This window comes from Neofelis nebulosa, chromosome 7 (assembly GCF_028018385.1).
Source record: "Neofelis nebulosa isolate mNeoNeb1 chromosome 7, mNeoNeb1.pri, whole genome shotgun sequence".
In the NCBI taxonomy this organism is placed as follows: domain Eukaryota; kingdom Metazoa; phylum Chordata; class Mammalia; order Carnivora; family Felidae; genus Neofelis; species Neofelis nebulosa.
Genome location: NC_080788.1, coordinates 37,147,062 through 37,291,240, shown reverse-complemented (window position 1 = coordinate 37,291,240; position 144,179 = coordinate 37,147,062). Strand labels below are relative to the sequence as shown.

At 38.6% G+C, this 144,179-nt stretch overlaps 1 protein-coding gene across 3 annotated transcripts; it reads left to right on the top strand.

The window, feature by feature from the left end:
- Positions 1-41,471: 41,471 nt before the first annotated feature.
- SPESP1 (sperm equatorial segment protein 1) lies at positions 41,472-107,221 on the top strand. 3 transcript variants are annotated; one of them, XM_058737254.1, is made up of 3 exons: positions 41,472-42,067; positions 42,378-42,474; positions 106,017-107,221. In XM_058737254.1, exons 2-3 carry the CDS (start codon positions 42,444-42,446, stop codon positions 107,033-107,035), a joined length of 1,050 nt encoding a protein of 349 aa, XP_058593237.1. In that variant the 5' UTR covers positions 41,472-42,067; positions 42,378-42,443; the 3' UTR covers positions 107,036-107,221. The 3 variants fall into 3 exon arrangements, 2 of the variants coding, with proteins under 2 accessions (XP_058593237.1, XP_058593235.1); XR_009264021.1 differs by lacking the exons at positions 41,472-42,067; positions 42,378-42,474 and adding an exon at positions 72,702-73,907 and having other exon boundaries at positions 106,017-106,114; XM_058737252.1 differs by lacking the exons at positions 41,472-42,067; positions 42,378-42,474 and adding an exon at positions 73,192-73,482.
- Positions 107,222-144,179: the final 36,958 nt, after the last annotated feature.

Here is a 144,179-nt window from a genome sequence, read left to right as displayed (position 1 = left end):
GAAGTCTGGGAGGTGTCACACCCAATTCTGACTGATCCACATGCACATCATTTATAAAAGTGGGAACAATTCAAAAAAGTATATAGGTGCATACAGAAGACAATAAACATGAGCTGCAATTCCACCACCCAGAAATAGATTGTTTGGGGCCTATCCAGTATCATTTATTGATTAAAAAAATTTTTTTAACGTTTATTCACTTTTGAGAGAGAGACACAGAGCACGAGTGGGGGAGGGGCAGAGAGAGAGGAAGACACAGAATCTGAAGCAGGTTCTGAGGTGTCAGCACAGAGTCTTGACGTGGGGCTCGAACCCACCAACCACAAGATCGTGACCTGAACTGAAGTCTCTTAACCCATGTGCCTCTATCTAGTATCATTTATGAGATAAATATATATTAGATTTTAAAAACCTCTTAGGGGGTGTCTGGGTGGCTCAGTCAGTTAAGTATCTGACTCTCCATTTTGGCTCAGGTCATGATCTCATGGTTCTGAAATTCAAGCCCCGAGTCGGGCTCTGCACTGACAGCACAGAGCCTGCTTGGGGTTCCCTCCTCCCTTTCTCTCCCTGCCCCTACCCGACTTGCTCTGCCTCTCAAAATAAACAAATAAACTTAAAATTTTTTTTAAATTAAAAAGCTCTTAGGATTCTACATAGTGAGCTATCTTTTTTTAAAGTTTGTTTATTTATTTTTTTAGTAATCTCTACACTCAGTGTGGGCTCGAACTCACAACCCTGAGATCGAGAGTCACGTGCTCTTCTGACTGAGTCAGCCAGGTGCCCCTCTATCTTATTTTTAAAATGGTTTGTTTGGGGTTTTTTTAGTGTTTGTTTATCTTTGAGACAGAGAGAGACAGAGCATGAGCAGGGGAGGAGCAGAGAGAGAGGGAGACAGAATCTGAAGCAGGCTCCAGGCTCTGAGCTGTCAGCACAGAGCCCAGCTTAGTGCTTGAACTCACGAACTGTGAGATCATGACCTGAGCTGAAGTCAGACGCTTAACCAACTGAGTCACCCAGGTGCCCCGCCCTTCTATCTTACTTTTAAAAACAATATTGTATCATGGGAATTTTCTATATATTTATTTTCTTAAATATTGTCTTGATGTTTGTACAATATGCGTTATGGTGATGAATGACTATGAGAAGTACGAATTTGGTGTTACACAGACTTGTGTTCAAGTCTCACTTGCGCTGTTGACTGTGTAACCTCAAGCAAGTTGTGCCCTCTCTCTATAAAATGGAGGTAAAGAGGACTTACCTTTGAGAATTATCAAGAGGATGAAATGAATTCATGCATGCAAAATCTCCAGCACAGGGTCTGGATCTTAGTAAGGTCTTAATAAAAATAAACTATGGTGATTATTATCATTCTCTAACCAGTTCCCTCTTCTTGGACAGTTAACCTGTCAGGATCTAATTAAGAAGTAGAAACTGCACAAGAGAACTTGAAACAGAAGGAATTTAATGCAGGGAATTGGCTGCGCTGCATTAGGTGATAGGAACTCTGAGAAATCAAACAGGAAATTAACCCAAAGATTAGCAACAGCAAGAAGGCACTACCACTGTTCAGTGAAAGGAGAGAGGGAAATGGCAGTGGAAGCGGAGCCTAAGGGCAGGGTCACAAGGTGAAGCCAGAATCGTGGTGGATCTTTCCTATGGGAGCCACAACCATGGAGGAAGTTCAGCTACTTCTGGAGATGCCATTAGAGGTGAAGAAGGGTAGGGAGAAAGACTCTGGATTCTCCCTTTCTCCCACCTCATATCTCTTTCCAGACCCTCTCATTGGCCAGACCCATCTAGGGGTCTGGGAAACAGAGTCTTCAGGGATCAGTTTTGGGGTACAGAGCAGAGCAGGGGAAGAGGATCTGGATGGAATGGATCCAATGGAAACAGATCAAGGACTAGCACAGTCTACCCCTTTTACTATGCAGTATCCATTCTCACCGACCCCCCCCCCCACCCACCATATCTCACAACTTCATATTTGAAATGCCTATCTCCTACACTTGCTTTCTCCTTCCCTCCAATGAGAGGACTTGCAAATCCCACTAGTCATCATAGTCACATTGGGTCTAAGATCTCTGGGAGCATTTCAGTCCTCCCCATTTAGTTTGGATGTGGCTTGTCAAGGTCTAGTGAATTCATTGTGAAACTAAGCACCAACAACATTTCTCATATAAAATACCAAGGGAAGAGGAATGGGGGGAAAGAGATATCAATGGTTAATACAAACCAAAAAGTATGTACTGATCTTTCAGTTCTCATTTCTATACCTGGTCACAAGGCCATCACCGATCACATACCATTTTATCATTGATATTTTATTCCACCACCCATTCCATCTTACCCTGGCCCTCAGTGCCTGCGCTAGTTGTGATTATTTACTTCGTGAAAAATACCTTCACACATGAACGACCTGAGTCCTTGTTATTCCGTGGCTTTATTGGGTAACTTCAGTCTTTAATTGACCTTTAGTATTGGACATGCAACTATTATTCTGTAACTGTTTCTCTATTCTAAGTGGCACCCTAGTGGCTCCCCTTGGTTGCAGATACGACTCTTCCTACACCAGATGTGTAGTGGAAAAATTATTTTCCCTTCACAGTTGGTACCAATCACCCCACACAGTGCAGTTCTCCTTTCTCATCCTGTCAATTCAACTCAACTTCAAGTTTATGGAACCATTATGGAATCTCCTGAAGGGAAAATACTTTTCCTGAGGGCCTAGATCATGAAGCCAGCAGAACCCAAGGTTTGGGAACGGGAAACAAGAGATCTTCAGGTCTAAAGTGAGAGGGGCCACTCCCAATTTTACATCTCAGTTCCCAGACCCTTTAGGGCAGCATTTCAACCTTGCAGGAGCTGTCTCTGAGTAGACACCAAAAAAATAGTCGTAAGCAAGTGATTCTCTGTTTAACAGGGCACCTGCTTCTGGGTGATGGCCTGTGTGATCAAACCAGTGAATTTCATCGACAAGAGCCTATTGATGCATTTCTACTGCTATGAAGTGAGTACTTTGATAGAAAAATAAGTGTATGGGATTTAATGATGATAAATAAGATTTTCTCTAACTCCACAGATGACATACTGGCAAAACCCTGGTGGGCAGGGAAGACAAATGGATACAGCAAAACAAGAGTTTATCCTATTTAGGACAGATGGATGCATCTCCATCTTGGAGTTGGTTTTCTGTGGAACCAAACACGCAGTCAAGCGTTCAGACTCTATGAAGTCCTTGAGGCATGCCACGGTCTTCTTCTCAAAGGAAGGCTAGTTACTAGCTCAAAAAGACCAACTTTGCTTGCTTCAAAACTCTATGAGATTATGCTGTGATTTTCTTACCGGGACTTTCTTGTCCCATAAAACTTTGAGTACCATTGAACCTGTTGGGTCACAGGCCAGATCCACAGCCTGGACCCACTATAGAATCTGCTCTTACTCTGAGCCCCACTTAAAACTCACCGTCTTACAGATCACTTGGCAGATGGGCTGGAGCATCATATCTAAATATGAAATATATACCCTTTGAGATCTAACGTTCGGGAATGGTACAGGTAGTTCAGTAAAATACAATAATTTTATAAATACTTTGCTTTGTCCACCATATGTCAGTCACTCTGAGAGGGGCAGGAAAAAAGCGAAAAGTGGATTCACCCTTTGAAGAATTTCATGTAGTCAGTCGCACAGCAATAGGAACCATGACTATGGCTCCTTGTGGACAGCGCCACGCTACATTTAGGTGTGCAGGGTTATGAGCATCACTCAAGGAGAAGGCAATCATTCCTGCCCTGGCAGGCTGAATAGGAGGAACAGGCAATATCTGGTCATATTAAACTGAGCTGATCAGCTCAATGAACAGTAAAATATTTTATTTGGGCCAAATATGAAAGGTGTTAAGATATTTCATGACTCTGAGATTTAAGCTGTTCTTAAGTATGTAATATACCTAACAGATAAATTTGGTTTCCGGATGTCGATCCTAAAAAATGCAACAGGATGGTTGGGTGGCGCTTGGGTGGTTCAGTTGGTCGGGCGTCCAACTTCCGCTCGGGTCACAATCTCACAGTTCCTGAGTTCGAGCCCCGCATGGGGCTCTGTGCTCACAGCTCAGAGCCTGGAGCCTGCTTCAGATTCTGTGTCTCCCTCTCTCTCTGCCCCATCCCCACTCATGCTCTGTCTCTCTCTGTCTTAAAAAAGTAAATAAAACATTTTTTAAAAATTAAAAAATTGAACAGAATGAATTTCCATTTCGCCTTTATAAAAAGGGAGAATTTAAAATTAATTCAGGTAATTTCTGATTGCTCTTCAAATCAGCAATATAATCTTCACCGTTACCACTTTCTGCTCATGGCCTGTTACTGAATCATACACTTAATACAAATATACACTTAATTATAAATCATATGCTAAATGTGTGTTCTTGGGGCGCCTGGGTGGCTCAGTCGGTTAAGCGGCCAACTTCGGTTCAGGTCACGATCTCGCGGTCCGTGAGTTCGAGCCCTGCGTCGGGCTCTGTGCTGACAGCTCAGAGCCTGGAGCCTGTTTCAGATTCTGTGTCTCCCTCTCTCTCTGCCCCTCCCCTGTTCATGCTCTGTCTCTCTCTGTCTCAAAAATAAATAAACGTTAAAAAAAATATTTAAAAAAAATAAAAATAAATGTGTGTTCTAAGTATATTATTGGACATAATATTGGCACCAAATTTTGAGAGTTGAATACAGCCATTCTTTTGTCTCATAATGATAAATCAGATGTGAGGTACTCAGAACACCCTAGCATTAATTCTCATTCACTATTTCTTTTTTTTTTTTAATTTTTAAAAAATGTTTATTTATTTTTGGGACAGAGAGAGAGGCAGAGAATGAACGGGGGAGGTTCAGAGAGGAGGGAGACACAGAATCTGAAGCAGGCTCTAGACTCTGAGCTGTCAGCACAGAGCCCGATGTGGGGCCGAACTCACGGACCATGAGATCATGAGCTGAGCCGAAGTTGGACACTTAACCGACTGAGCCACCCAGGCGCCCCTCTCATTCACTATTTCTACTCTGTGTGTGTGTGCGTGTGTGTGTGTGTGTGTGTGTGTGTGTGTAAGACTAGGAAGTCATCTTGGAAATACATCAGGAAATGTTCAGCAACTTGAATCAACAATCTGTATATGACATCTTGTATAAGCTGATGTCAAATGTGATCAAGATTGAATAATTTATATTTTCCTATTGATAGCAAAAATATTTTGAGCTTTTTTTTAATGAAAAATGAATATCTCTGATGCCTCTTTTCTAAGGGCCCCTGGGTGGCTTAGTCGGTTAAGCGTTCAACTCTTGATTTCAGCTCAGGTCACGATCTCATGGTTTCGTGGGTTTGAGCTCTGAGTTGGGCTCTGCACTGGCATCTCAGAGCCTGTTCAGAGAGAGATTCTCTCTCTCTCCACCTCTCTGCCCCTCCCCGACTTACACTCTCTCTGTCTCTCTCAAAACAAATGAATAAACTTTAAAAAAAAGGTTTAAAAACATAAAAAATACAAAAACAAACTAACACATACACAGGTATTTAAATGCCTTGCCTTATCCTGTGATAGCTGATATCTTAAGGTTTAATGTATACTTGAGGTGATGTTGATAGTTAATAATAGTGTGTGTAAATAATACATCTCTCATAGTCTTCTTGATAAGTTCAAACCTTTTTGGCTAACTTTTTGTCAGACCTGATCCTTTAACGGTTGCTGTTTTTCAGCCTTGTGGGTTGACGAGAGATATATAAGGTTTTGCCTCTCTTTGTTCTTGTTCAATTGTACTGGTTTTACTGGTGTCATCTGTGATCCAAGGTCCCTTTGAAGGCCCAACTTTACAACATGTTGGGAGGGTTATTTAAGTGAAAAGGAGATAATACAGTCCGTAAATCCATGTAACCGAGTGCCTGTAAACTTCAGTGCATTGCTGTGAGCTGGAAGAGAGGAAATTCTCGAAGGCACCATTGTCAGCTGCTCCAGGTCGTGGAGCCACCTCTCATCCCCCAGCCCCCCCGGGCTTCCCCTTGGATAACATGGCTGTCCTATGTTGAGGTGACGGTACTAACGTCAGCCTCATTACAGGCACCTCGTCTTATTGTGCTTTGCAGCTACTGCGTTTTTTGGGGGTTTTTTTGTGTTTTTTTTTTGTTTTTTTTTTTTCACAAATTGAAGGTTTGCGGCAGCCTTGGGTCAAGCAAGTCTATGGGCGCCATTTCTTCAACAGCATTTGCTCACTTCATGTCTCCGTGCCACGTTTTGGTAATTCCCACAATATTTCAAGCCTTTTCTTTATTATATTTGTTATGAGCATCGGCGAGCAGTGATTATGACTCACTGAAGGCTCACATGACGGTTAACACTTTTTAGTGATAAAGTATTTTTTAATTAAGGTATGTACATTGCATTTTTTTAGGCATAACGCTATTGCACACATAGTAGACTACAGTACGGTTTAAACATAACTTTAAGGGGCGCCTGGGTGGCTCAGTCCATTAAGCATCCGACTTCAGCTCAGCTCATGATCTCGCAGTTCATAAGTTCGAGCCCTGCATCAGGCTCGGTGCCGACAGCTCAGAGCCTGGAGCCTGCTTCAGATTCTGTGTCTCCCTCTCTCTCTGCCCCTCCCCTGCTCACACACTCTCTTTCTCTCTCAAAAATAAATAAACGTTAAAAAAAAATGAATATAACTTTTATACTCACTGGGAAACCAAAAAAATCACTTGACTCATTTTATTGTGATACTAGCTTTGCTGTAGTGGTCTGGAACTGAACCCACAATGTCTCTGAGGTAAACCCGTGTTACAAAATCATGCCTGGGTAAAAATCCATTCAAACTGCAAGGCAGACCAATGGATTTTAATGTAACAGCCTACTAAAAGTTTATTGATATGGCTTCAGGTTCTGCATTGCAACTAACCTAAAAAATCGACCACAATGATCTGGAAAGACTACTGAAATATTTCTCCTTTTCCAATTACAAGTCTATACGAAATCAGATTATCTTCAAATATTTCTACCAAATAACATATCACAACATATTAAATGCCAAAGCAGATATAAGAATCTGGATGTCTTCTATTAGGCCAGACCTTAAGGAGGTTTGTAAAAATTAAATTTGTGTAAAATACAATTTTTTGGTGTTTTTTAAAAATACAGTTATTTTCATAAAATCGTTTATGGTAATATGCAATGGGTTATTGTTATCTTAAAGGCAATTAATACATATTTTAAGATTCACAAATTAAATTCTAATATGGTGTCAATAGATATAATTTTCATAAGGGAAAGCTCTTAGAATCCTCGATGATTTTGAAAACACGAAAAAAAATGAATAAAATGAACGTATCATGGTAACATCAACAACATGAATAAATTTTATTAACATAATAAGGACTAAAAACAAGTTTTGCCAACACTAGTATTACGTCTGCTTAAAAAATTCAAGCCATAATGTCAGCATCATGGCCGAATAAGATGTCCCTCATCTGTGTCCTCCCCCCCTGCCCCCAACAACAACAGTTTGGCATCCATCCGTGGACAAAAATTGCCTTTGTGGACCCTGTGGAATCCAGCACCACACACCCAGGGACCTGGGAGGAGTCTCGCCCACCCGTGCATTGGGTAATAGACACACCTCGGTCTCAGCTGTGGACCCTGCAAGGGGCCACAAACTGGCTACAGCCCCTCTTGGTCATGACCTGGAAGCCCCTGGAAAACTGTCTTAGACAATCCCCCACAGATGGAAGTCCAGGGTTCTAGTACGCTGTTAGAGCAAACAGAAATATGAGTTTGGATGCATCGTAGAGGGAAGAGAGACAGTTTGACTTTACTTGCACACACACACACACACACACACACACACACACCCGCCTCAAGGTGACGACTTAGGGCCAAGAGAGATCTTCTCAGCTTATGACTTCTCTCTTGGGGAAAAGAGAGCATGTGAATGAGCACCTGGCTTCCCCAGCTGTGTGGGATGCTCCCAAAGAAGCTCATCTCTCTCTCACTGCATCCAGCATACTGAATCATGAGCTGCGCGAGCTGGGGGTGGGCAAGAAGAGGCTGGGAGAATAGCACATGTGACTCTCTGAGGGCATTAAAGGGTGCAGATCTACTAACTGTGTTGCAGACTCCATCACGGAGCCTGCACGCAAGCCACTGGGGACACTTTGCTCATGAATCTCCTAACTGACCCATGGGCACCCACAGCACTCTGTATACCACACACACACACACACACACACACACACACACACCCAGTGGCCAGCCCCCATGTGCTCCTGATGGTGGCAGTGAGAGCAAGGTCTGGCAGACGTCTTAGTGAGCATGTGCAGAAAGCCAGCCGGAATCTACAGGCCAGGGAGAGACCACAAACTTGAGCTTTAGCACCACCTTTGGGAAAACAAAAGAGAGGCTGTATCAGTGCTCTCAGCCCGGTGCATTTCAGAATAGAAAGAAGGCATACTCGCTTAAGAATTCTGCCACAAGGGGGAGCAAGAAACACGGAGCAGGTGTCTCCACCGAGTTTCTGCGAAAGCCTCAAAATGCCTAGTAGGGCTGATGGAAGGAATTTCTCTCCCAGAGGCAGTTAATAAAGACTGGAGGGCGTGGCTCAATGCAAAACTTCAAGAAACATGAAAAATTAGGGAAACGTGACACCACCAAAGGATCACAATAATCTCCCATAGCCAGATCCAAAGACATAAAGATTGGTGATTTAACTGATAAAGATTTCAAAATAACTGTTTTTAAGAAAACTTTGAGAAAACTCAGTTATAAGAAAGCACCGACAGCTGGGGCACCTGGGTAGCTCAGTTGATTAAGTGCTTGACTTCAGCTCAAGTCATAACCTCATGGTTCATCAGTTCAAGCCCCGAACTGGGCTCGACTTTGACAGTGCAGAGCCTGCTTGGTATTTTCTCTCTCTCCCTCTTTCTGCCCCTCCCCTACTTGTGCATGTGCTCTCTCTCTCCCAAAATAAATAAATAAATAATCTTTTTAAAAAGGTGAAGAAATCTTATGGAACCTATAGATTCCGTTAAAATAAATAATTTGCAAATTATTTAAGTTCCAGAAGGAGGAGGAGAGAGAGAGAATGGGGCAGAAAACTTACTTAAGGAAATGATGGCTAAGAATTCCCAAATCTGGGGAGATAGTTAGATATCCAAGTTCATGAAGCTCATAGGCCACCGAACAAACTCAAAAAGACCCTCTCCAAGACACATGATAACAAAGCTGTCAAAAATCAAAGACAGATAAACAATCTTAAAAGACACAAGAGAAGAGAATTGTGTAACTTACAAGGGAACTTCTGTAAGGCTATCTGTAGATTTCTTAGCAGAAACCTTACTGGCCAGAAGAGAGTGGGGTGATACATTCAAAGTAAAGGGCTGAAAAGAAAAAGCTAACCAAGAACACTCTACCCAGCAAAGTTATCCTTCAAAAATGAAGGAAAAAATAAAGGTTTTCCCAGACAAACAAAAGCTGAGGGAGATCATCACCATGAGATCTGACTTACAAGAAATGCTGAGAGGAGTTCTTCAAGCTGAAACAGAAGGATGGAAAACAGTAACATGAAAATACACAAAACTGGTAAAGGGAAGTATATAGACAATTTCAGAATATCCGGATACTATAATACGGTGGTGTGTTAACCACTAACTCTAGTATAAAGATTAATGGACAAGAGTGTTAAAAATAACTACAGTGATAAAAAATTATAGTTATAGTGACAGTAATTTGTTAATGAGTGCACAATACAAAAGACGTAAACTGTGACATCAAAAACAGAAAAGGGGGATGAAGAATCGACTTTTTATATGCGACTGAAGTTAAATTGTTCTCAGCATAAAATAGACTGTTATACCTCATATAAGATGTTTTATCTAAGTTTTTTGGTAACCACAAACCAGAAACGTACAGTAGATTCACAACAGATAAAGAGAAGGGATCTAACAGACATATACAGAATATGCCATCCAAAAACAACAGAATATACATTCTTCACATGGAACGTTCTCCAGGATAGATCATATGTTCATTTACAAAACAAGCTGAGCAAACAGAAGAAGACTGAAATAATACCAACTATCTCTTCTTACCACATGGCATAAAACTAGAAATCAACCAGAGGAGGAAAGCTAGAAACTCCATAAATATGTAAAAATTGAACAACACATTCCTGAAAAACCAATGGGTAAAAGAAGAAATAAAAAGAGAGGTAAAGAAATACCTTGAAACAAATGAAAACGGAAACAACACATCAAGACCTATGACACTCTGCAAAAACAATTCTAAGAGGGGTTGAAGTAAATGCTCACATCAAGAAAAAAAGAGAGCACTTAAATAAACGACCTAACTTTTCACCTCAAGGAACTTGACAAAGAAGAATGAACTGAGCCCAAAGATAGCAGAAAGAAGGAGCTGACAACGATCAGAGAAGAAATAAATGAAATAGAGACTGAAAAAACAATAGAACAGATCAACAAAACTAAGAGGTTTTTTTTTTAAGTTTGTTTATTTAGAGAGAGAGAGAAAGTGCGAGTGGGGGAGGGGCAGAGAGAGAGGAGAGAGAGAGAATCCCAAGCAGGCTCCACACTACCAGTGCGGAGTCCTATGCCGGGCTCAAATTCATGAACCTCAAGGTCATGGCCTGAGCCGAAGTTGGATGCTTAACCGACTAAGTCACCCCGGTTCCCAAGAGTTAGTTTTTTGAAGACATAAAATTCACAAAACTCCAGTTAGACAATGAAAAAAAAGAGATAAGTCTCAAATAAATAAAATTAGAAAAGACAGAAGAGAGGGTACAATTAATACCGCAGAAATATAAAGGATCATAAGAGAGTGGCATAAACCAAGACACCAACATATCGGACGGCCTAGAAGAAATGGAGAAATTCCAGGAGGCACGCAACCTACCAAGACTGACTCATGAAGAAACAGAAAATCTGAACAGGCCAGTAACAGGTTAGGAGACTGCATCAGTCATCAAAAATTTCCCCGGGGCACCTGGGTGACTCACTCAGTTAAGCATCCAACTCTTGATCTCCGCTCGGGTCGTGATCTCACGGTTCGTGAGTTCGAGCCCCGCATCAGGCTGTGCACTGTCAGTGTGGAGCCTGCCTAGGATTTTCTCTCTCCCTCCCTTTCTCTCCCTCCCCAGCGTATTCTCTCTCTCTCCCTCTCTCTCCCCACCCCCTCTCAAGACAAATAAAGTTTAAAAAAAATTCCCAATAAGAAAAGCCCAGGACCAGATGGCCTCCCTGGTGACCTTCTGCCAAATATTTAAAGAAGAATTAACACCAAACCTTCTCAAACTCCTCCAAAAAATAGAAGAGGAGAGAGCACTCCCAAACTCATTTTATCAGGGCAACATCACCCTAATACCAAAGCCAGATAAAGATCCCACGAGACGAGAAAACGATAGGCCAATAACCCTGATGAATGTCGAAGCAAAGATTCTCAAAAATAATTAGCAAACCACACTGAACAGCACATTAAAAAGATCGGACACCATGATTAAGGGGTGCGGCAAGCCAGACGGAGAAAGACAAAGACTGTTGTCTAATATCTGATATACTGATATCACTGACATGTGGAATCTAAAAAAGCCAAATGCACGGAAACAGAGTAGAATGTTTGTTGCCAGGGGCTGGGGGTGGGGGCAAAGGGGAGATGTTGGTCAAAGGATACAAACTTCCAGTTGTAAGATGAGTACGTTCTGGGGATCTCACGTACAGCATGGCGACTATAGATTATAATGCCGTATTATATACATGATAGTGTTGCTAAGAGAGCAGCTCTGACATGTTCTCACCCCCCAAAAAGCAATGGTCATCATGTGAGGTGATGGAGGCTAGAGTGGTAACCATTTCACAATAGAGAAGTGTAACAAATTACCACTTTGTACACCTTAAACGTACACGACCTTAGGGGCGCCTGGATGGCTCTGCTGGTTAAGCATCCAACCTCGGGTCGTGATCTCGCGGTCCGTGAGTTCGAGCCCCGCGTCGGGCTCTGTGCTGACAGCTGGGAGCCTGGAGCCTGCTTCGGATTCTGTGCCTCCCTCTCTCTGTGCCCCTCTCCCACTCACGCTCTGTCTCTGTCTCTCAAAAAGAAATAAACATCTAAAAAACATTTTTTAAATGTTCACAATTGTATATGTCAATTCCATCTCAATAAAGCAAGGAAAAAGGTTGACCAGAAAGAGTTATTAAAAGTGGTTGCATAAGGGGGAAAGGGAATGGAAGAGGAGCTGGAGGAAGAAGTGAAACATAAATAAAAAAGAGGGGCTTTGCAAGAACAATGTGAAGAGCGTGCCATAAATTGAGGAGAAGAAATACCTCAATTTTATGTAGTTGAGGTTAAAAAAAAATTTTTTTTTTGTCATGTAATGTGATATGGCCTAAGGAGGCCGAAGAGATCTTACTGAGGTAAACTTCCGAGTATATAAGGTTCCACTAGTTTCCCCAGGTTGTCTTTTTTATGAGAGTCCTATTCCTGCCGAAAGGTAATGTCGATTCTCTCACAGGATCTCTCGTATCTCCTTGTTGGAATGTGTTTTAACAGAACACAAATCTCTCGTTTCTCAAATGGAGATATTTAAAATGCAAATAACCTTGAGAGGGACAGCCCACAAATTAAATTTACGGCAAGGAGTAAATGATTGATAGTAGATTTCCTTGTTAAGCATGTACTTAGTGGGAGGCTAACGGAGCACGACTTTAAATTTCTTGATCGGGTCTGGGAATGGAGGGGATAGAAAAGAGGAGGACAGACAGGTGCATCGAGGCACCAAAGGCAAATTAGATCCCTCATAGTTCTGCTGAAAATTAGTGCTCATGACACATTTTATTTTGGGGTTGAAACAAGAAAGAGTTCACCTTGCGTTTATGGTTCAAGGTATGCCACAGGGAAACTGCCACCTGTTTAATTTTCACCGTGATTAACAACTAAATAAATATTAATTTACTCTCTAAAAATATACAGATTGTATAGGCATACATATTTATGGGATAGACTATTAAAAATGCAAGTGGATGATAAACACAAGTTGAGAAATAATGGATACCTGGTGTGAGAGGAGCATATGGGCAGCTGTAAGTTACCGGTAAAATTCTGGTTTGAAGGATTGAATGAAGGAATGAATAAATGCAATAAAAGAGGGGCATTGAATGGACTGATGGTTTTGGTGCCATATTTAAAAAGAAATTTTTTTTAATGTTTATTTTTGACAAAGAGAGAGACAGAGCACAAGTGGGGAGCGGCAGAGAGAGAGAGAGAGAGAGAGAGACAGAATCCAAAGCAGGCTCCAGGCTCTGAGCTGTCAGCACAGAGCCCGACGTGGGGCTCGAACTCACAAACTGTGAGATCATGACCCAAGCCAAAGTCAGACGCTTAACCGACTGAGCCACCCAGGCACCCCTGGAAAACATGTTCTTCAGCAGCTCTCCTGGACTGGTGAGTCAGGCCAGGGGCTATCCTGAGAGGCGATCAGATTTTGCTGGATCTCTTGTAGGGAGTAAACAGAAGCAGCTGTGCATCTATCCTGAATGACAGAGCCCTTGAGATTGAGTCATCAGGGGTCTGCTCAATAACTGGGTGGGCTGGAGCCCCACAAAGTGTCAGCCCCTCGGAGACCAGTGCAGGAGACTGTGAGAGTAGATCTTAAATGCTCTCACCACAAAAGAGAAATGGGCCTTCCTTCCAGGTGGCCTTAGCAGGGAAGGAGGTAGTGACGGAGGCTATAATGACCGAGGCTGGTAAAGTCCAGAAGGGCAGCCCTCCCGCGCAGAACCTTCCTGGAGGTGTTTGTTTCACAGGAGAAGCCCAGAGCACTGGACAGGCAGGGGCCTGCCTCGGTGTCAAGAGCCTTATCTGGGAGCCGGCCACTCCTAAATATGGCAGGTGCTGCGGAGGGAGGGGTGGCGGGGCCCACAGCTTCCTGGTTTGTAGGTGGCAGCGGGTAGTGACTTCTCCAGCCGGGAGCGGACGAGTTGATCAGGAACATTCAACCACTCACTGGGAGAGCCCCTCCAGCCCAAGCCTGGCATGGGACCCTCTCTGATCTCTCATCAAGCCTCAGTTTATTCACTCCCGAGGCAGCCTCGGTCTCATGTGGGGTCTACTGGTTGGGCCTTTCGTGAGATTCAACCCCGTCCACCGACCTCCGGTGTTCTCGTTTATTTGTTTATTGTAATAAATTCAAGTGCTCATAAATAGGTAACATAATGACATATTCCAGAAATCAAAAGCAAGAAAATGCTATATACAGTGAAAACTCCCTGCCTTCCACCCTTAGCCAGGCCTTCTTTCCGGAGGCAACAATTATTATCAGATCCTCGTGCTATCTCTGTTATATACCTACGTGTATGTGCATCTCAGCAAACGTATGCTCCTTTTTCGATCCTTTGCACACTAATAAAGAATATCATAGGGGCGCCTGTGTGGCACAGTCGGTGGAGCGTCCAGCTCTTGATTTTGGCTCAGGTCATGATCTCACGGTTGTGGGATCGAGCCCTATGTAGGGCTCTGTGCTGAGCATGAAGCCTGCTCAGAATTCTCTCTCTCCCCCTCTCTCTGCTCCTTACCCGCCTCAAAATAAGTAAATAAACATAAAAAAAGAGAATACCATATACATGGTCCCATACATTTTTCTTCTTCTTTATCTTGAGGATGTCTTCATATCAACAGACTAAGAGCTTTGTCCTTATTTTTAACAACTGCGTGATTTTCCACTGTGTGCACGTGTCATAGCTTATTTAACTGGCCACCTATGGATGGATATTTAGATGTTTTCCGGTCTTTCCACATTGCAAACAATGTTGCATACAATAACCTGGTACGCTGTAATTCCCATGTGTGAAGTGTGAGAATATCTGTAGGCTTAATTCTAAGAAAATCTGAGGTCAAGGGTATATTCCCGGCTTTGATAGATACTGGCAGATTCCCTACCACAAATGCACAGATTCCCAGTTTCCCTGAGGACTGGGTGAGAGGCCTTATTTTTTAGAATCTGTGCCTCCTGGGTGTATTATTAATCTTCCTGATTGCTGCTAGCCTCCTAGATTAAAAAAATGACATCTCCCTGGTGTTTTCATTTGTTTTTCCTTAAAAGAGGGGAGTTGAGCATGTTGTCATATGTCCAAGATGCATTTTCACTCTTCTCGATAAACCGTTCATTCAAATGTTTTACCCATTTTTCTATTGCGTGATCTGTCTTCTTAGTGATTTGTATGTCCCTTTGGATGTGCTTTATTTCTGGCATTTGTCTTGATTTTTCTCACAGCATTGTGTGTGTGTGTGTGTGTGTGTGTGTGTGTGTGTACAAGCGGGGGAGGGGTGAGAGAGAGAGGGAGACACAGAATCTGAAACAGGCTCTGGGCTCTCCATGCCAAGCCCGTCTCGTGGCTCAAACCCATGAACCACAAAATGGTGACCTGAACGGAATGAGCTGAAGCTGGATGCTCAACCAACTGAGCAACCCAGGTGCCCTGACAATGCGACTCTTGATCTCAGGGTTGTGAGTTCAGGCTCCACAATTGGGTAGAGGGCCTGCTTAAGATAAAAATTAAAAAAAAAAAAAAAAAATTAGAACCAGCCTCTTCAGATACACACATACAGGCAAAGCACCCATGTTAACCTAAGGAAAAGTCACATCTTTGACATATCGCTTGATCCTTTTCATGCACGTGGCAAACTTCCATCTGTTCAAGTATTTTCTTGTGTAGTGTAGGGGTAATATGATTATCCGTCCTCTCATGGCCCCTGCCCCTGAGCTCAAGTCTGCCATCGTGTGGCCACTGCTGAGCCAGCCAGGGGGCTCCAGATTGTATTAGCCACCCAAGGGTCCACCAGTGGTATCTGTCATTGATTTTTTTTTTAATCACCTTTATTGAGGTCTAATGCACACATAATAAACTATATCTTATGCACACATGTTGGCTCAAAAAATAAAATGTCAAAAAATTTTGCTGAGAAAAATACAGCACGTCGACACTGAAAAAAAAAAGAGTGCCGGCAGGTTTTCCCAAGCCCACGAATGCTGTTTAATCAAGGACTACTATGTGCCATCCCAGCCGCATTCGCCTCCCTCTGGCCCCAAATAGGTCAATCTTCAACTCCGTTGTGGAGTCTGTGACCCCAAAGCATCATGGGATGTTGGAGTTGGAAGAAGCCCCTTGCAGGCTAAGGAGTCCAGTTGACCAATTCAGTATCATGTAGGAGAAAAGATGCTGTGTTAAGGCAAAGGACACCTGGGCATCCTTGTCGCGGCCCATCCAGTATCCAGTTGCCTGGCCAAGACTTTTAGTGTTTTTGAGACTCTATTTCTACAACTACGACTGAGGGGTAAGCAATACATGCTTGGTCTATCTTTAGGTTGTTCTGAGGATGGAATGAGATAGAAGGTGTGAAAGGTATTAGTCAAGTCAAAAGACGAAAATATAAGGGGTTATGATTACACGGATAAGAAAGAATAAAATGCAGTCATATGAAGGTCCCCTTACCCAAAGTCATCTTCTTTTTGATTTGGTGACACGAATTCAAGGAGCTCTGAATCTCATTCGTCACACTCGACAGACTCTACCCCCCTCCCCCCCAAGTGTTGTGTTAACACTTACTGTGTTAACAATTGTGTTAACTTATTGTGTTAACAAACAATAACGGTTATGCGTGCTCTGAAGAAACTCATCATTAGTGGGGTAATCTGTTTCCTTTTCAAAAAATAAAATAGACTTTTGGGTATGGTACAATGAAAACTGGTGTGCTTTTCTGTATGTATATTAGGTTCTATACAGAGTTTACAGAAAAGTAATCTAATTCGTTTGAACTTTGTGTTTGTAAGATGCATTCACAGATCTGAATACAGCACAGCATTTTATCATTTATTTTTATCACTTAAATTTTACCATTTATTGCACTACATTTTTTTTTAACCTATTCTAGTAGCGATGGGCATCTGGTTGTTTCTAGTATGGGGCGATGGTGAACAAGGCTGCCGAGAAGTTCCTTAGATCTGTCTCCAGGGGCACAGGTACCCGAGTTGCTCTGGGGGTAGACAGCTGAGTCGTTGGTTATGGGTAACTTCAAGTCTACTGGACGGTGTTAAACTGGTTTTTGAAGAGGTTGCTCCAGTTCTCCCCACCAGGAATGTAGGAGACTTCTCCAACTGCTGTTGACAGACATTAACATTTTTGTCACTCTGACCAGTGCTTTGTGGGATCTTATTGTGGTTTTATTTGCATTTTCCTGATGTGGAACCTTTCTATATGTCTATTGACCTTTTGGATTTCTTCTTTGGAGAAATGCTTCCTCAAGACTTTGCCTGTATCTCTACTGGTGTTTCCTTTTCTTACTGATTTGGACTGAGGATTACTTAAGAATTCTGGAACTCTAAGTGGACAGGTACCCTGGGATCCTGGTGTGGTCCAATGGGAAGAAGTTATAGCTTTGACATCTCTGAAGTCGTCAGCTATGCTTCTTCTCTCAATAGGTCGCTGGGAAAGATGGCTTTTCCATTATACTTTTGTTATCAATTTTTATCCTAATCGCATTATAGCCAATCCTCTGAAGTTGTTGAGACTTGATTGATGAACTACTGTACTGTCATTTTTGTAAAAACTCCAAGTGTGATGGGACGAACGTACCTTTTGCAGATACTTGTTGGAGGTCTGTGCATGTGCATCATGTCAAGTGTTTTCTTTGTGCTCTTCAAAATCTGTACCGCTTATGATTTTTTTTGTCTGCTTGTCCTCATCGTTACTGAGTTGAGTACATCAAGATATTTCGTTGCAATTACAGATTTGTCCATTTATCCCTATAATCCTGTCCACTTGGGCTTTACATACTACCAGACCATTTCTGCCCGCTTTTGCTGTGTTACAAATCCACGTTATTGACCCACCTTGCTGTCACAGGATATAGGAAGCTCCTTCATCTGCCTGATGATGCCTGTAGCTCAGGTATCATGAAGTATTTCCTTCCACCTCCCTTTATAATTCTACTTCTCTCACTTTACAAAAGGAGGGCACCTCACTCACCCATTTCACTTCCCACAGTGCTTCATTGCTTCTGGAGCACCAAAGGGTTCTCTGAAATATTTATTATTAATACTAATCAAGCCTTGAAGGCAAGGCTTTGTGTTTATCATTGGTTAGACATATATGTGTTAGAGCACAGCGTAACATTAGATTATCATGGGATTTTCTGGCATATAACCCAAGAACATTTAAAAAGTTGAATGACATGACATAATAAAATTCCTCCTTTTTCTACCACTGATCTATGTAACCATCCTTTCCTGTTATTTACATATATAGAAGTGGCAACAGAAATAGAATTTATTTCGAAACTGTCTCATTCAACTCATCAGTAGCATTTACCACAGATTTGCAAACTAACTGAAAAACAAAAGTCCCAGCCATTTCATCAAGAAATATAGACATAATTTAATTTAAATAAGATATTTAATGTGATTTAAAATTTTATGTTTAATACATATAAAAATTTATAATTATGCTGTTTTAGTTAATTTTATACCAATAATAATTGCAATGGCAACAACCAGAATTTTTTTAACATTTGATCTTCATGGTCACATGAAATTAAAAAATGAAAATCAATTTTTCCATATTTTAGTTGCAGATAAGGATAATAGGGTAATGAATTAAAAAAAAACCTTTAAATATAAAGATTTTTTAATGTAGAATTCTGACTTTAAGGAGAAAAAAAGAAGGATGTAAAATGTTTGGCTGTTAAAGATGAGTTAGTTCAGGTACATTTTAAACAGACAGCAATGGGAATCAAACTGCATAGTATTTATTTTCCATTGTGTACATTCATTTTTTTTTTTTTTTTTTTTTTTTGGAGAGAGAGAGAGAATGAGAGAGAGAGAGAGAGAGAGCAAAGCACACCAAAAGGCAAAAAGTTTGAAGAGACTGAGCAAGCATCAGAATCAGGCATGTTGGAATCATCAGGCTCGGAATTTAAACAACTATGGCTGAAATACTAAGGGACCTAATGGATAAAGTAGACAGTATGCAAGAACAGATAGATAGACAATGTAAACAGAGAGATGGTGAAAGGGCAGGCCTACGCTGGCCGGCCGACTCCATCTTGTTCTGTGTCCTTCACCTTGACCACACCTCCTCCCCTTGAGTAACCCCCCCCTCACCTGCCTAACAGGACTCGGACCCTTCCCCAGGACCCTTCCCCAGCCAATCGGCTGAGGCCATAGCCATTACCTCACCAACTGCCCCTAGGCCCCAATAAAACCTTTGTCCTTTTGAAACTTGCTCTCTCTCCCTGGTATCTCATCGCTGCGTCGGTGCAGGTAGGGGATTGAGCTCGAGCTAGCTCGAATAAAGGCTCTTTTGCTTTTACATCGGACTCGGCTCCCTGGCGGTATTTGGGGATCACGAATTCTGGGCATAACAATGGAAATCCTAAGAAATAACCAAAAAGAAATGCTAGAGATTAAAAACACCAAAAAACCCCACTATAATAGAAATGGAGCGTGTGCCTGATGAGTTTAATAAACTGGACACATCTGAGCAAGGAATCTCTGAGCTTGAGAACATCTCAATAGAAACCTCCCAAGTAAAGAGCAAAGAGAATAAAGATGGAAAAACAGAACAGAGTATCCAGGGATTGTGGGATAACTACAAAAAGAGCAACATACATGTAATTAATGGGCACGCTAGAAGGACAGGAAGGAGAGAAAGAAACAAAAGAAACACTTGAAACAATAATCACTGAGGATTTCCCCCGAATTAATGTCAGACACCAAACCATAGATCCAAGAAGCTCAGAGAGCACCAAGCAGGATAAATGCCAAAAGAAGAAGGAGGAGAAGAAGGAAAAGGAGAAAAACCCCACACCTAGGCATATGGCTTTCAAATCGTAGAAAATAAAAGATTAAAAAAGTCCTGAGAGAAGCCGGGGTGGGGGTGGGGGGGGGGGGAAGATACAAATTACATCCAACTTCTCTTCCGAAGCCTTGCAAGCAAGAAGAGAATAGAGTGAAATGTTAACAGTGTTGAGAGAAGAAAACCACCAACTGAGGATTCTGTGCTCTGTGAAATTATGCTTCTGAAGAGAAGGAGTTTGTTTGAGCCTTTCTCAGATAAAAATTGATGGAATTTGTTGCCGATAGACATGCCGGCAAGAAATGTTTAAAAAGTTCTTTGGAGAGAATGAAAATAACGTAGGTCAGAAAGTTGGATCTACATTAAGAAGTACATCAAAGGATTAAGTAAAGGCAAAACGAAAACTTTTGTTGTTCTTATTCTTTTTTTAAGATTTTATTTTTAAGTAATCTCTACACCCCACGTGGGGCTTGGACTCACAACCCGAGATCAAGAGTTGCATATTCCCACTGACTGAGCCAGCCAGGCACCCCTGTTGTTCTTATTCTTAACTGATCTCTCACGGATAAAGGTTTGTTCAAAATAACAATAGCAGGAGCGCCTTGGGGGCGGGGGCTCAGTCGGTTGAGCAGCTGAGCATCCAACCCTTGATTTCAGCTCAGGTCACGATCCCAGGGTTGTGGGATCGCGTCCCGCATCGGGGCTCTGCGCTGAGTGTGGTTGGAGCCCGCGTAAATCCTCTCTCTCTCTCTCCCCTGCCCCGCCCTTCTCCTCTCTCTCCAACAAGACAAAACAAACACGAAACAAAAAATAAAAAGAAAACAAAAAAGCATAACCAACCAAAACCCCCACCAAATGATAATAGCAATAATGTATTTGATTATGAATGCTCATATATATATATATATATATATATATATATATATATATATATATACTTATATATAAGTGAAATGATATCTGGGGGCCCTGCACCATCCTCTAAATTTTGCTATGAACCTAAAACTTCCCCACAAAAGAAAGTCCTTTAAAAAAATGTCTATGGTAGGGATGGACATTAGTGTTGTTAAAAAAATAAGAGGCACCTGAGTGATTCAGCTGGTTAAGAGTCCAACTTCAGCTCAAGTCATCATCTTACTGCTTGTGAGTTGGAGCCCCGCGTCGGGCTCTGTGCCGACAGCTCCGAGCCTGGAGCCTGCTTCCGATTCTGTGTCTCCCTCTCCCTCTGCCCCTCCTCTGCTCTTGCTCTCTCTCTCTCTCTCTCTCTCTCAAATATAAAATAAAACATTAAAAAAAAATAAAAGTGTTATGAGAAGAAAGGAAAAGCACAATAAATTGCAATTGGAGAAATGTGTGAAGAATTTTCCCAGGAGACATGTCATTTGAACAAATTTTGAAGAATTAATTAGATTTTCTTAGATTTGGCACAGGGGTGGGGAAGGGAGGCCCTTCTGCTTCAGAAAAAGAACTGCACGAGGCTTTATTTATTTATGTCTGTACCGAGCACATACTGAGCATGTTGCTAGGTGCCGTGTAGGACGCAGAAGTACGAGAACTTTCCACTATGAAAACAAGACAAAACACATCACATGGGGAAAAAAAAAGCGTGCTGTTAAATTCCACGGTGTAATTAGGTGTCAATATTATCAGCAGGACCCAGAGATGGGGCAGACCATTGCCTGAAATATTTGCAGCACAGTGGAAAGAAGCCTACCGGGGACGGAGCGAGAGATGAGAGGTACATTCTTACCACTCCCTTTCCTTAGTCTTCTAGCTTAAAAGTATTATTATTTCTTTTTTTTAATATTCATTTATTTATTTTTGAGAGAGAGAGAGAGAGAGAGAGAGACAGAGTCTGAAGCAGGCTCCAGGCTCTGAGCTCTCAGCGCAGAGCCCCACATGGGGCTCAAACCCATGAACTGCAAGAGCATGACCTGAGCCAAAGTCAGATGCTTGACTGACTGAGCCACCCAGGCACCCCTGTTATTTCTTAATGCTATATGAGCGATACCTGAAAACACTTGGGCAAGAAATTCAAGTGTAAACAGTAAAAGAAAATCAAAGCCTCCCTTTACCACTTCCAACTCCCCTCTAATCCTCTCTCTCTCCCCAGATAGAACTACCATTGCCAGTTTGGTGTGGATTCACTCAGGACTTTATGCGTTTATGTACAAGTAGGTACATACACAAATATACAGGGTTTTTTGGGGTTTTTTTGAGTTCCTGTATCTTTTATATAAATGATTCTGAACATTTCGTCAACTTTTATTTTTACTCCAATATATTTAGGGAACTTTACATGTCAGTCTATTTAGATATACCTCGTTATTTTTCACTAGTATTCCATGGTATCCTTAGTTCCTTAACTATTCCCCTCTGATCAACCATAATAGGGGCAACCCATTAAGGTTCTACTTAATTTGAACAATAGCAACAACAACAACAACAACAACAACAAGAATGAACCCCAGGCTGGGTTTAGTAAATGGAGCCCTCACTCTAGGGAGGCATAACCCTACTGCTGATTCCAAGATCTGAATCAATGCACAGATCCAGAATGGAGGGGCATCTGGGGACCCTTGAAGAAGAACACAGCAATGGTACTACAAGGGTGACCTGAGGATCTTTTTCCAAGCCTTCCCCAAAGAGATTGGTGGTCTTTAAGTAACTACACACTGAGAAAAGAGAAATACCAAGAGCTCGACAGCCATGGTGGTCCATCAGTGAGGGTGGAGAGTCCAGTGGGCAGGGGAATAAATGGTGCTTAGATATGAGATATGCCTCATAGGAGGCTCCAAACTGGAAGAATGTTCAAAGATGTTTGGGGTGGAGAAAGCAAGACTAGGTAGAGCTCGTTGCATCACTACAGATTAAAGAAATGAAGATAAGAACAAGATACCCATTCACCAAGCTGAGTGGTAAGTCAATCCATCGTTCATGGGATGGAAATCAATGTTTGCCCTTTGACCCGGCAAACTTACTTTCAGAAATTATCCCATAGAATTGCCCTCACATGTAGGTAGAGGGAAAGCAGAGAGTGAGAGAAGCTGGTAAACTTCTGTTTTACTTAAATCATGGGCTTAACCTCTGGGGTAAGGTGTTTTGAACCCATCTGGTCATTACTTTCCAAGTTCCTGAGGGTAGTGTTGAAACTGATACACTTAGAAAGGAGCAGAATCTTTACTCTGGATCCTGAATCCCCCGGAGTGAGGGCTGTTATGGTGGGAAAACCCAGACCTCCCCTTTTTACCATATCAAAGAGTAAAATCGCATCCCTGGAAGGACTGCAGCAACTTGAAGGATGCAGGAGTGGCGATTTTTATCACATCCGCAATTTACCTGATGAGGTGGCTGAGGCACAGCTTAGAAGAACATGGAGAATGGAATGACAACGACTTTAACTGCATCTCTTTTACAGATGGTGTCTCTTTCGTAGCCCCTGGTATGTCATTATCAATTGGGCCAGTGCTTCTTCCCCTGTCCCAATAAACAGTGACACCAGAAGCGGTTTGCTTTCACATGACAGGGACTGTCTAGTACTTGCAACATTATGGCCTCAGACGTATCAGCTACATGGTTTTGTTCCTCAGTCTTTTTTTGTTGTTTTGTTTTTTTAATTTAGAGAGAGAGAGAGAGAGAACGTGCAAGTGGGGGAGAGGGGCAAAGGGAGACAGCGAGAATCCCAAGCAGGCTCCATGCTTGGCTGGACATGGGGCTCAATGCCACCAGCGTGGGATCATGACCTAACCCGAAATCAGAAGTCAGGCGCTCAGCTGACTGAGTCACCCAGGCGTTCCTGTTCTTCAGCCTTGTACTTAGAAACCTTGATCCTGTCACCAACCCATAGGACATGGTCCTGGTCCTCTATACTGATGTCTCTGTGCTAAGCGGGACTGATGAGCAGGAAAGAGCAGGCACCCTGCCTGACTTGGTAAGATACTTGGATGCTGAAGGGAGGAGATACAGCTCAAGAAAAACCAGGGAATTGCCACATCCATAAAGTTCCCGGGGTTGGGGGGGGGGGGTCCAGTCATCTGAGTTATGTTGGATACTTGCTCCAGAATGAAAGGCAAGTCTGACAGACATAAGGTACTTTACAGAACACCTTTGGAGACGCAAATGCTTGCCAGCTTTGAGCGAGGCCCAGAGAAACAATACTTCTCAAGCTATACCAGGCTGCAGTGAAGGTAGTCAGTCCCTAGTCTAACCCAGAACATCCAATGGTGTTCAAGTGCGTGTGGCAGATTGGGCTGTGTGGAGCCCAGGGCAAGCCTCAACATGAGAAAAGTAGTATGAAGGGTACTACATACATGGCCTAATATACATGTTTCCTTTACTGTCATTTCCTTTTGCTATGGTACCACAGGATATTTGTTGTTAATGTATTTTTTTAATTTTTAAAAAAAGTTCATTTGTTTTTGAGAGAGAGAGAGCACAAGAGCAGGGGAGGGGCAGAGAGAGAGGGAGACACAGAAACCGGAACAGGTTCCAGGCTCTGAGCTGTCAGCACAGGGCCCGACACGGGGCTCAAACTCATAAACTGCAAGATCATGACCTGAGCTGAAGTCAGACATTTAACCGACTGAGCCACCCAGGCGCCCCCTCATTCAGCTCTTCTAACCACAGGCAAGCAGCTTATTTATTTCAAGTAGTACAAAGATTAAAGAGGGCGACCTAGGAGCCAGAAAATTTACTCCCATTACTGAGGGTAAATGAGGGTAAACTGAACACCTGGATGGAGTTCCTCCTTAGACTGAGTGGTCGAATTTGGTGTCGGAAAATTCCTGGACTAATCATCAGACTAAAGTCCAATGCATTACAGTTCTGTTTTTGGAAGCATTCTGGACTCACTCATTTTGATCGTGGTTCTTCCATGTGGCACAGAAAAGTGAAAGAAGGCTTCTCTGGAAGGCATTCTAATTGTATCAAATTTGAATCAACTACTTTGTAAGTTGCAATATTCCAGGAGTATATATAACCAACTACACACTGAACATTAAAAACATTCTACGGCATACATTAGAAAAAACATTCCCCTCCCCTCCTGATTTTATAAATGGAGCTTACATTTGTAGTTTCTTTCTAACATAATTTTCATCTAAGCTTGATTATTTTACACATATAAAAAAATAGAGTTACATCCTGGATAGGAAGGCTGAGTGGTTTACTCTGTTACCTACTACTAAGGATGGGATGAGTGGTTATGATGTGCCCTTGAGGTGCTGTAGAGTGAAGCACACAGCATCACACATGCAGTACCCTTGCCTAAAAAAAAAAAAAAAAAAAAAAAAAAGGAACCTGAATCTCATCAACCAGTGGATCCAACAACCTGTTAAACCATATCATAAGAATACAATCAGGCTGCTGGTGCCTGGGTGGCTCAATCGATCAAGCATGTGACTTCAGCCCTCATGATCGCATGATTCGTGAGTTTCAGCCCCACATTGGGCTCTCTGGTGTCAGCACAGAGCCCACTTCAGATCCTCTGTGCCCGCCCCCCTCTCCGCCCCCCTCCCCTGCTTGTTCTCTCTCAAAATAAATAAATAAACTTAAAAAAAAAAGAATACAGTCAGCCTAAAGTTATCTTTATGCCAAAGAATAGCGTTCCTTTTCAGATTATTGGTATACGTGATTGAACTGGTTCCAGAAAGCTAAATATTTACACACTCACCATAGTGAACAAGAATTCATCTTACTGCACTTTGACCAGAATTGCTTATAATCATCCATTTTAAATTATGTACACTATTTGAATTAGGCAAGATAGTATTTGTTATTGGATTAATTTGAACACAATTGAGGTTAAGTGTATTTTTTGCTTATTGATTAGCTATTGTTTTCTTTTTTCAGAATTGTGTATTCATATTTTTTGCCCATTGTTCTGTTCGCTCCTTGATAATTTTCTTGCTTCTACATATGAGGCTTTTATTTGGTAAAGAGATTTACCCTTTATTAAATTTGCTGCAATTTTTTCCAGCTTCTACTTGGTCTTTTAATTATGTTTATGGTCTCATATAATTTTAATGTTGCTAAACCTGCCACTACTTTCCTTTGAGTTTCTAGCATTCCTCTTGAACTTAGGAAGTTTCTCCTTATTTAGAGAGATATTCTCCTGACCAATAAAACCTGACAGATATACAACTCTACTTTTTTTCTATTTATTTCTTGATGTTTATATACTTAACTGTTTAATCTATCTAGACATTTTTTGGTATAAGATATAATAAAACTGGATCTAACTTATTTTTCCCCAAATAACAGCCCTGTGGCTTGAACACTATATTGATAATTCTTATATTCATGTAATTATTAGTATGTGAAGTTATAAAGTTATCAAGACCCAATGTTCCTCCTGCTTTATTGCCAATCTAGAAAGAGCAATTTTGCCAAAACCTGAAAGGCTTTGGTCTTGATGTATTTTTGCTCAATTTTGTTGTTTTCTTTGAAGTAAAAGCAGATGCTAGCTTTTTCCTCCCTTATGTTACTGATTAACAAACAAGAGATCAACTCATTTGCATTTTATAATAGTGAATAATTGCGTATTGCATATTTTGCAAGCTAATATTTAATTTTCACTAACAGCAATAAATTTTGATTTCTGTTTGCACGCACTATTCTAAAACTAGGAAACCCAATTCCTTAAATTACTACAAGTGAAATCCTGACTGATTCTAGTTTTAAAATGTACTCCTAAAGAGAAGTTCAAAAATGTTTTAAAAAAATCAATTGACAAACAGAGAAAGTAATTAACACCCACATGTCTGTTGCACTAATGAACCTTGGGAGAAAAATGACAAGGTAAATTTCATCATGGGAAGAAGGGAAGAAGAGAACCACCTACCGGACAGCGTCAGAGTGGGTTGGCCAGACATTTCACAGAGAAGCCATGAAATCCAATGAGAACCCAGCAAGGCTGGATTCTGGAATGCCGCTGGAACATGTCTTTTAATATATTTAAAACCCAAACGAAAACATTGTCTGCTTCCAGATGCATCACTGGGTTTAAATATATTAAATGATGCCGAAGAAGGAATACAGTTTGCCCCCCGTTATCCAAAAGTAGAGTATGCCTATGATACCTATCGTAAGCCGAAATGGCATAAAGTGAAGAAGCAATTACCATTAATTTATACCGAAAATTTTTTGAGTGTTCCCGGACCCCCAAAAATAACCTCTCTTAGGCTTTTCTGATATCTTAGGGCACATCTTGTTAACAGATGCACAAAACAAATTGAGATAAAGCACAAATGCTCCAAGATGCTGTTCAAAGCCGAGGGCTCGCTGCTGATACCGAGTGCAGTTCCCAGGGAAGGCGCTTGGCGGCGCCACTCTCCCTGCTTGGTGTCGGCTGTCTCCGCAACCGCTCACTGCAAAACACTGAACGCGCTCTTTTCGCGTGCGGCCTTCTTCACAAAAACCAAAACTCCTCTTCGGATTTCTTTCCGTCAGTGAAACCAGGTACTAACGTAGGTCTCTCGCAAAAGCCAAGAGGCATATCGCAAACCTTCGCACGGTGGGGGTGCCTGCCAAATGTATACAAATCTTACACGCTCAGAACTGAGCGTTGAACAAGTCGCCAGGAGGCAACAGGTGCTGCGACTGAGCAGAAAACTAACCTAGCGAAAATGGCAGAGGGGCGTTCTCAATTGAATCGTTACTACATTATTAAATTATTTCACTTCGCACACACCTGCCATTTTGAGTTCATCCTTCCACAAATTAGGGAACAAACAAGCCGAACTGTTCAAGCTAAGTTGGACAGCCTTTTCGAAGGTAAGAGCAGAAAACGTTCAGAAACTGTTTGGTGAGGGCCCACTGCTAGCTAGATCAGAATGTGTTACGTACATTAAAGCTAAATTTAAACCTGAAGTCAAGTCTACCATGATTTGGAATAAATATAAAGTGCTTGTATTGACATTATATTTTATGTTGCCTTCCCCCCCCCCCCCCCCCGGGGAAGAAAAAGACCCATAAATGTGTGTCCTTGAAAGCAGAGAGTGTAATATGTGCTCCGTGACATTCGTATGACTCATTGCTACAGGGTAGAGCTAGCCTGGGAAGAAAACAGAAAGATCTGGAACAACCTGTGCCTTCACTGGACATGTAAAATGTCTCCAAAGGTTACTGCTGTTAGCAACGTGATAGACTGTTCTATGAACAATGCCTAGGGTCTGTCTAAATGTTGGACCATGATGGGATTGGCCATGCGTAATATCAGTACAAAGTCTTTAAATGTCTGCTATGAGTCTCTCCCCGGCCACTGCAGTTAACTCTTGGGGTTATTGCCTGCGTGGGTCTCACCTTGTTCATGAGCCTGCAGGGGTGGAGTGGTAACCCCTGAATATTCCTGCTTCTGGTCTAGCTCTCCATAAGCTCTCCTAGGTACTCAATGAAGAGCATTTCCGAGGAGCCCACAGTTTATGAAGGAGCTGTTGGGAAGGTCTCATTGACATTAATTTATACTTGGGGGGAAAAAGGAAAACATTTAGGAGAACCACAGCTACTTTTGTGCAAAATACAATTTTGCACACGAAAAACAAAAATATCCTTTAAAAAGTTTTTAAGTGTTTATTTTTGAGAGAGAGAGAGAGAGAGAGAGAGTGTGTGTGTGCGTGGGAGAGGGGCAGGGTAGGGGGAGGGAACAGAGGATCCAAAGTGGGCTCTGAGCTGACAGCAGTGAGCTAATGCGGGGCTCGAACTCACGAACTGCGAGATCATGACCTGAGCCAAGGTTGAATGCTTAACCCACTGAGCCACCCAGGCGCCCCTAAAAACGTCCTTTTTAAACAACAGATTCTTTTACTGCTGAACTTCTAGACCCAAATGCTTAAGGCCTTGAATTACATTTGAAAAATGTGCAAGAACAGACGGTGAACAGTAATCATGCAGTTGTGGAAAGGACTGACGTGAGAGTCAGAAGAACAGGGTTTCGGCTTCTGCGAGTTAGGTTCTGACTGTGCGATCTTGGACGAGTCACTTGACTTATAAACAAAAGACATATACAAAAGAGAGAAAAAAGTTAATGTTAAAGCAGATACATGCAAATATGAACATGTTTAGTAACCCCTTATCCTCCATATGATAAAATAATTTTCTTTATAATCAGTAATAATAGTTTTCTTGATTTGGTTTTAGTTTTACAGTTATTTAAAAGGAACTGGGGCATCTGGGTGGCTCAGTCGATTAAGTGTCCGACTTCAGCTCAGGTCATTATTTCATAGTGGGTTCGAGGGCCGCGTCGGGCTCTGTGCTGACGGCTCAGAGCCTGGAGCCTGCTTCAGATCCTGTGTCTCCCTCTGTCTCTGTCTTTCCCCCACTCTCTCTCTCTCTCTCTCTCTCTCAAAAAATAAATAAATATTAAAAAATTTTTTTTAAAGGAACAGATATAAATTTTAATGATATTTCAGGTATGAACTAAAATTTGCACTTACCAGCAAAAAATTATATCTCATGATTGGCACACGATTTCACTGTTTTCAATTGTAAATACAAGTAGAAACTCCAAGAGGTCACAAAGAATAACAGAACTGAAGTAACCCAGGCTCCGCTTTCTCATCTTTCCAACCGTGTGCCATCGTTGCTGACGTCAAGTCTCCTATCTAGGCGCAGGGATATGTCATATCACCACCGGTGCTCGAGGCACACGCGACGCCAAAGAGGGCTCGAAGAATTCTGAACAATTTGAACTTAATCTCAAAACAAAAGTGCACAGCTGAGTGTGTTAGGGGCCAATGGTCTACCTGGGAGTTCTCCAAATTAGCCTCCGCGTAGACCAGGTGCTTACCAAACTGTAAGTAATAAACAAAAGTGTAATTTCAAGGCTTGTGTGTATATTCCTTTTTTTTTTTTTTTTTTTTTTTTTTTAGAGAGAGAGCCAGTGGGGGGAAGGGCAGAGAGAGAGAGAGAGAGAGAGAGAGAGAGAGAGAGAGAGAATCCCAAGCAGGCTCCACACTATCAATGCTGGGCTTGATGGGGGCTTGGAACCACAAACCATGAGATCATGCCCTGAGCTGAAATCAAGGCGCTGGTCTCCGCTTACGTGTATATTCTTAAAACCCAACTGTAGTCACTCTTCTTAAGAATGTAGAACAACAAAAACATTTTTTCAGGGAGCTGGTGTTTTTCTTTCAATGATTTTTTTATCAGAATTGTCAGAGTAGTGATCATAAAAAGCAGATCAATTTGCAGTCAGTTTTATTATCATTTGAAAATTCTCTTTAATGTTCCCCTCTTGCTTGCACCAGGGACAGGCTCACCTTGCCCTTGGTAATCCACCTGACCTAGTCTCCTGCGTTTTCCCTAGTAAGATTGGCACTGACTACCCCATCCTCACCTCCCCAGAACCTGTCACGGCCCAGGCCCAGCATTCACAGAGGACCTTACATTTAGAATTTAGATGTACCACCTTTTTTTTTTCCATTTTTTAAAAAATGTATTCATTTAAATTTAAGTTAGTTAACGTACAGTGTAGTATTGGTTTCAGGAGTAGAACCCAGTGATTCATCACTTACATATAACGCTCAGTGCTCATCCCAACAAGTGCCCTCCCTAATGCTCATCACCCATCTAGCCCATCCCCCCAGCCACCTCACTTCTAGCAGCCCCCAGTTTGTTCTCTATATTTAAGACTCTCTTATGGTTTGCCTCTTCCTCTGTTTTTATTTTACTTTTCCTTCCCTTTCCCTATGTTCATCTGTTGTGTTTCTTAAATTCCACATATGACTGAAATCATATATGTGTCTTTCTCTACCTGACTTATTTCAGTTAGCATAATCCACCCTAGTTCCATACACGTTGTTGCAAATCACAAGATTTCATTCTTTTTCATTGCTGAGTAGTATTCCATTATATCTTTATCTTTTCTTTATCCATTCTTTACCCACATCTTTATCTTTTCTTTATCTACATCTTCTTTATCCATTCATCAGTTGATGGAAATTTGGGCTCTTTCCATAATTTGGCTATTGTTGATAGCACTGCTATAAACATTGGTGTCCATGTGCCCCTTCGAATCAGCAGTTTTGTATCCTTTGGATAAATACCTAGTAGTGCAATTGCTGGGTCATAGGGTAGTTCTATTTTTAACTTTTTGAAGAATGTCCATAGTATTTTCCAGAGTGGCTGCACCAGTTTGCATTCCCACCAACAGTGTGAAAGGGTACCATCTAAATGAGGCTATTCCTATAGTGACAGATAGACCAACAAGAATGAAGGAACAATGCGTCAGGCTCTGGGCTGATGGCTCGGAGCCTGGAGCCTGTTTCCGATTCTGTGTCTCCCTCTCTCTCTGCCCCTCCCCCGTTCATGCTCTGTCTCTCTCTGTCCCAAAAATAAAAAAATAAAAATAAATAAAAAAAAAAAGTTGAAAAAAAAAAGAATGAAGGAACAATGAAGAAATGACTGTTTACATGCCCTTCTGGTCCCAAGATTATGGCCAAGTAGATATCAAGGTCACCAATAATAATTGGAGATTGCCAAGGACTTGTTTTAATGTGTTTTCAAGTCTGACTGAGAATTCTGACATTTTGAAATAAATAAGAAATTATGAATATCTAAAATCAGGTTTTCTTTAAAAAAAAAAAAAGAATGAAGGAAGATGTTCACCTTATAATTTTTAACCTGTGCCATTAACTGGACTTCTATGTGTAAATTAATATGGTTAAAAATTCTGAAATTATCTTGTGAATAGCACAAGTATAATGAATTGTATGTTTGGGGTGTTTTAAGTGCATTATTTTGTGATAAGTAAATGTTAACATGTGCCACAATTTAAAAAAAAATTTTTTTTAATGTTTATTTATTTTTGAGAGACAAAGAGACAGAGCACTAGCAGAGGAGGAGCAGAGAGAGAGGGAGAGACACAAAATCCGATGTAGGCTCCAGGCTCTGAGCTGTCAGCACAGAGCCTGATGTGGGGCTCAAACTCACGAACCATGAGATCATGACCTGAGCCGAAGTCAAACGCTTAAGTGCCTGAGCCACCCGGGTGCCCCTGCACGTACCACAATTTTTATAACCATTTTGTCATTTCTACAAAATGACAAAGTAATAGATATAGCTGAGCCTGTTTACACTGTTAGCGTTTCCCATAGGAACCGATCCTATGGGTTTTCCAGGATGCAGGACTTCTAGTAGTTAAAAGTGGGACAGTCCCAGGGTGCCTAGGTGGCTCAGTCAGTTAAGCATCTGATTTCGGCTCAGGTCATGGTCTCCTGGTTCATGAGTTGGAGCCCCACATCGGGCTCTGTGCTGACAGCTCAGAGCCTGGAGCCTGCATTGGTTTCTGTGTCTCCCTCTGTCTCTGCCCCTCCCCGCTCATGCTCTATCTCTGTCTCTGTCTCACTCTCTCAAAAATAAACATTAAAAAAAAAAAAAAAAAGAAGTGGGACAAGTCCCCTCCAGGCAAACCAGAATTGTTGGCTGTCTTGCCTAAACCCTTCAGAGTATAGCACACTCTGATCTTACAGGATGGCTGGTTTCTCACTGGCTGAGTCTGGAAGTCTTTTCTGGAGAGGAACAGAAGCTACCCATTCCCCCTTTATGCTGAAACAGTCACTCATACGAGGGGCATTCAGCCTAAAAGCATGAGGCCTCCATCTTCCACTGCCCACTCCTCTTCAAACTGACCTCTCTCGAACTCAAATCGAGCATTTATCTGATGACAACAGCAAATGCAATTATGTAATATTCCGTGTATAAATCACACTAGAGTGTTTTACAAACTAAAAACAAGATGAATGTAGACACTTGATGATTTTTTTAGGGCCTGGCAAAGATTTAGCTTTCTCAAAATCACCTGGAGGCTGCTGCCATACCTATGTGGTATAAATTCAGAAAACCCTAGATTTGGGGTTCCAAGGCTGACATATGAAGTATCTAAGACAGTTGAAGGATACAGACTTTTGAAAATGTAATGAAATAAAAGGTTTGGTGAGTGTATGATCTTGCTAAAACTGTGCCGTGGGTGAGTCCAATAACTTAAAAAATCAATACACAGTGTTACTGACAACCCCAAGCTATTGTATTGTGGAGGTTTTGTGCTTAAACAAGTAGTAGTAAAAGAGAATTGATGGTGTTTTTCATGCTTTATGTGTTGCCCTCCAACCAATGGCATGATCTGGGGAATCCATAACTAGTGATTTATGGCACAACTCAAGCCCTGAAATAAAGTCATTCGTGATCACGTTTGATCAACATCGTTGCCTGTTGTTATTTACAAAACAATAAAAGACTTCTAGACCTGAAAGATAATCACCCACAGGTTAAAAGAATAAACGGGTTACAGAAACTTCAGTAACTGACCACTTAAAACTTGGCCTTTCACAGCACCAGTCAGATTTAAGCTGCAAGTTCCGTTAAAATAAAGCCAGTCATAGTTTATGAATGATTGGAAATGGATCAGCTTTGTGGAGAGCCAAATAAGAGCCTTCCACCACAAGAGTATGGTTTGAACATGCTCACCTGTGACTGTGGAAAAGTAAAGTGGGACAAACTCTGTTGAGGGCAATTTGGTCCTAAATACAAACTTTTATGTATAGTGTATCTGATTGAGAAGAGCCATTTCTCAGAATTTTGTTCACAGAAATATTGGCACAAATTTGCAAAAATATACAAACAAGGAAAGCTCATTGCTGAATAGTTGTGATATTTGTGATCGTGGAAAGTTGACCACCTAGATGTTTAACAATAGTGTTAAAACCTTTATTGTAGATCTGTACTTGCAGCCATCGAAAAGAAGGATATAGATTTCTGTGCATCGTCTTGGAAATGAGTCTGGGATACACTGGGGATAAGATAGCAAGTTTCAGAGCAGCATGCACGGGATAATTTATTTTGTAAAATAAATTCAAAAAAACAATCTGAATACACATTCATATGTATGCTCATAAATAATTCACGAAGCACTATATTCACAGCAAACTTAAGAATGGTTAGTGCTTGAAGAGTGGGAATGTTTCATTTAAATGTTTTTAGGATGTGCTTACATTACTTTTTTTTTTTTAAGGCAGAATTTCCTTTTTTTTTTTTTTTTTTTTTTTTTAAGAATCAGGAACATGCTGTCAATTAGGTGCTGGCTCTGAAAATCACTGTACCTCTCCCTTGCAATAACCACATCAGAGACAAGGGGCACCGGGAATTGTATGTAAAAAGACACCAAGGATCCAGCAAGTAAAATTGGGCCTTTTCATGCTATCCCAGGTACAAGGATGGGAAAAAAAAAAAAAAAGAGCTGCTCTATCCTGTATTTTCGGCAAGGTTTTAATTACGTTACACTTTGAAGTCACTTATGAAATGAAGACAACATATTATTTAAAGAATCAAAGTTCTCTATTGATACCTATTCATATTGCACTATTTTAAATTTGAAGGATAAAGCATCCCTTTCCTTCTTTCCCAAGTTCTCTCTCACTTCCCTGGGTTTTCCCAAGCCTACATCCATCTCTCTCTAGAAACCATTCCTTTAAAGTCAACTTTTTGCCTGCACTTTTTAAAAAAGTTTAATTCCAGTGTAGTTAACATACAGTGTCATATGAGTTTCAGGTGCACAACATGGCGATTCAACATATATTCCATATATGGCCCAGTGCTCATCAAGGTAAGTGTATTCTTTTTTTTTTTTTTTATGAAATTTATTGTCAACTTGGTTTCCATACAATACCCAGTGCTCATCCCAACAGGTGCCCTCCTCAATGCCCATCACCCACCTTCCCCTCCCTCCCACCCCCCATCAACCCTCAGTTTATTCTCAGTCTTTAAGAGTCTCTAATGGTTTGCCTCCCTCCCTCTCTAACTTTTTTTTTTCCCCTTCCCCTCCCCCATAGTCTGCTGTTAAGTTTTTCAGGATCCACATAAGAATACTACAGATATTTTTAATTCCAGATGAAAAAGATGTGAAAATTTTGAGATCGACATTTTTGCAGAAAATTTAAAAAAACGGCATCAATATGAAACTCAAACAGATAATTACTAATCTTTAGGGGGTTTTTTGCAAATTCTTTTTTGATTTAACTTTATGTTTCAAAATTTACATCCAAATTAGTTAGTATATAGTGAAGCAATGATTTCAGTAGATTCCTTAATGCCCCTTACCCATTTAGCCCATCCCCCCTCCCACAACCCCTCCAGCAACCCTCAGTTTGTTCTCCATATTTACGAGTCTCTTTTGTTTTGTCCCCCTTCCTGTTTTTATATTATTTTTGTTTCCCTTCCCTTATGTTCTTCTGTTTTGTCTCTTAAAGTCCTCATAGGAGTGAAGTCATATGATTTTTGTCTTTCTCTAACTGACTAATTTCACTTAGCATAATACCCTCCAGTTCCATCCACATAGTTGCAAATGACAAGATTTCATTCTTTTTGATTGCCAAGTGGTACTCCATTGTATATATATACCACATCTTCTTTATCCATTCATCCATCGATGGACATTTGGGCTCTTTCCATACTTTGGCTATTGTGGATAGTGCTGCTATAAACATGGGGGTGCATGTGTCCCTTTGAAACAGCACACCTGTATTCCTTGGATAAATACCTAGTAGTGCAATTGCTGGGTCTTAGGGTAGTTCTATTTTTAGTTTTTTGAGAAACCTCCATCCTGTCTTCCAGAGTGGCTGCACCAGCTTGCATTCCCACCAACAATGCAAAAGAGATCCTGTTTCTCCGCATCCTCGCCAACATCTGTTGCCTGAGTTGTTAACGTTAGCCATTCTGACAGGTGTCAGGTGGTATCTTACTGTGGTTTTGATTTGTGTTTCCCTGATGATGAGTGATGTTGAGCATTTTTTCATGTGTCGGTTGGCCATCTGGATGTCTTCTTTGGAGAAGTGTCTATTCATGTCTTTTGCCCATTTCTTCACTGGATTATTTGTTTTTTGGGTGTTGAGTTTGATAAGTTCTTTGTAGATTTTGGATACTAACCCTTTATCTGATATGTCATTTGCAAATATCTTCTCCCATTCTGTCGGTTGCCTTTTAGTTTTGCTGATTGTTTCCTTCGCTGTGCAGAAGCTTTTTATTTTGATGAGGTCCCAGTAGTTCATGTTTGCCTTTGTTTCCCTTGCCTCCGGAGACGTTTTGAGTAAGAAATTGCTGCGGGCAAGATCAAAGAGGTTTTTGCCTGCTTTCTCCTCGAGGATTTTGATGGCTTCCTGTCTTACATTGAGCTCTTTCATCCATTTTGAGTTTATTTTTGTGTATGGTGTAAGAAAGTGGTCCAGGTTCATTTTTCTGCATGTCGCTGTCCAGTTTTCCCAGCACCACTTGCTGAAGAGACGGTCTTTATTCCATTGGATATTCTTTCCTGCTTTGTCAAAGCCATACGTTGGTCATACGTTTGTGGGTCCATGTCTGGGTTCTCTATTCTGTTCCATTGATCTGAGTGTCTGTTCTTGTGCCAGTACCATACTGTCTTGATGATCACAGCCTTGTAGTAGAGCTTGAAGCCTGGGATTGTGATGCCTCCTCTTTGGTTTTCTTTTTCAAGATTGCTTTGGCTATTCGGGGTCTTTTCTGGTTCCATACACATTTTAGGATTATTTGTTCTAGCTCTGTGAAGAATGCTGGTGTTACTTTGATAGGGATCGCGTTGAATATGTAGATTGCTTTGGGTAGTATCAACATTTTAACAATATTTGTTCTTCCTATCCAGGAACATGGAATCTTTTTCCAATTTTTTGTGTCTTCTTCAATTTCTTTCATCAGCTTTCTTTAGTTTTCAGTGTGTAGATTTTTCACCTCTTTGATTAGATTTATTCCTAGGTATTTTATGGGTTTTGGTGCAATTGTAAATGGGATCGATTCCTTGATTTCTCTTTCTGTCGCTTCATTGTTGGTGTATAGGAATGCAACCGATTTCTGTGCATTGATTTTATATCCTGCAACTTTGCTGAATTCATGAATCAGTTCTAGAAGTTTTTTGGTGGAATCTTTTGGGTTTTCCATATAGAGTATCATGTCATCTGCGAAGAGTGAAAGTTTGACCTCCTCCTGGCCGATTTGGATACCTTTTATTTCTTTGTGTTGTCTGATTGCAGAGGCTAAGACTTCCAATACTATGTTGAATAACATGGTGAGAGTGGACATCCCTGTCTTGTTCCTTAGGGGGAAAGCTCTCAGTTCTTCCCCATTGAGGATGATATTAGCGTTGGGTCATTCATATATGGCTTTTATGATCTCAAGATGTGCTCCTTCTATCCCTACTTTCTTGAGGGTTTTTATCAAGAAAGGATGCTGTATTTTGTCAAATGCTTTCTCTGCATCTATTGAGAGGATCATATGGTTCTTGTCCTTTCTTTTATTGATGTGATGAATCACGTTAATTGTTTTGTGGATATTGAACCAGCCCTGCATCCTAGGTATAAATCCCACTTAGTCATGGTGAATAATTTTTTTAATGTATTGTTGGATCCAGTTGGCTAATATTTTGTTGAGGATTTTTGCATCCATGTTCATCAGGGAAATTGGTCTATAGTTCTCCTTTTTAGTGGGGTTTCTGTCTGGTTTTAGAATCAGGGTAATGCTGGCTTCATAGAGTTTGGAAGTTTTCCTTCCATTTCTATTTTTTTTTAATTTTTTTTAACGTTTATTTATTTTTGAGACAGAGAGAGACAGAGCATGAACGGGGGAGGGTCAGAGAGAGAGGGAGACACAGAATCCGAAACAGGCTCCAGGCTCTGAGCTGTCAGCACAGAGCCCGAAGCAGGGTTCGAACCCACAGACCACGAAATCATGACCTGAGTCACCCAGGCACCCCTCCATTTCTATTTTTTGAAACAGTTTCAAGAGAGTAGGTGTTAACTCCTTAAATGTTTGGTAGAATTCCCCTGGAAAGCCATCTGGCCCTGGGCTCTTGTTTTTTGGCAGATTTTTGATTACTAATTCAATTTCCTTACTGGTTATGTGTCTGTTCAAATTTTCTATTTCTTCCTGTTTCAGTTTTGGTAGTGTATATGTTTCTAGGAATTTGTCCATTTCTTCCAGATTGCCCATTTTGTTGACATATAATTGCTTATAATATTCTCTTATTATTGTTTTTATTTCTGTTGTGTTGGTTGTGATTTCTCCTCTTTCATTCTTGATTTTACTTATTTGGGTCCTTTCCTTTTTCTTCTTGATCAAACTGGCTAGTGGTTTATCAATTTTGTTAATTCTTTCAAAGAACCAGCTTCTGGTTTCATTGATCTGTTCTACTGTTTTTTTGGTTTCGATAGCATTAATTTCTGCTTTAATCTTTATTATTTCCTGTCTTCTGCTGGTTTTGGATTTTATTTGCTGTTCTTTTTCCAGCTCTTTAAGGTGTAAGGTTAGGTTGTGTATCTGAGATCTTTCTTCCTTCTTTAGGAAGGCCTAGATTGCTATATACTTTCCTCTTATGACTGCCTTTGCTGCATTCCAGAGGTTTTGGGTTGTGGTGCTGTCATTTTCATTGACTTCCATATACTTTTTAACTTCTTCTTCTTGGTTCACCCATTCATTCTTTAGTATGATGTTCTTCAGTCTCCAAGTATTTGTTACCTTTCCAAATTTTTTCTTGTGGTTCATTTCAAGTTTCATAGCATTGTGGACTGAAAATATGCACGGTATGATCTTGATCTTTTTGTACTTACTTAGGGCTGATCTGTGTACCAGGATATGGTCTATTCTGGAGAATGTGCAGTAGGGAAGAATGTATATTCTGCTGCTTTAGGATGAAATGTTCTGAATATATCTGTTAAGTCCATCTGGTCCAATGTGTCATTCAAAGCCATTGTTTCCTTGTTGATTTTTTGATTAGATGATCTGTCCATTGCTGTGAGTGGGGTGTTGAAGTCTCCTACTATTATGGTATTAGTATTGATGAGTTTCTTGATGTTTGTGATTAACTGATTTATATATTTGGGTGCTTTCACATTTGGTGCATAAATGTTTACAATTGTTAGGTCTTCTTGGTGGATAGACCCCTTGATTATGATAATGCCTTCTGCATCTCTTGATACAGTCTTTATTTTAAAGTCTAGATTGTCTGATATAAGTATGGCTACTTTGGCTTTCTTTTGTTGACCATTAGCATGATAGATGGTTATCCATCCCTTTATTTTCAAACTGTAGGTGTCTTTAGGTCTAAAGTGGGTCTCCTGTAAACAGCATATGGATGGGTCTTGTTTTCTTATCCATTCTGTTACCCTATGTCTTTTGATTGGAGCATTGAGTCCATTGACGTTTAGAGTGAGTACTGAAAGATATGAATTTATTGCCATTATGATGCTTGTAGAGTTGGAGTTTCTGGTGGTGTTCTCTGGTCCTTTCTAATCTTTTGTTGCTTTTGGTATATATATAGATATACATAAATTTTCATCTTTTGTCCACTCAGAAAGCCCCCCTTAATATTTCTTGCAGGGCTGGTTTAGTTATTTTGATGAGGTCCCAGTAGACAAACTCTACTTAATTTTTGTTTGTCTGGGAAACTTTTTATCTCTCTTTCCATTTTGAATGACAGCCTTGCTGGATAAAGAATTCTTGGCTGCATATTTTTCTGATTCAGCACACTGAATATATCCCGCCACTCCTTTCTGGCCTGCCAGGTTTCTGTGGATAGGTCTGCTGCAAACCTGATCTGTCTTCCCTTGTAGGTTAGGGACTTTTTTTTTCCCTTGCTGCTTTCATGATTCTCTCCTTGCCTGAGTATTTTGTGAATTTGACTATGATATGCCTTGTTGATGGTCGGTTTTTGTTGAATCTAATGGGAGTCCTCTGTGTTTCCTGGATTTTGATGTCTGTGTCTTTCCCCAGGTTTTCTGCTATGATTTGCTCACATAACCCTTCTACCCCTATTTCTCTCTCTTCCTCCTCTGGGACCCCTATGATTCTGATGTTGTTCCTTTTTAATGAGTCACTGATTTTTCTAATTCTTAAATCATGCTCTTTTTTCTTAATCTCCCTCTTTTTCTCTGCTTTGTTATTCTCTGTAAGTTTGTCCTCTATATCGCTGATTCTCTGTTCTGCCTCGTCCATCCTTGCCACCGCTGCATCCATCCATGATTGCAGCTCAGTTATAGCATTTTTAATTTCATTCTGGCTATTTTTTACCTCTTTTATCTCTGCAGAAAGGGATTCTTTTTTTTTTTTTTTTTTTTTTTTTTATTTTTTTATTTTTGGGACAGAGAGACATAGCATGAACGGGGGAGGGGCAGAGAGAGAGGGAGACACAGAATCGGAAACAGGCTCCAGGCTCTGAGCCATCAGCCCAGAGCCTGACGCGGGGCTCGAACTCACGGACCGCGAGATCGTGACCTGGCTGAAGTCGGACGCTTAACCGACTGCGCCACCCAGGCGCCCCTGCAGAAAGGGATTCTAATCTATTTTCGACTCTAGCTAGTATTCTTATTATCGTGATTCTAAATTCTGGTTCAGACATCTTGCTTGAGTCTGTTAAATCCCTGGCTGTCATTTCTTCATGCTCTTTCTTTTGGGGTGAATTCCTTCATTTTGTCATTTTGAAGGGAGAAAAGGAATTAATGAGGTAGAAAAATTGAAATTAAAAAAATTAAAATTAAAAAAATATTAAAATTAAAAACACACCCACACAAAAATTGAATAGATGATGCTAGATCCTAGGTGTGTTTTGGTCTGGGTGTAGAAAGTGGTTTGACAGATTAGAGAAACAAAAAAAAAAGGGGGGGGGGAAGAGAAAAAAAAAGGAAATTGTTTGAGAATTTGAAAAAAGGAATACAATAAAGTAGACTAAAATACACAAAAGTAGAGAATATAGTAGAAAAAAATTATAGAAAAATATTTTCAATAAAATTAAAAGGAAATATGAATTTTTTCATTTTCTGTATTTAAGAAAAAAGAAAAGAAATGAAAAAAAAGAAAAAAGATAAAAAAGAAAAAAGGAAAAGGCAAAAAAAGAAATTTTTTGAAAATTTGAAGAAGTGAATACACTGTAGTAGACTGAAATAAAGTGATGTAAGATAGAATTTGAAAAAAATTACATGAAAGCAAAAATATAGTAATAAAAATTAAATAAAATATTTTTAAAAGAAATTGAAAGTAAAAATGAAGTTTTCTTTTTCTGCATTCAAGAAAAGAAATGAGAAAAAAGAAAAAGAAAAAAAGGGAAATTGAAAATTTGAAAAGGTGAGTACACTGAAGTAGACTAAAATAAAATGATGGAAATAAAGTAGAATTTGAAAAAATTTACACAAAAGTAAAAAATCTAGTAATAAAAATTAAAGACATATATTTTTAATAAAAATTGAAAATAAAAATGAGTTTTTTCTCTTTCTGGATTCAGGAAAAAGAAAAGAATTGTAAAAGAGAAAAAGGAGAAAGAGAGAAAAAAGAAAATTGAATAGATGAACCTGCTGACAGATTGAAGTAGGACTGAAATTGCTTTGTTTTCCCCTAGAGGTCAGTCCATGTAGCTCTTTATAGTCCATAGATTAAATCAGCGGTGAGGTTTGTGTTCTTAAAGAGCGAACTTGGCCCAGTTGGGCAGGGCTCGGTGTAACATCTCAGCTCTCCCCTAGATGGCGCTGCTAGCCTACTGGGGTGGATTGTTGCGGTGCTCGTCAGTGTGCATGTGCATGCGCAGGAACGGTGAAAAATGGCAGCACCTGGCCACCCAGTCTGTTCTCCCGGATCAGCAATCGCGCACCGGTCCTCCGTCTTCAGCTCTCGTCCACTCCCCGCTTTTCCACTCTCCGTGACCAGGGCCCAGGCAGTACCTCTCTCCCGAGTTTTGTCTCAGATGCAGCTGTTTTCCCCGGCCCCTTGCTTCCGAAGGACTGCGGCTTTGACCCGCTCCGCCCCTCTGCAGGAGGGTCTCACGGAGTGATGGCTGAATGAGCAATGGCCAAATGTCGTCTGTACCCAGGAACGCCTGTTGGATTCTGCTGTTGCTGGTGCCCCGAGACTGCAGCCAGGTGCCAGCCCCCCCGCCCCCCACCCCCCGGAAAAAACGCAAGACAGTGTAGCCTCAGCATTTCAGGGACCATGGAAAATCGCAACACACATCTGACACCAGGCTTCACCCTCAACAACCTTGCCCCAGGACCAGCGAATGTGGCTGCCTTCTGGGGTCTGCTGGGACCAGGTGGCTTCAACAGTCTCTACCAAATGTCCTTCTAGCAGTGGAACCGCTTTTCCCCGTGTGGCCTGAGAACCTCCCGGACCCCACTCTGTTCCTGGGGATTCACCTTTCCCACCAGAGCACTGCTAGGTATCGAGCTGCGGGGTTGAAACCTTTGTGCTCCCCTTGTTTACAGTCTTCATGGAATTTAAACCCCCTCCTTTCTCCTTTCTCCCTTTTTAGTTTAGTCCCTGTGGCTGTTTCTAATTTTCCACTTTCTCTCCAGCTGCTTTTGGGGAGGGGTGCTTTTCCCATATGCTCCCCCCTCCCCATTCTCCATCGTTTCTCTGCCTGCAGGGCCTCTTACTCCCCAAGTTTAGCTCTTCATGTCCCGTACCTGCTGAATTCTATGGTTCAGGTTGTGCGGATTGTTGTGTTAATCTTCCAATCGGTTTTCTAGGTGTGTAGGATGGTTTGGTATTGGTCTGGCTGTATTTCACGGATGTGAGACGCACAAAAAGCGTCCATGCTGTTCCGCCATCTTGGCTCCTCCCTAGGTAAGTGTACTCTTAATCCCTATTCACCTATAGCACCCATCCCCTCACGCACCTCCTCTCTGATAACTATCAGTTTGTTCTCTACAGTGAAGAGTCCGGTTTTTGGTTTCTCTTTTTCTTCCTTTCGTCACTGTTTTGTTTCTTAAGTGTCACATATGAGTGAAATCAGATGGTATTTGTTCTTCTCTGATTAGCTCACCTTGCTTCAGCATTATACTCTCTAGCTTAATCCATGTTGTTGCAAATGGCAAGATTTCATTCTTTTTGATGGCTGAATAATATTCCATTATAGATCTCTATCTATCTATCTATATATATACACGTGATTGAAAAGCCTGGCGGCCAATTTGAACATCACCCTCATCAATGACTTGGTCGCCTTTGACACAGTTGACCAGAATTCCATTCTTTTCTTTAATTACAAAAATGATTTTATTGTTTGTATATATAATAAAACCTATGCCTACACACAAATGAAAGTTTAGAAAACACAGACAAGGAGGGGGAGGGGGAGGAGGCAGGAGAGGAGAAAAATGCAAGCAAGCATTGACTCAGGCCAGTCACTTAGAGCACACATGTATACTCACTTTGCAAACATGATGCCATGCTGCACATCCACTTTTCTTATTTGCTTTCTTAAGAATCTTTAACATTATATTTTAATTTTTTCCATGTCAAAACATACATATTGTCATTGTTTTGCAGCTATTTTTTAGGGCTTTTTAAAAAAGTGATTATTTATTTTGAGAGAGAGCATGTGCGGGGGAGGGGCAGAGAGAGAGGGGGAGAGAGAGAGAGAGAGAAAGAGAGAGAGAATCCCAAGCAGGCTCCCGAGTGTCAGTGTGTAGCCTGATGTATGGCCTGTGTGTGTGTGTGTGTGCACACACACACACATATATATATGTCACATCTTTTTTTTGAGATGAATTTTTTTTAAATATGAACTTTATTGTCAAATTGGTTTCCATACAACACCCAGTGCTCATCCCAACAGGTGCCCTCCTCACTACCCATCTCCCACCCCCATCAACCCTCAGTTTATTCTGTTTTTAAGAATCTCTTATGTTTTGGCTCCCTCTGTCTCTTATCTTTTTTTTTTTCCTTCCTCTCCCCCATGGTCTTCTGTTAATTTTCTCAGGATCCACGTAAGAGTGAAAACATATGGTATCTGTCTTTCTTTGTATGGCTTATTTCACTTAGCATCACACTCTCCAGTTCCATCCACGTTGCTACAAAGGGCCATATTTCATTCTTTCTCATTGCCATGTAGTATTCCGTCGTGTATATAAACCACAACTTCTTTATCCATTCGTCAGTTGATGGACATTTAGGCTCTTTCCATAATTTGGCTATTGTTGAGAGTGTTGCTATAAACATTGGGGTACAAGTGCCCCTATGCATCAGTACTCCTGTATCCCTTGGGTAAATTCCTAGCAGTGCTACTGCTGGGTCATAGGGTAGGTCTATTTTTAGTTTTTTGAGGAGCCCCCACACTGTTTTCCAGAGTGGCTGCACCAGTTTGCATTCCCACCAACAGTGCAAGAGGGTTCCCGTTTCTCCACATCCTCCCCAGCATCTATAGTCTCCTGATTTGTTCATTTTAGCCACTCTGACTGGCGTGAGGTGGTATCTGAGTGTGATTTTGATTTGTATTTCCCTGATGAGGAGCGACGTTGAGCATCTTTTCATGTGCCTATTGGCCATCCGGATGTCTTCTTTAGAAAAGTGTCTATTCATGTTTTCTGCCCATTTCTTCACTGGATTATTTGTTTTTTGGGTGTGGAGTTTGGTGAGCTCTTTATAGATTTTGGATACTAGCCCTTTGTCCGATATGTCATTTGCAAGTATCTTTTCCCATTCCGTTGGTTGCCTTTTAGTTTTGTTGATTGTTTCCTTTGCAGTGCAGAAGCTTTTTTATCTTCATGAGGTCCCAATAGTTCATTTGTGCTTTTAATTCCCTTGCCTTTGGGGATGTGTCAAGTAAGAAATTGCTGCGACTGAGGTCAGAGAGATTTTTTCCTGCTTTCTCCTCTAGGGTTTTGATGGTTTCCTGTCTCCCATTCAGGTCCTTTATCCATTTTGAGTTTATTTCTGTGGATGGTGTGAGAAAGTGGTCTAGTTTCATCCTTCTGCATGTTGCTGTCCAGTTCTCCCAGCACCATATGTTAAAGAGACTGTCTTTTTTCCATTGCATGTTCTTTCCTGCTTTGTCAAAGGTTAGTTGCCATACGTTTGTGGGTCTAGTTCTGGGGTTTCTATTCTATTCCATTGGTCTATGTGTCTGTTTCTGTGCCAATACCATGCTGTCTTGATGATTACAGCTTTGTAGTAGAGGCTAAAGTCTGGGATTGTGATGCCTCCCGCTTTGGTCTTCTTTTTCAAAATTACTTTGGCTATTCGGGGCCTTTTGTGGTTCCATATGAATTTTTGGATTGCTTGTTCTAGCTTTGAGAAGAATGCTGGTGCCATTTTGATTGGGATTGCATTGAATGTGTAGATAGCTTTGGGTAGTATTGACATTTTGACAGTATTTATTCTTCCAACCCATGAGCACGGAATGTTTTTCCATTTCTTTATATCTTCTTCAATTTCCTTCATAAGCTTTCTATAGTTTTCAGCATACAGATCTTTTACATCTTTGGTTTGGTTTATCCCTACGTATTTTATGCTTCTTTGTGCAATTGTGAATGGGATCAGTTTCTTTATTTGTCTTCTGTTGCTTCATTATTAGTGTATAAGAATGCAACTGATTTCTGTACATTGATTTTGTATTCTGCGACTTTGCTGAATTCATATATCAGTTCTAGCAGACTTTTGGTGGAGTCTATCGGGTTTTCCATGTATAATATGTCATCTGCAAAAAGTGAAAGCCTGACTTAATCATTGCCAATTTTGATGCCTTTGATTTCCTTTTGTTGTCTGATTGCTGATGCTAGCACTTCCAACACTATGTTAAGCAACAGCGGTGAGAGTGGACATCCCTGTCGTGTTCCTGATCTCAGGGAGAAGGCTCTTAGTTTTTCCCCATTGAGGATGATATTAGCTGTGGGCTTTTCATAAATGGCTTTTATGATGTTTAAGTATGTTCCTTCTATCCCGACTTTCTCGAGGGTTTTTATTAAGAAAGGATGCTGAATTTTGTGAAATACTTTTTCTGCATCAATTGACAGGATCATATGGTTCTTATTTTTTCTTTTATTAATGTGATGTATCACATTGATTGATTTGTGAATGTTGAACCAGCCCTGCATCCCAGAAATGAATCCCACTTGATCATGGTGTATAATTCTTTTTATATGCTGATGAATTCAATTTGCTAGTATCTTATTGAGAATTTTTGCATCCATATTCATTAGGGATATTGGCCTGTAGTTCTCTTTTTTTTTTTTTTGCTGGGTCTCTGTCTGGTTTAGGAATCAAAGTAATTCTAGCTTCATAGAATGAGTCTGGAAGTTTTCCTTCCCTTTCTATTTTTTGGAACAGCTTGAGAAGGATAGGTATTATCTCTGCTTTAAACATCTGGTAGAATTCCCCTGGGAAGCCATCTGGTCCTGGACTCTTATTTGTTGGGAGATTTTTGATAACTGATTCAATTTCTTTGCTGGTTATGGGTCTGTTCAAGTTTTCTATTTCTTCCTGTTTGAGTTTTGGAAGTGTGTGGGTGGTTAGGAATTTGCCCATTTCTTCCAGGTTGTCCAGTTTGTTGGCATATAATTTTTCATAGTATTCCCTGATAATTGCTTGTATTTCTGAGGGATTGGTTGTAATAATTCCATTTTCATTCATGATTTTATCTATTTGGGTCATCTCCCTTTTCTTTTTGAGAAGCCTGGCTAGAGGTTTATCAATTTTGTTTATTTTTTCAAAAAACCAACTCTTGGTTTCATTGATCTGCTCTACAGTTTTTTTAGAGTCTATATTGTTTATTTCTGCTCTGATCTTTATTATTTCTCTTCTTCTGCTGGGTTTGGGGTGTCTTTGCTGTTCTGCTTCTATTTCCTTTAGGTGTGCTGTTAGATTTTGTAGTTGGGATTTTCTTGTTTCTTGAGATAGGCCTGGATTGCAATGTATTTTCCTCTCAGGACTGCCTTCGCTGCATCCCAAAGCATTTGGATTGCTGTATTTTCATTTTCGTTTGTTTCCATATATTTTTTAATTTCTTCTCTAATTGCCTGGTTGACCCACTCATTCTGTAGTAGGGTGTTCTTTAACCTCTGTGCTTTTAGAGGTTTTCCAGACTTTTTCCTGTGGTTGACTTCAAACTTCATAGCATTGTGGTCTGAAAGTATGCATGGTATGATCTCGATTATTGTATACTTATGAAGGGCTGTTTTGTGACCTAGTATTTGATCTATCTTGGAGAATGTTCCATGTGCACTCGAGAAGAAAGTATATTCTGTTGCTTTGGGATGCAGAGTTCTAAATATATCTGTCAAGTCCATCTGGTCCAATGTATCATTCAGGGCCCTTGTTTCTTTATTGATCCTGTGTCTAGATGATCTATCCATTGTTGTAGGTGGAGTATTAAAGTCCCCTGCAATTACCACATTCTTATCAATAAGGTTGCTTATGTTTGTGATTGTTTTATATATTTGGGTGCTTCCGTATTCGGCGCATAGACATTTATAATTGTTAGCTCTTCCTGATGGATAGACCCTGTAATTATTATATAATGCCCTTCTTCATGTCTTGTTACAGCCTTTAATTTAAAGTCTAGTTTGTCTGATATAAGTATGGCTACTCCAGCTTTCTTTTGACTTCCAGTAGCATGATAGATAGTTCCTCATCCCCTCACTTTCAATCTGAAGGTGTCCTCAGGTCTAAAATGAGTCTCTTGTAGACAGCAAATAGATGGGTCTTGTTTTTTTATCCATTCTGATACCCTATGTCTTTTGGTTGGAGCATTTAGTCCATTTATATTCAGTGTTATTATAGAAAGATATGGGTTTAGAGTCATTGTGATGTCTGTAGGTTTCATGCTTATAGTGATGTCTCTGGTACTCTGTGTATACCACATCTTCTTTATTCATTCATCTATTGATGGAAACTTGGGCTGCTTCCATAGTTTGCCTATTATAAATAATGCTGCAATAAATATAGAGGTGCATGTATCCCTCTGAATTAGTGTTTTTGTATTCTTTGGGTAAATACCCAGTAGTGTGATTGCTGGATCATTAAAATTTTTAATTTTTTAAAATTACACCATTTGCATTCCCACCAACAGTGCATGAGGGTTCCTTTTTCTCCACATCCTCACCTACAGGATGAGGTAAGTTTCCTGAGTTTTTTATTTTAGCCATTCTGACAGGTGTGAGGTGATAGCTCATTGTGGTTTTGATTTGCATTTGCCTGATGATGAGTGATGTTGAGCATCTTTTCATGTGTCTGTTGGCCATCTGGATATCTACTCTGGAGAAGTTTCCATTCATGTCTTCTGCCGATTTTAATTTGATTATTTTTTTCCCCTTTTTGGTGTTGAGTTGTATAGGTTCTTTATGTATTTTGGATACTAGCCTTTTATGGGATATCTTATCTGCAAATATCTCTCCCACTCAGTAGGTTGTCTTTTAGTTTTGTTGATTGTTTCCTTTTCTGTGAAGAAGCTTTTAAATTCGACATAGGCCCAATAGTTTATTTTTGCTTTTGTTTCCCTTGCCTCAGGAGACATATCTAGAAAGAGGTGGCTATGGCCAATGTCAGAAAAATTATTGTCAGTCCTCTTTCTAGGATTTTTTGTGGTTTCAGGTCTCACATTTAGGTCTTGAATCCATTTTGAATTTATTTTTGTGTATAGTATAAGAAAGTGGTCCAGTTTCATTCTTTTGAATGTAGCTGTCCAGTTTTCCTAACACCATTTGTTGAAAAGACAGTGTTTTTTCCCGTTACATATACTTGCATCCTTCATCAACAATTAATTGACCATATAATCTGGGTTCATTTTTGGGCTTTCTATTCCTTTGATCTATGTGTCTATTTTTGTGCCAGTACCATATTGTTTTGATTGCTACAGCTTTGTAATATAACTTGAAGTCAGGAATTGTGTACCTTCAGTTTTCTTTTTCAAGATTTCTTTGGCTATTCAGGGTCTTTTGTGGTCCCCATACAAATTTCAGGATTGTAATAAACAATAGCTAGAATAACTACGTCTGTGAAAAATGCTGTTGGTATTTTGATAGGGGTTGCATTAAATGTGTAGATTGCTTTGGGTAGTATAGACATTTTAACAATATTTGTGCTTCTAATCCATGAGCATGGAATGTCTATTTCTTTGTGTCCTCTTCAGTTTCTTTCCTCAATATTTTATAGTTTTCAGAGTACAGCACTTTCACCTCTTTGGTTAAGTTTATTTGTAGGTATTTTATTATTTGGGTGCAATTGTAAATGGGATTATTTTCTTTTTTATTATGTGTTTTTAGAGAAATATCTTTATTTTTTTTAATTTAGATTCAATTTAGATTCAATTTATATTAGTTGACATATAGTGTAATATTGGTTTCAGGAGTAAAATTTAGTGATTCATCACTTAAATGTAACACCCAGTGCTCATCCCAAGTGCCCTCTTTAATGCCCTTAACCCATTTAGCACATCACCCCACCACCTCCCCTCCATCAACCCTCAGTTTGTTCTTTATATTTAAGAGTCTCTTATGGTTTTCTTTATTTTTCCTTCCCTCCCCCTATGTTCATCTGTTTTGTTTCTTAAATTCCACATGAGTGAAATCATATGGTATTTCTTTCTCTCACTCACTTATTTTGCTTAGCATAATACACTTAGTTCCATCCACATTGTTGCAAATCACAAGATTTCATTTTTGATCACTGAGTAATATTCCATTATATATATATATACACACATACATACCACATCTCCTTTGTCTGTTCATCAGTCGATGCACATTTGGGCTCTTTCCATAATTGGGCTCTTGTTGATAGCACTGCTATAAACATTGGGGTACATGTGCCCCTTTGGATCAGCACTTTTTTTATCCTTTAGATAAATACCTAGTAGTACAATTGCTGGGTTATAGGATAGTTTTATTTTTAACTTTTTGAGGAATCTCCATAGTGTTTTCCAGAGGTGGCTGCACCAGTTTGCATTAATAGGATTTTTAAAAATTTATCTTCCTGCTGCTTCATTATTAGTGTATAGAAATGCTATGGGTTTCTGTACATTTATTTTGAAAAAAATTTTTTATGTTTATTCATTTTTGAAAGACAGAGAGAGACAGAGCACAAGCAGGGGTGGGCGGAGAGAGAGGGGGACACAGAATCTGAAACAGGCTCCAAGCTCTGATCTGTCAGCACAGAGCCCGACACGGGGCTCAAACTCACGAACCGTGAGATCATGACCTGAGCCGAAGTCGGATGTTCAACCGACTGAGCCACCCAGGCGCCCCTTGTACGTTTATTTTGTATCCTGCCACTTTACTGAATTCATTTATCAGTTCTAATAGTTTTTTGGTGGAGTCTTTAGGGTTTTCTATATATAGTATCATGTCATCTGCAATTAGTGAGAGTTTGACTTCTTGCCGATTTGGATGCCTTTTATTTCATTTTTTTTTTTAATTTTTTTTTTCAACGTTTTTTATTTATTTTTGGGACAGAGAGAGACAGAGCATGAACGGGGGAGGGGCAGAGAGAGAGGGAGACACAGAATCGGAAACAGGCTCCAGGCTCCGAGCCATCAGCCCAGAGCCTGACGCGGGGCTCGAACTCACAGACCGCGAGATCGTGACCTGGCTGAAGTCGGACGCTTAACTGACTGCGCCACCCAGGCGCCCCAAGGATGCCTTTTATTTCTTTTTGTTGTCTGATTGTGGTGGCTAGGACTTCCAGTACTATGCTGAATAAAAGTGGTGAGAGTGGAATCCTTGTCTTGTTTCTGACCTTAGGGGGAAAACCCTTAGTTTTTCCACATTGAATATGATGTTAGCTGTGGGTTTTTCATATAAAATCTTTATTATGTGGAATTATATTTCCTCTAAACCTACTTTGTTGATGTTTTTTTTAAATCACGAATGGATGTACTTTATCAAATGCTTTTCTGAGTCTATTAAAATGACCATACAGTTCTTATTCTTTCTTTTATTGATGTATTGTATCATGCTGATTTACAAATGTTGGACTACCTTTGCATCCAAGGAATAAATCCCACTTGATTATGGTGAATGATTTTTTAACATGTTGTTGGATTTGGTTTGACAGTATTTTGTTGAGGATTTTTGCAATATTCACCAGAGATATTGGTCTGTATTTCTCTTTCTCCTTTTTAAGATTTTAAGTAATCTTTACACTCGAGGTGGGGCTCGAATTTACAACCCTGAGATCAAGAGTTACATGCTCTACCGACTGAGCCAGCCAGGTGCCCCTGTAGTTCTCTTATTTTGTGGTGTCTTTATCTGCTGTCTTTATTTGGTATCAGAGCCTTATACAATGTATGCTGGCCTCATACAATGAATTTGGAAGTTTTCTTTCCTCTTCTGTTTTTGGAATAGTTTCAGAAAAATAGGCATTAACTCTTTTAAATGTTTGGTAGAATTCACCTGTGAAGCCATCTGGTCCTGGACTTTTGTTTGTTGGGATTTTTTTTTATTATTGATTCAATTTCATTGTCAATAATCAGCCTGTTCAAATTTTCTATTTCTTCCTGTTTCCATTTTGGTAGGTTATATATTTCTAGGAATTTATCCATTTCTTCCAGGTCATCCCATTTTTTGGTATATAATTTTTCATTATATTCTCTTACAACCCTTTGTATTTCTGTGATGTTGTTATTTGTGATTTCATTTATTTGAGTCCTATCTCTCTCCGTCTCCCTTGCTCTCCTGTCTCTCTCTCTCTCTCTCTCTCTCTCTCATGAATCTGGTTAAAGGTTTATCACTTTTGTTGATCTTTTCAAAGAACCAGCTCCTGGTTTCATTGTTCTGTTGTTTGTTTTTTAGTTTCTATATCATTTATTTCTGTTCTAATATTTATTATTTCATTCCTTCTGCTGGTTTTGGGTTTTGTTCTCCTTTTTCTAGCTCTTTTAAGTGTAAGTTTAGGTTGTTTATTTGAGATTTTTCTTGCTTCTTGGTAGACCTGTTTTGCTATAAACTTCCCTCTAGAACCACTTTTGCTGCATACCAGAGATTTTGTACCATTGTGTTTTCATTTTCATTTGTCTCCATGTAATTTTTTATTTCTTCTTTGATTTCTTAGCTGACCCATTCATTATTTAGTAGCATGTTATTTAGCCTCCATGTATTTGTGGTCCTTCCAGATTTCTTCTTGCGGTTGATTTCTAGTTTCATAACATTGTGGTCAGAAAAGATGCATGATATGATTTCGATCTTTTTGAATTTGTTGAGTCTTGTTTTGTGGCCTAATATGTGATCTATTGTGGAGAGTGTTCCATATGTACTTGGAAAGAATGTGTATTCTGCTGTTTTAGGATGGAATGTTCTGAATATATCTGTTAAGTTCATCTGGTCTAGTGTGCCATTCAAAGTCACTGTTTCCTTATTGATTTTCTGTTTGGGTGATCTGTCTACTTATATAAGTGGGGTTTTAAAGTCTCCCACTGTTATTGTATTACTGTTGATTAGATCCTTTATGCTTGTTATTAACTGTTTTATGTATTTGGGTGCTTGCATGTTTGGTGCATAAATCTTTACAATTGTTATATCTTCTTGTTGGATTGTCCCCTTTATGATAATATAGTGTCCTTTTTAATCTCTTGTTACAGTCTTTGTTTTAAAGACTATTTTATCCAGTAGAAATTTCACTACTCTGCTTTTTCCTGATATCCATTTGCATGATAAATGCTTCTCCATCCCTTCACTTTCAATCTGCATGTGTCTTTAGGTGTTAAATGAGTCTCTTGTAGGCAGCATATAGATGGGTCTTGTTTTTTTTTTTATCCATTCCATCACCCTATGTCTTTTGATTGGGGTGTTTAGTCTGTTTACATTCAAAGTAATTATTTGTAAGTATATACTTATTGTCATTTTGATATTTGTTTTGTGGTTTTGTAGTTCTTTTCTGATTCTTCTCTTGCTCTCTTTCATGGTTTACTGCCTTTCTTTGGTGTTATACTTGGAATCATTCGTCTTTATTTTTTGCATATCTATTACTGGTTTTTTATTTGTGGTTACCATTAGGTTTGTATACAACATCTTCTGCATGTAGCAGTCTACATTAAGTTGATGGTCACTTAAGTTTGAGCCCATTCTTTACTCTTCCTCCCTCACTCCCACCATATTTTTGGTATATGGTGCTAACTTTATATCCTTTTATTTTGTGAGTCCCTTGTCTGATTTTTACAGATGTATTTATTTTTACTGCTTTTGTGCTTCCTACCCTTTTTACTTTTACTTATGGTCTTTCCTTTCCACATAAAGAGTCCCCTTTAGCATTTCTTACAGGGCTGGTTTAGTGGTCATGAACTCTTTCAGCTTTTGTTTGTCTGGGAAAGCCTTTACCTCTCCTCTTATTCTGAATGATAGCCGTACTGGATAGAGTATTCTTGGCTGCAGACTTTTTCCTTTCAGCACTTTGAATATATCATGACACTCCCTTCTGGTCTGCAAAGGTTCTCCTGAAAAATCCACTGATAGCTTTATGGGGTTTCATTTCTATGTAACTATCTTCTTTTCTTTTGGTGCTTTTGAGATTCTCTTTGTCATTACTTTTGGCCATTATAATTACTATGTGTCTTGGTGTGGACCTCCTTGGGTTGATTTTGTTGGAGGATCTCTGTGCCTCCTAGATCTGGATTTCTGTTTCCTTCCCCAGATTAGGGAAGTTTTCAGATATTATTTCTTCAAATTAATTTTCTGCCTCCTTTTCTTTCTCTTCTAGGATCCCTATGATGTGAATGTTATGCTTGATGGAATCACTGAGTTCCCTAAGTCTGTTTTCATTTTACATAATTTTTTTCTCTCACCTGCTCAGCTTGATTACTTTGTATTACTCTGTTCTCCAGGTTGCAGATTCGTTCTTCTGCTTCTTCTAGCATGCTATTTATTCCATCTAGTGTATTTTAAATTTCATTTATTATGTTCTTCACCTCTGATTGGTTCTTTTTTTGTTTTCTATTTCTTTGTTAAAGGTCTCATTGATGTCCTTCAATCTTTTCTCAAGTCCAGTGAGTATCTTTATAATCATTACTTTAAATTCTCCATTGGATATATTACTTATACCTGTTTTGCTTAGGTCTCTTGTTGTGGTTTTGTCCTGTTCTTTTATTTGGGACATATTCCTCTGTCTCCTCATTTTGTCTACCTCTCGGTGTCTTTTTCTGTGTGCTAGGAAAGCCAGCTATGTCTCTAGCTCTTGAAAGTAATGGCCTTATGAAGAAGAGGTCGTCTAGTGCCCTGAAGTGCAGTGTCCCCTGCTCACCAGAACCTGGTGCTTCAGTGGTGTCTTCTATGTGTGTTGCTGTTGTGTTCTAGCCACTTTTACTTTCAGTCCAATACTCTGCAGAGGCTCTCTTTGCCTGTTATGGACAGTATTTGGTCCCTGGCTGGGGTGACACATGCAGTTTTAAGAAGGTGCACATCAGTGAACTTGCCAAATGAGACCTGCTGCTACCACTGGGACTGGGACTGGGACTGTCTGGATGGGGTGCTCAGTTTTAAGAAGGTATGCCTTGGGCTTGTACAGCGCCCACAGCCACCACCACTGCCACAACCATGACCAAGGCCCTACAAAACACATTGGTGGAAAGACATGGTGTTTGGAAGATTTGTGTCAGTCTTCTGGGAAAGGGAATCCACAGTGCCTGGACTGAGGTAAAGTGATTGGGAAGGGTGGATACCCAAAGCATGGGCTAGGTGTGTTGGTGTAAGTAACTTCAGTGGTGTGTTGGCACTGGTCTGGTTCCTACAGGTGGCCGTGTGTTTATGCTGGGGAGTGGGAGAGGGGGATGGTGCCTGCCACCTTCTTAGTTCCTGGAGAAGTACCTCCTCAAGTGCTGCCCCTCTGGGGTGTGCTCTGAGGTGCATAAATAACTCTTGCTTCTATGTGCACCAGACATTTTTTTCAAACTGCTGTTTTTGTGCTGTAATTCACAGGCTGTTTGTCATGCTATATCTTTAAGGGTAGAGACTCAGCTTCCTATTGCCCTCCAGGCTCTCCCAGAGCCAAGTGCTCTGAGTTTTAAAACTCAGGCTTTAAGTCTACCTGGTTGTAAGAACTCACAAAATTTGACTTCTCTAGGTTTCAAAGTCAAATATTTTGGGGATTCATCTTACTTGCACAGGCTCCCCAGTGTGATAGTCTGTTTCTCTTTCTTCTCTATGCCTGCAGCTCTCTCTTCATGGTCAGTCACAGTCCCCACCGCATCTCTGCTCTTCCTTCCCTCTTTGATGTGGCCTCTTATCTACCTTTAGTTGTGGAGTTTGTTTTGTCAGTCCTCAGGTCATTTTCTGGCCTTACACTGATGTGAGTGCTATCTAGTTGTATCTATGAGAGGAGGTGAGCCTAGGGTTCTCTTTCTCTGCCATCTTGGGCCCCTTTTCAATTAAAGTAAATTAAGACATTTTAAAACAGGAAGCAGAAACTGTCAGTGAGTGCCTCTAAAAGAAGGGTTATTTCTGGAAGGTTCCAAATGGGCCAGGGGAATGGAGTGGGTCAGGACATACTTGTGAGACCTAACAGTTATGAAGAGACTGAAGAACGACTACTCAAAGACCAAGGACAACTCTCTCCCCACCCATTAACAATGCCTGCCAATCAGCTTAGTACTCTGTGAAAGCAACCAAAGAATTAATGGAGAGTATTAGAAATGTAGGAAATTAAGAAGAATGGCTTTGAACGACATCAGTTTAATCTTGGAAAACATCATTTGAACTCTTATAAAGGGATTGAAAATAAACTTTTAATCGAAGTATAATATACAAACACAAAAGCTCAATATAAAAAGTGTACAGTTTATTAATTTTCACAAACTCAACACACCCATGTAACCAGCATCCAGATTAAGAAAGAGTACATTATCAATACCCCAGAATCCCCCGTTGTTATTTTTTAAATGTCAAGTGACAGTGTGGGCCTGTTTCTGGGCTCTCTTGGGAGGGACTGACATCGTCACAATACCGAAGTCTCCAATTTTTGAACATGGTCTATCTCTTACAAAAGGAAGATTTATGATTCAGCAGCCTCCCTGGGAAATGCAGGAAAATCAGGAAGAGATTGGCTGAGCTCCTCAATTTCTCTGGGGCTTCTAAAAGTGAAGCAGTGAAGCAGATGTCCCACCTCTTCATATGACCCAGGGGGAATATGATTGTGCTCTTTGTCTTCGTGTAGTAAGTAAAGTTGTCACCTGGAGCCTCTGGTTCTAGTCACCACTCCATTATTCATCCAAATCACTGCAGGTGTTTGGTGTCTTTCCCTCTCCAGAGGACATCCTCCATAATTTTGTGTCACTGTTTCTCCAGCTCTTCTGCTAAGAATTTTAGTCTGATCCAGTACTTTTGGTGGCAGGGATGTTGGTCTATCCTCTATTCTTGCTGGTCACTTTGGAGTGGTACTCCTGGCTGTTCCTTGTGGACTTGATCTCCCATCCTGAGATTGTCCTTGAAATTTGTTCTTCATGCCTTTGTGTCTAAAAGGAAATCAGGGACACCTTCTTAACCTGGAATGCTTCCTCCCAATTCCCATGATAAAGTTTTCGACGTAAAGAAAATTAGGACAAATCACATAGTTTGTATCCACCAACCAATCAACTAGAGTTAACAACTGTTAATATTTGCCATTTTGCCATATTGGTCTTATTACTGAGATGTTGTAAACATGGACGTCATTATATTTCACCCTAAGTATTTCAGTAGGCATCTCTGGAAAGTAAGGTCATGGGGTGCCTGGGTGGCTCAGTCAGTTGAGTGTCTGACTCTTGTTTTTAGCTCAAGTCATGATCTCACGGTTCATGATATCAAGTCTCGCATCCAGCTCTGAGCTGACAGTGCAGAGCCTGCTTGGGATTCTCTCTCTCTCTCTCTTATTCTCTCGCTGCCCCTCCCCTGATCATCCTCTCTCTCTCTCTCTCTCTCTCTCTCAATAAATAAACTTAAAAAAAAGGAAAAAGGTCACTTCCCTACATGACCACAATAACTTTATCATCTCTAACAACAATTCTTTCATATAATCTAATATCTAGAAGTTACTCAAGATTTTCCAACTGTCCCCCAAATATCTTCATAGCTGATTTATTCATTTATTATCTTATTGTATGTCTCCTCAATCTTAAACTATCTTACCATTCACTTGTTGAAGCCACAGCTTCTGGACTTGTCTGCTTGCTTCTTCATCCAGTGGTATGAGTTGTTTTTCTATCCCTTCTCCTTCCTTTCAATCAGAAGTTAAATATTTTTGTCAAAAATTACCTCATAGATGGTGCTGTGTACTTCATATTTCATCATGTTAAAAGGCACATGAATCTAGTTCTCCCAATATTTGCAATGCTAAGTGTGATCATTGGGTTGAGATGATGATAGCCTGTTACTAGAATTATTACTTGCTTAGCAAGTAACCTGTGGGGTAAAATCTTGTGAATATGTAAAATACCAGTTTCCCATCAGTCTTTCACCTAATGCTTTTAGCATATTTTGTTGATCCTTGCATGAATCAACTATTTCATTAGGGGTTGTAAATTGATTTCCTAATTCTATTATTCCTTCAACATTTGTTATCCAGCATTCCTCTATATATCAGACTCTCCCTCATCAACAAGGTTAATCTGATTATCCTGATAACTGATCCTAATGAAAAAATGGAATAAATGCTTAATTACTTTCCTTTAATTACCAATTTTCAAAGTTAATGGTATAGCCACCGCTACTGGTAATAAATGAGCTTATTGTTTTACTCTTATTCAAGTTGCATTGTGAATTTGTAATATAATATCACTATGAATTCTAAATACTTCAGCCAATTACATTAAATATTTTTTGATCCTCAGTTTATTCCTGTTGACAAGCTTTTATAAGCCTGTGAAAGCTTCCTTACTTTATGACATAAGAAGATCATCCAGGCTCACCAGCTCATCAACTCACTAGCTGAACAATTTTCTTAAAACTTACCAAGCTTCAGCATCCTCATTTATAAGATGGAAATAATGATACCTACCTCAAAGTATTAATATGAAGAATATATGAATAAATGAATAGTGTTCATAACTGGCATTTAGTAGGCAGGTAATAAATCATAGCTATTATTATTGGTCCAGGTTCTGCCTTCAACAACCTTAGTGAACTTGGGTAAGACATGTAGCCTCAGCTTCTCTATCTGTACAATGTGAGATTTGGACTATAAACTCTGAGGTCCTTTCCACTTCCAACATTCTGTGCTTCTCTTCTGTAATAAGATCAGTGGTTCTGTATAGGCTTGATGAAAACAAAAGCTAAAATAACAACAACAACAAACCAAGAAGGGCATTTATGAAAAACCCACAAATAACACCATATTCAATAGTGAAAGACTAAAATCTCCCTTTAAGATTAGAATCAAGAGAAGCATGCCCTCTTTTGTCACTACTATTCATCATACTGGAAATTCCAGCCAGAGAAATTAGGAATTGAAACAAGTTGAAGGAGCACTGAAGGAGTGTCCTAGAACTGAGCCAATGTATGAAGACTGGAGAAGTCTCTCTGCCATTGAGTTCCTGGCATTCAAGGAAACCTGTTAAAACATTATGTGAATACAAACTGAAAAAAGACTTCAGACATCACTTATAACAAAGATTAAAGACTTTACAGAATAATTTAGAAAAGTAACTAGGCAAGCAAATAGCTGGAGCTTATAGCAAGGAACAATAACAAACACTGAAGGAGTAAACAGTCTGATTTCCAGAGTTGCCACATTATAATATTCAAAAGGGTCAGTTTTCAAAAAAAATATGAAGTACAAAAGGAAACAAGAAAGTATGGCTCATTCACAGAAGATACGAACAGAAACTGTCCCTAGGGAAGACACTGAACTTACTAGGAAAAGCCTTTAAGTCAATTGTCTTTAATATTCTCGAACAACTTAGGAAATCATGAATAAATAGATAAAGGAAAACTGGAGAACAATTTGAAGAAGAATATTCATATAGAATAGAAATGATTTTTAAAAAGCCACACTGAAATTCTGAAACTGAAAATACCATAATTGAATGAAAAACTCACTAGAACATTTCAATATATTTGAACAGGAAGAAGAAAGAAATGGTAAACTTGAAGATAGAAAGTGAAAATATCCAATTTAAGGAAGAAAAAGGAAAAACAATGAAGAAAACTCAACAAAGTCTAAGAGATGTGTAGGACACTATCATACTAACATATGTACTATGGGGGTCCCAGAAGGAAGGAACAGAGAGAGGGGTGCACAAAGAATATTTAAGGAGATTATGGCCCCATACTCCCCAAAATAAATAAAAGATATGTATCTACACACTCAAGAAGCTCAACAAATTCCAAGAAAGATAAACACAAAGAGAAACATAATCAAATTGTCAATAGCCAAGGACAAAGAGAATCTTGAAAGTAGCAACAGGTAAGTTGACTAAATATATAAAAGGGATCGTCAATAAGATTAACAGTAGATTTCTCATCAGACATATGGAGGCCAGAAGGGAGTGAGATGACATTTTTTAATGTTCCGAAAGAAAAAAACTGGCAGCTGAGAATTGTGTATATGGCAAAACTATCCTTCTAAAATGGAGGAGAAATTAGGACACTCCTAGATAGGCAAAAAGTAAAGGAATTTGTTGCTAGTAGAAATGCCATATAAGAAATACTTAAAAGTGTTCTTTGGGTTGAAATGAACAGACTTTAAGCAGTACTCAAAGCCATATGAAAAATATAGCTCTCCAGTAGATGTAACTACATAGGTAAATATAAAAGCCAACATTGCTGTATTTTTGGTTTCTAACTCTACTTCTTATATCCTACATGATTAAAAGACAAATGCATAAAACAATCACTGAGTCTATGTCATGGGTGCACAATGTATAAGATGTAATTTGTGAAAAAACAAAAAACAAAATAACCTAAGGAAGAAATGGAGCTGTATAGGAGCAGAATTTTGTATGCTGTTAAAGTTAAGTTGGAACCCATTCAAACTAGATTGTCGTTTAGGTCATCTTCATGGTAAGCACTAAGAAAATATCTAAAAATGATATAGAAAAGGAAATGAGACAGGAGTCAAAATGCTACACTACAAAAAAATTAATGAGCACCAAAGAAGCAGTAATGGAGAAAATGGAGGAACAAAAAAGGTATAAGATATACAGAAAAAAAAAAAAAAAGGTAAATGAAAAGGTCTTTTATCAATAGTCACGTTAAGTATAAATGAATTAAACTCTCCAACAAAAGGCAGAGATTGGCAGAATGATTTTTAAAAAACTATGATGCAATATTATTGATTAAAATAGACTCATTTATTTTATTATTATTATTATTATTATTATTATTATTATTATTATTTTAGTTTCAGGTATAGAATTTAGTGATTCATCACTTACATACAATGCTCAGTGCTCATCACAACATATTCCCTCCTTAATACTCATCACCCACTTAACCCATACCCCCACCCACCTCCCCTCCAGTAACCCTGCTTGTTCTCTAATAGTCTGTTTTCTGGTTTGTCCCTTTTTTTTTCTTTTTTTCCCCTACGTTCATCTGTAATGTTTCTTAAATTCCACATATGAGTGAATTCATATGGTATTTGTCTTTCTCTGCTGACTTATTTTGCTTAGCATAATACTCTCTAGCTCCATCCATGTCATTGCAAATGGCAAGATTTCATTCCTGTATATGGCTGAATAATATTCCATTACACACACACACACACACACACACACACACACACGCACGCCTTCAATTTGGCTACTGTTGATAATGCTGCTACAAACATTGGGGTGCATGTGCCTCTTTGAAACAGAATTTTTGTATCCTTTGGATAAATATCTAGTAGTGCAATTGTTGGGTCATAGGGTATTTCTATTTTTAACTTTTTGAGAAACCTCCATACTGTTTTCCAGAGTGGCCACACCAGTTTGCATTCTCACAACAGTGTAAGAGGGTTCCCCTTTCTCCACATCCTTGCCAACACCTGTTGTTTCCTGTGTTGTTAATTTTAGCCATTCTGACAGGTGTAAGGTGATATCATTGTAGTTTTGATTTGTATTTCCCTGATGGTCAGTGATGTTGAACACCTTTTCATATGTCTATTAGCCATGTGTATATATTCTTTGGAAAAATGTTGATTCATGTTTTGTGCCAATTTTTTAACTGATTATTTGTTTTTGGTGTTGAGTTTTATAAATTCTTTTTATATTTTGGATACTAGCCCTTTATCAGATATATCACTTGCAAATATCTTCTCCCATTCCAAAGGTTGCTTTTTAGTTTTGTTGATTGTTTTCTTCACTTTGTAGAAGCTTTTTATCTTGATGTAATCCCTATAGTTCATTTTTGCTTTTGTTTCCCTTGTCTCAGGAGACATATCTAATAAGAAGTTGCTATGGCCAATATCAAAGAGGTTTTGCTTGTGTTCTCCTCTAGGATTTTGATGGTTTCCTGTCTCACATTTAGGTATTTAACCCATTTTGAATTTATTTTTGTGTACAGTGTAAGAATGTGGTCCAGTCATTCTTTTGCATGTTGCTGTCCAGTTTCCGAAACACCACTTGTCAGATTGTCTTTTTCCCATTGGATAATCTTTCCTGCTTTGTTGAAGATTAGTTGACTATATAGTTGTGTGGTCATTTCTGGGCTTTCTATTCTATTCCATTGATCTATGTGTCTATTTTAGTGCCAGTACCGTACTGTCTTGATTACTACAGCTTTGTAATATAACTTGAAATCTGGAATTGTGATGCCTTCAGCTTTGCCTTTCCTTTTCCAAGATTTCTTTGGCTATTTGGGATCTTTTGTGGTTTCATACAAATTTTAGTATTGTTTGTTCTAGCTCTGTGAAAAAGGCTGTTGGTATTTTGATAGGGATTGCATTAAATGTGTAGATTGCTGTAGGTAATATAGACATTTTAACAATATTTATTCTTCCAATCCATGAGCATAGAATGTTTTTACATTTCTTTGTGTCATTGATTTCTTTCATGAATGTTTTATAGTTTTCAGAGCACAGACCATTCACCTCTTTGGTTAGGTTTATTCCTAGGTATCTTACGGTTTTTAGTGCAATTGTAAATGGTATCAATTCCTTGATTTTTCTTTCTGCTGCTTCATTATTGGTGTATAGAAATGCAACAGATTTCTGTACATTGCTTTTTTATCCTGTGACTTTACTTGATTTATGTATCAGTTCTAGCAATTTTTTGGTGGAGTCTTTTGGGTTTTCAATATATTGTATAATGTCATCTGCAAATAGTGAAAGTTTGACTCCTTTTTTGCTGATTTGGATGGCTTTTATTTCTTTTCATGTTTAATTGCTAAGACTAGGACACCCAGTACTATGTTAAATAATAGTAGGGACAGTGGAAATCTCTGTCTTATTCCTGATAGTAGAGGAAAAGCGCTCAGTTTTTCCCCATTGAGGATAATCTTAGCTGTGGCTTTTCATGTCCCCTCTATCCCTACTTTGTTGAGGGTTTTTTTTTTTTTAATCATGAATGGATGTTGTACTTTGTCAAATGCTTTTTCTGTATCTGTCGAGAGGATCATATGGTTCTTATCCTTTCTTTTATTTTTAAAAGATTTTTTTTTAATGTTTATTCACCTTTGAGAGAGAGAGAGTGAGCAGGGGAGGGGCTGAGAGAGAGGGAGATACAGAATCCGAAGCAGGCTCCAAGCTCTGAGCTGTCAGCACAGAGCCCAATGCAGGGCCCAAACCCACCAACCGTGAGATCATGACCTGAGCCAAAGTCGAATGCCTAACCAAGTGAGCCACCCAGGCGCCCCATATCCTTTCTTTTATTAATGTGGTGTATCATGTTGATTGATTTGCAAATATTGAACCACTCTTGCACCCCAGGAATAAATCCCACCTGCTCGTGGCAAATGATTCTTTTATGTACTGTTGGATTTGATTTGCTAGTATTTTGTTGAGAACTTTTGCATCTGTGTTCATCAGGGATATTTACCTGTAGTTCTCTTTTATAGCAGGGTCTTTGTCCAGTTTTGGAATCAGGGTAATGTTGGCCTCATAGAATGAGTTTGGAAGTTCTCCTTCCATTTCTATTTTTGGAATAGTTTGAGAAGAATAGGTATTAACTTTTCTTTAAATGTTTGGTAGAATTCTCCTGGGAAGCCATCTGGCCCTGGACTTTTGTTTGTTGGGAGATTTTTGATTACTGAAACAAAATCTTTGCTGGTTATCAGTCTGTTCATGTTTTCAATTTCTTCCTGTTTCAGTTTTGGAAGTTTATATGTTTTTAGGAACTTACCCATTTCTTCCAGATTGTTCAATTTGGTAGCATATAATTTCTGATAATATTCTCTTATAATTGTTTATATTTCTGTGGTGTTTGTTATTTCTCCTCTCTCATTTGTGATTTTAGTTATTGGGGTCCTTTCTCTTTTTAATAAGTCTGGCTAAGGGGTTATCAATTTTGTTAACTTTTTCGAAGAACTAGCTCCTGGTTTCATTGATCTATTCTGCTGGGTTTTTTGTTTGTTTCTGTATTATTTTTTTCTGCTTTAATCTTTATTATTTCTCTTCTGCTGCTGACTTTAGGCTTTGTCTATTGTTCTTTTTCCAGCTCTTTCAGGTGTAAAGTTAGATTTATTTGAGATTTTTCTTGCTTCTTAAGGTAGGTCTGTATTTCTATATACTTCCCTCTTATGACTGCTTTTGCTGCATCCCAAAAGTTTTGGACTGTGTCGTGTCCTCGTTTTCTTTTGTTTCCATGTATTTGTTTCCTCCTCCTCCTCCTCCATCATCATCATCATCATCATCATCATCATCATCATCATCATCATCAATTTCCTGGCTGACCCTGTCATTCTTTAGTGGCATGTCCTTTCACCTCCATGTATTTGTGTTCTTTCCAAATTTTTTCTTGTGGTTGACTTCAGGCTTCATAGCATTGTGGTCAGAAAATATTCATGGTATGATCTCAATCTTTTTGTAGTTGAGGTCTGGTTTGTGACCTGGTATATGATCTATTCTGGAGAATGTCTCATATATACTTGAAAAGAATGTGTATTCTGCTGCTTTAGGATGAAATGTTTTTACTATATCTGTTAAGTCCATCTGCTCCAGGGTGTCATTCAAAGTCACTGTTTCCTCATTGATTTTCTGTTTTTGGGTGATCTGTCCATTGATGTCAGTGGGTTGTTAAATCCCCTTACTATTATTGTATTATAATAGTATTTTCTAGTTCCTTTATGTTTGTTATTAATTGTTTTATATATTTGAGTGTTTCAAGTTGGGGGCATAAATATTTTCAATTGTTAGATCTTGTTGGATCTAGTCCCCTTTATTACTTTATGGTGCCCTTCTTCATCTCTTGTTAGAGTCATTGGTTTAAGATCTAGTTTGTCTGATATAAGTATTGTAACTGGTTTTCTTTTGACACCATTTGCATGATAAATGTTTCTCTATCTCCTCACTTTCAATCTGCAGGTGTCTTAGGTCTAAAATGAATCTCTTATAGGCAGCATATAGATGGGTATCTCTCTCTCTCTCTCTCTCCCTCCCTCCCTCCCTCCTTCTTTCTCTCCCTTTTTTTAATCCATTCTGATACCCTATGTCTTTTGTTTGGAGTGTTTAGTCCATTTACATCCATTACTGATAGATATGTATTTAATGCCATTTTCTTTTTTTTTTTTTTTTTAACGTTTATTTATTTTTGGGACAGAGAGAGACAGAGCATGAATGGGGGAGGGGCAGAGAGAGAGGGAGACACAGAATCCGAAGCAGGCTCCAGGCTCTGAGCCATCAGCCCAGAGCCTGACGCGGGGCTCTAATTCACTGACCATGAGATCGTGACCTGAGCTGAAGTCGGACGCTTAACCGACTGAGCCACCCAGGCGCCCCTTAATGCCATTTTCTTATTTGTTTTGTTGTTGTTTCTGGAGATTTTCTCTATTCTTTCTAGTTTTTGTCACTTTTGGTCTTTCCTTCCACTCAAAAAGACTGCTTTAATAATTCTGGCAAGGCTGGTGTAGTGGTCACAAACTCCTTTAGTTTGTTTGTCTGAGAAACTCTTTACCTACAAGAGAGTCACTTTAGATCTAAAAACATGCATAGGTTGAGAGTGAAAGTTTGTAGAAAGAGATCCCCATGCAAATAGTAACCCAAACAGAACTGTATGACTATACTAAAATCAGGAAAAAATAGACCTTAATTCAAAAACTCTAATGAGACAAACAAGTACATAATATGTAGAAGAGTCACTTCATCTGAATAACAGCTAAGTTGTTTCCAACACTTTTGGTTATTATGAATAAAGTTGCTATGAAGAATCATGTCAAGGTTTTTGTATAAACCTAAATTTTCAATTCTCTTGGATAAACGCCCAAGATTGAAACTGCTGAGTCATATAGTTGTTTTGTTTAGTTTTATAAGAAAATGCCAAACTGGGGGCGCCTGGGTGGCGCAGTCGGTTAAGCGTCCGACTTCAGCCAGGTCACAATCTCGCGGTCCGTGAGTTCGAGTCCCGCGTCAGGCTCTGGGCTGATGGCTCAGAGCCTGGAGCCTGTTTTCGATTCTGTGTCTCCCTCTCTCTCTGCCCCTCCCCCCGTTCATGCTCTGTCTCTCTCTGTCCCAAAAAAAACAAAAAAAAAAAAAAAAAAAAAAAAAAACAAAACAAAAAAAAAAAGTTGAAAAAAAAGAAAATGCCAAACTGTCATCCATAATGGTTATGCCATTTTACATCCCAACAGCAATTATGAATAATCCTGTTTCTCTTCATTTTTTTAATCTAAATAATCTCTATACCAAACATGGGGCTTGAATTCATGACCCCAAGATCAAGAATAACACGCTCTACTGACTAAGCCAGCCAGCCCCTTTCCCTGCATTCTTGGCAGCATTTGGTGTTGTCACTATTTTTATTTTAGTCACTCTAATTAATGTGTGAAGTCGTATCTTGTGGTGATTTTAATTTGCAATTCCCTAATGGCTAATGATAATTAAATATCTTTTCATGTGTATTATTTGCCACATGTAGAATCTCTTCAATGACGTGTGTCTCGCCCATTTCTAATTGAATTTTTTCTTACCTGCTGAGTTTTGAGAATTCCTTATATATTCTAGATAATAGTGCTTGTCAGATTTGTTGTTCACAGATATTTTCTCTAAGCTATAACTTGTCTTTTCGTTCTTTTAACAAGGGTCTTTCTTGGAAAAAGTGTCATTTTGATGAAGTCCAATTTTTCAATTTTTTTGTTGTATAGATCATGCTTTTAGTGTCAAATGTAAGAAATTTTTGCCCAGCTCTAAATCCTAAAGAGTTTTTCTATTTTTTCCCTAAAATTTTACAGTGACCCTTTTTGAATTAATTTTTGTGAAAGGTGTGAAATTTAGGTTCAGTTATATTTTTTAACCTATGGATGTCCAATTGTTCCAGCTCTATTTCTCGAAAAGTTTATCCTTTTTCCACGGAATTGGTTTTGCTTTTATCTATCTATCTATCTATCTATCTATTTTGAGAGAGAGAGAGAGAGAGAGAGAGAGAGAGAGAGAGAGAGAGAGAGAGAGAAAATCTTAAGCAGGGTCCCTGCTCAGCATGGAGCCTGTTGTGGGCCTCAGTCACACAAGCCTGGGATCATGACCTGAGCTGAAATCTGATTTCACTCCGAGCTGAAATCAAGAGTCAGACATTCAACCAACTGAGCCACTCAGGTACCCCCACTTTTGCATTTTGTAAAAAATCAGTTGGGCACATATGTCTGACTCTCTTTTTGGATTTTCTACTCTGTTCCATTGATCTGTGTGTCTATCCCCCTGCTGCCAATACCACAGTCTTGATTACTGTTTATTTTTAAGAAGCTCTGTACTGGGGCACCTAGACAGCTCAGTCGGTTGAGTGTCCAACTCTTGATCTCGGCTCAGGTCATGATCTCATGGTTCATGAGTTTGAGCCCCACGCTGGGCTCTGTGGTGACAGTATGGAGCTTGTTTGGGATTCTGTCTTTCCCTTTCTCTCTGCCCCTTCCCACCAAAGTAAATAAATAAACTAAATAAAATTTTTTTTTAATAAATAAAAAGCTCTGTACTAACTCTGTGCTGTGAGGACTGAGAACCATTGCTGGGGCCAGAAAAGCAGTTTGAGGAGACTGACTAGTACAATTATCTTTTAAAAATTTTTTAAATGTTTATTTATATTTGAGAGAGGAAAGAGAGAGCATGGGTGGGGGAGGGGCAGAGATAGGGGGAGTCAGAGGATCTGAAGTGCGCTCTGTGCTGACTCAGTGAGCCCAATGTGGGGCTTGAACTACAAACTATGAGCTCATGACCTGAGCTGAAGTCAGGTGCTCAACTGACTGAGCCACCCAGATGCCCTGTCTCCAGGTACACCGAGAGAAGTACAGTGAAAAGCATGCTGTACTTAGAGGCAAAGACCTGTGTTTTGTAGTTGTAGTGCATGAGGATGTGGCGAGGTAACCAAATCTTTTAGCCTGAGTCTCAATTTTCTCATATATGGCGCTGGGATGCTAATACATATTTAATCTACCCTTCTGTTATACTTGAGTATAAAAGGAAATATAGAGTCTGTAAGGTTTAGACTAAAGCAAGTATTCAAATACAAAGGGTTATTATTTGAAGGAAAAGGAAAATGAGATCCAGAGAGATTAAGGTCCTTCTTACCCAAGGTCACTTTCTATTTTATTTGGTGGTTTTGGCAAGAAAATTTCAAGTTATTCAACAAATACTTATAGAGTACATTCTGTGAAAAGTCCCTGGGACACAAACACAAAAAGATACAGTCCCTGTCCTTCAGAATCTTTCTATTTAGTGGGGACATGTAACATTTTTCAAAAGTTAAGTGAATTAAAATTTAATTTGTATTGAGAACTCTTTTAGAATTCCAGGACCCTCCTAAGTAGATGGATCCATGGGGCAATAAATCATTGTTCTGACATCTTTGTAAGTCACCAACTACATTCTAAGACTTTCACGGGATTTTGCACACTGACTTTGTAGAGCTAAAAGGAAAGAGGGAGGGTTTCCCTGGAAAGAACTAAAAACATTCCTAGGTTCACATACTTCCAACCCCTTCCCAGCTCTTCTCATCCACATTCCAAAATTTCTTTGCCACTCATAAATTAAAACAAAGTAAATACATCCCATGGATCCAATTCAGAATCCTGTATTGGGAATAAAAAATGCATTTGCCTACCTCAAGTGGTGCAGAGCCTAGTGAAAGAGGGCAACCCTAACAGTAAGCCTAACTCCTCTGTGTGCTTCCAGGGCTCATTTTACAAACTGATTTCAGGCAAGGTCTGTCTTTAATGTAAGTGCAAATGGAGTAGCTTCAGCAGTTAGTGGAGGACTTGATGTGCAACATTCCTCTAGACAGCCTGTGCTGAAGAAAATCTCTGTTGGAGGACAAAGGCTATTATTATGTAATCATTTTTACTATTATTAAATGCTATTTGGTGTGTTCAGAGTGCAAGGCATGAGAATAAGACAAAACACACGAGAGCAAAACATGCTCCAGCACAACAAAATCAGAACCCACTTCCCAGACTCCCAGCCGGAGTGATGCTCAGAAGTAATTGCAAGTACCATGCCAGCCATTGGCGAGGCTCTGCCGCCCCCAGGTGGCTGAAGTCCTTCTCTGACAAAGTCGCTGGTGCTCCTGTTAGGATTTTTAGTGTTAGGATTTTTAGAACTGTGGAGTAGATGGTTGGGTAGGGAGATGGGTGGATTCATTTAGTAAATATTGAACTTCAACTATTCTTCCAGAATAGTGCCAAGTGCTGTTAGGAAGTGACATTTGAGATCTCAGATCTGAAAATTGCATTGGCATTACATGAGGCAAGGGCTATGATCAGGCTGCCCTGTGCTTTGGTTCCAGAATAGTGGGGGCAGTGGCAAAGATTGAGGAAATGACTTACGGTGATGGGGGCAGGACTTCCCAAATATGCTTCATTCTCCAGGGAGACAAACATAACTCTAGCTAACCATAGCCTATGAATTCGAATCCATTGGGTCGGGGCATCTGGGTGGCTCCGTCGGTCAAGTGTCTGACTTTGGCTCAGGTCATGATCTCTCAGTTCGTGAGTTGGAGCCCTGCGTCAGCTCTGTGCTGACAGTTTGGAGCCTGGAGCCTGCTTCAGATTCTCTGTCTCCTCTCTCTGCCCCTTCCCAGCTCATGCTCTCTCTCTCCCAAAAATAAATAAACATTAAAAAAAAAATCCATTGGGTCAACAGGTGAAAGAATACAGAGCAGGTAAATGCAGGCTTCAGATACACCCTAGAAGAAGTATAGGGCAAGTTCTAGGTGGGGGCATGGAGGGGGAGTAGGCAGAATTCTTTGCCTCACTGAAAAAGTGAAACAGATTAAAAGAACAAGATACCATATTTACTATGGTTGGTCTTCAAAGATGATGACACCCAGGATTAGTTAAGTCATTATACTATTGATGGGTATGGAAGTTGGTACAATCCATTTGACAGAAATTCCACAATTAGGAATTTATTGTTCAGAGGGGTATATGGAGAAAAGAGCAGATGATGAGACCAGTGCCATTTGTTTCACCTGGGCTTAAATAATGGCGTCACAGACACTTCAGAGCTGAGGAACTCCTTGTTCCTCCTTGAGGAACTCCCTGAAGTTGTCTCTGCAGCTGAATAACTATTCTTAGTTTCTTTTGGGATTCTGTAAAAGCCTACATAAAAGTCCCAACCTTTTGATTTCTTTGAACTCAAACATGCATTTAGCGAGCAATCTGTGAATGCAGGACGTTGGTTGGGCTGGGGAGGGTGCAATGCAGGGATAATTTAGATCTGCTTCTTTGACCTCAAAGACTTTAGTCAAGAGGGTCGACTTGTGAAAATGAAATGCAGTAATTCAATGAAAAATGGCTGTAATAGAACACTGTGGAAATATGGGATAGGGAAAATACAATATAATCTAATTGAGGAAGGGGTGGATTCCTAGCAAACATGGCATTTGAGCCTTGAAACACAAGTGGATTTTGATAGGTCTGGGAAGTTCAGAGGGAGGGAAGGTTGGTGTCTCTTCCTTTAGGTTGGAAGAGCATGAGCTGTTATGTTAGTATATCTTTATGGGCACCAACAAGGTGCTGTGTGTGATAGAGAAGCATAGGAATCATGATAAAGCGGAGATACAATACATCCCTGAGAAAAAAAAATCATATAATAGTAAATGATATTTAACTTAATACTGTGTGATTAAGTTTCAGAACAGTCCACAGACAGAGTCCAGAGGTGAAACAGAGATACAGGCAAAATACTATTTTTGTTTTGTTGTTGTTAGTGAATTAGTCACCTTAAAAATATTTCAGTTAATCAGTAGGAGAAAGTACGAGGCATAAGATATCCATTACTTTTGCTACTGTTTCTCTTCTAAGCTTCTAGATTTTGTAAAAAGTTTTCATTTTTAATTACATGAGGAATTAATATATAATACACTCTTCTTTGGAAAAATTCAAGGGATAAGGAAAAAATTAGAGTAAAGAGAAAAATTCTCCCTTCAAAATCTCTTCTTTCCACCCAATCTCATTCCTTTTCCTAGAAGCAAGCACTGTTATCAGCTTGCTGTGTTTTCTTCCAGAAAGATTTCTGGAGTATTCATGTAAATATTTAACTTTGCTATGATTTCACATAAATTGATATGTATTTTTCTGCACTTTAAAAGATATTCAATACCCTATTTTGGATATTTTCCTATGTTAGTACATAGATCATAAAGTACACAGAGTTAAAAGTCATTCTTGGTCACTAAAATTCCACCGTAAGGATATCCTTTGGCTACTTCACCAGGTCCATTTGGGGGTTTTTTTGTTTTTTTAAGCTTATTTACTTAAGTAATCTCTATAGCCAACATGTGGCTTGAACCCACAACCCCAAGACCAAGAGTTGAACGCTCTTCCAACTAAGCCATCCAGGTGCCCTTCAACACGTCCATTTGGATGATCCATGAGAGCCGCTAAGGTGTTACCGGATTTATATAAACACACAAAAAAGCAAAAAACAACCCAACCCTGGGTCTAACAAACTGACATCGTATTTGAACCTCTCACTTACAGCCTTTCACGCAAATTTGGGAGAACAAATCTCTGCAACCACCAAAACCTATCAGGGAGGTTCTGTCTGCAAACCGCAGTCTGTGTTGGGGTGATACCCCCAATCTATAGTTTATGCTCCCCTGTCCTCAGTTTCCTTGGCTTTTGATATCCAAAGGCAAGCATGTCCAATAAAAATACAAACAAAACAGATGAACAGAAACAAAACTTTCCACCTAAGCACCCGCTCCTATAAAGGTGGTTTAACTTTCAACCACATCATGAATTGAAAAACAAAATCCAGCCCCTCTTTTGACTTGTCTGTTCAAGATTCTAGCTGTCTTTCACTGAGGCTCATGCATTAAGGTGGAATGAAAGGTAGTGGGGCAAGGAAGCCCAGGGAGGGTGGGACCTCAATTAATAACTCAAATATAATCCACTCCAATGGGAACATTTCCCCCAAATTAGATATAATTTATGAACCCCATTTTAATAGTTGCCCAGTATTCTAACAGTATTTTAGAATGTTCTTTTATAAACAAAATGTACCATTCTCTTATATTTTTTTATTATATTATAGATAATGATCCATTACGGCTATCTTGGGACATATCCCCCTCTGAATTTATGTTATATAACTTATAAAATAGTATTTATAGTACGTTAAGGGTTGTTACATATTCCAAATTGCTTTCCAAGTAGTTGTAATCATTTGATTCTAGAAGGCTTCTAAGACACTGGTAGAGCACATCCAAGACTCCCCCACCAACCTTGAAAAAGTTGTCTGGACTAGCTGTCCCTATTTCCTTGGCTCTTGGTCATTCCTCAACTCACACGGTCTGGATTCTGCATAAACCACTCCACTGACACTGCTTCTGCCAAGGATCCTGTTGCTAAATGGAAGTTCTCAGAAGCATGTGACAGCCTTAGACTCTCCCCCTCCAATGAAGCTTTCATTCTCTCCTGGTTTTCCTCTCCCCACTTTCAGTCTTCTTTGCAGGTCCCTCCTCCTCTTGCTAGCCTGCCATGTTTCCTAGGATCTGACTTAGGCCCAGTGGCCTTCAACTCTGAAAGCTCTCCTCAGGCAATCTCACACTTCTCCTCTTCTAGATTCTGACGCCTCCTACACCTCCCTCTTCACCTCAGCTCTCTCTGGGGCCCTGCATCCATCTGCTCACTGGACAGGCCCCGCCAGTAGTAGTTCCAAGCCCATCTCAACAGAACAATGTTGAAACTAAACTTCTCTTTCTCCACCGCCCCTCCCAAACTCCTGTATTCCCCATCTCACACCACATGCCAGGGGCTCCAGCCAGAAACGTGAGCATGATCTCCTCCCTCAGTCCTCACATTCAGACAATTTCCCAGTTTTGTCGATTCTAATTAAATGTCTCTCAACTCTGTCCACAGGCCCCATTGTCCTCTGCCAGTATGAGTCCAGGTCTCCATCAATCCATGCCAGGATTTCTGGAACAGCCTTCTCACTTGGCTCCCTGCCTCTCAGTCTTGCTTCCTTCCTGCCAACCCATTCCTGACATTGCAAGGAGAGCTTTCTGAAATGCAAATCTAATTATACCTTTCCCAGCTCTGAACCTTGCAGTATTTCCCCATTGCCTCAGAATAAAACCCAGGCCCTTTGTTTCCTGAAGCAGAGATATGGGTGCCTATGGATTTTTTAAATTACCATATGGTAAACTTATTCTTGGTGGTGTACAGTTCTAAGAATTTTAAGTTTTGTTTATTTATTCTTGAGAGAGAGACAGAGAGTGTGAGTGGGGGGTGAGCACAGAGAGAGGGAGAGAGAGAGAATCCCAAGCAGGCTCTGCGCTGTCAGCACCAAGCCCTATGCGGGGCTCGAACTCACACATGTGAGATCATGACCTGAGCCGAAACCAAGAGTCGGACTCTTAACGGACTGAGCCACCCAGGTGCCCCAACAGTTCTAAGAATTTTAACACACGTATAGAATCTGAGGCCACCACAACTCTCCATCACTCCTATTCTCTCATACATACTCTTTTATAGTCACGCTCTCCCCATTCCTAACCCCAGACAACCCACCCATCTATTCGCCATAGCTTGTTTCCATAGTTTGTCTTTTCAAAAAAAAAAAAAAAACGGGGGGGGGGCCGTCTTTTGAACAAAACAAACCCAAGCCCCTTAAAGTGGCTTTAATGACTACCTAGCTCTCCTCTCTCACTTCCAACATCTGCTCCCTTCCAATCGCTGCAATTAGACGGACGATTTCCCGTTTTCTGGGAGTGGGAGCGCCCAGCTTTCTTCACGTGGGGGGACCTCCTCCCCGCCCTTTTGGGTTGGGGGGGGGGCTCCTCTGTGCCCACAGTGCCTAGTGCTTCCCCCACTACAGCACTTCCACGCGGCTGCGACTGCCAGGCTACTTGTCCATGTCTTCCATCACATAGCTCCCTCCAGGCACCGCCACACGCCCAGCTTCCACCGGCCGGCCGAGCTCTGCCACATCCCAGCCCTCATAGCTCCAGAAGTCGCCCGGGCGTCAAGACATTCGGAGCCGGCGCCTGCCACGGAGCTTGGAAGCCAAAGCGAGCATGCGCACCGGGGCGGGGCGGAACGTTGTGGCCCAGTCTCCTGCGCGCTGCTCCAGGAAGGGGCGGGCCTCGGCCACTCGCGCTCCCCTCCCCCAAGCCCTCGCTGCGCCTGCGCGCTGGGGACAACCGTTGCAGGGCGCCCACGGCCCTGAGGAGGGACTGTCGCGGCTGACACCCTCTCTTTTCGGCCCTGAGGTACCCGGCCTGGTGGCCCAGGACGTTCCCGTCGCATGGCGGAGTGCTGCGGACGGTGCCCATGAAGTCCTTAGTCCTAGTTGTGCTGTTGCTATGGCTTTCATCCGTGCCTGCCTTTCCGAGTGAGTGACCGACCTGCGGCGGCAGCGACCCAGGGGACAGTCCTGGGGGAAGCTCCCTGTTCCGGGGTCCGCCGGAGACCCGGTCCTGCACTCTTCCCACACCTCACTGCCCGGGGTCCTGGCCTCCGTTGTGGAGGTGTATCCCTCTCCTACTCGCGCCTTCCTCCGCCGCGACCTCCGCGCCGCCGGTAGCGATGCAGCGGGTCCCAGGCGTCACCCGGGATGCGCCGGGCTGGGCACACTGGGCTGGCGGGTGTGACCTCCTCGCCCTTGGCGGACACATTCCTTGACATTAACCTCGTTCCCCTTGGCCAGAGTCGCTGCGTGTGAGAGAAAGCGGGGGTCTGCAAACTGCTGCCCGTGGGGCCAAGGGGGCCTGTTTTTGTAAGGTTGGCTGGCCAAGAATGGCTTTTACGTTTTTAAAGGTGAATATGAGATATACTCTCTCCTGACTTGTGGAAAACTATGAAATTCCAGTGGCATTGTTGATAAAGTTTTATTGGAACACAGCCATGCGCATTCCTTTATTAATTGGCCATGGCTGCTTTACCGCATTAACAGCAGAGTTAAGTAGTTGCCACAGAGACGGGATGGCGTGCAAAGCCTAAAATATTTACTTCGGGCCCTTTACAGAAAAAGTTTGACCCCTGTGGTGAAACACGGAGAGCAGGTGGATTGTGGTGGCTGTCTAGGACACTCTGTGTCCCCCTATGCCCCCCAACAGTGGATCCTCCAGTGCACAGGATTCAAAACCTCCGTTGAGCAGAATTCTAACTTATGACTTGTTCCTGCCCCTCCCCAATTGCTGAAAACTAGTAAGATCAAGATCAGACGTGCTAAGACTACTATGTTGACGAGGACACCTTGAAATATTTAAGTGCATGTCTGATATTCCAGATATAACTGTGAGGCTCATCCATCTAGTTTAGCTGTAGTTCATTGTAACTTTTATTAATGTTGGGGTTGACCTACCCAAGTAAATAAATAAAGTTTAACAGGTAGGTGTGAAAAAAGTACTAAGGAGCATGCCAGTTATGAAGAACTCTATTTCAGAATTGTTAAAAGGTCTTAGTAAAAAATTAGATTTAAGAAGTGAAAATACAACACAACCTAAATCGTGAATACTGGTGAGAAAAGTTCTGGATAAAGTGCCGTATACCAAAGTCATCCCTTTAAGTACTAGCATTTATGATTGTTAGCTATTTTGAACAAAGATCTTTTGTAAAAATTTTCTTCTTTGCCATAAAGGAACAATATGCTGCAGATGATGATATCTTTTCGTGATGTCTGATGGTCATTACTAACATCAGTTATTGCATTTTGGTAGCCATAGATCAGTAAGTCGCAACTGACTGACATGTATGGAGACTTTAATTGAAGTGACGTTAACATTGTCACACACCACACTCTGCGATTGCTGGATCCTTAACTCAGTGCAGTCTCCTGCTTAACTGCATCATTTCATGGCTTGTTCTTTTTTGTATGTGTGCCCTCTTCCCTAAGCTTTCGTAGAGCTCGCAGGAAATGAAAAGAAAAAAGAGTGGTATTGTGTTGAAGATACGGATGACACAAGACATAAGGAAAATATATACAGATCACAGAGGATATCTTGGAAAATGTAATTGACTTCTTTTCCACAGATTGGATTAAGGGATATGCACAGCAACGTTTACATGGCTACTTTCTCTGTCTCTCTCATTCTCTTTCTCCTGGTAATTTTAATTCTGTTTATTTATTTTTTGGAGTAAGTACACCAAAAGAAACCAGGCTTATCCTTGTGTTTGGTTTAAATCCAATTTGTATTTTTTATTTTATATGGCCGCTATTCCAACATTTGTGGGTGAGAGTCATATAAAAAATGCTGTCATGCCAAAGAAAAGTCACATAGATTTTTATAATGAAAAGTACAGTTTTGCCTTTTTTTTCAAGAATACTAAGACAGTTTTGAGGTCATCTTACACAAATATCATAGGTATTTTATGAAGTAATTACATTTTTTTGAAAACCTCAGTACTTCTTTTAACTGTCCATACCTTTCTAATGTGCCCAACCCAAGTTTAGCTAGTACCAGTTTAATCCAAGTTCAGTTTGACATGAGTGAGGCTTGGATTCTTCCACATGCATACACCTCCTGATGGTGCATGCATCACCTTTGTACCATATACTTAAATTTGTATACACTCAATTAATTTTCTTGTATCTGATTTTTCCATAGTTTTAGTTTTAAATATTACCACATTTAAAAATCATACCCCTTTCATGTGTTGGTGGTGTATAACTTGCTTTACTTCTTAATGAGAGTTCTGGTTGCTTTAAAAGAAAATTATAACTTCGAAAGTATCTATAGTTATATATTTAAATATTATTAAAATAAATTATACAATTTGCCTTTTATAATTTTAAGTCACCAAATATTCATAAGCCTGAAGCTACAAACACAAGAATGTGAAAAAGTAGCTTTTGGGCTCTTTTTCTTTTTTTTTTTTTTTTTTTAAGTTTATTTATTTTGAGAGAGAGGGTGGTCATGTGTGCTCACACATGTGAGCAGGGGAGGGGGAGAGAGAAAAGAAGAAAGAATCCCAAGCAGTCTCCCAGCTATCAGCGGAGAGCCCCACGTGAGCCTTGATCACATGACCTGAGCCAAAATCAAGAGTCAGACTCCTAACCAATTGAGCCATGCAGGCTCTTTTTTATATCTTATAATTAAATTGTTTTTTTTTTTTTTCCCTGGTTATCTCTTTGGATCGATCAGCAAAAGTAGAGTTATTGATATAGGATTGTTTCAAGCTAGGATCAGAAAACCTCTTAACTTGCTTCTCTAGATTGGTGTTTAAAAAAGGCTAAATATATAAGTTTTTTGGCATCTATCTTTGTCCCTAGGAAGGCCTTTGTCCTAATAGACCACAGAAGGCAAAGGAAGTAGTAAAGCAGCAAACAGCAATAATAATTGTTGAAATGTATTGGCAAATAAATTCAAAAGAAAAGCAGATTCCTTTTATTTATTTCAAGTACAATCAGAAGATCAAATTCACTTGGTTCTGGTGCTGCAAGTTCACTTTACACTGTTTCAAGGCCCAAGGCTATGGCTCTGGGAGGGTCTCTCAAACCTGTACATGCAATGTTGTAACATACCTCATTAATGTTTATGAGGAGCATGTTATCTAATATGGAATGTCCAGAGGGGAGGCGTAACAGTAGTTGCATTAGGCTGTCCTTCGATGTTTTATCAGAAAAAAGTCCTGTCTGTCTGTTCTTTTGAGCTGTTTTTTGTGTTGTTTTGGTAGGATCTCATGTGTTTTTAAAGACTTCCTGTTTTCTCTTATTAGCTGGTTGTCCCAAGACCACTTTTTATCTTCCCTTCTTTCAGTGGGATTGACCATCCTTCTGAGGAGACATAGGACATAGTATTAGAGACTAAAGTACCTGGGATACATATCGGACTTACATGATGGGGTGATATTGTTATTTACATCATTTTATTGAACAGAACTAGAAGAGATATATTTCAAAGTCATCAGTTTGTTTTGGTTCCAATTAAAATTTAACATTACTCCTGGGATAACTTTCTGATTTTTAACCTTTTACCTGAATTAAATTTGTATCCCTTTTAAAAAATGTAATTTGGGATGCCTGGCTGGCTCAGTTGGTAGAATATGTGACTCTTCAAAAAAAAATTTTTTTTAACGTTTATTTCTTTTAACAGAGAAAGAGCATGCACGGGGGAGGGGCAGAGAGAGAGGGAGACAGAATCTGAAGCAGGCTCCAGGCTCTGAGCTGTCAGCACAGAGCCCAGTGTGGGGCTCAAACTCACAGACTGCAAGATCATGACCTGAGCCGAGTCAGACACTCAACTAACTGACTGAGCCACCCAGGTGCCCCAAGAATATGTGACTCTTGATGTCAGGGTTGTGAGTTCAAGCCCCATGTTGGGTGTAGGGATTACTTAAAAATGTGTGTGTGTACATAAATATATGACACTTTTTTGGTTATGTGTTGCAGAATAAAGTAACACCCCCCAAATTTATTATTTCTCATGAGTCTATGGGTTGACTGGGCTCAGCAGGACAGTTCTGCCTCATAAGGTGGAGTTGAGGTCAGTCATTCAGCTGTATTCAGCTGGAAGCTCAAGTGGGATGAGAACATCCAACATGGCTTCTTATCTTCCAAGGTCTTTCTCTACATGATTTCTTATCTTTCAGTAGTCTAGCCCAAATGTCTTTCTACCACGGCAGCTTGCTTCTAAAAGGGAGTTTTACAGGACCCCAGTATGTAAGTTCTTATCAAGCTTAAGCTGTGTCAGACTCACTAATGTCTCTATAGGCCAAGATAGTCACATTGGGCAAGCCCATATTCATTATGGGAAAACACTAACCAAGAACATAAATACCAAGAAGTGCAAAGCCCAAAGTTACAGTTCTTTTTTCTCCCCCAGCCTTATTGAGGTGTAACCGAGAAAACTAATATATTTAAAGTATACCATGTGATGATTTGATATATGTCTATACTGTGAAAGGATTCCCACTATTGAGTTAATTAGTGCATCACCTTACATAATTACCTTTTTGTGTATATATCAACCATAGTCCCCATGTTATATATGTTATACATTATTGCTTCTCGGCCTTTTGGCTAAGATCAAGTGTATATATGTTATACATTAGATCCTCAGGCCTTACTCATTTTATAACTGCAAGTTTGTACCCTTTTACCAGACTCTCTCTCTATTTCCTCCACCCCCAACCCTAAAGTTATATTTCTTTAACTGGAACACTTAATTCATGGGAACATAATTGTTCATTTTACCTGTCAGCAAAAATTTAAATGTGAATACAAATTATGGGAAAACTGCTGGATGAATAACAAGATAGAATGTTTCTCTTTGTGACCATTCTTTGAGTGTACCCCCCTAATGAAGCACAGTTATTAGAACTTTGATTTGAGTTGGAAGTACTTCATCTTTGTGATTTAAGTTCATTTTAATTTGAAGGTGTTGGTGTGTTAGCTGGCAGTTCTTATGTGATGAAATATTTCAGATATTAATTCTTATTTGCAGCACTTCTGTAGAATAAGGGAAGTCTATTTGTGAACCCACTTAATGACATGGATGGAAAATAGAAAGAAATTGTTCTCCAAAGTTAAGGACATTCAACCAGAGTCTGGTCCACCTATACATGATTCCTTGCTTGGGTCTATATTAAGCTTTATATACATGAGTTCCTTATCAATAAAACCATTCCGTTTTTCATTCTTGTGGTAATAAAAATCCTAGTTATATTTGAACCTTTAAAAAAATGGGCATCCATGATTCTTAGTTAAATTTTGAGTGTGATCACCAGTTTCCCTATCGAGGTTACAGGCCATGGGCAAAGTAAAAACATGTGAGTCCTGGGGCGCCTGGGTGGCGCAGTCGGTTAAGCGTCCGACTTCAGCCAGGTCACGATCTCGCGGTCTGTGAGTTCGAGCCCCGCGTCAGGCTCTGGGCTGATGGCTCGGAGCCTGGAGCCTGTTTCCGATTCTGTGTCTCCCTCTCTCTCTGCCCCTCCCCCGTTCATGCTCTGTCTCTCTCTGTCCCAAAAAATAAATAAAAAACGTTGAAAAAAAAAATTAAAAAAAAAAAAAACAAAAAACAAAAAAAACATGTGAGTCCTTAAAGCACAAGGACCAGAGGTATTCCATTGAACTTTAACTTCTTTGTCTTTGTATGAAAGTTAAAAAGTTTACTGAGTTTCCCCCAATTATAAGGAACATTTTACTACTACCTTACCAGGTATGTATTCTTATACCAAACCACACATTTAAAAATTAACAGTATTTTTGGGCTTTAAAGCCTTCGTTTTTTAGGGGCACCTCGGTGGCTCAGTCAGTTGAGCTTCCAACTCTTGAGTTTGATTCAGGTCATGATCCCCGGGTCGTAGGATAGAGCCCTGCAGCGGGCTCTGTCCCGAGCATGCCACCTGCTCAAGATTCTCTCTTCCTTTCTCTAGCCCCCCACCACTTTTCCTCTCCAACACTACTCCTCCCCCCTTCTGCTCCTCTCCCCCATTCGTATGCTCTTTCTCTCTCTCTCTCTCTCTTTCCCTAAAATTAAAAAAAAAAAAAAGCCTTTGTTTTTTAAACATAAGTTGTATATTACATGGTCAGATAGCACCCATCTTATATTGAGAGATACAGATTTTTTTTTTTAGAATTCCATCTGACTTAAGGTGTTTTTGAGTGTATTTCTTTGTATAACCTACGTATTACATTATGCATATATAACTTATCACGGTCTATTGGTATCAACATTTTACCAGTTTGAATGAAATGTCAAAACCTTACCTCCCTGGGGCACCTGGGTGGCTCAGTTAAGCATGTGACTTCAGCTCAGGTCTGATCTCACGGTTTGTGGGTTCGAGCTCACATTGGGCTCTGTGCTGACAACTCAGAGCCTGGAGCCTGCTTCGGATTCTGTGTCTCATTCTCTCTTTGCCCCTCCCCCATTTGTGCTCTGTCTCTCAAAAGTAAATAAATGTTAAAAAAAATTTTTTTTTTTTTAATTTTTTTTTCAACGTTTTTTATTTATTTTTGGGACAGACAGAGACAGAGCATGAACGGGGGAGGGGCAGAGAGAGAGGGAGACACAGAATCGGAAACAGGCTCCAGGCTCTGAGCCATCAGCCCAGAGCCTGATGCGGGGCTCGAACTCACGGACCGCGAGATCGTGACCTGGCTGAAGTCGGACGCTTAACCGACTGCGCCACCCAGGCGCCCCATAAAAAAAATTTTTTTAAACAAAACCTTACCTCCCTTTATGTCCTTTACCTCTCCCATTTGCAGTATAATTGCCTAATTGCGTTAAATATTTCCTCTACATACAGTGAGAACCAGAGTATTGCAAATTTTGCTTCAGCTATCAAATGTAATTTGGAAAACTCAAGAGAAAGAAACTTGCATTTACTCAGGCTTTTACTCATGCTTTTGCTCTTCCTTTTGTTCTTTCTCCCTTCTCAGTGTTCCAATATTCCTTCTTTTATCAGTTTCTTTCTATTGAACAAACCTCATTTAGCCATTCTTTTAGGGTAGGTCTTTTGGACAGCAACTTCTTTCAATTGTCCTTCATCTGAGAGGTATTGATCATTCTTTCATTCCTGAGGGATATTTTCCCTTGATAGAGAATTCCAGGTTGACAGTTTTGGGTTTTTTTGTTGTTTTTTTTTTAACTCTTGACAAATATTGCTGATCTCCATGGTTTCTCATAAGAATTCCAGTTGTCATTCAGATTGTTTTTCCACTATAGATAAGGTGTTATTTCTTTTTTTTTTTCTTTGTCTTTAGTTTTCAGAAGTTTGACCATATGTCTTAGCATGGATTTCTTTTGGTTTATTTTGTTTGAAGTTCACTTAGCTTTTTGAATCTATAAGTTCATGTCTTTTGCCAAACTTGGAGTTTTTTCCAGTTATTATTAATATGTCTTTGATTACTTTTCCAGACTCAACCTCTTTCTTCTTGGATGACTTGAATGTTCGAAGACTTAGATGACATGAATGTTAGGCCTTTTCGTTACAGTCTCACAAGTCTCTGAGGCTCTGTTCATTTTTTTTGTTTCCAGTCCATTTTCTATTTTTCACATTAGGTATTTCCCATTGTTCTGTCTTCCAGTTCACTGATTCTTTCCTCTGTCCCCTCCATTCTGTTGTGAGCCTATCCATGAAGGTTTTTTTCATTTTAGTCTTTGTGTTTTTCAGTTCAAAACTTTCAGTTTGGTTCTTCTTTATATATTCTGTTTCTTTGCTGAGATTTTCTTGTTCTTTGCTGAGACTTTCTATTATTCATTTGTGTCAAGCATGTGCATGATGGCTTGTAGCATTTTTAGGATAGCTGCTTTTAAATCCCTGTCAGATGATTCTAACATCTGTGTCATCTTCGTGCTGGCTTCTTTTGCTGCCTTTGCTCATTCAAATGGAGATTTTCTTGGTTCTTGTTGTGACCAGTGTCTTTTGATTAAAACCTGGATATTTTTGGTATTATGTTGTAAGACTCTAGATCTTGTTTATATCTTCTGTTACAGATTGACTGAATTAGAGATTTAACTGATTTATAGATTTAAATGAATGTTGCCTTGTTACCACATGGTGAAGATGAAGGTCCCAGCTGCTCCTCAGCCTTCTCTACCGGAAGAGAAGGTATTAATTCATACCTGGTAGCAGCACTTATATGAGATAAAGGCAGAGAGGTTGGAGCACCTTACTGAAGCCTGCCTGATGAGGGTAAAAGTCTGGGTTCTCCACTCAGCCTTTGCTACTGGCCATAGGGCTATAAAGTTTTCTATGGTGTTTGGCTGGAATAGGATGGTTATTGCCTAAAAGCTTTCTGTCTTGCTAGGCTACCGTTCTACTTGTCCTTTGGCTATAGAGAGCAGTCTTCTCTAGGAAAATTTTTTGTCTGCATCCATTGGTGTTTCTCAGTTGCCAGCTTCTCCAGTCTCTAGTTTGAGGTGTGTGGGGGCAAAAAGAAAACCCAGGGAACTCACTGCTGTGTCATTCCTTAGGTCTTGAAGTTCCTAGTTAGTCTGTCTTCTCTCTGCCTTTCAGATTACTTGTTTTGTATATGGTATCCAGGGTTTTTAACTCTACTTAGTGGGAAGAATGGAGGAAAAGTGCATGCTATCTTTTTGGAAGTGAAAGTCCAGATACATTGTTTTAAAACATTTTATTTGGGACTTAGTGGAAGAGACCATGTGTTTTACAAATAAGCAAGAATACCTAAGTAGAGCATACATGGGAATTATGTGATAACCTGATTTTATTTTTAATTTTGGTCAAAATATGTTGGAAGTATGTTTGCAATGCTTTTCTTTATATTATTTCCTAGTTTGTGTATAAAGAAAGTACTAGATATTAGAAAGGAGAGAGGAGTCTTAATAGACCATCAGACATCTAAATTTATATCGAATTTTATCTGACTAGTGATTCATAATACTCTACCTAAATAATTGAGATAGAATGTAAATAAATTCAATATTTTGAGAGTTTGTCTAAAATTCTCCCTTAATTTTTTATTTTTATAGGCAGTTAACCAATGTACATTACTTTATTAGCAACATTCCTTTTAACTTACAGGCAGTTTGATGCCAAACCTCAATGTTTTTCTTCTAAGTCTTTATTTTTTTTTATTTTTATTTTTTTTTAAATTTTTTTTATTTTTTTTGGGACAGAGAGAGACAGAGCATGAACGGGGGAGGGGCAGAGAGAGAGGGAGACACAGAATCGGAAACAGGCTCCAGGCTCTGAGCCATCAGCCCAGAGCCTGACGCGGGGCTCGAACTCACGGACTGCGAGATCGTGACCTGGCTGAAGTCGGACGCTTAACCGACTGCGCCACCCAGGCGCCCCATAAGTCTTTAGAGAAATACATATTATTAATTTAAATGTTAGCTTATACATCCATAATTAAGAATGTCAGGAAATATAATCAAGTTAATGTCAAAATAAAATACAATTCATGTTAAACATTATCAGTGAATTATAACACTTAAAATCTATACATAAAACATTTTAATGGAAGAATTCTGTTGGTCATTATGATTTTATAATATTATAACTAATTTTTAAGACACCAGATATTTTGTTTGTAGCACATTTTAAGTGAAATTGCATATTCACATTATATTTATGTTTTTCAGTACATTTCTCAAAAAGTTTAGGTACATTAGCTTAAATGCAGAAATCCAAATTGTGCATAGGTTTGGATATGCCTTATTTACTTTTGAGTTTTGTATTCTGTGATAGCAATACAATCACCACACAAATGAAGCACATAAAAAAAAATACTTTTTTAAAAAGTAAAGTTTTTTAAAAGAGCTACATTTTACCAATATTCTTCCAGAATTTTAAATTGTAGCATTAAGTAAGAAACTCCCCAAAGAAATATTAAAATTACTTACTTTTATTAGAGCCCGGTATTTTTTTTATCTTTTAAAGTATAAGTTCTCAAATTTGAATTACATGTATATTTTTATTTATTTTGAGAGAGAGAGAGAACACAGGAGGGGCAGAGAGAGAGGGAGAAGGAGAGAATCCCAAGCAGGCTCCACACTGTCAGCACAGAGCCTGACATGAGGCTTGAACCCACAAGGTGAGATCATGACCTGAGCTGAAATCAAGAATCAGATTCCCAACCGACTAAGCCACCCAGGTGCCCGTGAATTACATGTATATTTTTTAAAAATTATATTCCCCCTCCTTTTTTTTTTAACCAAAGGAGGTAGGAGTGGTTTAGTTTTCCTTAAAAAATTTTTTTTAATGTTTATTTATTTTTGAGAGAGAGAGAGCATGAGCAGGGGAGGGGCAGAGAGAGAGGGAGACACACATCTGAAGCAGGCTTCAGGCTCTGAGCTGTCAGCACAGAGCCCAATGTAGGTCTCGAACCCATGAACTGTGAGATCGTGACCTGAGCCGAAGTCAGACACTTATCTCACTGAGCCACCTAGGCGCCCCTAGTTTTCCTTTTTTTTTTTTTTTTTTTAATTTTTTTAATGTTTATTTACTTTTGAGAGACACAGAGACAGAGCTTGAGTGGGGGAGGGGCAGAGAGAGAGGGAGACACAGAGCCTCTAAGGAGGCTCCAGGCTCTGAGCTGTCAGCACAGAGCCAGATGCAGGGCTCGAACCCATGAACCATGAGATCACGACCTGAGCCAAAGTCAGATGCCCAACCGACTGAGCCACCCAGGCGCCCCTAGTTTTCCTTTTTAATTCAGCTTAGAAACTATTGACTCTTTGCCCAAGATTCAGAGTGACATGTTTTTCCTTATTTTTTTTTTAAATTTATTATTTTATTTTATTTTATTTTATTTTATTTTATTTTATTTTATTTTATTTTATTTTATTTTATTGTTCTGAAATTAGTTAACATACAGTATAGTCTTGGCTTCAGGAGTAGAACCCTGTGATTCGTCTCTTACATATGACATGCAGTGCTCATCCCGAAAAGTGCCCTCCTTAATGCCCATTCCCCATTTAATCCACCCCCATTCCCCTATCAACCCTCAGTTCATTCTCTGTATTTAAGTCTCTTATGGTTTGCCTCCCTCTCTGTTTTTATCTTATTTTTCCTTCCCTTCCCCTATGTTCATCTGTTAACTTTTTCAAATTCCACATATAAGTGAAATCATATGATACCTGTCTTTCTCTGAGTGACTTATTTCACTTAGCATAATACCTTCCAGTTCCATCCATGTTGTTGCAAATGGCAAGATTTCATTCTTTTTCATAACCAAGTAGTATTCCATTGTATATATACATATACCACATTTTCTTACTGCATTCATCAGTTGATGGACATTTGGGCTCGTTCCATAATTTGGCTATTGTTGATAGGGCTACTATAAATGTTGGGGTGTATGTGCCCCTTCAAATCAGCATTTTTGTATCCTTTGGCTAAATATCTAGTAGTGCAATTGCTGGGTCATAGGGTAGTTCTAGTTTTAATTTTTTGAGGAACCTCTATACTGTTTTCCAGAGTGGCTGTACCAGTTTGCATTCCTACCAACAGTGCAAGAGCATTCCCATTTCTCCACATCCTCACCAACATGTGTTTCCTGTGTTGTTAATTGTAGGCATTCTGAGGTAGCGTCTCATTGTGGTTTTGATTTGTATCTCCCTGATGATGAGTGATGTTGAGCATCTTTTCATGTGTCTGTTTGCCATCTGGATGTCTTCTTTGGAAAAGTGTCTATCATATCCTCCGCCCGTTTCTTCACTGGATTGTTTTTTGGGTGTTGAGTTTGGTAAGTTCTTTATAGATTTTAGATACTAACTCTTTATCTGATACGTCATTTGCAAATACCTTCTCCCATTCTGTTGGTTGCCTTCAGTTTTGTTGATTCTTTCCTTCACTGTGCAGAAGCTTTTTGTCTTGATGAGGTCCCAATAGTTCAGTTTTGCTTTTATTTCCCTTGCCTCTGGGGACATGTCAAGTAAGTAGTTGCTGTGACTGAGGTCAAGGAGATTGCTGCCTGTTTTCTCCTGTAGGATTTTGATGGTTTCCTGTCTCACATTTAGGTCTCTCATCCATTTTGAATTTATTTTTATGTATGGTGTAAGAAAGTGGTTCAGTTTCATTCTTTTGCATGTTGCTGTCCAGTTTTCGCAGCACCATTTGCTAAAGAGACTGTCTTCTCCATTGGATACTTTTTCCTGCTTTGTCAAAGATTAGTTGGCCATATATTTGTGGGTCCATTTCTGAGTTCTCTGTTCTGTACTGTTGAGCTATGTGCCTGTTTTTTGTGCCAATACCATACTGTCTTGGTGATTATACCTTTGTAATATAGGTTAAAGTGTGGGATTGTGATGCCTCCAGCTTTGGTTTTCTTTTTTCAACGTTACTTTGGCTATTCAGGGTCTTTTGTGGTTGCATACAAATGTTAGGATTGTTTTCTTGAGCTCTGTAAAGAATGCTGGTGCTATTTTGATAGGGATTGCATTGGGTAGATTGCTTTGGGTAATATTGACATTATTAACAATGTTCTTCCAATCCATGAGCTTGGAATGTTTCTCAATTTCTTTGTGTCTTCTTCAGTTTCTTTCATAAGCTTTCTAAGTTTCAGCATACAGATCTTTTACCTCTTTGGTTAGGTTTATTCCTAGGTGTTTTATGCTAGGTTTTTGGTGCAATCGTAAATGGGATCAATTCCTTGATATCTCTTTCTGTTGCTTCATTATTGGTGTATAAAAATGCAACTGATTTCTGTACATTGATTTTATATCCTGTTACTTTGCTGAATTTGCGTATTAGCTCTAGCAGTTTTTTTGTCGAGTCTTTTGGTTTTCCATGTAGAGTATCATGTCTTCTGCAAAAGGTGAAAGTTTGATTTATTTGCCAGTTTGGGTGCCTTTTATTTCATTTTGTTGTCTGATTGCTGAGGCTAGGACTTCTAATACTGTATTAAACAACAGTGGTGAGAGTGGACATCCCTGTCGTGTTCCTGATCTCAGGGGTAAAGCTCTCAGTTTTTCCCCATTGATGATGATATTAGCTGTGAGTCTTTCATAAATGGCTTTTATGATGTTAAAGTATTTTCCTTCTATTCCAACTTTCTTGAGGGTTTTTGTTTTTTTTTTAAGAAAGGATGCTGTATTTTGTCAAACGCGTTTTCTGTATCTGTTGACAGGATCATATGGTTCTTATCCTTTCTTCTATTAATGTGATGTATCATGATTGACTTGTGAATATTGAACCAGCCCTGCAGCCCAGTAATGAATCCCACTTGATCATGGTGAATAACTCTTTTAAGGTACTGTTGGATTAGATTTGCTAGTATCTTGTTGAGAAGTTTTTACATCCATGTTCATCAGGGATATTAGCCAGTAATTCTTCTTTTTAGAGAGGTCTTTGCCTGGTTTTGGAATCAAGGTAATGCTAGCTTCATAGAATGAGTCTGGAAGCTTTCCTTGCATTTCAATGTTTTGGAATAGTTTGAGCAGAATAGGTATTAACTCTGCTTTAAATGTCTGATAGAATTCCCCTGGGAAGCCATCTGGCCCAGGACTCTTAGTTGTTAGGAGATTTTTGATAACTGATTCAATTTCTTTGCTGGTTATGTGTCCATTCAAATTTTCTATTTCTTCCCGTTTGAATTTTGGTAATGTGTGAGTATCTAGGAATTTGTCCATTTCTTCCAGATTGTCCAGTTGGGATATAATTTGTCATAGTATTCTCTAATAATTGTTTGTATTTCTGTGGTGTTGGTTGTGATCTCTCCTCTTTCATTCATGGTTTTATCTATTTGGTTTCTCTTTTCTTTTTGAGAAGTCTGGCTAGGGGGTTATCAGTTTTGTTTATTCTTTCAGAAAATGAGCTCTTAGATTCATTGATCTGTTTTTTTTTTTTTTTTTTTATCTATTTGTGTATTTCTGCTCTAATCTTTATTATTTTCCTTCTTCTGCTGGCTTTGGGCTTTATTTGCTGCTGCTTTTCTAGCTCCTTTAGGCGTACAGTTGGGTTGTGTATTTGGGACCTTTCTTGCTTCTTGAGATAGTCCTGAATTACAATGTATTTCCTCTTAGGATGCCTTTGTTGCATCCTAAAGGGTTTGGACTGTCATGTTTTAATTTTCATTTGCTTCCATGAATTTTTAAATTTCTTCTTTAATTTCCTGATTAACCCATTCATTCTTTAATAAGATGTTCTTAACCTTCAAGTATTTGGGGGCTTTCAATTTTTTTTTCTTGTTGCTGATTTCAAGTTTCCTGGTGTTGTGATCTGAAAATATGCATAGTTATGATCTCAATCTTTTTGTACTTGTTGAGGGCTGTTTTGTGACCCAGTGTGTGATTTGTTTTGGAGAATGTTCCATGTGCACTTGAGAATGTGTATTCTGCTGCTTTAGGATGAAAAGTTCTGAATATATCTGTTAAGTCCATCTGGTCCAATGTGTCATTCAGAGCCGTTGTTTTCCTTATTGATTTTCTGCCTAGGTGATCTGTCCATTGACGTAAGTGGAGTGTTAAAGTCACCTACAATTATAGTATTATTATCACTAAGTTTGCTTATGTTTGTGATCAATTGATTTATATATTTGGGTGTTTTAAGTTGGAGGCATAAATATTTATAATTGTTAGCTCTTCTTGATGGATAGACCCCTTAAATATAATGCCCTTCTTCGTCTCTTGTTACAGTCTTTGTTTTGAAATCTAGTTTGTCTGATGTAAGTATGGCTGCTCTGGCTTTCTTTGACATCCATTAGCATGAGATGGTTCCCCATCCCCTCACTTTCAGTCTGCAGTTGTTCTCAGGTCTAAAATTAATCTCTTGTAGGCAGCATATTGACAGATCTTGTTTTTTTATCCATTCTGATACCCTGTGTCTTTTGATTGGGGCATTTAGTCCATTTACATTCAGAATGATTATTGAAAGATATGGATTTAGTGCCATTGTGTTACCTGTAGGTTTTGCGTTTGTGGTGATGTCTCTGGTCCTTTGTAGTCTTTGCTGCTTTCCACTCACAGAGTCCCCCTTTGGATCTCTTGCATGGCTGGCTTAGTGGTCATGAACTCCTTTAGTTTTTGTTTGGGAAAGCCTTTATCTATCCTTCTATTCTGAATGACAGCCTTGCTGGATAAATGATTCTTGGATGCATGTTTTTCCTATTCAGCACATTGATTATTTCCTACCATTTCCTTGTGGCCTGCCAAGTTTCAGTGGACAGGTCTCCTACTACCCTTATGTGTCTACCCTTGTAGGTTAAGGACTGTTTGTCCCTAGCTGCTTTCAGAATTCTCTTTATCTTTGTATTTTGTCAGTTTCACTATGATATGTTGTGGGGTTTTTGTTTTTGTTTCATTTTTATTTTGAAGGGAGTTCTTTGTACCTCTTGGACTTGAATGCCTATTTCCATCCACATATTAGGAAAGTTCTCAGCTATAATTTGTTCAAATAAACCCTCTTCCCCTTCCTCTAGCTCTTCTTCTGGAACTCCTATGATACGGATATTGTTTCATTTCATGGATTCACTTAGTTCTCCAATTCTCCTCTCATGATCTAGTAATTTCCTTTCCCTCTTGTTTTCAGCTTCATCATTTTCCATGATTTTATCTTCTATTTCACCTATTCTTTCCCCTTCTTCTTCCACCCTTGCTGTCACTGTGTCTAGTTTATTTTGCATCTCAGTTACAACATTTCTTAATTCATCGGGACTAGTTCTTAGGTCTTTGATGTCTATAGCAAGGATTCTCTGGTGCCTTCTATGCTTTTTCAAGCCCAGCTGTTAGTCTTATGACTGTTACTCTAAATTCTTTTTCAGATATATTGTTTATGTGTTTTGAGCAATTCTCTGGCTGTGATTTCTTCTTGAATTTTCTTTTGGGGAGAATTCCTCCATTTTGTCATTTTGGCTAAGTTTCTGTCTTTTGTGTTTTTTAAAAGCTTGTTATGTGACCTGCACCTGAGAGTATTACTATATTAAAAAGTGCTCATACCCTGTCCAGGTCCTGGGACTTCAGGAAGTGTTTTTTGTGTATGTTTCATGCATTCTGTTGTTGAGTTTCAGCTGCTCTATCCCACCTCTGCAGAGCTCTTTACTTGCTTATAGTGGTGGAATGTTTGGAACCTTCAACCCGGTGTGCTTTGATTTGTTTGTTGAAGTAACCCTGGAAAAAGAAAAGGAAAAAAAGTGGAGTGGGGGTGGGGGGAAGCCTGATCCCATAAAAAAAGAAAAATTAAAGGGTAAAAAAGAAGACCAAACAGAATCAAAAAACTGTAAGGCTAAATCCAGAGAAAGAGAAAGGAAAATAAAGAAGAACAAGATAGAGAAAAGGTGGAAAAAGAATAGAATAAAAATGCCTGATCAAAAAAATTATATTTATATATTTATATTTATATTTATAATGTATATAAAATAAGAATTGACCAATAAAAAAAAAACAGGAAGTATGGGCTTGATTCCAAAAGAAAAAAAAAAAAGAGAGAATCTAGAATAATAAGATAAACTAAAATTAAAAAACAAAAACAATTGTCTGTTGGCTGTGCTGGTCTGGAGGAGAGGCTGACTTTGTGTTGGGTCAGTCTTGCTCCAGTAGATAAGCAGTTGCCAGGCACCAAGGGGCAGGGTTTGGTGTAAATTGGTACCACTTCCATTGGGAGCCCACTGTCCTGCTCCCTGAAGTCCCTTCATGTTGGTGTTGAGGAGGAAAATGGTGACACCCAATCTCTCCTCCTCTGACCAGGTGTTGCAAATCATGCCGTTCAGGCAGCCCTCACAGAGTATGGAGGGCAGTCAGCTTGCCCTGTGCCACAGTTCTCCTGTGCCTCTAGGAGCTCAACTGGGATTCAAAATCTGATGTCTTAAATGACCCTGCACTGTGCAGACCCTGTTCTGGAGTAGCACCACTCCGCCCTGCTGATAAAAGGCCTTTGGCTGGCACCTGCAGGGTGTTTTGTCCTTGGGGAGGCAGTAAACCCTCTTCTTACAGTACTCTGGGAAGAGGACTGTTCTCTCCCAGTGTGCCCCTGAGATGGCTACACTCCACTATGCATTCCAGGGCTGGCTCCCTCTTCCCCAGGAGCATGGCAATGGCTTCCAGCTCCGTTTGGAGAAAGTCGCTCACTTTTGTACCTCCAAGTTTTAGCTCCAGAGGCTCCATCCTGCCAAGCTGTCTCCCTCCAACTGTGGAGATCTTGATGTCACTCCACATCCATTTCCTAGGTGCTCCGAGTGATCTGACCTCAATACAGCTGTGTTTGAGGGACAAGGAAAATCCCGGTCCCCTTACTTCTCTGCCATCTTAACCCGTCCTGAAATCAAGCTGTTTCCATGGTTTTCCTCTCTTAAAACTTTAGTCTCAAGGAACTGGGTATATTACTGTATAAGATTTTTAATATTAGCATTTTTATTATTATCATTACATTTTATTGTAATTTTTGTCATACTGTCACTTCTTAGAAGCATAGAATGTTTTTTTCTTTTTTTTTTTTCATTTTTGAGTGTAAGTTTTTTGTGGAAAAAAAATTGTTAGTTAAAACATTTAATGCATAATACCATTTTAGCTTTACCAATTAGGAAATCTCTCCAGAAACAAATAAAGGTGTAGCCTTTTGGATTTTTATGAACATAGTCATATATATTCGTTCTCTTAAATAGACATTGTAGAAGAAATTATTTGGTTTTTTACACCTCTTAACAATTGGAAGTTTTATGTATACAATTAGGTATTTTAATTGATGCTTGATAGTGCATTTGTAAGAACTTGAGACTTCCAAATATTTTAAAAACTCAATTAATTTACAATATATTTGCATAGATAATAGGGCACTAGGTTTTCTTGGGTTTGTTATTCAGTTTCTTTAAAAAAAGAAAAGAAGCCACTTAATTTACATGTTAAAACCATGATTTGCGGTTTAAAATGACTGACTAGAGGTAAAAAAAAAAATCACATTTTTTAATTTCTAAAAATTTGTAATATCTCTGGCCACAAAAACCATAGTTTCTCAGGTGAGACAAGGGAAACAGACCACTCCTAACTCTTTGGTAGAAGAAAAAAATCTTATGAATTATACTGTCATATCCATAATCTTAAATTTAAGAAATTTTATGTTAATTTTGTCTCAGTTTAAAGTAATAAAATTTATGGCATGATGAAACTAGGAAATATAGCTTGGTTTATAGAATGTGTTCAGTTAGTTACATTACAGTGAAAATAGCATTTATTGATAAGATTAAATTTTATAAACTATTCTTTAAAAATGATATTTTTGTTTTATCTTTGTGTTAATGTCCAGTAACTATAATGCAAAACAGAGTTATAAGCATGACATTTTAAATTCATAATATACATACAATGAGGTACACAAATCACAGGCCTGAACTAAGTGATAAAATATTACTAGCCTAGACTAGTTTACAAGTATTATATTTTAATACTTGCAATTATTTAAAATCTTGCATAGGAATTTAAGTGACTGGAATTTTCTAAATTACTTACACTTACAAAACTGGGTTTCTCCAGAAAGAACTTATGTAGAGAGAAAGATTATTCATGTAACTACATGAATCATTAGGTTAACCAAATAAGATTCTTGAATATGACAGCTCAAACTGTTTACATTTTTCATCCATCTCATAAAGTGTACTAAAAAAGAACAAGCTTTTTTTAAACTCTAGTACTGTAATGCTGTACTAAGAAAAAATTGTCAGTTAAAACATTAAAATTAAGCAATTAGAACAGAGAATATATCAGACAGTGGTGTATTTAACAACAAAACGGTTTTTAAAATTATACAAAACCCCAAACAAGATAATTTGACCATTCATTAGTTGGAGTGGAATGTAGTCCGATTATACAAAAGCAATTGTAATGTTTAACCTTGTTATTCATTAGTATTTTTATGGTAAGTTTTAATATTAATAAATTGTTATTGACAGAACCAATAATTATGTCAGTTTTAATCAAGATTTCCAGCTAAAAGTAATAGTTGTATGGCTTATTATATTATAAAAAGGAATGCAATTATAATTTAGATAGGGGGTTTAAAATTCAGGTTGGTGTGCCTTAATGTTAAAACTCATCTGGAAAAGATCAGTAAAAATGAATGTCTGTTCATATATATTTTTTAGTTCTGTTGACTAAAATGGCTTGATAACAATATCACTTTTTTTTTTTTTTCAACGTTTTTTATTTTATTTTTGGGACAGAGAGAGACAGAGCATGAACGGGGGAGGGGCAGAGAGAGAGGGAGACACAGAATCGGAAACAGGCTCCAGGCTCCGAGCCATCAGCCCAGAGCCTGACGCGGGGCTCGAACTCACGGACCGCGAGATCGTGACCTGGCTGAAGTCGGACGCTTAACCGACTGCGCCACCCAGGCGCCCCACAATATCACTTCTTAATGTTAGTCTTGATATGTACCTTAGCCCTCAGATTTTTATCTCTAATATTGTTTTCCATGAAAAGAAACTAGGATTCCTTGAAAGGATAGCTGATTTTCATCTTTAGGAAAATAAAGTCTAGACTTGAGGGGTAAGGATGAGAGTGGGGTAGAAGATGGGAGGGAGGCAGGCAGCAGTAACTACCAGAGAACAAACAAGGATGCTTTAAAAATTCAGAGGTTCCCTCAAAAGGATACGAGAGACAGCTTACAGTGGCTCCAGCTGACTAAGTTGTGACTGTTTGAGCATAAAAAAACAAAATGATAGTTTAAAACTGTTAAAAAAAATCTAAGAGTCATAATGAAACTCAAAAGTGTGAGAACTACTTTTTACTACCTAATATTTTACTCAGGTGAAGTTTATTCAAATATTTAAAAATACTGTTTACGTTTCATTTTATTTATGTGCCCAAGACAGGCAAAAGTGTTTCCTTACACAAAACTAATACAAATCAATGCTTTACAAGATCTTACTTTCTTCCTGTAAAATATTTGTGGACAGACTCATGATTCTTTTGCTACTACCCACCCCCATAGGCTACCCACCAACAGGATTCACATATTAGAAGATATACTACCATATTGTTTCGGAAGTTAATGAAATGTATTAAGATGGTCCATGCACATGAAGGTGCTCTCTCAACTGATCCTGATAGCTATACCACAACAGGATAAAGAAAACTTGATGCCAAAGTCAAGTGACCTTTTAAATGTGCTTAAAATACATAGAATTATGGGGCACCTGGGTGGCTCAGTCAGTTAGGCATTCAACTCTGGATTTCAGCTCAGGTCTTGATCTCACAGTTTGTGAGTTCAAGCCCCACATTGGTCTCTGTGCTGACGGCGTGAAGCCTCCATGGAATTCTCTATCTCCCTCTCTCTTTACCCCTTCCTAGCTCACATGCACACTCTCTCTTTCAAAAATACATCAACATTTAAAAAGTAATAAAAAATAGAGAATTGTGCTTTTTCTTTACATTTGTTTGCTTTTTGATGGGTTTAGTAGTTGTTGCTGGTGGCTACTTTAACTTCTCTCCTTGCCCTTCATGGTTCTTAAAAAGAATGGAGTGGATGAAAACATCCCCAAAGACAATGTTAGAAGCCAAGAACTGACACACTAGGCCTAATAATCTTGCTCTGAAAATTTCATTTGTACCATTTAGTCATAGAAGATGAAATGAACAATAAATTGTGTTGCTTACACTTCAGATGAAAAATACCCAATTTTTTAGATTCTTGGCTTTGTGTCTTCATTAAATAAGGACTTAACAATGTATAAAAGGCATTTCAATAAAAATTTAAATGTTGATCAAATATAATAATATATTACGATCCTATTTATATAAATATGTATAATCTTGAATTCTGTTAAAAAATCTATCAGATGGAGGGGTGCCTGGGTGGCTCAGTTGTTAAGCATCCGACTTTGGCTCAGGTCATAATCTCACTGTTCCCGAGTTCGAGCCCCATATCAGGCTCTGTGCTGACAACTCAGAGCCTGGAGGTGTTTCAGATTCTGTGTTTCCATCTCTCTCTGCCCTTCCCCTGTTCATGCTCTGTCTCTCTCTTTCTCTCTCTCAAAAATAAATAAACATTAAAAAATTAAAAAAAAAATCTATTAGATGGCAGTACTCCCCAAATTGATCTACAGATTTGACACAATCCATTTCACAATCTGGCTTGCTTTTTTTGCAGAAATGAACAAGCTGATACTAAAATTCATATGGAATTGGAAGGGACCCAGAGTAGCCATAACAATCCCGAAAAAGAACAAAGTTCAAGGATTCACACTTCCTGATTTCAAAATTTACTATTACAACTGCAGTAATCAAGACAGTGTAGTACTGGCATAAGAATAGACATATAGGTGACAAATTTAATTCAGAGTCCACAAAGGACCTTTTACATTAATAATGGTCAGTTGCTTTTCAACAAGGATACCAAGACAATTCAGTGGGGAAAAGAATAGCCTTTTCAGCAAATGGTGCTGGGATAACAGCCAAAGGAATGAAGTTGGACTCTTGCCTCAGGCTATATACAAAAGTTAATTCAAGCTAGATCATAGATCTAAATGTAAAAACTAAAACTATAGAACTCTTAGATGAAAATGTAGGTGTAGGTCTTTGTGCCCTTGGATTTGGCAATGGTTTTTTAAGATGTGATATCAAAAGCACAAGTAGCAACAACAAAATAGATAAATTGAACTACATCAAAATTAAAAACTTTTGTGCTGCAAACGATAACCTTAAGAAAATGAAAATACAACTAACAGAGTAGGAGAAAATACTTTCAACTCATATATATGCTAAAGGACTTGTCTCCAGAATATATAACGAATTCTTGCGACTCAATAATAAAAAGACAACCCAATTAAAAAATGGGTAAAATATCATCAGAATACAGATTTATCCAAAGAAGATATATAGGTGGCCAACAGGCATGTGAAAAGACGTCCAATATCATTAGCCGTTAGAAAAATATAAGTCAAAACTCAATGGGATATGACTTAACACTCACAAGGATGGCTGTAATCAAAAGAACAGAGGATGATCTGGAGAAATTGAACCCCTTATATATTGTTGGTGGGAATGCAGCTGCTTTGGCAGTTCTTCGAAGCTTAAACATAGTATCACTATATGACCTAGTAATTCCATTCCTAGACATATGTGCAAGAGAAATGAAAACATACATCCACACAAAAGCTTGTATGTGAACATAGCAGCATTACCCATTGTCACTAAAAAGTAGAAAGAAGCCAAATAAGCAGCAACTGATGAATTCATAAATTGTGGTATATGCATACAGTGGAATATTATTTGGCCATAAAAAGGAATGAAATACTGATGTGTGCTCCCAAATGGATGAGTCTAGAAAACATTATGCTAAGTGAAAGAAGCCAGTCATAAAAGAATGCATATTATATAATTTCACTTATATTAAACACCAAGAATAGGCAAATCCATAGAGAAAGAAAGTAAACTTGTGGTTGCCTAGGGCTGAGGGAAATGGGGAATGGGCATATTTGGGGGATGATGAAAATGTTTTAATGGTTATGGTTGCACAACTGTGACTATACTAAACACCACTGAATTGTATACTTCAAAATATGTAAAAGATAAGTTATGAAGGAATTTTATTCCTAGTAACCCTTAGGGATTTTTAATCCCTAAGATTGTAATTTACTTAAAATTATGTTAATTCGATGTTACCTTAGAGATTGATAAAATGAATTAAAAGGGGATTAATAGAACTTAAACAAATTTAGTTAAATTTATGTGATCTAAGTTTATTCTAGGCCATTTAGTAAGGGCCAGTTTAAGGAAGTGCAGGGAGTTTCTGAAAATTGTAGCTATTTAACTACAATATTTATGATACTGTTGATAAACTTCAGACTTAGAAATTTAGAAAAATATAATTAAAGCTGTATCTTTTATTGTTGTAAAAAAGTGCCTCCTTTGCCTAAAATAAGAGGACTTTTTTTAATGTCCAGATTTTCTCCCTAATAATAATTGGACTGTTAGCTAAAAACCAAAACCAAACTAACAAAACAAACAAAAGACAGTCTTTAGACCAGCAGATTTATTTTAAACATAACATGATGTTTAGTTTTCCTCTATAGCATTCTTCTATAGAACTGTTTTAACCTGTTATTATTTCTTTAAGATAAGTCACTGGAGGTACAATTAATTTATATACTTACCAGCATTTGGTTCATTTATTCAAGCATTCATTTGACAAATGCTTTTTGACTGTCTGCTATGGCTGTAGGCTCTGGGTATAACAGGATATAGAGAACAAAGTAGACATGGTCACAGCTTTCAAAGAGTTTTCAATATGTAGTAGTTAACAGACATTAAATTTAGATAGTTAAGATGATCTTAAATTCTATAAAGAAAAGATCAGTGTGCTAGAGAGAGACTGATGAAGGATCTGGGATTCATAAAGGAGGTATTGAAGTTACTTTTGTTACTAAGGAAGTAACTATACATACACATGCCAATCCTAGGTTTTATTGTTTTTAAAAAATTTTATCTCCCTGACTGGCAAAATAAAGATTGTTTTCAACGTGCATTTCTTTTATGAACAGTGAACTATAGCAACTTTTCATGCTAATGGGCTTTTTATTCGTTATACTCTCTTCTTCCTTCTTTAAGTGGCCATTCTAGGAGAAGGAATATGTGTTTTGAATATATTATTTGTTGATTGAAGTTTTATATTTCATTGCTTATTTTAAATCATGATTTTATTATTTTCCTCAAAATAAACTCAAAAGTAACTTATTTTTGCTTCTGTGTGAAGTGAATGGATCCTTTTTGCATCATTGACTGTCAGTTCCTATATATACTTTGTAGTACCAAAACATCTAATTTGGATCAGTTTTAGACATTTTTCCAAAGAAGACATACAGATGGGCAACAGACACATGAAAAGATGCTCATCATCACTTATCACAGGGAAATGCAAATCAAAACTACAATGAGATATCACCTCACACCTGTCAGAATGGATAAAATCAACACAAGAAACAACAGGTGTTGGTGAGGATGTGGAGAAAGGAAAACCCTCTTGCACGATTGTGGGAATGCAAACTGATGCAGCCGCTGTGGAAAACTGTGGAGGTTCTTCAAAAAGTTAAAAATATAATCCAGCAATTGCACTATTAGGTATTTACCCAAAAAATACAAAAATATGAATTCAAAGGGATACATGCACCTCAATGCTTATAGCAGCATTATCTACAATAGCCAAACTATGGAAATAGTCCAACTGTCCATCAATTGATGAATGTATAAAGAAGATGTATAAAGAAGAAGATGTATAAAGAAGAATGTATATACATATATATGTATATATATACACACAATGGAATATTGTTCAGCCATAAAAAGGAATGAATCTTGCCATTTGCAATGATGTGGATGGAGCTAAACAGTATCACGCTAAGAGAAATAAGTCAGAGAAAGACAGATACTGTATGATTTTGCTCATATGTGGAATTTAGGAAACAAAACAAACAAGCAAGTGGAAAAAAGAGAGAATGGGAAACCAAGAAACAGAGTCTTAACCATATAGAAACAAAATGATGGTTACCAGAGGGGAGGTGGATGGGGGAGAGGGGATGGGTGAAATAGGTGATGGGGATTAAAGAGTACACTCGTTATGATGAGCGCCAGGTATTGATTCTATGGAAGTGTTGAATCACTATATTGTACACCTGAAACGAATATTATACTGTATGTAACTAACTGGAATTAATTAATTTATTTATTTATTGAAAGAGGGAGAGGACATATTCAAGGAGGGGAGGGACAGAGGTAGAGAGAGAGAGAGAGAGAGAGAGAGAGACCCAAGCAGCCTCCATGCCCAGCTCAGGGGCCTGATGCTGAGCTTGATCCCATGACCATGAGATCGTGACCTGAGTTGAAATCAAGAGTCTGACTCCCAACCAACTGAGCCATCCAGGCACCCTGTTAACTAGCTGGAATTTAAATAAAAATAGAACAAAATAAAAATTCAAAAAAAGTAAAAAATTTTGGGATCAGTTCAAATGTTTCCAAGTACATCTTAATATATGAATGGGGTGTATTTTTGTCCAGTTGACAGTAGAGCAAAATTCTGTATATTTTACTTATGTATTGACTGTATTTTCATATTTACATGTATTTTAAAAGAAAGTTGTATTCCTCCAGGATAATTTTATTATCATACTTCTACTTTGCCAGCATCCTTGTGTCATGTTTTTATGACAACATTGTGTAGTTATTATGTGTACCTGCTTTGAAAGAAGGCAGCCTGTTTGAATGCCATTCTTCCCACCTACAAATTGAATATAATCTTAGGCAAATTACTTGTCCTTTCTCAGTATCCTCCTTTTCCTCTTTATAAAACATTGCTCACATTCAGAGCCCTCAGTGTAGTGCCAGGCACATAGTAATCCCTCAGTCAGTCAGAGCTATTATGGTCTTTTCAATCACTGTCTTGCAATTTTGCCGTTCAGATTTGGTGCCACTTTTGTTCCCTGCAGGTGTTTTACCATTTTGTTTAGTTTCCTATTATTCCTGTCATGTGACTCATTCTCCCTTGTACTGTTTCAAGAAAAGAAGTACAGATAGTCTCAAGCACAGCTGTGACATCCATATCTATGATTCATGTTAAACTGTAAACCTGCTTTGCAGGGAGCCATCCTGCTTACTAGAGGCACTGGAAAGCAGCATTATGATTTCTCAAGGTGGAAGAGGTTCTTACTTGTCCTCATTTGGAGACATTGCCCTGTTTAGCTGGAACATTACCTGGAGACATTGCTCTGTTTGGCTGGAACATTGACTGGTAAAGAGAGAGGGGGATATTATAAAGCGTGCCAGGGTAAACTACAAGTATCCAAAGTACAAAAACTCAACTTCTAGCAGAGTAGTCTGGTCTTTGTAAGAATTTGAATTTTGTTCATCTTTCTCATAACTTCTGAAGAAAGAGGAAAAGCAGGTTTTCATAGTGGCCAGGACCATTTGTAGGGATATTGGAGTCTTGACTATCTTTTACTACCTTGCTTGCAAATATCTGTATAAAGATCAAATTGATTTGCAAGAGCAGTCCTGATTAGTAGAACTATGAAGTCACTATGAAGTATGTAGATTTTTTAGTGGGACAAAAGTAGGAGGTGGGAAGTGTGTGGGAGTGGATGGATTTAACAACAGAACAATATGGAGACAAAAGGTACATGAAGAAGGGAAGAAAAGCAAGGTAGAAAGTAGGGTGCTGTATCGTTCAGCAGCCATGAACAGGCTTTTTAATGTTGCCTAAATAATAGTGTAAAGGGATAATGAGTACTTCAGTTTTTTTTAGGAATCCACTAGCAGTAAGGATGTCCTTTTTCAGTCCTTTGACAATCTACTTCACCTAATAGTAACTTGGGTGTCCTGTTTACTACTTTGAGAAGGGACAAGCTAAATGATTAAAAATGGAGTGTTTAGCAGCCTACCATCTAATGGCAATGTCTTTTTAAAAGCACTTAGGCCTTTGTTGGCTGCAGATTTTAGATTTGTATGTGAATAGTGGCCCAGAATTCAAAATTTTCCAAAGCATATATTAAAAAAATTCGTTATGGAAAAATTTAAATATATACACAAATAGAAATAATGGTATAATAAATCTCCATATATCTATAACCAGACTCAACTACTAACCCATAATTAATCTTGTTTTATTGATATTCCTTTCCCTCTCATCTTCCTGGTCCCTCTCTCTAACTTCTCAGATTTGAATTTTTTAGAAGCAAATTCCAAACATCATATAATTTCATTAGTAAATATTTCAATATGAAGACTAAACATAAGTACTTAAACACAATAACAATGTTAGTTTCATACCTAAAAAGATAATAATTCCTGAGTATTATCAGATATCTGGCCAATGTTCAAACTTTCCTGATTTTCTCTCTTCAATTTTGTTTGGATGAATTGGGATTCAAATAAGATTCATACATGTAATTCATTGATATGTCTTTTAATTCCATTTTAATGTATATTCTTCTTTCATCTCTGTTTTTCTCCTTGCAATGTAATTGTTAGGAAATTGGATCATATGTCCTATAGTTTCCCACAGTCTAGATTTTCCTGATTATATCCCTATGGCATAGTTTATATCTTCCTTTGTTTGTTGTCCCATGGATTTTCAGTATATTGTTAGTTAGACCTAGAAAAATCGTTAGATTCAGGTTTTGACTGTTTTTGCAAGACTGCTTCATCGGTGGTATTGTATTCTTTCATCAGGAAATAGATAATATCTGATTTTGTATCTTTTGGGGGGTATAAACAATCACTGATATTAATAATCATTGCAAAATGTCATATTCTAAGTGGCTTCTTCATTTATTAGCTAGAATAAGTTTATAAATTGAAAGCTTCCCTCACTTTGAGCTATTTTTCCATATACAGTTGGGTCTGTTTCTATCTTTTCTGTTCTGTTCCATTTATCTGAATATTCATGTGCAGTGCTATACTAGATTTATAACAGAGGCTTTATAATATAATTTCATGTCTATTGGGTCTATCTAGCCCCCATTTTTTGGGCTATTCTCACTCAGTTTTCCTTCCTGATGAACTTTAAAATCCATTTTTCTAACTCCAGGAAATAGTGATATTTTGTTAGAATCATATTAAATGTATACCTTAACAGAGAGAACATGACATCTGAGCATCTTTATGATGTTGAATCTTTTTGTCTAAGAACATGGTATATCTTTCCACTTGCTAAAGCTTGCATTATGTCTTTCAGAAGATTTTATTATATTCCTATATCAGTTTTCTGTGGCTGCTGTATTACAAATTACCATGAACTTGGTGTCTCAAAATAGCAGAAATTTATTCTCTCACAGTTTTAGAGGCCATAAGTCTAAAATCAGTTTCACTGAGCCAAAATCAAGGTGTAAGGCAGAGCTGTGTTCCCTCTGCAAGCTCTAAGAGATTTTTTTAATGTTTATTTATCTTTTTGAGAGAGAGAGAGAGAGAGAGAGTGAGTGTTAGCAGGGGAGGGGCAGAGAGAGAGGGAGACACAGAATCCAAAGCAGGCTCCAGGCTCCAAGCTGACAGCAGAGTGCCCGATGCGGGGCTTGAACCCACGAACCGTGAGATCATGACCTGAGCTGAAGTCAGATGCTTAACTGACTGAGCCACTCAGGTGCCCCAAGAGATAATATTTTAATTGGCTCTTCTAGCTTCTGGTAGCTGCCAGCATTCTGTGTTTTATGGCCATTTCACTCTATTCTCTGCTTCCTCCTCTATATTACCCTCTTCTTCTTCTGGGTATCAGATCTCTGTCTCTCTCTTATAAAAACATTTGTGATTGGATGTAGAGTTCACCCAGATAATCTAGGATAATCCCCTGTCAAGATCCTTAACTTAATCATATCTGCAAAGACCTTTTTTTCTTATAAGGTAACATTTACAGGTTCCAGAGATGAGGACCTGACCTCTGCATGCCTATATTCAGCCTAATAGAATTACTCCTATAGTTTTGGGCATGTTTTTTTAAATTTATGATTAGATATTTTCTTTCATTATTTGTTATCAAAATAGCATCTTCTTTCTCATCTTTTAACTGGTTTATATTTGTATATCGATTTTCATAGATTGATTTTATAACTTGCTACTTTACTAAATTCTCTTAGTCCTTGTAGGAGCTTTTCAATGAATTCTTTTGTGTTGTCTGGAAGTATTATTATATCGTTTACACATAAAGATAGTTTAACCTTTTTCTTCCCAATTCTCATGCTTCCAATTATTTTTGTTGTCTAATTACTAATAACCTCCAACACGATGTTAAGTGGTAATGGAAATCTTAGTATCCTGATCTTGTTTCTGTCTTTAGTGGGAAAGGGTCTAAGGTTTTTTATAGATAGGATCCAAGACATATTTTTAATGTTTTTTTTTAAGGATTTAAATTTATATTTTAAGCTGAGAAATGTCAGGAGTTATCTTTATAGAACTTTTAAAGTGTTTTCAAGTATCTGTTTGGTTCCAGGTAGATACAGTATCTTAATTTTATAGTTAAGTAAATGTTCAGAGAAATTAAGTAATTATCTAAGGTCATGATGTTAGAAAGTGGTACCCACAGGACAAAAATCAAAAAAAAATTTTCACTGCAGTAGGCTACCTATTACTTTAATATTTTCCTCCAGGAAAACTATAGATTCAGGACAATGATTTACATACCCATGAGAATACATAAATAAGTTATTTTCCCTTTTAAAATGTGAGTTTTACTGGCCTACTATATTAAGTGATTGGGTGTGTGTGCTTGTGTGTTTTTAGAGAGTAAGATACTATATACGGAGAAGGCTAGTCCTCTTTAATGACCAACTCTGGTCCCATTTCCTCTCCTCAGAATCAATGTAGTATAAACCCTGACAGTTGTAGTATTTTTCTTTTTTGTAATGCAAAGGCCAGACTTAAGCTTTAATTGTAGAGGCATCTATTTCAAAGAGCCATCCATTTCAAAGACTGCTATCTTGAATAAACACATTGCCAGCAGACCACCCTGGTTCATTTATTTTAGAGATCTTAATTGATTTTGTTAACTGACCTTTTGGGCTACTTGTTTTTTCCTTTCCTGTGCTTCAAATTCATGGTCTTAATGTTTTAAATTCGATAAAGAGTGAACCCTAGGGTCCCCACATTTGACCCCAACAAAAAAAGAACCCCTGTCCCATTTGCACTCTCCACCCCTACCACCCTCTCTCTGGTGCTTTCTAGGGTGCTCTCTCCTTCCCTCTCTTTCTTTCTCTTTCTCCACCCCGTCCACCCCGTCCTCCTCCCCCAGTGTGGCCCCAGGTGTGCTATGCAATTTCAAGATCTTGTAAGTAATAAACTTTTTTCCCCCCAAATTTCCTGATGGTTGTTGCTGAAGGGTGTTTTGCAATTATAGTAAGAACCACAAGGGTCAGTCCAGTGGTCACATTGGTTTGGAAAGGGGACTCTTCTGTGGAAACAGCTGCCCCCACCCCACAATGGCCAAGCCCAGGTGAGTACCACCAGGCATTTCTAGCTGGTAGTCTTACTATAGGTAGGCTGAGACTGACACAAAATAGGCAATAGCTCACAAGAGTTAGGTATGTTAACCTTCTAGTTCCTTTTTAAAAATCCACAATTCACGGACAAAAATGTTTGATACTGTGTCAGTGATTTTAAGAAAATTATTACAAGGTTTGGGGCACCTGGATGGCTCAGTTGGCTAAGGGACAGACTCCTGATCTCAGCTCAGGTCTTGATCTCAGGGTTGTGAGTTCAAGCCCTGCGTTGGGCTCCACACTGGGTGTGGACCTACTTAAAATATATATATAAATATTACAAGGTCATTATCAAAATCTACCTCCTCTTTTTTCCTCACCCATCATCATCATATGGATCTTGAAGTATGCAAGGCTTTTCTAAGCATAACATGAAACACAGAATCTACTTTTAGAGTCAGATCTCCAGACAAGTCTGGTATCTTTCCACTGTCTCTGCCTCACTAAAATGTTCTTATTAAGAAATTTTTAAAATTGAGAAATAAACTTTCAATTTTGGTTAAATATCCATCTGGTCTCTCTAAGTTGCAACAGAAGAGTTAAGGAAGAGAGGAAAAACATGTAAATATAAAGCTTTTTTTTTTTTTTTTTTTTTTTTTTTTTTTTACTGTTTTGTGCTTGCCGAAGTGCTGAATAGAAGTGCCTTCTGAACAGACATTTTGTTATTTCATTTTGCCTGAAGAGGGAGGGTTTAGGTATGAGTTATGCATGACAGTTTGGTAAAAAGTGACTTACTTTCTTCAATTAAGCCATTTATATACATGATAGTGGCAAAATGATTTCAAAATGACATGTATAAAATCCCAGCACTTAAAATTAAAAGCTGTTTTAAGAAAAGGGGAGTTGAGGGGCGCCTGGGTGGCGCAGTCGGTTAAGCGTCCGACTTCAGCCAGGTCACGATCTCGCGGTCCGTGAGTTCGAGCCCCGCGTCAGGCTCTGGGCTGATGGCTCGGAGCCTGGAGCCTGTTTCCGGTTCTGTGTCTCCCTCTGTCTCTGCCCCTCCCCCGTTCATGCTCTGTCTCTCTCTGTCCCAAAAATAAATAAAAAATGTTGAAAAAAAAAAATTTAAAGAAAAGGGGAGTTGAGCAGAATTTCAGAATATCTTATTCAATTATCTTTTTTGTTTTCCATGTTGGAAATGAGAAGCTTCATCAACCACTCAGATGCTGCAAAATACCAGTATAAATAGAACTGCCATTTTTGAACTAGAGTGTATTATACTAAGTGAAATAAGTCAGTCAGAGAAAGACAAATACCGTAATTTCACTCGTGTGGAATTTAAGAAACAAAACAGATGATCATAGGGGAAGGGAAGGAAAAATAAGATAAAAACAGAGAGGGAGGCAAACCATAAGACTCTTAAATACAGAGAGCAAACTGAGGGTTGCCGGAGGAGAGGTGGGTGGGGGGATGGGCTAAATGGGTGATGGGCATTAAGGAGGGCACTTGTTGGGATGAGCACTGGGCGTTATATGTAAGTGATGAATCACTGGGTTCTACTCTTGAAACTAATACTACACTGTATATTAATTACCTTGAATTAAAAAAAAACAAAAACTGCCATTTTGTGTTAAGAGTGAAATGTTGATGGTTTAGAGCAGGAATTGGCAAACGTTTTCTGTGAAGGGCCAGATAGTAAGTATTTTCAGTATTTGTATACCATATGGTCTCTATTGCAACTACTCAATTCTATTGTTGCAACCCAAAGCAGCCATAGATAATACATAAACAAATGGACGAGACTGGCTGGATTACAAGAAAACTTTATTTACAAAAACAGTTAGGTGGATATGACCCACAGGCTGTAGTTAGAGCTTTGCTGGGTTGAGGGCAGTTGGATACTGGTAAATGTTCAACAAATGATTTTTTGGAGAGACTAGTAAACCTAGATTTATAGCATTTGCCCATTTATATGATGTAAATACTCCCACCATCGTTGGTTTCAAGCTATGTATTTGACATTACTGAATAGGGACATAGAAAGAGATATAGAGTAGTACACTATTGCAAGCATTTCTGCCATACAGCTATGCAAGATGTAAATAACCTCAAGACCATAGATAATAGTAAAATGACATAAAAATAAGAAGTGATGAATTTTGAATATTTTTACCTTTATTTCTGATACAATATATCTAATTGCAAATTAAAATAATTTTTAAGAGTGTCTATGTTTAACATTTGGCTTACAAAATTCCTAAAAATTTAATAATTGGCTCTAGTGAGCCAGTATGAGGCAATTCCAACACACCACTTCTAGAGATTATAATCAGGAATTTTGTTTTAATAAACTGCCTACAGAATCATAAGTTATATGGGAGGTAGGAGCGAAAAAATATAGAGAATTGTGTTAATACGCAACTTTTACACTAACCTTGTTCATCTGTTTAACAATCTGAAAAAATAATTTTGTTTATATAAGTGAGAGTTGACTGAGTCAAAAGTGCTTTATTTCTTGGTTCTTTATCTCAACTTTTAAGTGATAATATATGAAGTAAATTTAGGTCAGTAGATTCTGTCAATATGTCAATATGTAATACTAAGTGTTACCATTTGATTTTTTTCCCCTTAAGGTATAACTGTGACGCCTGATGAAGAACAAAACTTAAATCATTATGTAGAAGTTTTACAGAACCTAATACTAAGTGTTCCTACTAGGGAGCCAGGTCGTGTGGAAAAATCGAAGTCTCCAAATAATGCTCATTCTATAGGACCAAAGTTATCAAGATTTAAGGAGATAATTACACATGGAGACACTTCAACTGAAAATGATGTTTTAATGAATCCTGTCAGTGAAGAAACCACAGCTTCTCCTACTGGAGGCTTCACAATGCCAGGAAGGAAGGAAAAATCTACTGAAAGTACAGCATTCTGGTCAATTAAACCAAATAATGTTTCGGTTGTTTTACATGCCGATGAACCTTATATTATTAAAGAGCCAGAGCCAGAGCCAGATTCAGAAGTAAGATCCACTGAGGCGCCAAAGCCATTGCCAAATGTTACTAAATCATCCACAAGTCCAGATGTCACCCCTTTAAGTAGGAGCACTGACATGGATACTGTCACAGAACCAGAAGATGTTCCTCAGCTCTCAGGCGAATATACAGTGGGAACACTTGAAACAATAACATTTGGAAGACACCCACAGATTTTGAATAATGAAGACATTTTGAAAAAAATTTCAGATATTAGTTCACAGGTGCGGCAGGCACCTCTTGTTGAAAGCCTCAAGCCAGAATACAGGGAGGACATTCGAGCCTCTAGAGAGCACCTAAAACGAAGCCTTGCTTTAGCAGAAGCAGCAGAACATAAATTACAAAAAATGTATAGATCCCAGTTCTTACCACTTGGCCGAAGCAGTAGTGAAATTGATGACATTGAAACTGTAATTAACATGCTGTACAATTCTAGGTCTAAATTATCTGAATATTTGAATATTAAATATGTTCCACCAGAGATGAGAGAAAAGGCTACTACAGTCTTCAATACATTGAAAAAAATATTATGTGTAAGTCAACTAGAAACTCAAAACCTTATTAGGAAGTTATTAAACAATAATATAAAAATGTTGCACCTACTTGATATTCCATGACAAAAATTGATTGAAACAAACTATGCATTCACTTCACAGAAGAAATAAGCACATTAGTGATTCACAAGTTGTATAACAAAATATTTTCTACTGTTCAATGTGCCAACATCTCTACATGTCATATGTTCTAAAATATTCTCATGTGCACTAAAGCCTAATAATTTAAAATAAAATTTTGGTTCAGGAGTTCGTAGTTTTTTTTCCTCATTAATTAACTTAAAAAGTTATGAAGATCTAATCTTTAAAATGTTTAAGCTTTGATTTTACTTGAATAGATTAAATTCACTTGTTTTATTGAAAGTCAAGAGACTGTGTGCAATCTGTATGTAGCCTGTTTTAAATAATTGAATATAAATGTAAGATTTTAGTACATATGGTCTTTATTACTCTTTCAGAGAAACTGAGAGTTTTCAGTCTGAATAGCAAAGTTGGAACTTGAATCAGAACTTTTATTTGTATATATGTCTGCCTCCTTTCAAAGGTGGATGGTATATGAAGATACAACTTTTTCTTTGTTATTAAGTACTTCTGGAATATCAGTGAGTGACTGTAATTTGGGTTTATAACATAGTCATTCTCACTTCCTCCTTTTGTTTGTTTCTATACATTTATATTGAAGCTTTGCAAATCTTTTGTTCGGAGTATGACTAATGAAATTAAGGTTAATTGTGTAGTATGATCATGGGGCAAGTAATTCTCTTTCATGATTTGATCGGTATTATATTTAAATTCATTTATTCATTCACCGAGCCAGTAGTTTTAGCTTACTGGAGGCTTATTGACCTCCTACACATAGGTGCAGGACAAAATGCTAGGCTTTGGGGATATAGTAAGACCTAGTTCCTTCTCTCTTTGAGAAAGACAGATGTTAAATAAATGACTTCAATAATTTTTAAATTTCAGTTGTGACCAATCAGTAAGAATCTGTGAGAAATTTGACCTCACCTAGACCAAAATAATGGGAAAGCTACCCTGAGAAAGTAGCATTTAAGGTGAGATCTGAAGGATTAAGGTGTGTGTAGGGAGAAGGAGGCATTCCAAGCAGAGGCAACAACAGGTGTGATGCTCTGAGTTGGGAATGAGTATGGCAAGTTCAAGAAGTAACGAGTGTAGAAAGGTAGGCAGAACATCTCAAGATGGAGCTGGTCAGGTACACAGGGTTGGAGTAGATCCTGTGAGGCTTTAAAGCGTGTACTGACGATGTCAGCTCTTATCCTATGATCAGTGAGGAGCATTTGTGGACTTTAAGCAAAGGATGAGGTATGATCAAATTTGTGTTAAAAAAAAAAAACACTCTGGCTGTAGTTTTGAAGGTAGACAGAAGTAGAGGTGCACTATGCAAAGGCCAAATTTAGCTTGGACTAGTTCGAAAGAAGTGTTAGTTTAGAGGTAGGAATCAACAGTATTTGGTGATTGCATGGATATGGAGACTGAGAGAGTAGCAGGGATCAAAAAGAATTCCTACCCAAAAGACCACATGGATTTTGTTTCACAACAACACTCTTCACTGGATTTTTTTGTTTATTTATTTTGTGCGTGTGTGTGTGTTGCTTATTTTAAAAAATAATTTTACTTTAGAAGATTTCAAACATGTGAAAAGTCAGCAGATTAACGTAATAAACCTATGTGACTGTCATCCGGTTTCAACAATGATCTGCTAACAACCAGTCCTGTTTCACCCAAACCCCCACCGTTTCTCCTCTTTCCTACTTAATGTTGAATTAAATCCCAGATACTTTTCATTTCATTTGTAAATATGACAGTACGAAGCTCTTTAAGTTTAAAAAAAAAACTACCACAATTTCATCACACATACAAATTTAATGATTCTTTAGCATCATCAAATACCCAGTCAATGTTCAAATTTTCAACTAATAATTTTTAAATTTAGAATTTGTATGAATCAAGATCAAATAAAGTTCACACACTGAGATTGGTTGATATGACTCGTAAGTCTTTTAATCTTTCCCCCTTGAAACTTATTTGTCAAAGCAATTGGTCATTTGACCTATAGTTTTACACCTGTGGGTTTTGCTGATTGTATCCCCATGATGCCATTTATATGTTTTCCTGTCTTCTGTATCTTCTGTAAATTGATAGTTGAGTCTGTCAGACTTTATCAGACCCAGGTTTGTCTCTTTTTTTGTCAAGATAGTGTAGTATTCTTCCATCTGGTTGTGTTTGCTTTTGTATTTATAGAGCAGCCTTTGATAATCATTATCTAGATAGATTATTGATCAGTGTTGCAAAATGGACGTATCATCCCTTCCTTATTAGCTGGAATATGTCTGTAATGAGAAACTTCCTCTCTATTATTTGATTCCCTAGGGGTCTGGGATATATTGGAAAGACATAAAATCTTTCTTTGTTTAACAGTTTTCAAAATAATTTAGTTGATAGAATCCTCTAATGGTGACCTGTTTTTTAAAATTAGAACTTTATTGGGGCTCCTGCGTGGCTCAGTCGTTTGAAAGCGTCCCACTTTGGCTCAGGTCATGGTCTCACGGATTCGTGGGTTTGAGCCCCATGTCCGGCTCTGTGCTGACAGTTCAGAGCCTGGAGCCTGCTTCCGATTCCGTGTTTCCCTCTCTCTCTGTCCCCTCCCCCACTTGCACTCTGTCTCTCTCTCTCTCTCTCTCAAAAATAAATAGGCATTAAAATTTTTTTTAATTAGATCTTTATTCTTTTGGAACAATTGTAGTCTTACAGAGAAATTGATGGGAAAATACAGAGTTCCTAAATACCTCCCTCTAGTCTACCATAGTTTCCTGTATTATTTACATCTTAGTGTGGTACATTTTTTACAAGTGATGAACAAATATTGATACATTATTATTAACTGAAGGTCCATAGTTTACATTAAGGTTCACTCTTTGTGTTGTACATTCTATGGGTTTTGACAAATGTATAGTAACATGTATCCACCATTACAGTATCATACACAGTAGTTTGCCCTAAAAATTCCCTGTGCTTCACCTATTCATCCCTCTCTCTTCCTCCCCCATCCCTCCAAACTCTGGTAAAACTGATATTTTTACTCTCTCTATAGGTTTGTCTTTTCTGGAATGTCATGTAGTTAGAATCTTATAGAATATAGCCTTTTAAGATTGGCTTCACTTAACGATATGCATTTAAAATCCCTCCATGTCTTTATGTGGCTTAACAGCTTTCTTTTAGTGCTAATATTCCATTGTATGGATGTACCACAGTTTATACATTCACCTATTGAAAGACATCTTGGTTACTGTCAAGTTTTGGCAATTATGATTACTGCTATAAACATCTGTGTGCAGGTTTTTAAGTAGACATAAATTTCAATTATGCCAGTTTTTTTTTTTTCATATCTTTGAACATGCAAAGTTAGCAAACTTTTATATTTTGGCCAATCTGATAGACAAAAAGTGTTACCTAGTTGTTGCTTTAATGTATATTTCTTTAATTATGAGTGAGGTTGGGCATTTTTTAAAAATTTTTATTTCTGAAAATGGCTTGCTCATGTTTATTTCTCTACTGGTTTGCTTTTCCTTAGTGATACATACAATCTTTTTGTGTAACAAGGGAATTGGAATTTTGTGTCATATTTTTATAGCTATTTTGTCTAGTTTACTATTTGTATTTTGATATTTCCATGTATAAATTGAAAATATTTATAAATTCAAATTTATATATTTTTTTCCTTTGGGTGCCTTTATGTTTTGTGTTTTGTGTCACCTTTCCTTCTCTGAGATTTTACAAAATTCCTCTTTTCTATTCTAGTGTTTTAATAGTTTTACTTTTTAAAAAATGAACTTTATTTTTTAGAGCAGTTTTAGGCAAATTAAGCAGAAAGTGCAGGGATTTCCCATATATACTCACACATGTATAGCCTCTCCCATTATCAACATCCCCCACTGAAGTGGTATATTTGTTACAATTGCTAAATCTACATTGTTGTATCATTATAACTCGAAGTCTGTATTTTAAATTAGGGTTCACCCTTGGTGGTATATTCTGTAAGTTTGGCCAAATGTATAGTGATATTTTTCCACCATTATAGTGTCATAAAGAGTAGTTTCACTGCCCTAAAAATCCTCTCTGCGCTGCCTATTCATCCCTCCCTCCCATCAACCCCTGGCAACCACGGATCTTTTTCCTGTTTCCATAGTTTTGCCTTTTCTAGAACATCACGTAGTTGGACTCATACAGTATATAGCTTTTTCACATTGGCTTCTGTCACTTAACAATACACATTTAAGATTTTTTTGTGTCCTTTCATGGCTTAATAGCTCTCTGAATAATATTCCATCATCTGGATGTACCATAGTCTATTTATCCACTTACCAGTAAAGGACATTTTGGCTGCTTCCAAGTTTTGGCAATTATGAGTAAAGCTGCTATAAATAACCATAAGCAGGTATTTGTATGGACATAAGTTTTCAATTCCTTTGAGCTAATACCAAGGAGCACAATTGTGTTGTGGGGTTGTATGACAAGAGCATTTTTAGGTTTGTAGAAACCATGAAACTGCCTTCCAAAGAGGCTGTACCATTTATCATTCCCACCAGCAATGAATGAGAGTTCCTGTTGCTCCACATCCTCACCAGCATTTGGCGTTGTCAGTGTTTTGGGTTTTCATCATTGTAATAGGTGTGTAGTGCTCTCACTGTTGTGACCTATTATTTTTTAATTAAAATTTTTATTTTTTGATAACTATAAACATGCAGCTGTAAGAAATAATATGAAGAGATCTAGTTAATGAGCTCTTTACTCATTCCATCCAATGGTAATATCTTTTAACACGATGGTAAAATATCACAACCAAGATAAATATGTTGGTATAAGATACATTAACCATTCCATGAGGATCTCTTATGTTACCCTTTTATAGCTACACCAACTCCCCTCCTGCTTTCACACCCCCCTAACCACAGGTAACCACTATTATCTGCCCCATTTCCATAATTTTATCATTTCAAGAATATTACATAAGTAGAATCATACAGTATATTGTATACTTTTGAGATTGACTTTTTTCACTTGGCTTAGTTCTCTGGAGATTTATCAGGGTTGTTGCACCTTATCAATCCCTTCCCTTTTACTTGAGTCATGCTGCACACTTTGTTTAACCATTTACCTGTTTAACAGCCTCTGGGTTATTTCCAGGTTTGGGATATCACAGAACTCGTGCAAACATTCATTTACAGGGTCTTTGGGTGGACATAAGTTTTCATTTCTCTGAGATAAATGCCCAGGAATGAAATTTCTGTGATATGTGGTAGTTACATATTCAGTTTTATAAGAAACTGCCCACCATTTTCCAGAGTGGCTGTGCCATTTCATAATACTGCCAGCAATGTATGAGTTTCTCTGAAACCTCACCAGCATTTGGTGTCCTCACCATTACTTAACATCTATTTATTTTAAGATGTACAATTCAATAGATTTAGTATATTTATAAAATTTTACAACCATCACAACTGTCTAATTCCAGAATATTTCAACACCCCCATGAGAAACCCCCATACCCATTAGCAGTCATCTCTCCATTCCTCTCTCCCCCAGTCCCTGGCAACTGTGTTCTGTCTCTATGGATTTGCCCATTCCAGACACTTCATATGAAGTAATCACACAATATGTGTTTGTAACTGGCTGCTTTCACTTAACAATGTTTTCAAAGTTTACCCATATTCTGGCTTGTATCAGCACTTCATTACTTGCATAATGGAATATTCTATAAACATACTGCATTTTGTTTATGCATGTCTCAGTTGATAGACTTCAGGTTGTTTCCGTTTTTGGGCTATTAGGAATAGTGCTGCTACAGATGAACATGCTTTTGTGTGCACGTAAGTTTTAAATTCTCTTGAGTGTATACCTAGGAGCAGAATTGCTGGGTCATATGGTAACTTTATGTGTAACTTTGGGAGACTGCCAAACAGTTTTTGAAAGGGGCTGAACCACTTTTTACATTCCCCCCTGCAATGTATGAGGATTTCAGTTTCTCCACATCCTCCCCAACATTTACCAATGTCTTTTTTTTATTATAGCCATCCTTCTCTGATGGCCAATGCAGTTACATACCTTTCCATGTGTCTGTTGGCTACTTGTACATCGTCTTTGGAGAAAAGTCTATCTGGATCCTTTGCTATTTTTTAAGTTTAATTTATTTTTTTGATTTACATCCAAGTTAGCATCTAGTGCAACAATGATTTCAGGAGTAGATTCCTTAATGCCCCTTACCCATTTAGCCCATTCTGCCTCCCACAACCCCTTCAGTAACCCTCTGTTTGTTCTCCATATTGAAGAGTCTCTTATGTTTTGTCCCCCTCCCTGTTTATTATTTTTGCTTCTTGTATGTTCATCTGTTTTGTATCTTAAAGTCCTCATATGAGCGAAGTCATGGTATTTGTCTTTCTCTGAATGACTAATTTCTCTTAGCATAATACCCTCTAGTTCCATCTGCATAGGTGTGAATGGCAAGATTTCATTCTTTTTGATTGCCGAGTAATACTCCATTGTGTGTGTGTGTGTGTGTGTGTGTGTGTGTGTATGTGTGTGTGTGTGTGTGTGTGTATATATATATATATATATATATATATATATATATATATATACGCACACCACATCTTCTTTATCCATTCATCCATTGATGGACATTTGGGCTCTTTCCATACTTTGGCTATTGTTGAGAGTGCTGCTATAAACATTGGAGTGCATGTGCCCCTTCGAAACAGTATACCTGTATCCCTTGGATAAATACCTAGTAGTGCAATTGCTGGGTCTTAGGGTAGTTCTATTTTTAGTTTTTTGAGGAACTCCATACTATTTTCCATAGTGGCTGCACCAGCTTGCATTCCCACCAACAGTGCAAAAGAGATCCTCTTTCTCCGCATCCTCGCCAACATCTGTTGTTGCCTGAGTTGTTAATGTTAGCTATTCTGACAGGTGTGAGGTGGTATCTCATTGTGGTTTTGATTTGTATTTCCCTGATGATAAGTGATGTTGAGCATTTTTTGATGTGTTGATTGACCATCTGGATGTCTTCTTTGGAGAAGCGTCTGTTCATGTCTTTTGCACATTTCTTTGCTGGATTGTTTTTTGGGTGGTGAGTTTGATAAGTTCTCTATAGATTTTGGAAACCTTTATCTGATATATCATGTGCAACTATCTTCTCCCATTCCATTGGTTGCCTTTTAGTTTTGCTGATTGTTTTCTTCACTGTGCAGAAGATTTTTATTTTGATGAGGTCCCAATAGTTTATTTTTGCTTTTGTTTCCCTTGCCTCCAGAGATGTGTTGAGTAAGAAGTTGCTGTGGCCAAGGTCAGACCTGCTCAGACATTCTCGAGGAGGGTCTCACCGATCAAAGGCCAGGTACTGGCCACACCGAGAAATGTTCACGGGACCTTGCTGCTGCCGATACCCAGAGACTGCAGCTGGGTGTCAGCCCCTGGGTGACAGCAAAAGTTCACATGATCGTGTAGCAGCAGCATTTCAGGGATTATGGAAAATCACAACACACATCTGGCACCAGGCTTCACCCTTAACAACCTTATTCCAGCACCAGCGAATGTGGTTGTTCTCTGGGGTCTGCTGAGACCTTTGCCTGTGGGATGCCCGCACAGCCTCTACCAAATGTCCTTCCAACAGTGGAACTGCTTCTCCCCATGTGGCCCAAGGACCCCCACACCGCCCCCCCCCCCCCCCCCGCCCAGACCTCACTCTGCTCCTGGGGATTCGCCCTTCCCACCAGAGCACTGCCAGGTATCAAGCTGCAGAGTTTCAGACTCTGCGCTCCCCCTGTTTATAGAGTCTTAATGGATATTAAACCCTCTTCTTTCTCCTTTCTCCCTTTTTAGTTCAGTCCCTGTGGCTGTTTCCATTTTCCCACTTTCTCTCAGCTGTTTTGGGGGGGGATGTGCTTTTCCTGTACTCTCCCCCCCATCTCCGTCCTCTCTCCCCAAGCAAAAATAGCTCCCTGCCCTCCATGGCTTTTCTCAACCCCAGTTCACCTCTCCACGCTGTGTACCTGCTGAGTTCTGTGGTTCAGGTTATGCAGATTGTTGTGTTAATCCTCAAATCAGTTTTCTAGGTGTGCAGGATGGTTTAATGTTGGTCTGGCTATATTTCATGGATGCGAGATGCAAAAAAAGCTTCCATGCTTCCTTTTACCATTTTTTTAATTGTCTTTTTTATTATCGAGTTGTAATTCTTTATATATATTCTGGATACTGACCCCTTATTAGATATATAATTTGAAAATATTTTCTCATTTTGTCAGTTGTCTTTTCACTTTCTTAATGGTACTGTTTTCAGCACAAAAGTTTGTTTGTTTGTTTTTAATTTACATCCATGTTAGCGCACAGGGCAATAATGTTTTCAGGAGTAGATTCCAGTGATTCATCCCCTATGTATAACTCCCAGTGCTAATCCCAACAGGTGTCTTCCTTAATGTCCATCACCTATTTACCACCCCCCCCACAGCCCCTCCAGCAACCCCCAGTTTGTTCTCTGTATTTAAGAGTCTCCTATGTTTTGCCCCTCTCCCTTTTTTTATATCCTTTTTGCTTCCCTTCCCTTATGTTGATCTGTTTTGTACCTTATATCCCACATATGAGTGAAGTCATATGATATTTGTCTTTCTCTGACTGACTTATTTCGCTTAGCATAATACCATCTAGTTCCACCCACATCGTTGCAAATAGCAAGATTTCATTCTTTTTGATTGCCAAGCAATACTCCATTGTATGTATATACCTCATCTTCTTTATCCTTTCATTTGTCAATGGATGTTTGGGCTCAACGACATGCAGAAAAATTAACCTAGACCACTTTCTGACACCAAACACAGAAATAAACTCAAAATGGATGAAAGACCTAAACATAAGACAGGAAGCCATCAAAATCATAGAGGAGAAAGCAAGCACAAAAGTTTTTAATTTTAACATAGTCCAATTTACATTTCCTTTTGCTACTTGTGCTTTCATGTTATGTCTAACAAACAATTTCCAAGTGCAAGTTCTCTTATTCAGTATGACTGGTGTCCTCATAAGAAGATTAAAAAGCCATATGAAGACTGAGACAGAGAACACAGTGTGATGACAGAGACATAGATTGGAAGGACAAGGATCAATGGCCATCACCAAAAGCAAGGAAGAGGAAAGGCAAGATTCTGCCCAGAGTCTCAGAGGGAGAATGTCCTTGCTGACACCTTGATTCTGGAATGCTAGCCTCCAAAACCATGAGAGAGTAAATTTCTGTTGTTTAAAGCCATCTAGTTTATGATACTTTGTTATGACTGTCCTAGGAAACTAAAATAGTCTTAGTGTTTAATTCTTTCATATATATTGCTTAATTCCATAGGCTAGTGTTTATTAAGGATTTTTGCACCTATATTAATGAGCAATATTGGTCTGTAGTTTTCCTATTTTGTACTTCCTTTTCAGTTTTGGTATCAGAGTAATATTAGCTTCATTTAAGGAATTAGGAAGTGTTCCTCTCTCTTCAGTTTTCTGGAAACGATTATGTAAATTGGTTTTAACGCTTCTTTCAACATTTTCTAGAATCCTCCAATGAACCTTCATATTTTGCTTGTCTCAAATATCTTCATTTTCCTATCATGCCTGAAGGATATTTTTTCTGGATTATAGCCTGTTGGGTTTATAGTTCTTTCTTTTCATCACTTTAAAAGGGTTGTACTAATCCCTTCCTGCCTCCATGGGTTTTGGTGAGAAACCCATTGTCATTTGCCTTGTTTTTCTGATTGGTAAAATGTCATTTCTCTCTCACTGCTTTCAAGGATTTTTCTGGGTTTTTTTTCACATTAATTTTCAGATATCAATTAATTAATTAATTTCTGAGAATGAGCAGGGGAGAAGAGCAGAGGTGGGGGGGGGGAGAGAGAGAGAGAGAGGGAGAATCTTAAGCAGGCTACCTGCTCAGTGCAGAGCAAGATGTGGGGCTTGATCCCACAACCCTGGGATCATGAAATTAAGAGTCAGATGCTCAACCGACTGAGCCACCCAGGTGCCCCAATTTTCAGATATTTAACTATAATGTGTCTTGGTGTAGATTACTTTGGATTTATCCTATTTTTCAATTTGTTCAGCTTCTTCAATTTATAGGTTTATGCTTTTTGCCAAATTTGGAAAAGTTTTATCTATGATTTCTTTGAGTACTTTTTCAACCCCAACATCGTCTTTCCTTCTGGGACTCCAGTGATGGGACTACTAGATCTTTTATTATAGTACCATGTATCCCTGGAGCGCTGATAATTTATTTTTTTTAGTCTACTTTTTCTTTATTGTTCAGATTGAGTAATTTCTATTATTCTGTCTTCAAATTTAGTTATTTATTTCCTCTGTTCCCTCTGTTCTTTGTTGAGTCCATGCACTGAACTTTTTGTTTCGGTTATTTTATTTTTCATTTCTAAAATTTCCACTTGGTACTTCTTTATATCTTCTAATTCTTTCTGTATCTTATAACTCTCTATATCTTTGGGGGAGATTTTATACCTTTTTTAATTTATATCAAGCGTGTTTGTAATGTTCATTGCAGCATTTTTATGGTGGCTGCTTTAACATCTTTGTCATACAATGCTAATATTACTGTTATCTTGGTGTTGACATCTATTGATTGTTGTATCTGCTTGGTAGTGGTGAAAGTCCTGACTCTCTGCTAGGCCTCCTCTGACACCATTCTAGTGGTGAGAAGGAGGGATGACTCATTTACGGCTGGATAACGGTGGAAGTTCAGCCTATCCACATACTCTTCGCTAACATGAAGTGGGAGATTAAGTACACCTATTGGGGATGAAAGTCCTGGTTTCCTACCCAGCCTTCTCTGATACACCCTGGTGAGGAAAGGGTCCATATTTAGCTTTTGCTGGTGGGAATGGGGATTGGGTTGGCAGTCACGGTTTTTCTGTAATATTTGGCTGGAATAGGGTGATCACTGTCTAAAAGTTTTGTGTGTTGCTAGGTTGCCCCTTTCTAATCCTTTGGCTAGAGAGAATGGCTTTTGTTGGGTTTGTTATTTCAGTGCCTGCTCGTGTTTCTGGGTTGTCAGCTTCTTTAGCTCTAGGTCTGAGATATATGAGGGGGAAAAAAGTCTGGAGAATACACCACCATGTTATTTTTTCAATTCAGAGGTGTCTTGCTAGTGTACCTTCTTTTTTCCACCTTTTTTTTCTTTTTTTCCACATAAGTCTTCTTACGTTTATTTTATATATAATGTCCAGGGGTTTTAGTTGTGTTTAAGAGTTGGTACTTTATCCTAAAGACAGTGAACATATTGGAAATATTTTAGGCATTTTTAACAAGTCATTCCAGCTGGCTGCAGTGTAGATAAAGGATAAGAGGAAGCAAGACTGGAAGTAGAGGCCAGTTAGGAGACTGCTAGAGAAATCATAAAGACAATTATGTCCCGCACTTGGATGGTAACAAAGGAAATGGAAGTAACTGGTTGAATTTGAGAGATATTCGGGAACTAAGAATCAATAGAACTTGGTGATTGTTTGATATCCAAGATAAATAAGGGAGGCAGGAATAACTTCTATGTTTCTGACTTGCACCACCAGGTGGGTGTTAGTGTATCTTGTTCTTTAGTAGCATTTGTCACAATTATAATTTTATAGTTATTTGTATATAGTTTTTGTTTAATGTTTGTCTCCCCTCATTAGACTAAGCCTGAGAGAAGAGGGGCCATGAGAGTTTTGTTCATTGCTGTAATTCCGGCACCTAGCACAATGTTTGGCCGGTAATTATATGCTCAATAAATATTAATACATTACAATATATTTAAAAGAGTGAGCATTATTGTGGGGAAGATGATTTTGGAAATGTTATTTTTGAATATATTAAGTTTAAGGTGCCTATGAGACTGTCCCATTTAAACATTGGTCTAGAGCTTAAGAGGTAACAGTAAATAGGGATTTGGTAACTCTCTGCATATAAATGAGAATCTAAGCCATTGAAATAGAGAGATTCTTCATGGAGTATATAGAGAAACAAAGAAAGCCTAGAACTAAGGCTTAAGGAACTCTGCCTTAACGTGACAAAAAAGGAAAAGGAGCTCCTAAAGCAACTGGGTAAGAATAGTCAGAAAAGTAGGGGGCATACAGGAAAAGTGTAGTCAAATATAAGGCAAAGGAAAAGTGTTTAAAGAAAGAGGGAAGAGTTAACTCTGTTGTAAGTGAGAAGTCAAACAAGATAAAGATTGGAAATCATCCACTGAAGTAGTTAAAAAATTGTTTTGGTAGAGACATTGGAAGAATAAGTTGAGATAAGAACATGGAAACAGAAAATACAGACAATTCTTGAAATATGTAACTGACTAGAATAAGAGAAAAAGATGATAGCTGGAGGGGAAAGTAAAGCCCAAGGAAGATATTAGTTTCTTTGTTATTTTCAAATAGACTAGACTAGACCATGTCTAGAAGCTGATGAGAGGAGCCAATAGAAAAGAAGTTGAAGACCAGGTAGGACAGTGGAATAGTCAGTGGAGCAAATAAGATCTAGAACATTGGTAGAGGACTTTTACTTTATTTTTACTTTTATTTTTTTAAGTTTTTATTTAAATTCTAGTTAATTAACATACAGTGTAATATTAGTTTCAGGTGTACAATATACTGATTCAGAACTTCTGTACAACACCTGGTGCTCATCACAACAAGTGCTCCCCTTAATCCCCATCACCTATTTCACCCATTCCCCAAACACCTCCCCTCTGGTAACCATCAGTTTTTTCTCTGTAGTTAAGGGTCTGTTTCTTGGTTTGCCTCTCTCTCTCTCCTCTCTCTTTTCCCTTTGCTCATTTGTTTCTTAAATTCCACATACAAGTGAAATCATGTGGTATTTGTCTTTCTCTGACTGACTTATTTCACTTAGCTCCATCCATAATACACCGTAGCTCCATCCATGTCATTGCAAATGGCAAGATTTCATTCCTTTTTATGGCTGAATAATATATATAGTACACGCACACACGCACACATGCACACACCACATCTTCTTTATCCATTCATCGGTCAGTGGACACTTGGGCCGTTTCCATAGTTTGGCTATTGTAGAGAATACTGCTATAAACATCAGGGGGCATGTATCCCCTTTCCTCTACAGTCAGGGACAAGACAGGGATGTGCACTCTCACCACTGTTATTTAACATAGTGGGGGAAGTCCTAGCCACAGCAATCAGACAACAAAAAGAAAGAAAAGGCATCCAGATCAGCCAGGAAGAAGCCAAACTTTCACTATTAGCAAAAGACATGATGCTATATAGAGAAAACCCAAAAGACTCCGCCAAAAAACTGCTAGAACTGATAAACGAATTCAGTAAAGTCGCAGGATACAAAATCAACATTCAGAAATATGTTGCATTTCTATACACCAATAATGAAGCAGCAGAAAAAGAAATTAAGGAATCAATCCCATTTGCAATTGCACCAAAATGATAAGATACCTTAGGAATAAACCTAACCAGAGAGGTGAAAGATCTGTACTCTGAAAACTATAAAAGACCTATGAAAGAAACTGAAGAAGACACAAAGAAATGGAAGAACATTCCATGCTCATGGATTGGAAGAACAAATATTGTTAAAATGTCCATACTACCCAAAGCAATCTACACATTCAATGTAATCCCTATTAAAATATCAACAGCATTTTTACTTTAGATGGAAAGATGAACATTTCCTTTATTGCAGTGGTGGGGTGGGGTGAAGAAAGAATGGATTCAGATAAGACAGGCTTATAGATTTGGTAGCAAAAATTGAGGGAATTCCAAATTATAGCTGCTGCTATTTCTTTTTCTTCTTGTTTTTCTTGTTCTCCTTCTTTTTGTTCTCCTCTTCCTCCCCCCTTTGTCCTTCCCCTCCTCCTTTTCCCTCCCTTCCTCCCCCTCCTCCTCCCCCACCCCTCCTGTCCTCCTCCTTCTCCTTCTTCTCCTCCTTCTCCTTATTCCTCTTCTTCTCCTTCCCCTCCTCCTCCTCCTTCCTCCTCCTCCTTCTCCTCCTCCCTCTTCTTCTCCTTCCCTTTCTTCCCCTCCTTCTCCTCCTTCTTCTCTTTATTTTCTCTTCCTTCCTTTTTTCAAATGATGCATAAATTGAGGATATCTGCTGAGATTGAGTGAGTTAGAAGGTTTAAAAAGGATAGTATAGGTGAAGGGTCTAGTACATAGGAGGTGTTAATGAATAGTAGTTTTGTGTTACTTATAGCTTTAAAGAATATGATTATATAGGACCAATGTAGTACAATGCGATTTGAGAAAATTCAAACATCTCCCCTATAGTCTGACAAAGTGCTTGAAACTCTACTTTGAGAAAACATTTAAATTGGATTAAAGCATAGTCAGAAACTGCTTTATCTGTTTTGTATGTTCTTGTTTTGGTGGAATATATTATTTTAAATTGAAACCAACTTCTACTTGATTTAAAACTGTTATTAATTCCTACTAAAATCTATTTTAAGTTTTTTTTTTTTTAGATTAATCTCAATCCAACATGGGGCTTGAACTCATGACCTGAGATCAAGAATCGCATGCTCTACTGACTGAACCGGCCAGGAGTCCCTCTACTAAAATCTCTTTTGGTGTTCCCTGCAGACTGAGACTTGAACCTAGGACCAGCTTTGACTTTAAGCAGGAATAATATAACTCAACACTTTTGGATTTAGCATCAACTCACCTTGACTATTACACTGGCCTTGATCTTGTGAACCAGTTCTAAGATCCCTATTTCTTCTTTATTCCTGAGACTTCATCGCCACCTCACACCCCAGGTTTAATAACCAGAACCTTGTACCTGAATCCCAACTTTAGTAATCTATCATTCCTTTCGTACTGCTCTAGACTAATTCCTGTTCAGGGGCTAGAATTTTGCCAGATCCCAGCCCACTGGGTTGGCACTAATAGGCTTACCTGATGCTTCCTGCCTTCATGAGTGTTCTTTTCCTCTACATCACTGGTTGTCAGACTGTGCTCCTCAAACCAGCAGCATGAACATTGCCTAGGAACTTGTTGGAAATGCACATTATTGGGCCACACACACAGAGTTTCTAATTCGGTGGTTCTGGGAATGGAGTTTAGAAATCTATGTTGTAATGAGCCCTCCAAATGATTCTGATGCATGCTAAAGTTTGAAAACCACTATACCATAAACACCTGCTCCTTTCTAGGGCACCCAGTCGCACTGTGTTAACCACTGAGAGCACATCAATGTTCTATATTCTCATCCATGTGTTCTGCCTGATAGACTACATATTCCGTGTAGATAGTTGTATCTGACCCTCACTGCCTACCACATCTTTGTGAATTCAGTCGAGTATTTGTTCCTGCCAGACTGCTCAATCCTGTTTGCCTTCATGTGCAATTAGGAAAGCTTTAATACGTAGTCAGAGGTTTGATAGACAAAAATCTACATTATGTCTTAATTCTCAAAGAATAAGGTCACAAATTAGCATATATAAGTTTCATTACATTAACACAACATATATTTATTGTTTTTTATTTTTTTATTTTTTTAATATGAAATTTATTGTCAAATTGGTTGCCATACAACACCCAGTGCTCATCCCAACAGGTGCCCTCCTCAATGTATTGTTTTTTAAAGAACAGCATTTAGTAGACAACTATTGGGCTGTACTTTGCATTTTGCTTTGTAATAGACACTATGAAGAAAAATGATCATTTCTGATTCAAATATGATATAAAAACAATGAAGGGTATTCTGTAGAAAAAAATACACTAGTGACTTTGCTAATATTTCCTATAAGAATTTGCTAGCATTTCTTTTACAAAATGGAAGTTTGTTTTCTATAAATTATTTTATGCTTATTTTTTGTCATATTTCTTATTTAAGAAATAAGGTATTTATTTATAATAAGGTATTTATTATAAGGCCTTATTAAGGTATAACTGAAAAATAAAATGGTAATATATTTGAAGTATACAATGTGATAATTTGATATATTATACATTGTGAAAGGATTCCCACAAGTTAATTAACACATCCATCACCTCACATAATTACTGTTTTGTTTTGGTGAGAACACTTAACATCTACTTTCTTAACAAATTTCAATTATACAATACAGTACTACCAAATAGAGTCAGCATGCTATACATTAGATCCTCAGACCTTATTCATCTTATAATGGAAAGTGTACTTTTTTAACAACCTCTCCCCATTTCCTCTGTCCCCTATCTTCTGGCAATCACCATTGTACTCTCTTTTTCTATGATTTTGTCTTTTCCTTTTAGCTAACACATGGAAAAGATACCAGGTGGTATTTATGTGATTCCCTGTCGAGTTTATTCAATTAGCATAATGCCCTCAAGATTCATTCATGTTGTCATAAATGCCAGGGTTCCTTTCTTTTTTGGGGGTGGGGCATGAGTGGGGAGGGGGCAAAGGGAGGGACGGAGAGAGAGAGAGAGAGAGAGAGAGAGAGAGAGAGAGAGAGAGAGAGAGAGAATCTTAAGCAGGCTTCATGCTCAGCGTGGAGCCCAATACAGGGCTTGATCCCACAATCCTGGGATCATGACCTGAGCCAAAATCAAGAGTCAGATGCTCACTGACTGAGCCACCCAGGTGCCCCAGTTTCCTTTTTTAAGGCTGAATAATATTCCAACACACACACACACACACACACACACACACACACACACACACACTTTATTTATCCACTAACAGACACTTAGGTTGTTTCATATTTTGGCTATAGTGAACAATGCAATGAATGTGGAAGTACAGAAAACCCTTCAAGATCATGATTTCATTTCCTTTGGATATCTAACCAGGAGTGGGATTGTTGAATCATACGGTAGTTCTATTTTTAATTTCTTGAGGAACCTCCTTACTTAAAGTTTTTTTTAATGTTTATTATCTATTTTTGAGACAGAGACAGAGCATAAGCATGAGCAGGGGAGGGGAAGAGAGAGAGAGAGAGAGAGAGAGAGAGAGAGAGAGAGAGAGAGAAAGAGAGAGACATAGAATCTGAAGCTGTGCTGATAGCTCAGAGCTGGATACGAGGCTTGAACTCATGAACCATGAGATCATGACCTGAGCTGCAGTCAAATGCTTAACTGACTGAGCCACCCAGGTACCCCATACTTTTTTTTTTAATAATGGCTGTATCAGTTTATATTTACCAATAGTGTGTAGGGGTTCCCATTTCTCCATATTCTTACCCGTATTTTTCTCTTTTCTTCTTGTTAATAGATATCCAACAGGTGTGAAGTGATATTTCACTGTGGTTTTGATTTGCATTTCCCTGATGATTAGTGGTGTTGAGCATCTTTTCATATACCTATTGGCCATTTGTATGTCTTCTTTGGAAAAATGTCTGTTCAGATCTGTTGCCCTTTCGTTTTTCAATGTTTATTTATTTTTGAGAGTCAGAGACAGAACACAAGTGGGGGAGGGGCAGAGAGAGAGGGAGACACAGGATCTGAAGCAGGCTCCAGACTCTGAACTGTCGGCACAGAGCCCGATGTGGGGCTTGAACTGATGAACTGCGAGATCATGACCTGAGCTGAAGTTGGCTCCTTAATCGACTGAGCCTCCCAGGGCGACTCCAGTTGCCCATTTTTAAATCAGGTTATTTGTTTTTGCTATTGAGTTATATGACTTCCTCATATACTTTGGATATTAACCACTTATCAGATACGTGGTTTGTAAATATTTTCTCTCACTTTATGGATTGCCTTTAATTTTTTTGATGGTTTCCTTTGCAGTGCGGAAGGTTTTTAGTTTGATGTAGTCCCAATTGTTTATTTTGCTTTTGTTGCCTTTACTTTTTATTTGTCAAATCAAAAATCATTGCCAAGATGTTAAGGAACTTACTTCTTTGTTTTCTCCCAGGAGTTTTACAGTTTCAGGTCTTACATTCAGATCTTTGATCATTTTGAGTTGATTTTTATGTATGGTGAAAAATAAGGCTCAAATTCCAATCTTTTGCATGTGAATGCTCAGTTTTCCCAACACCATTTATTGAAGACACTGTTTTTTGGCATCTGTATTGAAAATTAATTGACGGTATGTGAATGGATTATTCCTGGGTTCCCTCTTCTGTTCCACTGACGTATGTATATGTTTTTATGCCAGTACAATACTGTTTTTTGATGACTATAGCTTTGCAATGTAGTCTGAAATCAGGAAGTGTGATGCCTCCAGCTTTGCTCCTCTTGGTCAAGATTGCTTTGGTCATTCAAGTCTTTGTGGTTCCATATGAATTTTAGAATTGTTTTTCCTATTTCTTGGAATTTTGATAGGGACTGCATTAAATCTGTATATTTCTCTGGGGGTATGGACATTTTAACAATATTAGTTTTTCTAATCTACCAGCATGGAATTATTTTTTATTTGTGTCTTCTTTAATTTCTTCCATCAGTTTTTTGTAGTTTTCAGATTACAGATGTCTCACCTCCTTGGTTTACATTTATCCTTAGTATTGTATTCTTTTTGTTGCTATGGTAAATGGGATTGTTTTAATTTCTCTTTCTAATGGTTATTAATGTATAGAAATACAACAGGTTTTTGTATATTAATTTTGTATCCTGCAACTTTACTGAATTCATTTATTAGTTCTAACAGTTTTTTAGGGTAGAATCTTTAGGGTTTTCTATATAGAAGATCATATCATCTGCAAACAGATATACTTTCACTTCTTCTCTGATTTGGATGCCATTTAGCTTAGTTTAATTTAGTTTAGTTCAGTTTAGTTTTTCTTGCCTGATTGCTCTGGCTAGGACTTCTAACACTATACTGAATAAAAGTGGTGAGAGTGGGCAGCCCTGTATCGTTCTTGATCTTAGGTACAAAACTTTTCACTATTTAGTATGATGTTGCCTGTGGGCTTGTCATTTATGACCTTTATTATGTTGAGGTATAGCTTTTCAAATAATCTGATGTTAATTTTGTTGATCTTTTCTATTGTCTTTCTAGTCTTTGTTTCATTTATTTCCACTTTAATATCTGTTATTTCTTTCCTACTATCTTTGGGATTTGTTTGTTCTTTTTCTCATTCCTTGAGGCAAAAAGTTACATTATTTATATGGAATCATTCTTATTTCTTAAAGTAGGCATTTATTGTTACGAACTTCACTCTTAAAACTGCTTATAAAAGTAAATGTTCCAAAATACACATCAGTATGACAAAATAATTTAAATTTTATTAATCAGATATTTTAATATAAAGACAGAAATGTTATTCAAATGACTTTCTCTAAGCAAAGTATTAAAAGAAACTTATTTTTTTTAAGTTTGTTTATTTCGAGTGAGAGAGATAGCACACAAGCAGGGGAGGGGCAGAGAGAGAGAGAATCCCAAGCAGTCTCCATGCTCAATGCAGAGCTTGATGTGGGGCTTGATCTCACAACCCTGGAATCATGACCTGAGCTAAAATCAAGAAGCAGATGCTAAACTGACTGAGCCACCTAGGCACCTCTGTTGAGCATCTCTTTTTGGGCATATTGGCCATTTATATATCGTCTTTGGAGATAGGACTGTTCAAGTCCTTTGCCTATTTTTTGATTGAGCTGTTTTTTGTTTGTTTGTTTGTTTTGCTTTGAGTTGTAAGAGTTCTTTATATATTCTGAATGCTATACCATTCCTTAGCAGAGGTATGGTTTGCAAATATTTTCTTCTATGAGTTATCTTTTTGCTTTTTTTAAAAAAATTTCTAACATTTATTCATTTTTGAGAGACAGAGACAGAGTATGAATTGGGGAGGGGTAGAGAGAGAGGGAGACACAGAATCTGAAGCAGGCTCCAGACTCTGAGCTGACAGCACAGAGCCTGATGTGGGGCTCGAACTCACAAGCCGTGAGATCATGACCTGAGCCAGAGTCAGATGCTTAACCGACTGAGCCACCCAGGTGCCCTTCTTTTTGCTTTCTTGATAGTGGCCTTCAATGCACAAAAGGTTTTAATTTTGATGTACTCCAATGTGTCTATTTTTTTTTCTGTTGTTGCTTGTGCTTTTGCTGTCCTTTTAAAAAATCCATTGCCTAACTTGTTGGGATGAGCACTGGGTTTTGTATGTAAGCCAATTTAACAATAAATTTATATTCATAAAAAAATAAAAAATAAAAATAAATAAAAATCCATTGCCTAATCCAAAGCCATCAAGATTTACTCTATGTTTTCTTTTAAGAGTTTATAGTGTTAGCTCTTTTTCTTTGTTCATTTGAAAATTCTTTCTTTAGTCCTTGCTTTTCAAGATACGTATGATCGTGTATATTTTATTAAGTGTTTTATAGTATTAACTCTTATATTTAGGTCATTGATCCATTTTGAGTTAATTTTTGTATATAGTATGGAATAGGAGTCCAATTTTATTCTTTTGCATGTGAATATCCAGCACCATTTTTGAAGAGGCTATTTTTTTTCCCATTGAATTGGCTTGCACAAATTCAGTGTTGAAAAACAACTGACAATAGATAAATGAGTTTATTTTTGGACTCTCAATTCTATTCCATTGGTCTATATGTTTATTTCTGTGCTATTACCACACTGGTTTGGTTAATGTACTTTGTAGTAAGTTTTGAAATTGGGAAGTATGAGTCCCCCAAATTTGTTTTTCTTTTTCATGATTGTTGTGCCTATTCAAGGTTCCTTTTAATTCCATATGAATTTAAGAATTGGCTTTTCCATTCCTGCAAAAACAAAAACAAAAACAGAAAAGCAGAAACTGCTGTTTGAATGATGATAGGGATTGCATTTAACCTGTAGGTCTCTTTGGATAGTGTCACTATATTAAAATAGCAATATATCATGAACGTAGGAATTTCTTAAAAATTTAGCTCTTCTTTAATGCCTGTCAGCAATATTTTATATTTTTCTGTGTATGAAACTTTCACCTCCTTGGTTAAATTTATTCCGAGGTATTTTATCCTTTTGATGCTATTGTAAATAGAATTATTTTCAGCTTTGCTGGTCTATAGAAGCACAACTGATTTTGTGTGTGTGTGTGTTGATCTTGTACTTTCCAACTTTCCTGAATTTGTGTATTAGTTCTAGTAGCTTTTCTTGTGAATTATTTGGGATTTCTATATATAGAAACATGTGTTTGCAAATAGAGATGGAAGGTTTACTTCTTCCTTTCCTTGTGAATGCATTTATTTTTATTTTCTTGCCTAATTGCTCTGGCTAGAACATCCAATACAATATTGAGTAGCAACAGTGAAAGTGAGCATCTTTATATAGTTCCTGATGTTAGAGAGAAAGCTTTCAGTCTTTCACCACTGAGTGTGATGCTAATTGTGGGTTTTTTATGAATGCCCTTTATCATGTTGAGAAAGTTCCCTTCTATTTCTAGTTTTCTCAGTGTTTTCTTTTTTTATCATAAAATGGTGTTGAATTTTTGTCAAATGCTTTTGCCGTGTCAATTGAGATGATTGCATTGTTTTTTTTTTCCTTTATTCTATTAATGTGATATATTACACTGATTGATTTTGTTTTTCTTTTTTTATTGTTTGTGAGTTTACTTTTTTTTACTTTTTTGATTTTTTTAATTTTAATTTTTTTTTTATAATTTACATCCAGATTAGTTACCATATAGTGCAACAATGATTTCAGGAGTAGATTCCTTAGTGCCCCTTACCCATTTAGCCCATCCCCCCTCCCACAACCCCTCCAGTAACCCTCAGTTTGTTCTCCACATTTATGAGTCTCTTTTGTTTTGTCCCCCTCCCTGTTTTTATATTATTTTTGTTTCCCTTCCCTTATGTTCATCTGTTTTGTATCTTAAAGTCCTCATAGGAGTGAAGTCATATGATTTTTGTCTTTCTCTAACTGACTAATTTCACTTAGCATAATACCCTCCAGTTTCATCCACCTAGTTGCAAATGACAAGATTTCATTCTTTTTGATTGCTGAATAATACTCCATTGTATATATATATACCACATCTTCTTTATCCATTCATCCATCGATGGACATTTGGGCTCTTTCCATACTTTGGCTATTGTGGATAGTGCTGCTATAAACATGGGGGTGCATGTGTCCCTTTGAAACAGCACACCTGTATTCCTTGGATAAATACCTAGTAGTGCAATTGCTGGGTCTTAGGGTAGTTCTATTTTTAGTTTTTTGAGGTACCTCCATACTGTTTTCCAGAGTGGCTGCACCAGCTTGCATTCCCACCAACAGTGCAAAAGAGATCCTCTTTCTCCGCATCCTCACCAACATCTGTTGTTGCCTGAGTTGTTAATGTCAGCCATTCTGACAGGTGTGAGGTGGTATCTCACTGTGGCATTTCCCTGATGATGAGTGAAGTTGAGCATTTTTTCATGTGTCAGTTGGCCATCTGGATGTCTTCTTTGGAGATGTGTCTACTCATGTCTTTTGCCCATTTCTTCACTGGATTATTTGTTTTTTGGGTGTTGAGTTTGATAAGTTCTTTTTCGATTTTGGAAACTAACCCCTTATCTGATGTCATTTGCAAATATCTTCTCCCATTCTGTTGATTGCCCTTTAGTTTTGCTGATTGTTTCCCTTGCTGTGCAGAAGCTTTTTGTTTTCATGAGGTCCCAATAGTTCATTTTTGCTTTTGTTTCCCTTGCCTCCAGAGACATGTTGAGTAAGAAGTTGCTACGGCCAAGATCAAAGAGGTTTTTGCCTGCTTTCTCCTCGAGGATTTTGATGGCTTCCTGTTTTACATTTAGGTCTTTCATCCATTTTGAGTTTATTTTTGTGTATGGTGTAAGAAAGTGGTCCAGTTCATTTTTCTGCATGTCGCTGTCCAGTTTTCCCAGCACCACTTGCTGAAGAGACGGTCTTTATTCCATTGGATATTCTCTCCTGCTTTGTCAAAGATTAGTTGGCCATATGTTTGTGGGTCCATTTCTGGGTTCTCTATTCTTTTCCATTGATCTGAGTGTCTGTTCTTGTGCCATTACCGTACTGTCTTGATGATCACAGCCTTGTAGTAGAGCTTGAAGTCCGGAATTGTGATGCCTCCTACTTTGGTTTTCTTTTTCAAGATTGCTTTGGCTATTCGGGGTCTTTTCTGGTTCCATACATATTTTAGGATTATTTGTTCTAGCTCTGTGAAGAATGCTGGTGTTACTTTGATAAGGATTGCATTGAATATGTAGATTGCTTTGGGTAGTATCGACATTTTAACAATATTTGTTCTTCCTATCCAGGAACATGGAATCTTTTTCCATTTTTTTGTGTCTTCTTCAATTTCTTTCATCAGCTTTCTATAGTTTCAGTGTATAGATTTTTCACCTCTTTGGTTAGATTTATTCCTAGGTATTTTATGGGTTTTGGTGCAATTGTAAATGGGATCGATTCCTTGATTTCTCTTTCTGTTGCTTCATTCTTGGTGTATAGGAATGCAACCGATTTCTGTGTATTGATTTTATATCCTGCAACTTTGCTGAATTCATGAATCAGTTCTAGAAGTTTTTTTCATGGAATCTTTTGGGTTTTCCATATAGAGTATCATGTCATCTGCGAAGAGTGAAGGTTTGACCTCCTCCTGGCCTATTTGGATGCCTTTTATTTCTTTGTGTTGTCTGATTGCAGAGGCTAAGACTTCCAATACTGTGTTGAATAACATGGTGAGAGTGGACATCCCTGTCTTGTCCCCCTTAGGGGGAAAGCTCTCAGTTTTTCCCCATTGAGGATGATATTAGCGTTGGGTCATTCATATATGGCTTTTATGATCTCAAGATGTGCTCCTTCTATCCCTACTTTCTTGAGGGTTTTTATCAAGAAAGGATGCTGTATTTTGTCAAATGCTTTCTCTGCATCTATTGAGAGGATCATATGGTTCTTGTCCTTTCTTTTATTAATGTGATGAATCACGTTAATTTTTTTGCAGATATTGAACCAGCCCTGCATCCTAGGTATAAATCCTACTTAGTCGTGGTGAGTAATTTTTTTAATGTATTATTGGATCCGGTTGGCTAATATCTTGTTGAGGATTTTTGCATCCATGTCCATCAGGGAAATTGGTCTATAGTTCTCCTTTTTAGTGGGGTCTCTGTCTGGTTTTGGAATCAGGGTAATGCTGACTTCATAGAAAGAGTTTGGAAGCTTTCCTTCCATTTCTAGTTTTTGGAACAGCTTCAAGAGAATAGGTGTTAATTCTTCCTTAAATGTTTGGTAGAATTCCCCTGGAAAGCCATCTGGCCCTGGGCTCTTGTTTTTTGGGAGATTTTTTATTACTAATTTGGTTTCCTTACTGGTTATGTGTCTGTTCAAATTTTCTATTTCTTCCTGTCTCAGTTTTGGTAGTGTATATGTTTCTAGGAATTTGTCCATTTCTTCCAGGTTGCCCATTTTATTGGTATATAATTGCTCATAATATTCTCTTATTATTGTTTTTATTTCTTCTGTATTGGTTGTGATCTCTCCTCTTTCATTCTTGATTTTATTTATTTGTGTCCTTTACTTTTTCTTTTTGGTCAAACTGACTAGTGATTTATCAATTTTGTTAATTCTTTCAAAGAACTAGCTTCTGGTTTCATTGATCTGTTTTACTGTGGGTTTGTTTGTTTGTTTGTTTGTTTGTTTTGGTTTTGATGGCATTAATTTCTGCTCTAATCTTTATTATTTCCTGTCTTCTGCTGACCTTGGGTTTTATTTGCTGTTCTTTTCCAGCTCTTTAAGATGTAAGGTTAGGTTGTGTATCTGAGATCTTTCTTCCTTCTTTAGGAGGGCCGGGATTGCTATATACTTTCCTCTTATGACTGCCTTTGCTGCATCCCAGAGGTTTTGGGTTGTGGTGTTATCATTTTCATTGGCTTCCATATACTTTTTAATTTCCCCTTTAACTTCTTAGTTAGCCCATTCATTCTTTGGTAGGATGTTCTTCAGTCTCCAAGTATTTGTTACCTTTCCAAATTTTTTCTTGTGGTTGACTTCAAGTTTCATAGCGTTGTGGTCTGAAAAGATGCACAGCATGATCTCGATCTTTTTGTACTTGCTGAGGGCTGATTTGTGTCCTAGTATATGGTCTATTCTGGAGAACGTTCCATGTGCACTGGAGAAGAATGTATATTCTGCTGCTTTAGGATGAAATGTTCTGAATATATCTGTTAAGTCCATCTGGTCCAGTGTGTCATTCAAGCCATTGTTTCCTTGTTGATTTTTTGATTAGATGATCTGTCCATTGCTGTGAGTGGGGTGTTGAAGTCTCCTTCTATTATGGTATTAGTATTGATGAGTTTCTTGATGATTGTGATTAATTGATTTATATATTTGGGTGCTTTCACATTTGGCGCATAAATGTTTACAATTGTTAGGTCTTCTTGGTCTATAGACCCCTTGATTATGATATAATGCCCTTCTGCATCTCTTGATATGGTCTTTATTTTAAAGTCTAGATTGTCTGATGTAAGTATGGCTACTTTGGCTTTCTTTTGTTGACCATTAGCATGGTAGATGGTTCTCCATCCCCTTACTTTCAATCTGAAGGTGTCTTTAGGTCTAAAGTGGGTCTCCTGTAAACAGCATATAGATGGGTCTTGTTTTCTTATCCATTCTGTTACCCTATGTCTTTTGATTGGAGCATTGAGTCCATTGACATTTAGAGTGAGTACTGAAAGATATGAATTTATTGCCATTATGATGCTTGTAGAGTTAGAGTGTCTGGTGGTGTTCTCTGGTCCTTTTTAATCTTTGTTGCTTTGGGTATTTATTTATTTATTTATTTTCATCTTTTCTCCCCTCAGAGAGTCCCCCTTAAAATTTCTTGCAGGGCTGGTTTAGTGGTCACAAACTCCTTTACTTTTTGTTTGTCTGGGAAACTTTTAATCTCTCCTATTTTGAATGACAGCCTTGCTGGATAAAGAATTCTTGGCTGCATGTTTTTCTGATTCAGCACATTGACTATATCCTGCCACTCCTTTCTGGCCTGCCAAGTTTCTGTGGATAAGTCTGCTGCAAACCTGATCTGTTTTCCATTGTAGATTAGGGACTTTTTCCCCTTGCTGCTTTCATGATTCCCTCCTTGCCTGAGTATTTTGTGAATTTGACTATGATGTGCCTTGTTGAGGGTTGGTTTTTGTTGAACCTAATGGGGGGTCCTCTGTGCTTCCTGGATTTTGATGTCTGTGTCTTTCCCCAGGTTAGGAAAGTTTTCTGCTATGATTTGCTCACATAACCCTTCTACCCCTATTTCTCTCTCTTCCTCTCCTGGGACCCCCATGATTCTGATGTTGTTCCTTTTTAATGAGTCACTGATTTCTCTAATTCTTAAATCGTGCCCTTTTGCCTTAATCTCCCTCTTTTTTTTCTACTTCATTATTCTCCATAAGTTTGTCCTCTATATCACTGATTCTCTGTTCTGCCTTATCCGTCCTTGCCGCTGTGGCATCCATCCACGATTGCACCTCAGTTACAATATTTTTAATTTCATCCTGACTAGTTTTTACTTCTTTTATCTCTACAGAAAGGGATTGTAGTCTATTTTCAACTGCAGCTAGTATTCTTATTATCGTGATTCTAAATCCTGATTCAGACATCTTGCTTCTATCTGTGTTGGTTAAATCCCTGGCTGTCGTTTCTTCGTGCTCTTTCTTTTGGGGTGAATTCCTTGGTTTCACCATTTTGAAGGGAGAAAAGGAATTAATGGGGTAGAAAAAATTAAAATAAAAAAAATTAAAATTAAAAAAAGTAAAACTAAAAAACTAAAACACACACAAAAAATTGAATAAATGATGCTCGATCCTAGGTGTGTTTTGGTCTGGGTGTTGAAAGTGGTTTGATAGATTAGAGAAAAAAGGGGGGAGGAGGAAGAAATCATTTGAGAATTTGAAAAAAATGAATACACTGAAGTAGACTAATATGAAATGATGGAAGTAAAATAGAATTTGAAAAAAATTTACACAAAACTAAAGAATATAGTAGAAAAAATTAAAGAAAAATATTTTTAATAAAAATTAAAAATAAAAATGATTTTTTTCTCTTTCTGTATTCAAGAAAAAGAAAAGAAATGAAAAAGAAAAAAGAAAAAAAGGGAATCGTTTGAGAATTTGAAAAGTGAATACACTGTAGTAGACTAAAATAAGACGATGGACGTAAAATAGAATTTGAAAAAAACTTACATAAAAGTAAAAAATATAGTAAAAAATTAAAGAAAAATATTTTTAATAAAAACTGAAAATAAAGATGATTTTTTTCTTTCTGTATTCAAGAAAAAGAAATGCAAAAGAGAAAAAAGAAAAAGAAAAAAAGGAAATCATTTGAAAATTTGAAAAAGTGAATACAGTACTGAAGTAGACGAAAATAAAATGATGGAAGTAAAATAGAATTTGAAAAGATTTACCCAAAAGTACAAAATTGTAAAATTTTTTAAAAAATGTATTTGTTTCTTTATTCCAAATTTAAACTTTTTTCAGTAATACAAGTTGCAAATACTGTCCCATTCTTGGATACTGTGTCCCATTCTTTCTTTTATCTTTCAACCCCTATAGGGTGCTATCGTTATGAGATGTTGTTGTTGTTGTGATGACGTTTTTTGTTGTTGTTGTAAGAACACTTAAGATGAGATCTGGCCTCTCAACAAAATGTTAAGTTGTTAACTATAGGCACAATGTTGTACAGAAGATCTCTAAAACTTATTCATCTTACATAACTGAAACTTTTTACTCATTGAACAGTAATTCCTTGTCTCCCCGACCCCAGATCCTGGAAGCCGCCATTCTCTTCTCTATTTCTATAAGTTTGACTATTTATACACCTCACACAAATGGAATCATGCAGTATTTGTCCTTCTATAACAACAAGGTTTATTTTACTTCGCATATTATCCTCCAGATCCATCCATGTTGCAGCATATGGCAGGATTTCCTTCATTATTAAGGCTGAATAATATTCCATGGTATGTATATACCAGATTTTCTTTATCCATTCATCCATTGATGGACCTTTAGGTTGCTTTCATGTCTTAGCTATTGTGGACAATGCTACAGTGAACACAAGAGGGCAGATATCCTTCAACATCCTGATTTCAATTCTTTTGTTTTATTTTTTTTTTGTTTTAATGTTTATTTATTTATTTATTTATTTTATTTATTTATTTATTTTAATATATGAAATTTATTGTCAAATTGGTTTCCATACAACCCCCAGTGCTCATCCCAAAAGATGCCCTTTTCAATACCCATCACCCACCCTCCCCTCCCTCCCACCCCCCATCAACCCTCAGTTTGTCTCAGTTTTTAAGAGTCTCTTATGCTTTGGCTCTCTCCCACCCTAACCTCTTTTTTTTTTTTCCTTCCCCTCCCCCATGGGTTTCTGTTAAGTTTCTCAGGATCCACATAAGAGTGAAAACATATGGTATCTGTCTTTCTCTGTATGGCTTATTTCACTTAGCATCACACTCTCCAGTTCCATCCACATTGCTACAAAAGGCCATATTTCATTCTTTCTCATTGCCACGTAGTACTCCATTGTGTATATAAAGCACAATTTCTTTATCCATTCATCCGTTGATGGACATTTAGGCCCTTTCCATAATTTGGCTATTGTTGAGAGTGCTGCTATAAGCATTGGGGTACAAGTGTCCCTATATATCAGTACTCCTGTATCCCTTGGGTAAATTCCTAGCAGTGCTATTGCTGGGTCATAGGGTAGGTCTATTTTTAATTTTTTGAGGAACCTCCACACTGTTTTCCAGAGCAGCTGCACCAGTTTGCATTCCCACCAACAGTGCAAGAGGGTTCCCGTTTCTCCACATCCTCCCCAGCATCTATAGTCTCCTGATTTGTTCATTTTGGCCACTCTGACTGGCGCGAGGTGATATCTGAGTGTGGTTTTGATTTGTACTTCCCTGATGAGGAGCGATGTTGAGCATCTTTTCATGTGCATGTTGGCCATCTGGATGTCTTCTTTAGAGAAGTGTCTATTCATGTTTTCTGCCCATTTCTTCACTGGATTATTTGTTTTTCAGGTGTGGAGTTTGGTGAGCTCTTTATAGATTTTGGATACTAGCCCTTTGTCTGATATGTCATTTGCAGATATCTTTTCCCATTCCATTGGTTGCCTTTTAGTTTTGTTGATTGTTTCCTTTGCAGTGCAGAAGCTTTTTATCTTCATGAGGTCCCAATAGTTCATTTTTGCTTTTAATTCCCTTGCCTTTGGGGATGTGTCAAGCAAGAAATTGCTACAGCTGAGGTCAGAGAGGTCTTTTCCTGCTTTCTCCTCCAGAGTTTTGATGGTTTCTTGTCTCACATTCAGGTCCTTTATCCATTTTGAGTTTATTTTTGTGAATGGTGTGAGAAAGTGGTCTAGTTTCAACCTTCTGCAGGTTGCTGTCCAGTTCTCCCAGCACCATTTGTTAGAGTGTCTTTTTTTCCATTGGATATTCTTTCCTGCTTTGTCAAAGATTAGTTGGCCATACTTTTGTGGGTCTAGTTCTGGGGTTTCTATTCTATTCCATTGGTCTATGTGTCTGTTTTTGTGCCAGTACCATGCTGTCTTGATGATTACAGCTTTGTAGTAGAGGCTAAAGTCGGGGATTGTGATGCCTCCTGCATTGGTCTTCTTCTTCAAAATTACTTTGGCTATTCGGGGCCTTTTGTGGTTCCATATGAATTTTTGGATTGCTTGTTCTAGCTTTGAGAAGAATGCTGGTGCAATTTTGATTGGGATTGCATTGAATGTGTAGATAGCTTTGGGTAGTATTGACATTTTGACAGTATTTATTCTTCCAACCCATGAGCACGGAATGTTTTTCCATTTCTTTATATCTTTTTCAATTTCCTTCATAAGCTTTCTATAGTTTTCAGCATACAGATCTTTTACATCTTTGGTTAGATTTATTGCTAGGTATTTTATGCTTCTTGGTGCAATTGTGAATGGGATCAGTTTCTTTATTTGTCTTTCTATTGCTTCATTATTAGTGTATAAGAATGCAACTGATTTCTGTACATTGATTTTGTATCCTGTGACTTTGCTGAATTCATGTATCAGTTCTAGCAGACTTTTGGTGGAGTCTGTTGGATTTTCCATGTATAATATCATGTCATCTGCAAAAAGTGAAAGTTTAACTTTATCTTTGCCAATTTTGATGCCTTTGATTTCCTTTTGTTGTCTGATTGCTGATGCTAGAACTTCCAACACTATGTTAAACAACAGCGGTGAGAATGGACATCCCTGTCGTGTTCCTGATCTCAGAGAAAAAGCTCTCAGTTTTTCCCCATTGAGAATGATGTTAGCTGTGGGCTTTTCATAAATGGCTTTTATGATGTTTTTTTTTTTTAATTTTTTTTTTCAACGTTTTTTATTTATTTTTGGGACAGAGAGAGACAGAGCATGAACGGGGGAGGGGCAGAGAGAGAGGGAGACACAGAATCGGAAACAGGCTCCAGGCTCCGAGCCATCAGCCCAGAGCCTGACGCGGGGCTCGAACTCACGGACCGCGAGATCGTGACCTGGCTGAAGTCGGACGCTTAACCGACTGCGCCACCCAGGCGCCCCGCTTTTATGATGTTTAAGTATGTTCCTTCTATCCTGACTTTCTCGAGGGTTTTATTAAGAAAGGATGCTGAATTTCGTCAAATGCTTTTTCTGCATTGATTGACAGGATCATATGGTTCTTATCTTTTTTTTATTAATATGATGTATCACGTTGATTGATTTGCAAATGTTGAATCAGCCCTGCATCCCAGGAATGAATCCCACTTGATCATGGTGTATAATTCTTTTTATATGCTGATGAATTCGATTTGTTAGTATCTTATTGAGAATTTTTCATCCATATTCATCAGGGATATTGGCCTGTAGTTCTCTTTTTTTTTTTTTTTTTTTTTTGCTGGGTCTCTGTCTGGTTTAGGAATCAAAGTAATTCTAGTTTCATAGAATGAGTCTGGAAGTTTTCCTTCCCTTTCTATTTTTTGGAATAGCTTGAGAAGGATAGGTATTATCTCTGCTTTAAACATCTGGTAGAACTCCCCTGGGAAGCCATCTGGTCCTGGACTCTTATTTGTTTGGGAGATTTTTGATAACTGATTCAATTTCTTCGCTGGTTATGGGTCCGTTCAAGCTTTCTATTTCCTCCTGATTGAGTTTTAGAAGTGTGTGGGTGTTTAGGAATTTGCCCATTTCTTCCAGGTTGTCCAGTTTGTTGGCATATAATTTTTCATAGTATTCCCTGATAATTGCTTGTATTTCTGAGGGATTGGTTGTAATAATTCCATTTTCATTCATGATTTTATCTATTTGGGTCATCTCCCTTTTCTTTTTGAGAAGCCTGGCTAGAGGTTTATCAATTTTGTTTATTTTTTCAAAAAACCAACTCTTGGTTTCATTGATCTGCTCTACAGTTTTTTTAGAGTCTATATTGTTTATTTCTGCTCTGATCTTTATTATTTCTCTTCTTCTGCTGGGTTTGGGGTGTCTTTGCTGTTCTGCTTCTATTTCCTTTAAGTGTGCTGTTAGATTTTGTAGTTGGGATTTTTCTTGTTTCTTGAGATAGGCCTGGATTGCAATGTATTTTCCTCTCAGGACTGCCTTCGCTGTATCCCAAAGCGTTTGGATTGTTGTATTTTCATTTTCGTTTGTTTCCATATATTTTTTAACTTCTTCTCTAATTGCCTGGTTGACCCATTCATTCTGCAGTAGGGTGTTCTTTAACCTCCACGTTTTTGGAGGTTTTCCAGACTTTTTCCTGTGGTTGATTTCAAGCTTCATAGCATTGTCGTCTGAAAGTATTCATGGTATGATCTCAATTCTTGTATACTTATGAAGGGCTGTTTTGTGACCCAGTATGTGATCTACCTTGGAGAATGTTCCATGTGCACTCGAGAAGAAAGTATATTCTGTTGCTTTGGGATGCAGAGTTCTAGATATATCTGTCAAGTCCACCTGGTCCAATGTATCATTCAGGGCCCTTGTTTATTTATTGACCGTGTGTCTAGATGATCTATCCATTGTTGTAAGTGGAGTATTAAAGTCCCCTGCAATTACCACATTCTTATCAATAAGGTTGCTTATGTTTGTGAGTAATTGTTTTATATATTTGGGGGTTCCCGTATTCGGCGCATAGACATTTATAATTGTTAGCTCTTCCTGATGGATAGACCCTGTAATTATTATATAATGCCCTTCTTCATGTCTTGTTACAGCCTTTAATTTAAAGTCTAGTTTGTCTGATATAAGTATGGCTACTCCAGCTTTCTTTTGACTTCCAGTAGCATGATAGATAGTTCTTCATCCCCTCACTTTCAATCTGAAGGTGTCCTCAGGTCTAAAATGAGTCTCTTGTAGACAGCAAATAGATGGGTCTTGTTTTTTATCCATTCTGATACCCTATGTCTTTTGGTAGGCACATTTAGTCCATTTACGTTCAGTGTTATTATAGAAAGATATGGGTTTAGAGTCATTGTGATGTCTGTAGGTTTCATGCTTGTAGCCATGTCCCTGGTACTTTGTCTCACAGGATCCCCCCTTAGGATCTCTTGTAAGGCTGGTTTAATGGTGAAGAATTCCTTCAGTTTTTGTTTGTTTGGGAAGACCTTTATCTCTCCTTCTATTCTAAATGACAGATTTTCTGGATAAAGGATTCTTGGCTGCATATTTTTCTGTTCATCATATTGAAGATTTCCTGCCATTCCTTTCTGGCCTGCCAAGTTTCAGTAGAGAGATCCGTCACGAGTCTTATTGGTCTCCCTTTATATGTTAGAGCATGTTTATCCCTAGCTGCTTTCAGAATTTTCTCTTTATCCGTGTATTTTGCCAGTTTCACTATGATATGTCACGCAGAAGATCGATTCAAGTTACGTCTGAAGGGAGTTCTCTGTGCCTCTTGGATTTCAATGCCTTTTTCCTTCCCCAGATCAGGGAAGTTCTCAGCTATTATTTCTTCAAGTACACCTTCAGCACCTTTCCCTCTTTCTTCCTTCTCTGGAATACCAATTATGCGTAGATTATTTCTCTTTAGTGTATCACTTAGTTCTCTAATTTTCCCCTCATACTCCTGGATTTTTTTCTCTCTTTTTTTCTCAGCTTCTTCTTTTTCCATAATTTTATCTTCTAGTTTACCTGTTCTCTCCTCTGCCTCTTCAATCTGAGCTGTGGTCACCTCCATTTTATTTTGCAGCTCATTAATAGCATTTTTAGCTCCTCCTGGCTGTTCCTTAGTCCCTTGATCTCTGTAGCAATAGATTCTCTGCTGTCCTCTATACTGTTTTCAAGCCCAGCGATTAATTTTATGACTATTATTCTAAGTTCACTTTCTGTTATATTGTTTAAATCGTTTTTGATCAGTTTGGTAGCTGTCGCTATTTCCTGGAGATTCTTTTGAGGGGAATTCTTCCGTGTCATCATTTTGGATAGTTCCTGGAGTGGTGTGGAACTGCAGGGTACTTCCACTGTGCTGTCTTGAATAACTTGGGTTGGTGGGCGGGGCCGCAGTCAGACCTGATGTCTGCCCCCAGCCCATCATTGGGGCCACAGTCAGACTGGTGTGTACCTTCTCTTCCCCTCTCCTAGGGGTGGGATTCACTGTGGGGTGGCGTGGCCCATCTGGGCTACTTGCACACTGCCAGGCTTGTGGTGCTGGGGATCTGGTGTATTAGCTGGGGTGGATCCGCAAGGTGCACAGGGGCGGGAGGGGCAGGCTCAGTTCACTTTTCCTTCAGTGATCCACTTCGGGAGGGGCCCTACGGCACCGGGAGGGAGTCAGACCCACCGCCAGAGCGATGGATCCGCAGAAGCACAGTGTTGGGTGTTTGCGCTGTGCAAGCAATTTCCCTGGCAGGAACTGGTTCCCTTTGGGATTTTGGCTGGGGGGTGGGCGAGGGAGATGGCGCTGGCGAGCGCCTTTGTTCCCCGCCAAGCTGAGCTCTGTCGTCCGGGGCTCAACAACTCTCCCTCCCTTTGTCCTCCAACCCGCCCGTTCTCCTAGCAGAGCTGTTAACTTAATAACCTTCCAAATGTTAAGTCCCACTTGCTGTTCCAACATACTCTGTCCGGCCCCTCCACTTTTGCAAGCCAGACTCAGGGGCTCTGCTTTGACGGCGGACTGCCCCTCCGCCCCGGCTCCCTCCTGCCAGTCCGTGTAGCGCGCACCGCCTTGCCGCCCTTCCTACCCTCTTCTGTGGGCCTCTTGACTACGCTTGGCTCCAGAGAATCCATTCTGCTCTAAAAAAATTTTTAATAAAAATATTTTTAATAAAAATTGAAAATAAAACTGAATTTTTTCTTTCTGTATTCAAGAAAAAAGAAGTGAAAAAGAGAAAAAAAACAGAAAAAAGAAAATTTAATAGATGGATCTGCTAACAGATTGAAATACGACTGAAATTACTTCACTTTCCCCTAGAAGTCAGACTATGAAGTAGTTTATAGTCCATAAACTAAGCAGGCAGTGAGACTTGTGCTCTTGAAGAGCAAGATTGGCCCAGTTGGGCGGGGCTTAAGTGTAATGGCTCCGTTCTCCACTAGATGGCGCTGCTTAGCTTACTGGGATTGGCATGCGCATGAGCGGTGAAAATGGCGTCACCCAGCTACCCAGTCTCTAGTATCAGAACTCTGTTCTCCCTGATCAGCAATCGTGCACCCGTCCTATCTTCAGCTTTTATCCACTCCCTGCTTTTTCACTATCCGTGACCAAGCCCCAGGCAGCACCTCCCTCGTGAGTTTTGTCTCTGATACGGCTGGTTTTCCCGACCCCTTACTTCTGAAGGACTGCGGCTTTGACCCATCCCGCCCCTCTGTGGGAGGGTCTCACCAAGCAATGGCTGAATGCCAGCTGCCCCCAGGAACGATTGCTGGACTCTGCTGCTGCCGGTGCCCCGAGACTGCGGCCAGGTGCCAGCCTGCCCCAGAAAAAGTTTGTAAGATAGTGTAGCAGTAGCATTTCAGGGATTATGGAAAATCACAACACACATCTGGCACCAGGCTTCACCCTTAACGACCTTGTTCCAGCACCAGCGAATGTGGCCGTTCTCTGGGGTCTGCTGGGACCAGAGGGCCTCAACAGTCTCTACCAAATGTCCTTCCAGCAGTGGAACCTCTTCTCCCCATGTGGCCCAAGAACCTCCTGGACCCCACTCTGCTCCTGGGAATTCGCCCTTCCCACCAGAGCACCGCCAGGTATGGAGCTGCGGAGTTGCAGACTTTGCGCTCCTCTTGTTTACAGTCTTAATGGAATTTAAACCCTCTCCTTTCTCCTTTCTCCCTTTTTAGTTTAGTCCCTGTGGCTGTCTCCAATTCTCCACTTTCTCTTCAGCTGCTTTTGGGGAGGGGTCCTTTTCCCATATTCTCCACCCCCCCATCTCCGTCCTGTTTCTGTCCTCTCTCCGTCCGCAAAAGCAGCTCCCTGCCCACCGCAGCTTCTTGCTCCCCAAGTTCACCTCTCTGCACCATGTACCTGCTGAATTCTGTGCTTCAGATTGTGCAGATTGTTGTGTTAATCCTCACATCAGTTTTCTAGGTGTGCAGGATGGTTTAGTGTTGGTCTGGCTGTATTTCATGGACACGAGACACACAAAAAACTCCCATGCTATTCTGCCATCTTGGCTCCCCCCTTGATTTTCTTTTTTTTTTTTTTAATGTTTATTTATTTATTTTGACAGAGAGAAAGAGAGGGAGAGAGAGAATCCCAAGCAGGCTCTGTGCTTTCAGTGCAGAACCCAATGCGGGGCTGATCTCACAAACCATGAGAACATGATCTGAACCAAAATCAAGAGCCTATCGCTTAACTGACTGAGCCACCCAGGTGCCCTGAGATTTTCTATTTCTTCTTGAGCCAGTTTTGGTATCTGTGTTTTAGAAACTGGTCCATGTCATCTAGGTCTAATTTGTTGGCATATAACAGGTCATAGTATTCTTTTGTAATCCTTTTTATTTCTGCAAAGTAGGTAGTAATGTTCTCATTTTCATTTCTGATTTTAGTTATTTTAAGAAACTTCTCATTCTCTTTTTTTGTTATTCTAGCTAAATTGTCAATTTTATTGATCTTTTCAAAAAACCAATTTAGTTTTCATTGATTCTCTCTTTTGTTTTCCTATTCTCTATTTTATTTATCTCCACTCTGATATTTATTATTTCCTTCCTTCTGCTAGGTTTCAGGTTAATGTGCTCTTCTTTTTCTAGCTCCTTAAGGAGTGAAGTGGGTTATTTATTTAAGATATATATATATATATATATATATATATATATATATAGAGAGAGAGAGAGAGAGAGAGAGAGAGAGTTTTAGTTTTAGTTTTAGTTATTTATTGTGAAAGAGAGAGTGAGAGAGAGCACATGCATGCATGAACAGGGGAGGGGCAGAAAGAAAGGGAGAGAGAATCCCAATCAGGTTCCACACTCAGTGTGGAGCTCAACATAGGAGCTGATTCCCACAAACCATGAGATCACGACCTGAATCAAAATCAAGACCCAGATGCTTAACTGACTGAGCCACCCAGGCACCCCAGGATAATTCCCTTTTTCTTTTTAATGTAGGCATTTACTGCTATAAATTTCCCTCTGAGCACTCTGAAATTCACTGCTATAAATTTCCCTTTTACTGCACCCAATAGTTTTGATATCTTGTGTTTCATTTTCACTCACCTCTAAGTATTTTCTAATTTCCTTTGTGATTTTTGATTTGACCCATGGTTGTTTTAGAGAGTATTGTTTAATTTCCACATATTTCTTACTTTTCTAGTTTTTGTTCTGTTATTGATTTCTACTTTTTTCCATTGTGTCTGGAGAGAATATTTTGAACCATTTCAATTTTTAAAAATTTATTGAGACTTTCTTGTAGCCTAACATATGATTTATGTTTTATGTACCCTTGAGAAGACTGTATTTTCTTGTTGTTGGGTACAATGTCCAATATGTCTGCTAGGTCTAGTTTGCTTGCAGTGTTGTTCAATTGTCTAAATATTTAAAATACAAAAACATTTATAAATCAAGTTTTGAAAAGTTAAATTTGTCCTCCTACCTCAAAAAATATATATAGAAGGTTAAGATTTAGAATTTTCTAAGACTCCTTGGAATCCACTCTGGAGTATGGTGGCCCTGCTCTATGGGTAAGGGCCTGGAAGAAGAGTAGGTCTAAGGACAGTACTGGCCACTGTTGAGGTCAGGCCTCATTTAGATAATCTAGCAGACTATTAATGCTACCCCCCACACCCCCTCCAGGGCTTAAGCCATCATATTAAGTCCTGAATCTTGGGTGAGTGCACTGAAGTCAATAAACTCAGTTGCTTCTAGGGATATG

What these genes read in the sequence shown, in the direction of transcription:
- SPESP1 (XM_058737252.1), top strand. Translation starts at nt 73,422, where the DNA reads ATGAAGTCCTTAGTCCTAGTTGTGCTGTTGCTATGGCTTTCATCCGTG. An exon ending in ATCCGTGCCTGCCTTTCCGA is followed by an intron (nt 73,483 to 106,016) that starts GTGAGTGACCGA and finishes TTTCCCCTTAAG; the next exon opens with GTATAACTGTGACGCCTGAT.